Raw genomic sequence first — 143,847 nt, forward strand, 5'->3', positions numbered from 1 at the left:
CTTTACAGTTGTAATTATCCAAATGTTCTATACTTAGCATGTAAATATTAAATCCTCATAAATAATGTTGTCAGGTCTATTTGATTTCAACTGTATTGTGTTGTTGTTAAATGAAACAAACACTATATTTAAATTTATTCCCCTTGCAGTTCCATTGTTCAGCTTTATTTTGATTCCTTTTAAAAGATGAAGAGAGAAGCACATCCATCCTATACAGCTGGCTACAGCCAAAATAAATGCACATCAAATAAGTTTATTTAAACAGACACACTCATAAAATGTTAACAAGATGCCAAATAATTACAGGAAAAGGCTAAAGTCCAACATTGTATAGAGTCCAAAGGTCTGACTTGTATTTAAGACAGAGATCAAATGAAATATGCATTAATAGTATAACACCAAGTCTTCTATTATCAGTGATGCATCCGTTTTTTCAAGGTCAATAAACTTTAATGTTCTATCCAAATCACATCAAATGCACTGCCACAGAACATGTAGAATAGACTAAAATGGGGTTTATAATTCAAAATATTTTCATATTATGGGTTTTTTTCTTTCCAATTCCATTTTGACAGAGGGGCTAAGTTGCTTACTGCATTATGGTGCTTTAAATATTAGTGTTTCTACTGCAGAGAAAATCATATCCTTATTATTTGCAAACTAATTATCTTTGTTTACCTAAACCAGCCCATAGGTTGTGCTCATCACTTTAGGTCCCACACAGGATTTCTCAGCAGGCAGCTGATGTCACCTGTGAGGTCCCCTCCATGGGATGCTATCCCCAGGACAAGCAGGGAGAGGGCTGAGGTCTTGAGCAGTGGGTTACTGCAGGATTTTGGCTGCTTGTCATCCCTGTGCGTGAGCAGTGCTGGTTAGTGGTGCCGGTTCATTCTGCTGCTTCTTGGGCTTCAGGTACCTAACATTAGCTTGATAGAAGCTTAAGGGCCAAAGAGTTTATTTGCATTTAAGGGCTCTGGGCTCTAAATAAATTGCTTATTCTCTCTTTATTTCCATATCCTACTTGTGGAAAGGGTTACAACGCTCTCTCCCGAGCAGTCTCCTCCAGCTGTCCCCTCGGCAGCGCCAGGCGCGGGTGCCCTGCGGAGCAGCGCCTGCTCTCGCCCGGCGCAGCGGGGACAGGCCCTGCTGTCTCTGCGGTGGGCGCAGGGCCGTGCGGTGCCTGTGGCTGGGTCAGCGTCCCTGTGAAGCCACGCGTGCCCCGGCTGCTGGGGGTGCAGGTGCCAGCGGGGGCTCTGGCTCCATGGCAGGGGTGTCTGTGTCCTGTCTCGGGCTGTGCTGAATCTGTGGGATGTTTGGTCGAGAGAAGTTTGGCTTTTCCATGGGTACAGGCACATCCCAAATAATGCTTCACCTCTGAGGTTAAGAAAGTTGTTTCTTCTTCTGGCTGCAAAGAAAAACTTACAAATGTGATCGGGCAGTACCCTCTGCTTTGGCCACGAGGAATAAAAATAAAGGATAGTTTAAGATCCGTGGCTTTTAAACTGCTCTTATGATATTTGTAAAGCTAAATGATGGATGTTGCACGCCCTGGCTTAGCACTACTGAAATCGGCTGCCCTTCCTTGGGTACTTTATTAGCGCGTTGAACCAGAGGCCGCTGGCGTTCCCGTCTCCACCTGCTGGAGACCCGCCAGGCTCGGCTGTGGCGTGCTGGAGAAATTCGGTTACCATTTTAATTTCCATTCCAAATTATGGATCCAGCAGATATTATTTGCACATAGTAGTGTAAATATTCTAGGTGTATTGATGTTGTAGAATGATAAGCAGAATGCATATGTTGGCAGATGCTCCTTTTTAAGGAAACTAAGGCTGAAATTCAGCCTTTTTTTTTTTTCTTTAGTGATGCCTACATGATTCTCTATCATTTTAGAATATTTAAACAAGCTTTAAATTGTTTTCCCTGGGTACTGACAGGATTAGAACGGCAGTTTCAGAGGTGAAAGGCCTGTAATTCATAAAGTATGCCAATCAAATCACATCAGTGAAACACATTTCATTAATATTTGGGTTTTTTACTATTAAGCCACGTTATAAACATTTTAGCAGTTCACATCTGTCTCTCATAGAACAATTGTAATTTAAATTAAAATACTTTTATTTTTCAAGGTAATTATATTTTAGAAGCATATATTCTTGCTGATGGACATGTAATGTTTTCAGCCATGTATCTCAGAGCGCTGAAAACTCTGTTTAGCCACCAATAACAACTGCTTTGTATGACTTTCACCTGCCAAAAGGAAACAAAATGTTATCTTGAAAATTCCTCTTCATCTTTGCCATCTTTTGCCCTTTGTACATCCCGTTGCCTGTCTCTCCCCAGTCTTTTAGCGTTTCAGCTCGGGCAGTTCCAGCCCACCCCTGTCCTGCCCTGTGCCGCAGCCCAGTGAGCCCACTTGTGCCCGGGGCACAGGGGGAGCAATGGGGTCCCAGAGTCACCACAGCTGCCCTTGGGGATGGACCAGAGACGTTTGAAACTAACGGCAGCTGCTTCAGTGAGCAGCGGCTGCTCTGGCAACAGGGATGCCTTAGGAGTTCACAACAAAACGTTACCGTTGTGCAACACTTCTCCATCTTCTTCGGCCAATTCAACTTGAAACTTTAAAGTCTTACAGGCTTCACAACTGCCTTTTTCCATTTTAACAGCAGCATTTTAATATCTTATCAATATCTTACATTAATGTATCTTATTAATATTTTAATATAATATTTTACTAATGAACTGCACTTTTTCTTAGAATCTTTGATTGCAGCTCCTTCTTCCCACACAAAGCCGAGGAAAATAATCTCTAGAATAAAAGGCATTAGACACAACATTTTAAACATACTGCATACTGTCCAGTCTATGATGATAGCTTGAAATCAGCTAATTGAGGTTTCTTATGTTCTGCTGTGAAATTCTTCCAAGTGATAAAGGAGTCTAAATGTGTATGACCCCTAATCCTATCACTTCACCAACTTTCACAGCTGAGGAAAACGGGACGTGAGAGCCCCTTTAACGTGCTGTATTGGCCTCCTGAGTAATCTTATAACCTGTCATGTAAAAAACCGGTATAACAACACATCAACATTCTCAGTCTTCCCCCACTTTTATGAGCAATGGGTTTATTCCTTGACACTAGTAAAAATTAAGACCTAGGCGCTCGTGTGTCGTTGGTATTTAAGAATCTGAGTCTGAGTGTCTGTCCCAGCCGATCCTGGCTCCGCAGCCGGTGTGGGGCTGAGCCCGGGGCTGCCGGGGTCCCGCACCGCCGGGCCGGGGGTCCCGGGAGCTCCGCTGGGAAAACGCGCAGAGCCCGCACAGGGAGCGAGGGGCGAGGCCGCCGCTCTCTTTCCTTTCTTTTTTTTTCTTTAATTCGGCTTGTTGAGCGCAGCTCTGAGCCCTGCTGAACGCCGAGCGGGGCCGGAGCCTCCTGAGCAGGGGCTCTGGACGGTGCAGAGCTCCCCTACGGCGGAGCTGAGCGACTGCGCTACTTCAATAACCCCGCTACTCTAATCGTACTGTTGCAGCCAAAATCAGACAGGGAAATGCATTTATCGATTAGTTTATATGACTGGCTTCTTGAGGTTGGGGGTGTGGGGAGTGTTCCGTTTTGTTGGTTTTAGGTTTTTTGTTTGTTTGTTTGTTTGGGTTTTTTTTAATCGAGCTTAAAAATGCTACGGATTGAATAAGAGTTTAACTCTCGGTCTTGTGTGAAGTGGACAAATCAGAATTTATGCTATAAAAGTCGCTGCTTCAAAAGTGTAAGATGATTGTCGGGGGGTGGCATGCTATCCCCCAAGCTTTCGGGTGGCCGAAACTGCAACCAAACGGATTTACGTCTGCAGAAGTCCCACTGAAAATCAGACTTTGAAATTCTCCATCCAGTGTTCTAGCTATCTACTTTATAGCCCCTTTTCACCCAGGTTGAAAGGGTGTTCCAAAGCTGTGGTAAATGTGACCCTTTCCGTACACGTTTATCGGACTGTTCTTGGGGAACAGTTTTCCTCCCTGTATTATGCAAATATTGAACTTCAGAGATACCCAGGGGATCTCTGCTGGAAGAGTAAAACCGAGGCTGGGGCCAGAAGCGGTCGAACCGTCTCCATCTCCCCCTGACCGTTCTCCTCCGTCTTCCTCATGTGAGGTCCAAGACACCCAAACGTGCAATAGAGGCAAAATCGGGCACCAGGAATCCAGTGAAAATTATGCATATCTCTTATTCTGACCAAAAATAAAAATGCTAAAAATAATTAGAGGAGCAAATCTGTAGTGCGGGGAGGAGTGTCAAATTGGCTCGTCTGTCATTGTCTAAAGGAGGCTGAGGGTGAAAGTGTTTATTGTTCGTTACAACCTTTGAGCCCCGGGATCAGAGGATTTCTTTAAGGAAAACACCTTTAGAATGGATTCTTCTTCAATCGGATGCCACAGCTGAGTTTATATAAACTTACGTTCCAAGATAACTAGAAATAGTAAGCTTTGTGCTTATTGATAACGGGAGACAAAAATAGCGTGTTGTCCCGTGCCGCCGGTGTCCCACACGGCGGGGGCTGCGGGAGCGGTGGGACAGCCCCGCTGCGGGCGATGGAGCCCCCGAGACCCCCAGGGGCTGCTCTGGGTCGTGTCTTGCCAGCACCCAGCGTGGCAGACAGAAACGCCATGCAAGAGGAGAGAGGGCAAGAAAATGCTGCCAGAAGAGCCTGCAGCTTCGTGTGCATCTTCAGAGCGATCAGTTGGCATCAGGTGAGAATAAGTCATGCTGGGGAATTACATCACGCAGGCACTCTGTATGACAAGCTGCCAGGCGTGTGCGTTAGGGATCTGGGGAGCAGAGCCTGTAAGCAAGATGGATCTGAAGCGGAGACAGGCAGAGCAGCTCCGCAGGGCTGGGGCTCTCGGCAGAGCAGGGAGCGCCGAGTCCTCCCCACCAAGATTCTCCTGCTTTCGGGTATTCTCAGGGTTTGTTGAGCGTTATTCCGCTTTCTATGCCGCACGCACGCTTCGGCGTTTTGCCTCCCTCTTGTACCGCGTGAGCTTAAGTCCCGAAGCAAATATTTCCACCCCTGCATTCTTTAATGACAGTGCAATAATCACTAATACAAACCAGAAAGGAGCAATCCGCTCTGCTGTTCAAGGGAGCGTTCAGAACGGCGAGGTTAGCAGCACTATTTATTTGAGCGGTTTCTGATTTTCCCCATTTTACGTGGTCTTTTTCTGATTTCTGTTTACAAAGTCAGTTCAGGAGAGTCACAGCAGAAAAGCCCAATCAAATAATGTAACACAATTACCTACCGAATGCATTACTGCATTTACTGCTAACTATTAATATATTTACGTAAAAAGTGATAACGTCTTGCAGGCAAAGCCCTCTCGTCTTTCTCTCCAAATTCTTTGTTTTTCCGCGCCGGTGGATGCCCCGGGCGCAGAGAGAAGGGACCGGCCCGGTCTCCCCGGGACGGCGGGGCAGGACGGGGGAGCCAGGAGCAGCACTGATGCGGCGGACGCTGCCCCGGCGGAGGCTCCTGGTCGCAGCCCACCCGCGGGGAGCCCGGCGCTGCGCGGGTGCGCAAAAGACGCTCAAAGGGCGCGCCGGCGGCCCGGTGTCCGTGCGGCCCCGGGGCAGGGCCGCAGCCCTACCTGGCCCGCGCACTCGCGCCGGCCCCACCGGGGCTCCGGCCGATCGGGGACGGTCAGGGACGGGACAAACGTCGGCCGTCGCGTTGTCCCCTTGCGGATAGCTGCGCGACGAGCGAGCTCAGCTGCGAGAGGCGCGGAAGGGCCGCGGGCACAGGCGGGGCTCCGTCCGCGCGGCGGACCCTGCGCCGCCGGCCGAGGCGGTCCTGGGAGCAAGGGATGCGGGGAACCGCGGGCGGCCGATGAAGCCGGTTTTGAGGGGACCCGGCGCCGTCTTGACCGCGCCCCGCTGGCCGCGGCGCCGCGGAGGACGAAGGAGAACAGCTCGGAGCGGCCGGGATCCGTGCTGCGATCGGCACGGCGGGGAGAAACGTTAGTCGTAACCATGAGGCTGCTCAGCCCCAGGATGAAACGATTTCTCATTGTGGGAATGTTCTTTTTTTCCCACGAAAATCCAAGGGGTTTACACTCCTCGATTAAATGTATATAAATGATCCCGCAGCGCGTCGTCAAAGCAGATGAGAGGCCAGCTCCCCCACTCCCGAGGAGCGGGAACCCGCTCCCTGCACAGGCGCTCCCGCGGAAGCCCCGGCCCGAGGGGCCGTTCGGCACGGGCAGCCCGCCCGCACCGGGAGCTGCGGCTGATGCTTGGGGACGGCGGGTCCCGCGGTGACCTGCGGATGCCCCCGCGGGTGCCAAGGTCCTGCCGGGCAAACTGGCGCGGCCGTCCGCACCGGGTTCCCGGCGCCGCTCCGCAGTACCGCTCGCTGGCGGCAGTGCCAGCGCCAAGCGCTCGCCGTGCCCGTAGGGCCGGGCCGGGCCGCCTCTGCCGGTCCCGCTTGCCCGGCTACGGATGTCCGAGGGCCCGGCCCCGCGGTCAGCGCTGGCACGGTGCCCCCGCCCGGGCCGCCCCACGCACCTGCCTTTTCGCGGGAAAAAAAGCGGAACGTTCGGGGTTGCCTCGTCCATTCCCGTCCCTCCGACGCACCGCCCCGTTCACGTCTGTACGGGAGAGGCGACTCTTCAGAGCGGGTCTCTGCGGGAAGCGCGTACCGCTGACAGGGACAGCCCTCGGGACAGGAGCGCCTGGCCCGGCTAGCTGGGGCTCCCGGCCTCCGCACCTGCCGCGTCCCGGCGCGGGGGAGGCCAACGACTCGGGCACGGCCTCCGCCGCGCCGGCCCAGCCCGTTCCCCGGGACCGGTGGAGCGATATGGCCTCGTCAGAACCCCTGAGGTGCCGCGGCGGAGGCCCCGAAGGACCGGGCGGGAGCGCGGGCGCTCCGGGCCTGGCCCGGCAACACTGGAGGGGAGCGCCGCCGCCCCCTCCCGCTACCGGCCGGCGGGGCCGGTGCGGCGGCCCCGCAGATGAAAGGCTGCGCTCGCAGGCGCGCCCCGCGCCGGCAATCCCCTCCTTGCCCCCCCGTGGGTGCACATGTCAGAGTTCACAGACCTGGCTGCTGCCTTTACAACACTGAGCTGTAAAAGAGCGGATATTAAACCCGTATAATGGATCCAACTCCAAGGAGAGGTTAAATTTCCCAGTGAAACGAAGGTATTTGCCCTGAACTGGGAAAAGACAACTCCCTCCCCCAACTCCCCGGGCTGGGATACCCGCGGAGCCGTCAGAGCCTGGCGGTAAACTCTGCCCCCAGCCCTGCACCTGGCACCGGCCGCCGCGGGGACACATGTGCGCGCCACGCCTCTGCCAGCCGCGTCTCGGCCTGCCCCGGCCGCTCCGTCGGGTCTCGGCCCGCGCCTCGCGCGCAGGGGCCCCGGGAGGGCGAACCGGTTGGGAGCGAGAGCGTTTGAGTTTGGTCCGAACTGGATCCAGGAGACTGCGCAGGGACTCGACCCCCTCCACTGCTGCCCCTGGGCCTCAGCCGTCTGCGCTGGGCACCTCGCAGCCCGGCTACTGCCGGACTGGGCCGTGCGGCTCAGGGCGGGGGGCCTGGAGAGGGACGGGGCTGCGCTGGTAACACGGGCCGTACCCAAACGCGGGGTCGCAGGGGGTGCGGCTGGGCCGGGACACGGGGCGCTCGGTGTCCGCCGCCAGCGGAGCCCTCTTGGCGGGCGCGGCCTCTGCGCGTTGTGCCCGGCGCCAGGCAGAGCCGCTGGGCTGCGGCCAGAGGGAGGACAGCGCAGAGCCGCGCCTGTCGCCGCAGCAGGGACCGGGCGGCGGAGCAGCACCGCGACAGGGCCCTGGTGCCGAGACCCGTCCCGCGGCTGCCGAGGCCCTCGGGCCGGCGAGGAGTCCAAGACCTCCAGTCCCCGAGGCCGCACGGCGGGGCGCTCCTCCGGCGGAGGGGGATGCGGAGCCCAGCTCTGTCTGCTGTGCTGCCCTCAAAAATCTACTTAGGAAAGATGAAGGCGCATGCAAATGTGTGGCGCCTCCTTGCTTGTGCCTTTAATCATGGTAAATTGACTCTAGTTCCTCCAGGCCCCCCAAAAATGCACACAGCGCGCACCGCTCCACAGCAGAGCTGGAACTCCCAGCGCGCCGCACACGCACCCGCCGCCTTCCCCGGGGCTTTCTGGCTGCTCGGAGAGGCTCCGGCACTCCGTGTGATCCAGCTTTCTCAGCAATTTTCCTACCCAAAAGCTGCCGTGAAGGGAACAGCGCGCAGAGATAGCATCAGGCTCCCTATATCAAAGAGACCCTGCTTAATTAAAATACCGGCTCGGTGTTCTCCGCCTTCCACGCGGCACTGCCTCCGACCGTGGTCTCCTGGCCTGTTCCCGCCGTGATAGCGCTGGGTTCCCCAGCTCCCCGGGCGGGCATCAAGCGCGGCGGAACCGGACCGCAGACCCCGCCGGCTCCAGCCCACTCACCCCCGGGCCATGCTAGCCGGGCACCTTGGCGGCCTCGCTGTGGAGCGGCCGTGCCTGGCCCCTGGTGCGAGTCAACCCCGGCGCGGCCCGGTCACCTGCTCCAGGAGGCTGCCGGGCAGGCAGGGACCGTCCTTGGGGCCGGGGCGCAGCCGGTCCGGCGGACCCCGTGGTGGGCGGCTGCGAGGCGCGGGGAGGCTCCGCGCGGTTCACGGCAAGCGTTTGTTTGCGCTACTGAGCAACAGCCCGGTAATTTATTGTTATTGTTATTAGTAACTACACTTTGCAGCTCGCTTACATTTATCCTTCTCAGGCAGGGAGAGCGGGCAGAATCAGTCATCGCCAAGCGCACCCGGCGGCGGCTCTTCCCGGGCAGGAAACCCCCTCACCGAGGCTCCCGGGCCGCTGGGCCCGGGCGGTCTGACTGCCCCGCACGACGGCCCGGTCCGCAAGGCGCTGCAGCGGCGGCGCCCCGGGACCGTCGGCGCGGAGGCAGTGCGGGATGGGCACCGCCGCCGAGCGCTCGGTCGGAGCTGCGGGCTGCAGAGCCGTTTGGAGAGAGTCGCCGGCAGCGAGGTCGCCCGAGGGACGCCCGCCAGTCTCCATCCCGGCGGCTGCACCCGCGAAAACCTCGGCCCTGTCCGCCGTGCAGCCGGGCTGGTGCCTCCGCGCTCCCCGAGCCGCGGGCGGGTTCTCAGGCAACGATGCTTCGGCGGCGGCCGCTGGCGGGCAGAGAAGACCGGGCCTCCACGGCGAAGCGAGGCGCAGAGTCCAGCTGTGGGTGGAGAAAAATAGGACGAATTGAGCTGCTGCCTCCGTGGCTGCCCCACGGGGCTCCACTCGTGCCCTGCCGCCGGGGTGCCGCAGACCGACCTGTGGACGGGGGCTGCGCACGGCGAGGCGGGAGGCCGGTCCGCCCCGTCTAGAGGCAGGCAGCGCCGCTGGCTCCCCGCGGGGCAACACCCGGGACGGCCGGCCCCGCTCCCGCTTGTCCCGACCCACGGCGCCGGTCCGGGACCGCCCGGTCCTGCGGGCGCTGCTCGCCCCTGCTGACCCCGGCCCGCTCCCGGACCGGCCCCGCCGAGCCTTCGGGAGCCCCGGCCGTGCCGCCGTGCGCCGGCAGGGGGCAGGCTGCGCCCGAGGCCCTACCGCAGCGGGGCCTAGCCGGGCCGGGGTCAGCCGAGCCGGACCTAACTGAGCCGGGCCGGGGTCAGCCGAGCCGGACCTAACTGAGCCGGGCCGGGGTCGGCTGAGCCGAGCTGGACCGTGCCGTGTGCGCTGCTCGGTCACCGTCTCCCCCGGCCGGGGTGCACCTCGCACCCGCGGACCCGGCAGCGCACCCCTCGGGGCTGCACGCACTGCACGGCTGGACCGTACGGCCCGCACCAGGGCAGCAATCACCGCAGCCTGTGGAACAGCCGGTGCTCCGCGGGGTCCTGCATCCTTGGCATCCCGCAGGGACGCGTCGGCGGCAGCCGGGGGAGCGGGCGGGGCACGGCGGGACCGCGGGGAGCCCGGCGGGGCTGCCCGCATGCAGGCAGCCGGGATGCGCAGACACCCGCGCACCCCGAGCGGGGACAACACGCTTACGCAGGGAAAGCGGAGAGTTCCTCTGTTCTCGTTGTCGAGCAGACCGCAGCCCCCCGCTGTCCCGTGCAAACACCGAGCAAGGCGGTTCTGTCCCTCACGCATCTCCAGCCCCACAGAGGAAAGGGGTCTCGCCGCCCACTGTCCGCCGAGCGCCCGCAGCGCTCCCCGGAGCGCCCGGCACAGCCGTGCGTATGCACTGGGCAGGAGAAGGGAGAGGGGCGGCTCGTCCCGCCGGAGCGGCACTGCGGGACAGTTCGTGCGAGTACACAGCGCAGCGGCAGCGGCGGCCGAGGCTCCTCCGGCGGCCTCAGCCCTCTGCTATTTATTCCGGTGCTTCATTCTTCCCTGTCTTATTTAGGAAATGCGGATTTGTGACTGGCTGCATTTCTTGCTCGAGTCTCAAAATTAAAACAAAACACCTCAAAACAAAAAGATTTGCCTTGCAAATAAATAGGGAATTAGAACCAAGCCACGGGGAGGTGGGGTTGCGTTTGTCTTGGTTTGGTTTTATTTCTGTGATGGTTTTGTGCGTGGGTGTTTTAATTGTATTTTGTTTTTCGTTAAAAGCACTATATAAACCGAATGTAACACCTCATCGAATTGTTCTCGGGGTAAGAGGCAGGGATAATAATTATCCGGTGCAGTGTTCGTACCCACACATGGCAAGAAGCAACAAATCTTTGGTGTGATATTTGTGAGTAAAAGCCCACGAACAAAGATTGAATTATTGCTGTGGGTGCGAGTTTGGGAGGGCTCCTGCTCCGCTCTCAACTGTCCCGCGCGCAGCCTTGCTGTCGTTTGTTTTTAATTTACTTTATTTTTTCATTATTCTTTTAAAATGAGAAGTTATGAAAACTACTGTGGAAAGAGAGGCTCTAATTTTCCTTGCAATTGTAGAAAATAATTTGGTGGAAGCCCTATGTGACGGAAAACACTGAATCCTTACAAGAAAATATGAAGCGAACATAAAAAATTAATGTAAACGAGAAGCTTTTTCTTCAATGATTGAACTCTGAAATCTAAGCAGCTTTTATCTTGATCTCAGAATTAAATAATCATATATTATTTTTTCAGCATTAGCTACAAAGGTTTTCAGATTTCTACTGTCCAGAACAAAAATCAAATAAGCTCTATTACTGAAAACCCTTTCCAAAATATTTAACTAAACATAATCATTAATTTATTTCAGAGATGTTTCTGTACGAAAACGACATAAAAAGAAGGCTTTATCTTAAGACCCAGAAAAAGAAGCATTAAGTAATTCAAGTTAACACTTGTCCTGCTTATTAAGTATCAATATTTTGGGAGCATTACAAAATAAACTCCTTTCTTCGGCAGGGTCATAGCATATCATGGGTCACATTAAGAAACTTCGCACGGAATCCTTTCCGGATTTTTATTTCCTCAGATTTAGATTTTTAACGGTATCGGCAGAAAAACAAAAACGAAAGGAAAGCCCGAGACGCGGGATTTCAGGCGCTCTCCCTCTAGCACGGGGAGATCGGTGGGTACCGCTTTTCCCATTTGTTTTGTTTTCTGAGACGGAATAAGAGAGCGCAGTGTGTTCAAATACGGCTGTTTCTGTAAACGTACATTGTGTGCAAATACATGCACTGCACACACAAACGGAGCCTCTACGCGTTCAAACGCTTTAGCGATTAAGCTCGTTAACAGCGCAGCACAGCCCGAGCGCTTTTCGGGAAGCGGGAGCGAGGCCGCCGCCGATCGCTCCCGGGCCGCCGCGGGAGGGTCCCGCATCGCTGGTCGGCCCGGGCCGCCGGCCGCTCCCCCGGGGCCGCTGCCCGCCAATCGCCTCCGGGCCCTCCCGCGGGAAGCCCCGCCGCGACGGTGCGGAGCCGCCCGGTAGCGAAAGGAGGGCGCGGTGCGACCCCTGCGCCCCGTCCCGCGTCCCCGCCGGGGCCACTCGCGCCGCCACTGCCCGCGGGACAGACCCGCGTCCCCGCCGGTGTCGGCTGCCCCGAGGGACGGTCCCGCCGCCACCTGCCCGCGGCCCGGCGGGGACGCGCGCTGCTACCTACCCCGGGCAGGGCAGGAGCCGGGAGCCGCCGTCGGGCCGGGAGCGGAGCGGAGCTGCCGGGGCCCCGCTTCGCCGCGATCCTCGGCGGCCGCGCTCGCTCTCTCCCCCGGCCACGGCCCGCGGGGACGCGCCCCAGGCCCTCTTTGCCCGCGCCCGCTCGGTCGCGCCGGCCGCCCCGGGGTGCGCGGAGCCTGCCCGCCCCGCGCTCCGGGCGCTGCCGCGGTTCGGGGGCCGCGGGGGCCCGGCGGGGCCAGGGCACTATTTGACGTCGGGGAGACGGATCACCGCGGCGCAGCGATACGGCGCGCACCAATGGAGTTCAAATGTCAGCAAGTTTGAGGAGGGGTGAGGCGCCGGGGGGTGTGTTCCTCCGCCGCGGCCCCTGCTCTAAACGGCGCGGCTCCTCGGGACGCCGCATGGCACATGGGCTGCGGAGCGTCGGGGAAGCCCCGCCGCCCCGCCCGGCCCCGCCGCTCCGCCCGGCCCGGCCCCGGGAGGGCCCTCCGCGGAGGGCGTGGGGCTCCGGCGAGCAGGTGACACCGCGGGCTGCCCTGCGCCGTGTGCGCGGCATGTGCGCGCCCGTGTAGCGCGGGCTGCCCCCATGGGCAGCGGCGCCAGCTCCTTCCTCTGCCCCCCGTCTCTGGAAGTCCAGGCAGGAAACGCTCCTCATGTCTCCCAGATAAAAATAAAAGCGACTCCCTCTTCCCGGCCGCAGAGTGTCCCCGAGCTCGGCCAGACGCGGGGCTGAGACGGCCCCGTCGCCCGGCAGCGCCTCCGCCCCGCCGCCCCGGAGCGCCGGGCAGCGCCGCCGCCCGCCCCATGGACATCGCAACAGGTCCCGAGTCCTTGGAACGGTGCTTTACGCGGGGCCAGTCGGACTGCTCAAAGATGCTGGACGGTATTAAAATGGAAGACCACCCTCTGCGCTCGGGTCCGGCCACGTTAGGAGTGCTGCTGGGTGAGTTGCCGCTCGTTTCTCGCCTGCGCCAAAAGGCAGCCCCGTGCTCTGCTCGGTACCGGCGCTGCGCTCCGGCGGGGCCCGGGCCGGGCTGCTGCGGGCTGCCGGCGGGCGCGGAACTTTTTCACCGACGTTTGCGGGGTGCGAGCTCAGCGGCGGCCGTCAAGCTCGATGTCGCCGAGCTGCCCGCCGGCTGCCGCGGGGCCGGGGTCGAGCCGGGGGAGCGGGGCCGGGAGCGGGTCGGGCGGGGGGAGCGGGGCCGGGGCAGGCGCTTCACGCCGCTGTCTGCCGTTCGCAGGGTCGGACTGCCAGCACCAGGCCGTCTGCGAGGGCTGCCAGCGGCCCATATCGGACCGGTTTCTGATGCGGGTGAACGAGTCCTCCTGGCACGAGGAGTGCCTGCAGTGCGCGGCGTGTCAGCAAGCGCTCACCACCAGCTGCTACTTCCGGGACCGAAAGCTCTACTGCAAGCAGGACTACCAACAGTAAGAGCGCGGCGGGGCAGCCCCGGCCCGGCCCGGGCTGCGGGCTCGGAGCGTGTTGCCGCGCGGGTCGCCGCCACAGTGCTGCAGCCCGGAGCCTGGCTGAGCGGGGAAACGCCGCCCCGCGGCCCGCGGCTGCCCGGGTGGCAGCCCCGGCGAGCGGGGACCCGGGCGGCAGCGGGCGGGACTGGAGAAACTTCGAGGCGCAGCGCCCGGCCCGAGCAGGGAGCTGCCCCCGTCCCGGGCTCCGTAGCGCTCGGACCCGCCGCGGTCTGGGACCCCGCGGCGCCGTCGTAGGGCGGTAAGGCGGCCTGTTTGGGTTCGGAGCCGCCTCGCGGGGCCCTTGTGCCCGGGGCGAGCCCCGTCCCGCCGCCGCCGGGAGCCCCGGGGAGCGCCTGAGCGCAGACCTGCCCGCGGAGCGCGGCGGCCCGGGCGGGCTGCCCGGCGGCGGGGCAGGGGCGCCCGAGCGGGGCTCGGCAGCGCCGTCGGTGCCCTCCCGCTGCCGCCGGATCGCCGTCGGGCGCGGAAGGTGCGCGGGCGGGCGCGGCGGTGCCCGCGGGGCCCAGCCGCGGGGACTGGCGCCGGCCGAGCCTCCGCGGCAGGAGGAGCCCGGCGCAGACTTCGTCCCTGCCGGCCCGGGCGCTGCCCGCGCTTTATTTTATTTAGGCTTTATCTCCAAATGTCAGGCTTTGTCGGGAGGCGGCCCCCCGCCGCGCCGCGTCCTTGCGCGGAGACAGAGCCCCTGCCCCGCGCCGTGTTTGTCCTCCCCTGCAGAAGCCCACTTCATGCTTGTCACCGAAATTGAGGATCCTTTTTGTGCCGGGAGGGGGGCGAACATGGGCACTTCAATCACTAGGACATAATATGGCTCTGCTAGAAGTCTGGCAACAAACAAAGAACAACAACTATTGGTTTGCATCAACTTTTGTCAGGCATTCAGCAGGCTTCCAGAAAGGCCTGAAGTGGCTTAGTGGCAACAATGTGCATTTCATAGCTACAGCATGAAAATCCATCTCCATGGAAACTGGTAGTAAATGCTAACATGACATGCTGAGTATAAATATTGTTAGGGTTATAACTCTTGTATAAATGGCCCAGATAAATGTCCCCCTGTTCAGGAATTACAGCAAAATGTGTTACTTCATACTGCAGCCCTCACCAGCACGCTGCCAAAGACTCTGCCATGGGCCTGGGCACTTCACATGAAAACAGCCCGGAGCCTCCCTCCGCTGGGCCGCTGTGATCCTGCCCTTGCCGGGGCCAGGGCTTCAGCATTATCTGTATTTTCTCATATCCCTATGTAGGGAGCATATCCGTGGACTCTGTCTTTTGCTTCTACACAAAATAAAACACGCTGTGGTAGCTATAGTTGTAGATCGATGAAACTTCTACCTCTATAGGTAGAACTACCTTAGATATTTTTGTTAATTAGGAAAGAATTTAGAATAGTCTTTAGGCTGCCTTAAAAAGCATTATTTGACAACGTAAATATTTACTTTAGTTAAAAAATATGTATACCCTCTAAGTCCCATCTTCAGTTTTTGTAAAATAAAGGATAATGCTTTGCAGCTTAAACAGCAAGATCCTAGAATATTGCTTTGTGAAAGCAAAAATACTTTTCTGACTGAAAATAAACATGTCACTGCTTCAGAACTTTCCTTATTATCAAAGGTGTCCAATTGTATAGGGGGAAATGGGCTAACCAGGCTGACGAGCAATAAAAAGATATCACCATGTTAGCCTTTGTTGAATCCCAGCACCTCGTGTGACATGACATGGTAACCTGCTGTGTGTGCCCCTGCGGACTGACAGCAGCCGCAGCTCCGGGGAAGGGGAGGGGAGACACGCTAAATCTAAATTTGTTTTCTCTGAAATTTTATTAGCCCCAAAGAGCAAACACGTGAAACTGCGCTGACATTGTTTGTGTGCTTTCTCTCTCTGCTGCCTTTTAGATTCGGAGAAATATTCTTCTATGATAGCTAGTGGGAGGATGGCAGTTGATCCGGGCAGGCAGTTTTCATGGGTTGTGCTGAGCAGACGGTCAGTTTTATCGGTGAGAGTGTGGCAGGAGGGCGAAGCCGTGAGCAAGTTGTGCCAGTCCCCTCCAGCGCGCTGGTGCAGCCGCAGCCCCTGTGGTAGCGCTGGGGGTGCACAGTGCCAGTGTTCTGAGGAACTGTGCCTTGGAGGGGGGAGATGGAACCGTATCAGTGCAGAGGAACACCAGAATCAGTAAAATCACATGCTTTTTCTTATCCTGCGTCCTGCTAACAGATCTCTTGGGAGAAAGAAAAAAAAAAGAGAGAATAAAGATTATTTAAATATCTTAGTTACTGAAATTTGCTTTAAATAGATTTTGCTGTCCATAGTAATGTAATTTAAAGGTCAGATTTCTCCAGAACTCCCAGGACTATAATCAAGTGCTGTGTGTGTATCTTTGAAAACTGGTGTCTCGTCTTTCTAATGAAAGCAAGCTTCTGATGGGTCAGATATCAGACCTTAAACCTTTCACTGGGTCAGGAGTGATTACTGCCCATCCTCGGATGAGGGTATTTCACGTTAGGGGGAAGGGTGAAATCATTTTTCCTTTTTTTGTTGTTAAAAAAAAAAAAAAGCTGTCTATTTGAAGCTACGCCTATGCTTGGAATGTTAGAATAAATCCTGGGGGAGATGGATCGGTGGCCCAAGCAGAGTTTGAAATAGTCAGAGGTGCCTGATAAGTGTATTTTGTCACAAAAATATCGGTATGTCAGTGGAACCAGCATCTAAGCTATGTATGTATTTTAGACTCTTTTAATACAAGTGATTCAACAGATTTTTGCACAAGTACATCTTGATCTTTTGATTTAATGCAAAGTACTTATTTTGCTAAAATTTAAGGTTTTGAGGGTCACAGGTACATTTGATTGCAAAGTTTTTAAGGGGAAAAAATAGAGTAGTCCAGTGGCACCAGGGAGGCTGATTCCTGCAAGCCCAAGTCAAACAAGCTCTTTGATTTCAGTGAGAGCTTTGCCAAATTGCAGGATTGTTAAACATTTGAACCTTACACTTTTTTTTTCTTGAAAAGAAGTTTTCTTTCTGACAAACTAAAACCTTCAGAATGAACATTTATCAAAAACAGGGGGGGTTGCAGTAGTTACATTCCAGTTCTTTGCTTAAGTGAATTTATTTGTTGTACCACTCATAACAGTGCTTCCTGATATAAAACAATAATTATAAATGTTAATTTTTTTTCCTATTCGTATATTTTCATTTTTTTGGTGATTGTGCTTTTCTGGTTTGTTTTTAATCTCACTGCTCAGTGTTACATAATGATTTGCCCTAGTTATCGTTGATGTTAAAAAAAGACATGCTATGCTTCAGGTTACATATTTCATATGTAAGAAATACATATAATTTCTAGAAAGATCCGTATTCCTCTTCTAGCGTTGAAAATAAAGGCTGTAAAATAGGTGATTTATTCAAGGGATAGGATAGCAAACAATCAGAGTTGCTATTTTATAATTTTTCATTAATGTATTCTAAGTTTTGCTTAGGATAGGAAAGAGAAATATTTAGGGGTTTGTTAGATTCTTCAAGGTAGGTCAGGCATTGTTTTAGCATCGTTATTGGATGCTATTGAAAAAGACTTAGCGTATATTTCTGGTGTGTCTATCCACTGTTGTGCTCTGTGCGTCCTTCCCTGTCGGTGCCGGGCTGGTCTGCGCGGCGCAGCCCGCGGAGCAGCAAGTCCCTGCCGGGAGGAAGGGAGACGTTACCCTGGCCAGACCCTGGAAATTCTTGCACATGAGTATAACGCTGAGGCTGATGTTTCCCAGTTCAGTGGCGTTTTATATTTGAAATAAGACAAAAGCTTCCTATTAGTAACTGTCTGGTATTTTGGTGAATGTTATTTTTCTTGCAGAGCGCGCGTTGTGGAATGCAGGCAGGAGCTGCCGTGCGAGAGGTGACTCGAGCTCCCACATTCTGCTGCATGCAGAATGGGTAACAACTGTTTGCTAACAGGAAGATTTTACTTGTTTTCCGTTTTTTTTCTTTCTTTCTTTTTTTTTTGGTAACTGAGAAGCACCAGGCGTGTTGTTACGCTCATCAGTGCAATCGTTCATCTTCTGAACTCAGCAAAATTGTGAGGAGCAGCAGCGTCCCCCTCCCTGTGGTTTGTGTCAGACCGGCACTCGTCCTTGTGCAGCATAGTTAGGAAACGGCGTAAAAACTGATTGAAACTTAGGGGTGAGAGGTGGCCTAAGCACATGCCCAGGATGTGGAGTAATGATTAAAGTTATGTCATCCACTAAAAATGCTTTTAAAAGCTGCTGAAATACTCTGGCATTTTTGCTGAAAATCCAACCAGCCCTGCACTATCAGACATATCAGCCCGGTTAAAAATCCTCTGTACAACCAGGCTTTCGTAGCTCTTCGAAACAATTCCAAAAGCGGGAGTGTGGAGGAAAAGTCGCTGTTATTTCTGCCGATGACGTCAGCAGAGCGGCCGCGGGTGGGCAGAGCCCCCACGGGTCCCCCTGCTCAGCGGGGACCCCCCAGCACCGCGGGTTCGGTGGGGACACCGCCCGGAGCTGGGCCGAGTAAACATGAGCGGGATCTGGAACGGAACGTGATGGAGAATTTGGGGAGACATTTTGGTTTTCTGCTACATTCACGGTAACCGTATTGGACAAAATAATTGCAGTGGTAATACGTAATTTGCACTAATCCATAGTAGAAAATGATAGGGAGGATCCTTTTGCAATGTAGGCAATATGCAATTAGATTAATAAGAGGATGATTTATAATGCTAACTACTAACCTAAGAAAATATAACCAATAAATGTGAAATACATTGCAAAAATTTCTTCACTGAAATATATAACAAACAGTAACATTTTGTATTCTGTTTAGAAATCGTATCTATTATTTTTTGGCCTAAACTTTTGAACTAGTTCAAAGGCATACATCACACCTTTTCTACTCTCAATAATATATAAGGATAAACCAGCAGAATTAAAATGTTTCTTCTTAGAGTAATTATGTTATTAGTGTATTTCAGTTGTAAATACATACCCCTCTTGCTTGCCTCCATCGTGGAGCAACCTCCAAAGCACGGCACATCTTAAAAGGCTTTCTACTCTGGTGAATGGAGAGCTGGGCACATAGTTAGTAACAACTGGAGGCTGTTTAATTTAGTCAGATAGCTGGGGAGAAATATTCAGGAGAAAAAGGAGTATGCTTTTCATAATGCAGCTGTGATTTTTATTTTTCATTCTGGACAAAATTCAGATTTCTCCTAAATCTGCTGCTCCTTGTTGTAACAGGAATTAATTTCATTTTATTTAATATCTCCTTCTGCTGGAACGAGCAGTGCAGCAGGCTCGGTAGGTGATCAGGGAGGACTGGGGCTCCGCGTGCCCGTCCGCGGGGGTTTCGGTGCCCGAGCGGCCCCAGGGACGCAGTCCCACCCGCAGGGGACCGAGGAGCCCGGCCGGGCGCTCCGGGCTGGGGGAGGCGACGGGGAAACCTGCGTTTTGCTGGTGCTCGCTGGGCAAGTGCCTTTTCTGTCTGTTTGGTTTGCACGAGACTCCTCGCGCTGTTCACTTCTTGTGGCAGTTTTGGACAAACATGGTGTGTAAATATAACAGTAGTATTTCGTGATAATATTAGAAGGGGCTTTTCTACTGCTTAGGCTGGCTTGGGCCGTGTCACGAGTTGCATAAAATGCAGATTTGCGGAAGGCTGTGAACTTTAAACCCCAGTGAGATGGAAAAAGACCACAACGAGATCCTCTATGAAGGGTGTACTAGGTCAAACAACATACTTGCAGAAAAAACAGGGATAAATACTTCTCTTTGCCTACTTTTTTTTTGCCTGTGTGGTATGTCACGTTATTGCTCAAGTGAGGTAAGACAGCAAGTAAATAAATACAAGTGTGAAGTCAATTGTACGGTAATCTCCAGTAAAGGTAAACAAAGCAGGTATTGCTCTTGGACGGTTTAGTGTAGTAAAGAGGGTTTTTGGCATGATTTGAGATGATTGCATTACTCACCAGGCAAAGATTAACTCACAATGAAATGACAGTTTCTTGTTCGTTACAAAATATAAAAACTCCACTTTTGCTCTGAAACAAAGAATAAGGTTTAAGTAACAATGTGATGTGAACTTTGACAGCTGAGTCTCTAGCAGCCAAATAATGAAATTAGAGGAGTTACTTTGGGTTTAGATGGGTGGAAGTAAGAACAGAAATTCCCTTTTTTAAGTGGAATAAATGTATCAAGTGGGCAGGGAATGATTATTGAATATACACCTTGCAGACTATGTAATTGTGGTATGCTATATCTAAAGCTATGAATTAAAACTGGGTTTTGTTTGATACGTATTAGAATTTTATTTAGAAAGCAGAGGTGTTTTCTGAGTTAAGATATTTTAAAAGATGTAACAGGGAGATAAGATTATTTTGCTGCAGTGGGAGCTTTAACAGCACTGGTAGCACTTTTCTCCTTCAGTAACTAAGTAAAAAAAAAACATGAACAAATTTATATTTAACATAAAATAAATGTTGAAAGTAAAGCTATATGTCTGAGTTTGAGAATAGAGACTATAAGAGAGAAAAAAATGATAATACTTGTAACGAGCTGACTTTTGGTTTTAATGTAATGGTCTTTGGTGTTTATAACTGCATGCTATATAGATCTAAATCTTGCGTACCTTGTTTGGGCAAATTATCCCGTTTCTAGATGCCTCTTTAAATGCAACATAAAACTGTGGCACATCTTTGACACTTTATTTTTTCTTGGACTCGCTTTGGCTGGTGTTTGACTGGTATTGCTCAAAGGAGTTGTCAGCCCAGCGGCTGCAGCGGGTGCTGTGACCGGGGAAGAGTCACCGCGGCAGCCGGGAGGACGGGACTCGGTGCCAGGCCCTGGATGGGCCCCTCGCAAAACAGCCGTTTTGCACAACAGGCTCTGGTTGCTCCCGAACAAATCACCGATAACAAGTATTTTCTCCTTTTATATGATCAACACATACACAGAATATATGTGTTGCTGTTGCTCTTTATTGGATGCTAAATGTACCTTGTAAGTAGAAAGCACCATGTGTAGCATATGATGCAATTTTAATGCAGATTGTGTAAAAGAAAACCCCTTAAAATGAAGGATCTTGTATGCAACACTAGGTATCCACTGTCTCAAGAAGGTGAAACACTCAGATCAGTATAACTGGGGGGCAGGATCTGTGACACCAAATTTCTGGCCCGCGATGGGAACCTCGCAGCCCAGCGACGCCACCTGCGCGCTGCTCGTCACGATGCTCCCGCAGAGCTGGGGGTTACCTTTCAAAAACTATTTGCCTGTGGGCTACTGAACAAGTAGACATTTGTGAGATTGTGTTACAGTAAAGGAATTGTTAATATGATTAATTCCAGTTTGTTATTTTGCTGGGTTTGAATTTTTACAGTGATCTTCTTTATAGATACAGCAGAACTGCTATGGTACAGATTGATTAGATGCCCTTAATATTGACATAAACAAGGAATAATGTGTTTCTTGGGAACTTTATAAGGGTTTGTACTCTGATGCTCCTGTAACAAGCTGATATGTTTACAGAGAACACTTGTTGTGGAGGTCATTTAGTTTGCTTCCAAAACATAATATATTTTTAATAAGCACAAAATCTTCCTTTGCAAATGTTGACATGAACTTGTGAACATGCAATTCCTGTTGACTTCAATGAGAGCCATCCTTGCTCATCAAAGGATAGAATTTGGCTCTTGATTTTACTGCAATCAGTGTATTATTTATAATGTACAAGAGTGCACGTGCACTCTCCCAGTAAGAGCTAATGGAATTTATGTGCACATGCTGAGGACCAAATCCTCCTGGTAGCTGTTGGGAAGTTTGCTTTCATGTGTTTGTTCCTTCATGTGACCTGAATCACCGTTCACTGATTACAAAAACAACAACAACAACCACCGAAACAAAACAAAGAATAATAGTCTACATCTTTTTTTTTTTTTTTTTTTTTTTTTTTTTTGCAGTTGCTACTTTTACTGTAGGTTATTATTATGATAGGAAGCAAGCAAATTTGAACTTGCAGAAGAAATTATTAATGTTGTTTTAAAGCGTTTCTAGTTACAGCCAGTGGTTACTTGTTCTCTCAGACTGACAGGAACATCACTGCTTCTCTCCGTCCTCTCCTTGCATGCAGAGCACGAGTGTGTTCCTCAGGTACCAGCGAGAAAGCGTGTTTGATGTGGAATATGGATGGGATGGGATGACCGGGGATGGCATTTGCGGTCCGGAGGTGCCAGCCCCAGCGGGAACTGGGGTCACTGGGAGCTCCATGGGGCTGAACCCTTGGGCTGCAGCATCATACCTGCCAAAACCCCTTAGTGAGAGAGGTTACAGTTCTCACTAACGTCAGCTCCACAGAACAGTTGTTCTTAGCCTGGGGGATCCTACCCTTTGGCATACTCGTCTTGCCTACAGCTGGCATTTTTCTGTCACCTGATAGAGCTATTCCTGCAGCTTCCTGACAGAAGCAGCTTCACTGGTTTCTTGTTTTCTCTCTTGTGTCACAAATCTAATCCGCTTTTATGGGGGGGATGCAGGTATGCTTGCTGAGGTTTCTTTTGATAATGCATGTGAAATGAGACAAGTATTTAATTCTGTATCGTACAAAGAGGTTTGTTAGTAAATCACAATAAAGCACTGTAGGAAGTCATGAAAATAAGACAAAAAACGCAAACTGAAACACTGAAATGACTGCAGAAGAGGTGAGCTCCCTTCGGCTGGGGGGAAGCTGCGGTGCGATGGGGTCCAGCTGTGTGTGACAGTCTGGTGGCCCCAGCACCATTCAGGGCTGGAGCTGGCTGGGCACACGGCCCCGTTCCACCCCAGTTACTTCTTTCAGCAGCTGGGAATCCGGGTCCCCTGCTCCGTCGCCCTGACGAGTCCAGGTCAGGGGGGCTGTGCTGGCTCCTGAGCTCGCCCAGGGCAGGACCTGCGGGCAGGCGGTGGTGGGTGAGCGGGAGCTGGCGTGGGGGGAGCTGGGGTTCCCGTGGGATGGGGTCACCTCCTCGGGTGGGTCTGCCTGGGCAGCCACAGGTTTGCATTTCTGACTTGCAGGGGAGAAAGAGCTGATCCTCCCTCCCCATGCCTGCTATTAATAATTGTGGTTTGCAGACCGTGTGCCCACTCTGTGAAGGTTTGTATGTACACGCAGGCTTGAGTCAGTACCTATCTGTTATAATTTTGGAGAGTGATCTGCAGAGCCCCGGTGCGCGCTGTGGGTGCTGGTGGAGGTTGGCAGCACATTCCTCCTGCAGCCGTCACCAGCGCGGGAACACTCCCTGCGCCGAGCAGCTGACGCTGCCAGTTCCTGGGCCCCGGCGGGCGCCTGAGCCGGCAAATCCCGGCTCCCGAGGCTCCCATGAGTAATGCCAGGGAAGCCAATTGCCCCGGCGTGCAGCAGCTTGCCGTGCCGTGCAAGGTCAGGTTACCTGACAGCAAGTGTCTAGAGAGAGCTCAGTGGAGCCACTCGCTGAAGGTTTTGGGGATGGGACTCTTCACAGGCAAACCCCACCCCAAATAGAAGTCACAGTTTAACATCGTGAGTTGCCTTCTCAGTTGGATCTTGGCATGGGCTTCATCTGATGACAAGAAAAGTTTCACATGCGGAGCATAACCCCGTGGGTCAGCTCCTGCTCACTGCAGCTGATGAGGAAAGCATGGTCCTCCCTGAGCTCTGGGACAACAGCTCCCGTGTTCTGGGCATCGCTTTGCACCAGGGGCGATGCTGCTCTCCTAAGGATTCCCTTTCTTGTCAGCCAAACGTGCTGAGGCTTTGCAATATCTAGAGACTTTCTCACTTTTATTTGTTTACACACACGTATGAGAAATTATTTACTTCATTACTTCATTTACCAACATTTTCTCAAGCTGCGAGGAAGCTCTCCACACATTTTCCTGTGGAAGTCATGAGTGGTTGACAGTAACAGTGTTGTAGCCATGTGCTGTTTGTCCTTATTGCAGCATTTGCATGAGCGCTGATGCTCACGCTGCGATGTCCTGCGTGTGCCTTTTGGTTCGTGTGTGTAAGATGACAAACAACACTGTTTTTTTACAGATGAGACAGTGATGGGAGTACTTGTAGTACAAAAGACAGGTCATTGTCAAGAGCAATTTAGGAAATGTTGCAAAAGTATAAAGGGAGTAAAGCTATTTGAGGAATAAATGGCATGTGAAATGTTGCAGCAATACTATCTCCACTTGGTATCGTTGGTTTGAACCTGCAGGCTTGATGATTGGAGCTGCAACAAACAAGGGATTCAGCTGCGGGGAGAAGGCGGCGTTAACAACCGACAGCGACTGAGTTAATGGAGGAACACGCGGAATCCCCGTGCAGGGGGATCCCCGCAACAGCCGCTGCCCCTGGCAGGAGCTGCCGTGGGAGAAGGTTCCAGGGAGGAGGCAGCGTTCGTATTCCAGCGTCAGCTTCCCATCCTGTCCCGCGCTGGGGCCTGCGGGGGTCCCTGGGCCCCGGGTGGGTGTCCGGGGAGCAGACGGTGCTCGAGGGTGCAGCTCCTGCTCCCGTGGTCCTCGGAGTCACGCTGCCTTGGCCCCGCTGCCCGTGCCAGTTCCCCAGCATCGCTTCGTGGGTGTGTGGAATAAATTAGCCTTGATGGCGCCTGCATTAATTTTATGTGGGAGAATCACCGGCGATTCCAGGGCAATTACAGGGAGAGCAGCCGTGCCCAGCGCGGTGTCCTCCCCGGCGAGGCGATGCGAGGGCTCGGGGGGCAGCGCCGGCAGTGCCGCTCCCGGCGGTCCCTCACGGCGACGGCAGCGCGGGCTGGTCCACTGAGTGCCCGGCGGTGGCCAAGCTCGCTGTGCTGATCTGTGTCTTACAGAAAGGCTGGAAAACAAGCCCAAGGCAAGGAGCTGTCTTCAATTCATACGTGTCCTATGAATATTGGCTGTCTAGCATAATTGAAGCCTGTTCCATTTGTGGCTTTCTTCTTACTTAAAAATTCAGCTCATATTTTGGCAGGGGTTTGTCTGAGCGCGTAGCGGATACATTCAGTGACAAGAGCTATAACGTTCAATTTGTTGGATGCCACAATTAAACCTCAGCTTTTTCACCCAGCCATCTGAAAGCCAATTGCGAGTTGTCGCTCAAGCATGAATCCACACAAACAAGGGCAGCACATAGCCCCGGATCCCAACAATGTGATTTTCATCGCCTTACCGGTCTTTGGGGAGTCTTCAGCTTCCATCTGGAAGTACCTTCAACCCTTTCCAGCTACGGATCTTGAAATAGCCAGAACAGAGAGAAAACCAAAATTACATGGAGTTTATTGCCATTTCAGAAGGAAGAAAGTGTTTGAAAAAGTTTATTCAGGAAGCCAGGGGAAGTTAAGTGTGAGACATTTGCCATTTCATCAGTCTGTTGGTGATAGCCATTCATGTCATAAATGGCTTGTGTCATTTGATGCCAAAAATAACACAATTTTCCTCCCAAAAGGCCTATAGGGTTTTTTTGCAATAAATGTTTATTTGTTAATAATATACTTTAAACAGCCCAGTCTTGACCTCAAGTCTCCAAAAGAATCCATCTTCTCTCTGAAAAATCCTACGAAGTTTGTGTAATTTTTTCTGGGAAGGTGTAATTGATGGCGCAGTGAAGGGTACTGTGTTTGCTTTAACTACTGCAGCTGCGTGGATTAACTGTTTATAAGGGCCTACTGTGCTTTGAATGGCTACTTTCTTAGATTTCAAGCTTTAGTTGACAGCACTTCCTAATGGTTTCTTGGATTTGCTTAAGTTCGATCAGTAAAAATAAATTTCTGCACTTAGCTCACCCATTGTTCTTTCCTCATTGCTGCTTTGAAAGCTTTAAAACATTCATTGGTGTGAGTTCGGGTCACAGATCAGTGCGGCGCAGCATTGCAAACGGGACGGAGCCGGACAGCAACCTGGCGGAGCTGAGCCGGGCTGCCCTTGTCCCACATCTCCTGTTGACTTCAGAACAAACGGAACAGAAATTTGGGTGCACAGCAAATAGCTCGTATGCAAATCTTCTTGACAGGCTTTCTCAATTTAGTAATTGGAGTCTCTAGAGTCTAGCACAGAACTGGCAGGTATGAAATATGTGTGATTAAATATTTGAAAACATAATAAAGATTTTGTAAATATACATAATATAGAAACTGTTGTTTTGAGAGAAAATAGGAAGTCAGGTAATTAATTTATAATACATCGCGCTGTTTTGAAATTGCCTTCCCAAAAGCTGGAGTTAGATTTCCACTGGCAAAGCGTTTGTGGAATGCCAGGGACTTCTGATCAGCAGCCCAGTAATGTAACAATTGTCTTTTCACTGAATCGCCAGCTACCACTGATTTAACCAATGTTAAATCACATTTTTCAGCTGCTTTTGTTCTGCTATCAACCCCACTGATCCATCTCTCATGATTTTTTCATGCATACTTCTACTAAAAAAGCAAAGTATTAAGACATTTGTCAGAATTTTTTTGTTAGTCCTTAGTGAAAATGTGGTTTTCTTGAAGAACTTTAGAGGACTTATTTTCTTTAAGATCATCTGAGTTATGAGAGAGAATTACACATTTCATTTCTCAAAGCATTTCAGCTTAAAGTGCTAATTTGTTCTCAGTCAGACAGGCACTTGGATAAAATAACAAACAGTATGTGTAAAATGAATGGAATTCATTTTTTCTTTAAACATTTCAGATTTGTGGAGCTAAATTATTTGGATAATATGCACACTTTGTGTAATACTTGTTTTAGTGGGACTCCGGCACTAAATGGCACTAGTTTGCTGAGAACATGTTTGTAGTTTATTAATTACGACAATTATATTTTGAGAAGCATGGCTTCTCGCTTGGACTGTGATCCTGCATTCATGAGGTGGTTAATTTTACTCATTCCCTTCAGTAGCTGTTTACAAGGTGAAGTTACCTGCACGACTGGTTGCAGAACTGGAGCCCTGTGGTGAGTGAGCCGCACGGCGAGTGCTCGTTCAGTTCACAGAGGCATTTTCTGGGCAGCCTGGGCCGCAGGAACCAGCAGCTCTGCTGTGCTGGCACATCCCTCTGCCCATCGCAGTTTTGCAGGACGCACTTCTTGACCCTCAACTGAGCCCTTGTTGGATGAGGCCTGTTAAAGCAAGATCCTGTCCCAGCTCTCTTTCCCAAACTGAAAATGTTTGGAGAGTAGCTTTAAAACTTTGCATGGCTTCCTGCTGCTCGCTGCTTGTGGCGCTGCTGGTGAGTTCAAGCCAGAGCAGGCGTCCCGCTGGCGCTGGCTGAGCCCACGGCTCTCCCGTGACCGCGGCAGAGCTCCTGGGCTGCAGCGGCGCCGGCAGGTCAGCCTCGCGGTCCGGCCATGGCGTTTTGGGTGCTGGGCTGCAGGCGTGCTCAGCGAGCCGCGCGGGCACAGACGGGCACGTGCGAGGGAGCGCCCGTGCCGCGTGGCCAGCATGTGTCACACGACAGCGTGCTGTGCCATGCCGTGCCATGCCACGCAATGCCGTGCCATGCAACGCCATGCCATGCCGTGCAATGCTGTGCTGTGCCATGCTGTGCCATGCCATGCTGTGCCGTGCCGTGCTGCCTGCTGGGGTGACGGCTGGCCTGGCCAAGTGGCAGCTGCGAGCATGGTGGCCGCCTTGGGCTCAGGGTGATGGCTGGGGCTCTGGGAAAGGCTGGGGGCCGCGGATGGGACGTGAGCCCCGTGTTTGCTGGGGGGCTGTGCTGGGGTGTTTCTCCTGATTCATTCCTGGCAGTGTGCAGTGATTCATGCCATCAGCATCAGCTGCCTGTTTGTGAAACGGAAAAGAAACAGCCTGAAATTGGCTGAAAGTGGAACAGTCACTTTACTAAGGCTAACATGCATTTGCTCCTGTAAGAGGATATTAAAAATCTCCCTTTGTTTGTTGCACAGAGTCTGAGCTGTTCCATTTTTTAGTCTTTTTGTCAGCTTACTTTGGTATTAAAGTAACTGACATAATATTTAACTTTATCCTTGTGCATGAGCACTCCTGCTAATTAATTCAGTAACTCTTTTGACCTTCTGTTTAAAAGATCACAACTGATGCTGTTTCTGCACAGGCACTGCCATCCTTCAGGATCCTTAGCTGTTCATTTATTATGAGCACAGCTATAGTGTAGATGGCTTGTGTCTTTGTGCCGTTATATTCTTGTGATAGCTAACATTAACAAAGTTAAATGGACAAATGAACAAGCGAAAGAGAAGAAAAGCACAGGAGCAATTAAATGTAACTTTTCATCATGAAAAGGATTTCACTGGTTTATCTTCTAATAAGATTATGTCACTGACACAAGTACCTAGGAGCCCGTGATTGACAGCCTCCTGTACTTTTATCAGGCAGTGTGACACTAAACCTCAGGGCCTTTTGTCCGATAGAGTGAGCTCACGGAAACTCGCCGTCCTAATCCCCTTATTCATGTCAAGCACAGAAAAGAAGTCCCGATCAGATGGCACCTTACAACAGTGTCACCTCCACCCCCTCGTCGCTGGATGGACGTGGGACATCTCCTGCTGTGTCTGCTCTCTGCGCCGTGCTCCGCCGGAGCAGAGCTGCTGCCTGGCGCTGGCACCGCCGCTCCGGCCGCGGGGCCGTCAGGGGCTCCCCGCATCTCACCGGGCTCCCCACGTCCCCCCGGGCTCCCCGTGTCCTCCCAGGCTCCCCACGTCCCCCCGGGCTCCCCACGTCCCACCTAGCGCTGCGCTGCATGCCGAGCGCCCGCTGCCTCCGGGGCCGCTGCATCTGTGGGGCAGGGAAGTCCCAGCGAGATGGAAGGAGGATTCACGGGCTAACGTTTGTTGTTTGGATTTTCTTCATATTTATTTAAAGAAAGTAAGGCCTTTAAAGGAAATATTTCCTTTTGCATGGTATATGTAAGACCAGGTAGTGAAGTGTACCACTGAGCTTCTTCAGGACTTCCATCAAGAAAAAGGAGTGAGTGGATCTAAAAAAACCTGTCTTTTCAGAAGCACAGGATCAACGTGAAGTGCCAAATATTGTTGTTGCTCAGTGGTAACTGTTATTGGGTGTAATACTTCCCAAAGCTCAGAGCAGAGTTTTATGTCCTCCTCAAAGCATGGGTACCTGTAGAATTCGCTCCTAAGTGTTGTAGGAGCCAGCAATTCATCCCAGTCGCCAGCGTTATAAGTTTCATAGCTCCGGCCCTTTCTTAGTTGTAGGAATTCCTTTGTGCGTATCCCTGCGGTAACCTATTTCAACTAGCGGTTCCCTGTGGTGCTTTATTTACTTGTCCAACTGTTTGGAAGTCTGTTAGTCTAAAGATCAGATGCTCTGAAACAAATCTTATTACTTTAACCAGCTCTGCAAATTCTTCTTTCTCCATTTTTATTGACTTCTCTTCAGCTAGAACTAATACACATGCAGCAGGTGGGCAAGTATGTCTCTCAAAGTTTAGCCTCTCAGATTTAACATGAGAAACTATAAATCTTTTTGTTTTCCTTGGAAAATGTGGGAAACCACAGGTATTTGAAGAGTTGCCTCCTCAGTGGATTTGTGAAGTTTATACTGGTTGCTGTAATTTTTGTAACAGAAGTCTGGGAAATTTTAAAAGAATGATGCATTCTGGGGGATAGACTAATTATTTTTTTCTTGTGTTAAGTATTTTTTCAAGCTGTAATCAAAAGCAAGGGAATGGGAACGTTTTAAGATTTATTTTCCTTTCATCCAGCCTGGCACTACTGGTAGAGATACAGCGCAGAGCTTCAACTACTCTGCCACAAGCTGGTTCGGTCGGCACTGCTCACCAGCCCTCGTTTAGAAGGTGTGTGCAGCTCCTCTGTATTTTTCATCTCTATGCATATTTTAGAAGTAATTTTAGATGTTAAAAGTCAGTGCTAATTAAATGTTTTAAGAAATTATCTTTCAGGAATTCCCCTTTCTCCTCCCTGTCCCCCCACCCAGTCTCCTGGCGACCTCGTGCTCCCCGGTTTGAGCAGCCATCTCCTCTCCAGGAGATACTCGCCTCCGTGGCTCTTTCCTCCTGCAGATATCAAAGTCCTTGGCGGAGCCACCTGCCCAGGGCTCCTGCAGGCCGGGGCCTGTCCCGGGCGCGCTCGTCCCCGGACGCTGCGTCTCTTCCCATGTCTGCTGAGGACCGCGCTGCACCAGGAGGCGGATGGGAAAGTTCTCATGTCTGTGCTGTGCAGAGCAGTTCGCTGCTGCTTCGCCTGGGTTTGGTTTTCCATCCTCAGCACCAGTGGCTGCTGTCGTACAGTGCAAACAAGGGAACATACACACTGCCTTATTTTTAAAAAAACAGTGAGCAAAGGAACCTCCAAGGTAGCAGCTTTCCTTTAGCAGAGCTTGTTTGCTTTAAGCACACAGCTCTGCCCGGCTTTCAGGATCAGTTCTCAGGTGTCAGTTTGGCAGCAGCTCTGCAGCCAGGACAGGGCTGGAGGGAGTGAGCTGGAAACAGGGTGAAATACCAGCTCAGAGGTGAGGCTGGTGACGGAGTCCATAAAACATCTGTAAACTTTTAAGGACAGTTAACTAGTAGGTGAATTGCGGCAGACAGTGTGATGTCAGGATGTGCTTGGCCACAGGTTCAGAAAAACTGTAAACAGCTGTCAAAAGCTCAGACTTTCAAAGAAAGCCTCACTGAAATGCGAGAACAGGAGCATTTTAACACATCGGAAAAGTTAAATGCAAAGCAAAGCGATGTAGTCCAAGGCTGCATGTCCTTCAGAAAAGGTGACTTCAGAAAGCAATCCAGGATCCCATTGACCTCATGAGTCTAAACTTCGTGGCTCTTCACTGCTCCAGTTGGTGCGGACGAGGCAGCAGCTTCGGCAGCCGCGGTGCCGGTGGGAACCCTGTGGAACCAGCTCTGGGTCACAGGGACATGGGCAGCGCGGCACGGTCTGCACCTTCGGGGGAACCGAACCCCGTCCTCGCAGTGTCCTGGTGTGTCACAGCAGCTCCTCCACTGAGTCCAGGGTGGTGTTTCTGTGTTAAAGTTCTGTGCTAAAGCGTTGTCATTGAAAGAAAAATAACTGTTGTTTGGACCAAAAAAAAAAAAAAAGGAAAAAAAGAAAAAACCTTTGGGGATTGAATTTCAGAGCCTCCTGCCTTCCTCTCAGCCCCCTCTGAAGGCTGAAATGATTTGTGTGTGAGGGCCTGTGACCCAGGGAGGCATCGAACAGCAGAGAAGGGAAACATTTGGAGTTCAGAGGGACAGTGGCTCTTGATGACCAGCATAAGACAATGCAGATGTTTCAGATCATGAGGTCTCTGATGATGATGAGAAAATGCCCCCAACAGCCTATGGGCTGGGTTCTTCTCTACAGCCCTGTTTTCCTTTCCTTGCCGTAGTGATGCTACATCACAGGATTAAGTTTTTAGGATTTATTGTGGAAGAGTCTCTGTGCTTATTGTATTAGGTAGCTCTGACAAGTAGGGTGGGGTTTTAGTTTCTTGCCGGGGAGTCTGTTACGCGCTGTGCCGCATGTGCCGGGGGTGGCAGGGCAGGGAGTGCCCGCGGCGCCGCGGGTGCTGCGAGCCCCGGCCTGGGTGGGAGCGTCTGCAGGCGAGCAGAGCCAGAGGAGCGATGGTTTTTGGACAAGAGTCCAACAATAACTGCATGTCCCATTGCCTCGTCTGATATAAACAGAGATTTCCTGGAAGGAGGACAGATTCTGAGACAAGGGAAGAAAAATACCAGCGGAGGGGAGAAGGAGGAGAAATCGTTGAGGATCCTGATTGAGCAGTAGGTCCCCGAGCGCCCGTGACACTGGCGCCCGTGCAGGAGGAGCCGCGGGCAGCACCGGGCATGAGCGGAGCCAGCGCGGCCGAACCCGCCGGCAACCGGGGCAAAGCGGCTCTCGGCATCTTGGCACCTCTGCCGGGCACTCTGGCTGGAGCAATTCCCATGAACGCTGCCAAGCTGGAGCCTGGCAGGAGAGTGAGAATTTCCTACCTCTGACAAATGCCTGCCTGAAAAAATGTCTTTATTTACCAGTGGTGCGCTCAATTAGCCTGTGTTTTGGAAAAGTTCTCTCTTCCCTTTGACAGTCTCCGCTGTGATTTGTCATGATTTCGAAAAAAGCGATGACCACCTCAGCATCATTTCTCACCAGTGAGACCGACACAGCTTTGCCTCTTGATTTTGGCATTCAGAGTTGGACTTACAATGGAAACTGAGCATGGCCTTTGTTATCATTATGGTTGAAAAAGCATTATTAAGGACACAACTGAAGTTTTGTAAGCATATGCTGGAACATACACTTAAAATATTTTTTGAAAAGTTTTCAATAACAATTGTGTTTAGAAACAAATATCTTGGTTTTCCATTTCTGGGCCGTTCTGTGTGAAGCTGATGGTTGCTGCTGCAGCATCGTGTTTGGGGTTTCAGACACCAGAGAAGCAAACTGCCTCCTTTAAAATGGTGCTTAGCTAGCAACAATGCTTCGGAGTCCAAAACAGCTTCACAAAGTACCATCTCTGGTAATCAGCTGATTTTTTTAGGTCATATGTAAATTAAGAACACATCTGCTTTCCATATGTCTCACATACACAGCTTACACATGTTTTTGGATGTATTATCTTAATCATATTTATTGGCCAAAGCAGAAAAATTGAAGTTTTAAATATTTTTGGACCCATAATATTATAAAACCAACAACTATAAAGCAAATGAGTCATGTACTACACTCCAGTTATAGTGTACAATTACAACGTGTATTTAAGGGCTATATTTCTTAGCTGGAGCAAAATCTATAGGCAACAATGCTATCTTTCCTGTATTTTTGTCTAACGGAGATCTAAAGAAAAATTAATTACACTTCTTTGACTGATTGTTATTCTGCTGAAGTATGGTTCTAATCCTTATTAACGTTCTCTAAAGTCATGCATGAAATATGACTTTTGCACCACACTCTGTGGCATATGTTTTCTCTTTCCAGTGTATTTTTCAAACTATCTTCAACCCTCACTGCTGTTCATTATTTTAAGATAGGTTTAAAGTTTGCCACAGTCTCAAAACTGATCCAGTACAGAGTGTTGCAAGGGAAAAAAATGACACATCATTCTGCTCATGAACACAAATTGCTTCTGATTATTTAGCTTTGAATGTTCTCCTCATACTGTTTTTATTAAAAGCCCCAGTATATTTACTCTTGATAGTGTCTTCAATTAAGTTAAAAAGAGTCCCTTTTCTATAGCAGTATGTAAAGAAAATAGTTGTTACAACCGCAAAATTACCGAAAAAACCTGGTTCTAGTAAAGTACTACTTCAGTTCAACAACCACAGCACGAAGTTTGCTGTTTTCTTGTAAACTTTCCAACCATTAGATAAACAGTGTCTGTATCTTCACGTCCAAGGGAGCCCCCTCTCTTTGTTTGAGGACAGTTGTTTTCCTGCAGCTCTCTGCAAAATATGTGCTCCATTAATGCAGTTATCAGTATGGAAAACTTGTCCCTTCAGATTTAGTGTGACTCTTTTGGAGCAGCGGTGTGTCAGTCTTTGCTCCAGGAACAGTTTTGGTAACAAATTGCTGGAGGACGTCGGCAGAGTGCTCTGGTTCTGTTCATTTGCCTCCTCGGGAGCGCAGTTAATTTGGGCTGTGACAGGGGAAGGAGAGTTGTTACAAGTGGGATCCTGTGACTTCAGCACACATTGCACACAGCCAGGAATGTTTTCCTTTTCCTTTTATAAAATAGTGATTTAGGAAAATGGTCTAAGTTTAGCAGTTTCTGGAGCGTCTACTCTGTTGGCTTCACAAGAACTGATTTTTCTTTTGAAAACATTGTCTTTTAGTGCTGTGATGTCACAGTCTAATATTGTACAAAGGCGTAACTGGACTAAACATGTCAGGAACATGTCAGTAACTTTCCATAAATTATTCGGTCTCTTTGGGAAAACCCCTAATTATGTGTTAACTCATTTTCTACTTCAGAGAAGTTTTGTCTTGAACTTCGGAGTCCAATTGCTGGGGAGCTTTTATTTCTTTTTTTTTTTAATGATGATTATTAGGGGGGGTTGCAGTATTTCTGCTTAAAATTCTTTGTGCGTGAGCTCTGACAGAGAACTGCAAGGATCTGGCAGAAGTGGGAGGGCAGAAATCAAAGAACGTACCAGAGCAAGGGAATCAGCTTTAAGCTCCTTCAGAGCCCGAGGTCCGGGAGCGCTGCTCGGCAGAGCGCGGGGAGCAGCCGCCGCGCATCCCGAAGGAAAACTGCACACGCTGCAGGCTATAAAGCTGTTTGTGCTTTGAAGGCAATGGGGTATGGAGGGAAGGGCTGTTTGAAACGTGTCACTTTGAACTGCGCTGGAGGGTCCCGGGGAGCCGGCCACCTCCGTCCGCCCGTCCCCTCCCAGGTCTGGTTCCAGTCTGCCGGCCCTGGAGCCAGCCCGTGGTCAGGGCAGGTGGCCCCACTGTGAGATGTCAGGCTGATAAGTGAAAGTAGAGACTTTGGAGTGAAGATCAAGAGTTTACTGCTTGAACTGCATCTCTTGCTATGTGTAACAGTTCAATCTGGTCACAAAAGGGTTTTCCTGCCTGCAGAGACAGCTGCTGCCTTTTCAAAATGTTGCTTTACGTTTGAAGCTTCAGCATATGCTGTAATAAAGGCCATCCTGAAACATCAATGGATTGCATCAGGAGGAAATTCAGGGAGGAAGGAGCTTTAGGTGGATCTGCAGAATCTTTTACCAACTAATACTCTGTGAAAAAAGTGGGACCATCAAGTAGGGGTCAGTCACAGCTCAGGATCAGTGCTGTCTTGTGTTCTGGCTACACCAGCGCTCCTGCCACGATGACCAGAGAGAGGAACGGGGGTCACTGCTGAAACAACCAACTGCTGTGTTGTGGAGGGAAAAAAAAATCTCGATGCTACATTTCCTGCCTAAAGGACGCATCACATCTGTTGGCTGAGAGGCAGCAGCTATGTCAGTACAGGACAATGCCACATCTAGCCAGTTGCTGTACCAAGAGGTGGGAAATAATCGAATCTTGCTCTTGGAGCGAATCTGTGTGCATCGCCTGGGCAGGCAGAGGGGAGCGTCCTCTGCGACCATTCTCCTGCCCTGTGTCCCCTTCGCTGCCGTTTTCTCTCTTTTTCTCTTCTCTGATCTCCCAGACAAGTTGAAGACTTGCAGCTCAGGCAAGGCAGGGACCGGGGCGGGATGGTTACCCAGCTCCCTCCCAGGGGGACGCTGGGGCTGCGCTCACCGCGGCTTCTGAGCAGGGAAGGGTGAGAAAGATTTCACTCGGCTTTTTACTGTGAAGCTGCTGTTTTCAATATGCTTTTGCATAGCCTTTCTGAAACGGCCTGGCTATTAAGTTTTACTTGTACACGTGTTTGTGAAAAACAAAACAGATAAACTCTTGTTTATTCTTCAAAATGAATTTCACAATATGCATTCAGTAACGCCGTGCCATTGGGAACAGAAGTTGTCCAAAGCAATGTGTGGATGCAGCGTGCTGGGACTTATGGTAGATAATGAACAGACTGCAAATGCTGGGGTTAGAATACAGAAAATGTGAGAAAAAAAAGGGTAATTCTGATACGGAAGAGAGGTTACAAAGAGGGACGTTTACTCTGCTTACCCATAATGAATAAATAGAGAACCCTCTGACCTGCAGAAAGGGTGTAATCGACAGATACACTACTTGGTTTGAGTAATTTGCTCTGTGACAATTTTGAATGGAGGAAGGGCTGTAAATTTCTGTTTGTTTTAGTACTGACAGTAGGGAGCAGTACTAAGCTGGCTGCCAGCTAGAGTCACATGGGCTGGAACGAATTTGTGCTTAAAAATGCAAGAATTTTTAAAAGAAATATTTTGTGCCTGGTATTTGAATTGAGTTTGTGTTATGCTGGGATTTTGTAGAGGTTAGATTCATAATTTCACATTTTTAGAGCCAAATTTTTGTCTCACAGCAGTGTAAGTCTCCAATACTTTCACTGAAGCATGGCAAAGCCAGTGTGAAGCTTATGCAACTTTATCTACTCAGACCTTCCAGAAAAGGGCTGTCGGATGAGTGTGAACTCTCAAGCCCCCAGTAAAGATGTCGTTATTAAGTATAAATGCAGAGTAGCTTTTAATAGCTATAATTAATGTGTGCAGTTGTTTTCAATGAATAGAAACTGGTTTTGTGTTTCCATGTTGAAGGCAGGGATTCGCTTGGCTCACCCCAAGTCACAGCGGTGAGCGCGGGGGGCAGCGCGGGCAGGAGCCGCGCGGGGCCCGTGGGGACGCTGCCCAGATCCGCCCTGGGGCCTGGTGACACGGGGCTTCCAGGACCGGGGAGCGAGTCTCTAGAAACTTTGGCCTGTACGGTTTTGGTATTTAAAGGTTTATTCTGAAGATTGGATTCAAATCCCTTTTTCCATCTCATTCTCATGAAGCATCTGTGTGCAGACAATAGTCAGAGTATGTCTATGGCTGAGATAAATAGCGTAAAGAAACGGAGCTTATGTCCCTGGGCGTTATTTTGTTGCTCTAGCACAGGACTGAAGGGACGGGGGGTTTTTAGCGGTGCTGCCGGGCACATACAGCCCGCGCAGAGCAGGACGCGGGTTGTCCTGGGGCGGCCGGAGGCCGGGCGGCTGCCCAGCGCTGTGTGCTGGGGCGGGCGGGAGAGCCCGGTGGAGCAGCTGCAGCGGAGCCGCTGCTGCGGTCGGTGGTTTGGACAATTCGACACCCGGCCAGAGGCATGGGGCAGGTTTGGGGGCCGGGGCTCTGCGCAGCCCTGGCTGCCACCCAGCTGCCCACGCTCCAGCCACAGCTGCTGCGGGCCCATGGGCTCGATGCGGTACGCTTGCCGAGAGCACGCCGGTACGCTTGCCGAGAGCACACCATGCACGCTGACATGATCAGGTTTCGCACAAAATGCAGCGGCAGCCAAAACCTTCTCTGAAAGCATTGCCAGAGGAGGAGCCGGTGGTGCTTCTGCCCCCCGCTCCCGCAGCAGCCCGAGCGCTCTGGGGCCGCGCTGCTCCTGGCAGCACCCTGCAAGCCACAGCCGGCAGCCTGGCTGGGGCTGGCACCTGCTGGCCCTGGCTGGGCAAGTGCCCTCACTGCTCGTCTGCCCAGGTCACACCGGTGCCCTGGACACACGTCCAGTGACTCCTGTGTGCGGTGTAGCAGGTCTGCAGGAGGCTGGAGATGGGACCTGCCCCAGACACCTTGTAGCTCACAGGTGAGGGTGTTTTCCAGGATGGTGAAAGGTGTGAACCCCCGCAAGGGGAAGGGAGAGTTGAACTGACATATCCCGCTTCCTAAACCCACTTCCTTAACCCACAAACTTGCAGCCCACAATCTCATTTTTGCAGCCTGTAGGCGAAGGACTCTCCATACTATCATACAGCTGAGTCCTAATTGCTTTTTGCATTCTTGTAGGATAACATATGTTAATGTGTGTCCCACAAAGGAAGCAGTGATGTTCTGTACAGCCTCAGCACCTACAAGGACATCTTCATGCTCCACCAGCAGGGTTGCTCTGTGTGTTTTATTCTGGGCATCTCGGCTGTGGCAACTGAGAGCGCAGAGAGAGCACGAGCAGTCTGTTTTCGTCTTAGGTCTGTGGTGGAATTGTCAGCGCTTGGTACAAAGGCAACATCATCTTGGTAGAGGAAGCATTAATTTGCTGCATGTTTTGAGATGGCGTATGCACACGCCATGGGCTTGGGCATGGATGCCCAGAGAGGAGAAGGAATTAGCAGCACAGTTTAAGCTCTTCCCTTCGTGAGGGCTGAGTACATGAGGCTGTGAGGAGGTGACTGGACAGGCTGGCCTTGTGCAGGCTGGGGGTGACTCTCCGCTGGCCTCAGCTCTGGCACTGGGGCTGCTCCCACATGTGGGGTGACGGGATGTTGCCGCTCCTGCTGCAGTCCCAGGGGAAACAACCAGCGTGCACGTGTGAGCCTGCCAGGCTGATCCCTGCGCGATACTGAGCACAAAGGCATTCCTGAGGCTTCCTCGGGACAGGTTGAGTGTCAACCAGCCTCTGTCAGCATTTCCCAAGCTGTTTTACCCCCTGTCCCACTTCCAGGTGAACTTGACTTACGCCCCCACGTTTCTCAGCCCGGGCACGGTGCCGTGCTGACACGGCGGTTCCGGCTCCAGGAGCTCATCCAAAGCCCCCAAGCATTCCTGCATCCTGTCAAGAGGGAGTGCCCACAGGTTGGAAGTATGGGCATGTGTTGAAAATATTGGTGCTGTGGCCTGCAGAGCATCCTGCTGATGCATGCCGGCATCGCCAGCAGCTTAGGAGGGGTACTGGTTGGGTGACCAGGGGACAGCCGTCAGCCTCGTTTGAACATGTGTGCTGTGTCTGTAAGAGCAGCAAGCTGGACCCTGGCTCTGGACGCAGGAGCTGTGTCAGTTCAGCCCATTCTGTGGATCCATGCAGCCCAGCAGCTGTGCCTGTCTCACCCCTGGACACTGTGCTCTCGCCAGAGAGCCGCTGCAGCGGCTGAGGCCACATGGAGCTCTACGGCACATAGTCCTCTCACCCTCCTGATTTTCATAGTTAAATGTCTCAGCATTTAGAGTCATCAAACCCAAACAGCATCTAGCTACGTGTAAGCATTGTGACTAATATCTATTGCATGCTGTTTGCTCTCTCGTGTCCTTCTCACAGGGAGAGGTGTGGCCGGGAAAAGGTGTATAATGAGAAAAAGAGGGTTAGATTTGTCCTTTTTTCTACAGGAGATCATGACATAGGTTCACCGAGAAAGTTCTTTCTTCTTGCCTCTCTCTTGTTCATTGATATTCAAATATGGCATGACCTGGCTACTGACTGCCTGTGGACAGACAACATCTGAGCACTGAGTTCCTCTGGACACAACATGCATAAAGTTTTTAACTTAACTGGTCTCTTTTTTTCAAGCCATCTCCTGTATTCCATATAGAGAGGCAACTAATAGCTGCATGTATCACATACAGATGATGTCAGAGAAGGAGCTGATCTTTAAGCAAGGGACCCAGCAGTGTATCATCACTACATCTTGACATCATCCTGGAGACAAACATCTAAGCCATTTAATTACTGTTCCTGAGTCTCTGCTCCTTTTGTCCCAGGAGGCACAGGTGAGGCCTGTAGCTTCTCGTTATCAGCTCCACCTGCTGCTGAGCTCTCCAGAAGTTATAAGATGAGGATGGTGTTTCCTGGGGGCTGGCTGGGCTGCAGTGGCTGGAGGCACCAGGGCAGAGTGGCTCTTCAGGGTGCCCAGAGCTTCTGGGCAGATGAACATGCTCAACTCTAAGAGTGCAGAGAAGTTATTTTTGTGATTAAGTTGCGAGCATTTCTTAGGGCCTGTGGGCTTGTAGTTGTTTGGCTACTGTGGTAACGAGGTGGATTGTCTGTTCAGACAGCAGCAGGCGTGGAGCGTCCTCCTCGTTGCTGTGTGGGCGAAGGCTGGTTTGCAGCACGACCGAGGATGCGGGCAGGACCACAGAAGGAGAAGAGCCCTGGGAAGGAACTGAACTTCAGGTTGGTGTGCGGTGAAACCTCCCAGGAGAATGATCTGTGGCATTTCACGACCGTTGCAGACAAGGTACCTGTGAATTTCTCAGTGAATCCTTTAGTCTCTGGTGGTCTGTAAATAAGCATAAAATGCATGTTAGTTTTGGCTCAGGTTTCTATTCTCAGATGAATGAATTTGAATGAACTTGTCTTATCTGTGGAATCTCTCTTGGAACTGATGTTTGCAGAGAAGATAAATGTGCTGCTGCCTGCCTGCTTGTCCTGACTTAATCTGGGATGCACTGAGCAGTGTCCCGGGGGGATGAGGAGCGCTGGGAGAGAGCTTGGGATGTCAGGCTGCCAGGCGCTGTGACCTGTATCGGGTTCTCCATCGATGATAAGGCTGTGGATTGCATGTTAGCAGTACAGCGTCATGGCTGCAGTGTTTTCCAACATGTTTTTTTAGTAGGCGTTACACATTGGTGTCCTGTTATCGTAGCATCTAAGTGGAGATATGTACTGGAAAAAGAATGTTCCCTGTTTTTGTGTAGGGTAGGCCAGCAGACCTTGTGCAGCACATCCCACTAGGCAAGTCTGCCTTTAGACAGTCATGTTTTTCAGATTGCTTTTAGCAAAGGTTAAACCAGCTTCAGGTTGACTGGACTCTCTAATTCCCTGCACAAATTTCTGCTTCTAAGAGTTTGTGAAAATCCAAAGTGAGAGCATGCTGTATGCTGCAAATATCAGTAAATTACATTTGTGAAATGTAAACAACAAAGATACTGTTGAAACTGTCTTAGTAGGGATCCTTAATGTACCGGTTCAAACTTACTTAGTATCAATGTCCTTAGAAGTATGTGACATGAGCAACATGGTCTCAAAATTTCATTGTCCTGTAAATGGAGTATTTTACCAGAGAATTGCTTAAACATCTTTTAGACTAAGGATTCATTCAAGGTGGAAATAAAATGAACTGAAAATGACTGAGGGGTGAGCAATGAGCAGTCCCCATAGGCCAAATCTCAGTAGGAGAAAACACTTAAAGTTTCTTTAGTGCTGGCAGGTTCAAAAGTCAGGGCTGGTTTCAATTAGCCTGGGAGAGTCTCAGTGATAAACAATTCCTGTGGTCTTGAAGCAAAGGGGTGAGCTGCATGCAGCCATTCGAACTACTTGAGCTGGCCCTATTCCCTCTGCTCTGGGAGTAACTGTCTCTTTGAATGAAGTATTTGTCATCGTTTGTATTTGAATTCTTCTAAGTTTTTGAGAGCAAGGAAAATACAAAGTTTTCTGGTTAAGGCATTTTTCCTCTGAAAATCCCCCAGGGTATCAGCTTAAAATATGCATGACGTTTGTGCAATTTATTTTCTTTAAGGGGCTGGAAAATGTGAGTGTGTACAGATGTGCGGGTGCTGCCCGCGCCGTGCCCGCCCTGCAGCGGGCAGGTGAGCAGGGACGGGCTGCGCTGGCTGGAGCCCAGTCTGGAAACCTCCTGCACTTCTGCCGGGGTTATTTCAAGAGAGGGGACAGGAATTTCAGGTCATTCCAGCTGTGTGTGTGGCATAGGAGCCTGTTCAAGGCTCCCGGAGCATCTCCACGTTTTGTGGTTGTGCACACTGACAGGGCCCATTGTTACAGCTCTGGCAGATGTGCTGAGGCGTTGCAGGGCCAAGATGCGTCGTGCCATTGGTGCTCCCAGCTTGTAAACCATGGAGAAAATACTTGTGTGTCTTGCACGTGTTATATAGGGGTAAAATGAGAAGCTGAGATTAGAAATATTATGCCTCTGATTCAAAAAGATGGTTTCCTCGCTGCGCAGTGCTCGCCAGGCTGGTAGGTGGGCGGTTCATCTGTTCGTTGCCTCGAGTCTCACCCAGAGCTCGTGCCGGTTGCTGTGTTCCAGGCCTGCCGAGCCTGTGGTGACTGGATGTGCCTTTGCACTTGCAATTCATTTTCAGGTGACCAGAACAGCCCTCTTAAAAAATAAAACTAAAGTCAAGCAGCAATATTTCTGCATTCAAATAATCTTAAAATAAGGTCCTGATACCCAACTCTGTGTCTATCAACTCTCATAAAACATGTGGCTGAATATATTCGTCTAGAATCACCATTAGAGCATTTAAATAGTCAAATCTAGCAAAGAACACAAATAATAGCCTGTAGCCTCTTGTTGGATTTCTTTTTTTTTTTTAGCATGTTTTGGAGATAGCTGTTTTGCTTGTAGACTTGAGAAGTCTGAAGTCACGTGGAATAGTACTTGTTCATGATCCTGTTCAGACTTACTGTTCAAGATTTATGGTAACATGCTTAGGAATACGTTGGAGGATTATGTATAATAATTGTAGACCACCATATGCTCTTGCTCTGTGAAACTTTTATTTCTAGCCAAAATGCTAAGAATTATAAGCTTGCCTTTTCCATTTGAAAAGGAGGTGCTAGTATTTTCCCATAATATGGCAAGTACAGCAGAACTTATTCAAATGAATCTTTGTGAAAGAAAGAAATTTTTGACAAATGTGATTTCTGTGCACCAAAACAAACCACACAGGATAGTTCAATAAGCCTGCTTAAATCATTCACAGTACAAATCCTTTAGAGCAGGAGGATCTATTTTTATCGTGAGAGTTTCCATAGCAAAAGCTGATTTAACTCCTTAGGGTGAAGTTCACTCCAGTGCATGTCTCTGTGAAAGATCAAACTCTCTTAAACACATGGATGAGGGACCTGCAGAAATCTTGTGTTTGGAGTGGAGAGCAGATGTCTGTACACAAACATCTAAATGTGCACTGAGAAACTTCTTTATTATGATATGGTTCCTTCAACAGCAGTGACGAGATTTCAGAAAACGGTGCTGAGCAAATGCTGTGGTAGTTCAGCTGCGAGCAAAAAACCCTTTCCACTGTGCTTTTGAGACAGCTTAGGAACTTCATTCTGGGGTGAAAATATTGACACAAATGTCACAGTTCAGCACAGCCTCTGAACTGTGTGGGGATGCAGTTGTCACAGAAGGAAGACATTTAACAGGGCAGAAAACTTCTTGCTTTGCTGGTCAGCTGAGTGCAGCAGCGGGTGTTGTGGGACAGACCTCGCAGCTGTGCACAGTCTGGCATCCTGCAGCAGGTGGGACTGCTCGGACTTTCTCCAAAGTGGCCTTTTCTCTTCAGGAGAACATGGCCATGGGACCCAGCTGTGTTCCCACTCAGGCATGTCCAGCCTCTGTGCGTTTGGAGCAGTGTTGTGTGTGCTTTCTGCTTTACAAAAATTCACATTTCAAGAAGGTCCTCCGTGTAGCTGAGGACATGGTCTGTCTCCATGGCAATGCAGGTGATGTCACAGGTGCAACATCATGTTTTCATGGCAGGAGCAGGTGGGCTGGGAGAAAACAAGCTCATCAGGGTTAACTGAAAAGAGTTCTTGCGGCAGTCAGCTGTAAAAAATGGATTAGTGGAGGACCTCTGTGCCATCCCCAATAAATGATGGATGTGTTGACCTGGGACTTGCGATACCCAAGTCTTGTTGCCAAATCCATCACAGGCTCGGGCTGCGTGCAAGGGAGTGGCAGGATGATTCCCCTGGCAGGTGTGATTTACAGAGTGCAAACTGAAGCAATTAGGTTCATGTGGATGTAAATCAGCCAGGATTTGGCCATCTCCAATCCATCCCTGGCTTTGCTCGGCAGGTACTGCTGGTAGTGGGCGAGTTTGTGCTGGAGGCTGCGCGAGGGGCTGGGGGCTCCGGGCTGGGCCCGCGGGAGGCTCAGCTGCTGCAGAGGGAATGGCAGGTTTTGAGGAATTCGGGAGGAAATTCCTTCCCAGCAGAGCTGGACGAAACTTCCGTGGTTATTCCAGGACTGGATTTTGCACACTGCAATTTTTCCTACAAGCTGTAGCAGCCAAATAGATTCTTTGACACGATTCCTCCTTTTTTTTTTCTTTCCTCCCCAGCAAGCTCCTTGGCAAAGGCTTCTTACAGCAGTAAAATGTGCATGTAAAGGTGATCTGTGGCACTGCCACAGTATCTGAGTTACTGAAAGATGTTTGGTGAAAGAATCCAACCTGGAAAGCTGTGGTTCAGGTGTTGTATTCTTTCCTTCACAGTTTTAACACACATGCTGCCAATTGACACTAAATACTTATATTTAAAATATTTGCTTGAACTCAAACTCGAAAAATAACAAAGCTGGGTAGCTTTGTAAACAAATTCAGATCAAAGTTTGTTATTGGGTAAACACTATAGCAATGTGGAAATTAAAAGATAATACCTCCAGACTGATTCTTGCTTCTCTCACGAAAGTGGGCTTTGGTTCTAAACTTTGTTCATGTTGAACTACTGAAGATTATCTTTAATCTAAAGAAATTATTTGGGGAGTTCTGCTTAAAAACCCTAGAAAACAAGCTATTTTTAAAAAGGAGTTCCACGGTCTATAATCAAGCAGCATTTCCACTGAATTCAGAGTTGGGTGTATTCATTTTAAAATGCACAGAATTGATTCCAACTTCAAAAATTTGACTTGTCATGTGTAGATAAGGACTCAAAGCAATATGCAAGCTCTGCTGTTAAAATGGCTCGGGGTGTCAGTGTTGAGTTGTTGAGAGTGTATAAATCATATGTGTGTGTGATTCTCAGGCTAGTACCTGGGGATTTACTTGATATGATTATAGCACAGCTCTGCTCACTTAGTTCATTTCATGGCTGCCTCAGGAGCGACCTCAGGAGGCGTTTACATTGATTATTTTCCTCACAACAGCCAACACAGTTCAAATAAAGCAGACTATGCATAATTAAAGGCATCATTGTTTTCTCACTCAAAATAGCAATGGGGCAGTGGATCTAATTTCCTACTTAACACAGAAAGGCTGTGCTTATTAACTATTCCTATGATTATTGTTTACTAAACTGATTTTAATAATGGCCTGGGTGTGTGTTGTGGTGGTTTCTTCTTTCTTCTGGAAGACCCAAGCTGTTGTGCATATCCTGTAAGAGGCGACGGGGCAAGCAGCGAATCGAGAGGGGCTGCATGGGATCGGACATCCAGCAGGAATGGTGCCGGTTCTCTTGCTGTGCTGCACGATACTACGCACCAACAAAAACTGTCACATTCGGAGGAGCCAAAAAGAAGTGGGGGGTTGGGGAAAGCAAGTTGCTGTGTCAGAAACACCCAGGGCGGCCCTTCTGCACATCCGCTTTAGGAAGACAAGCGGGAGAGCTCGCTCTGGCACCGCTCGACTCGGCGCCCGGTCCGTGCCCGGTTGTTGTGGCCGGGGAGCAGCGCCCGGCGCGCTGTGCTGTGGGCTCTGTACTGTCAGCACGCCCCAGTGCAATTACATTTGAGCTTGCTCATGTGGTGGACAGCTGTGGTTTTCTGACAATGCGGTGGTTAGTGTAGAAGACGCCCACTTTCAAAGCCAGCCTTGTATCTGTTTTTCCTGTGGGAGAAGTTTTTAGCACTGCCCCTAGATTCTGGCTTGCATGCTTCAGAGGGCTGTTGTGTTCTTATTTCATTAGCATAATAAAATCTGCACCTCCCAGTTCATTCCCCTGAGAACAGAAGGAAAAAAAAAAAGGCGGCTCATACACTGACACCACTTGTGTCACTGAAAGAGAAAGTTGGCTGATGAGGAACGGTTGAAGGATTTGCTGATGGCACGGAGAAGCAGCTGATGCAGCCTGATGTCAGGCAGCAGCGTGTTGGCTGGAGCCTTGATCCAGACACCGTGCCCTTGCAGCAGGAAACGATTACACCACGCAGGGCTCCTGCTCAGGCAAGACTCGCACGTGGTGTCAGGCCCTAAATTATCAGCTCTCCAGAAATAAACTTAGAAAGTTAAGACATTTTGTAAACTGGTCTTCTCATCATCTGGTGGAGTTGCTAAACCCAGGAGTCTTTGTTAAGCTACAAATACAGGGAAGTTTGGGGCCAAATTCTGTGTGAATTTAGTCAGAGGTGACAGCCAACAAGCGGAGCTTAAAGACTTGTGAGAAAACGTTAATTTGGGCATTGTCTCGTCTTCAGCTCTTGCTGGTCCTTTCCAGTGCTGCATCTTGCTGCTGGGTGCTCTGAGGCTGCTTTGTGTTGGGAGCACTTGCCCCGGTGGGGACACAAATAACAGAGTAACTTTATGGGGACTTGTACATGGTCTCACATGTTGAAATTGTTCAGATTTTGTGGGAAAGATAGACATCCACCCAGACATCTTGCTTCTGATGACTAGGGGAGCATATGTCTTGTAATCCTTGAGAAAAATGCATCAAACCTCATAACTCTCAGGGCACGAGCACCAGCAGCTTTCCTGGTTCATAGATCTCTACCGAAGTTAATGAAGTTTCCCATAAATGAGAACACTGATGGATGCTCATTCCCCTCCTGTCTTTGGCCAGTCCTACCGCCCTTGTCCGCCCCAGTCCATGCGGGAGCTGCCGTGCTGCATCTCCTGGTGCTGCCGGAGGGCCAGGGTGTGTGTCGGACAGGGCAGCCCGGTGCCCTCTCCTGCCTTCGCTCCAGAGAGCGGTCGTCCCTCTGCCCGCGAGCTGGCCCCTCGGGACACTTCCAGAGTGCTCCTGGGGGGCTGCCAGCGTGGGGCTGGTGGCCCTGGGGGGCCAGGCTGGTGGCCTTGCCACAGGGACCGCGGTGCCTAGGCGCCTTGTCCGGTGCTGAGTCCTCGCGGTGCTTGCCTGGCTCTGCCCTGGCCGCTGTGGTTTGCCGGCTGCACCGGGACACGTCCAGCCCGTGCAGAGCAGCAGCCGGGTCTGAGCTTCTCTGAAGACAAATAAAGTAGAACGCTTTGTATAAATGGACCAAAAATAAAACCCCCCATAGCAGTTAGCCTCATGTTTTTCTTAAATTGAGCAAACTGAGTTAAAACAAAAGCTAGTGATTGGAAGAAATAACTGAGCAAACTTCTGTGAAACAAGTCACAAACTCAGTTTGCTCCACGGACTGTTAAATATCTGACAAACTTCTGGTTAACTTTAGCGAAGGCCAACGACAAGTGGGTTAATTGCCATTGTAAATTGTATCTAACAGTTTAATAGCTGTAATACCTGGTATGTTCTTTTTAATCATATGTGTCTGGAGTGTTGCAGAACAGAGAAAGCATCTGGATCTATAGCAGCTGAAGTAGAAAGTTGTTTTTCTGTTTACAATATGACCCTCTGCTCATCATAATGTTCTTTAAGTGTACATCTTGTGTGTGTGTGTAGACTATATATTTAGTGTGTGAAAAAAGTATATTTTTGTGTTTGAAAGTTAAGATTCTAGTGGATATTTTTTTTTTTTTAGGATTGGAAATGAGAAAACAGGCACAGTGAGCAGACCCATCTTGTTTCCCTGCAGAAAGTCTGTCAGCTGGTGAGATGACTGTGTAATGTTGGAGACAGGAGCTGGGGCTGCCCGGCCGGGCTGTGTCCAGCGGCAGCGGCCCCAAGTGTTTCTGCTCCACACGTGCCCTACAGAGAGCTCAGGAACTGGAACTTGCCCAGGCTGCCAGTACGTGCCCATTGAGACTCTCCCCATTGAGCCGTATCAGTGTGTATGGCTGAGTGGAAAGGGGCTGCAAATATGGCCATATAATTCCTGAATTTATTTTAGAGACTCACCCTAACAGCTGCTTTTACAGGCAGGAAACATTAGCTTTAACTGATAGATAACTGGGAGGCAATAAAGGGGACTTTGCAGAGCTCTGTGTTGTGGTTCTGCTGTTTCTCTGTGCAAGATCAGCTTTGGAATAGGTGGAAAGGGTTCTGTGTGTCTTATTCTGATGAAGAGCAAAAGCCATAGGGTATAAAGGGAAGGACAGTGCTCTTCAACACAGCCAGAGCAAGCCAGGGTGGACCTGCAGGATGTGTCAGACAAGGCACTGAAGCAGATCAGAAAGAATCTGCTAAAAATGAGCTATCAGTGAAATAAATTAAAACATTAAATATCTTCAGTATCCTCTGCCTTAGATGTGGTTTTAGTTCAGCGATCCGGAGTCCAGCCCCAGCATGCAGCTTTCCTGTAGAAGAGGCTGCGTGGGAGAGTTGGGCAGTGCACCTATGTCCCATGGGGATGTGTTTTGGCCCAAGCCCCCCAAGTGTCCCCGGTGCCCCTCACCTCAGGGCAGCCCCTGGGGCACGGTTCTTGCTGCACTTCTTTCCACTTCCCTCTCTGGGGTGGAGACAGGAGGACTTGCTGCAGAGCTTCCCCTTGCAAATCCCCCTGCTGCCCATCACATACGTGATGCAGAGCTGAGAACAAAAACATTAGAACAGGGCTGTTCTGAGATGGAAATGAAGTACAATAACTCCTGTGTTGAGGCTGCTTTGCTTCCCTCCCTCCTCCATGAGCAGGTTTTTGAAAGTATCCCATTTCCAAAATGCAGCTCTCTGAGGGTCAGGAGCACCGAGCCCGTTGCTGCTGCCAGACCTGGGTGCGCGTGGCCGTGGGCCGTGCTGCCGCGGCGGGGGCTGTGGGGCCGCGCTGCCGCGGGCGCGGGAGCTGCGCAGGTGGCCGGAGGCCGCGGTGCCCGGGCAGCCCTGTGCAGGGGGGACCCAGTCAGTCCTTCAAAGAAAAACTCAGAGCCGAGATAACATCTTAATCCCAGTGAAACTCTAGCAATGGCTTCCACTAGTTCTGCTGTAAACAAGGAATTTGGGGAGTAGACGTGGCAATGGATGTTTCAGTGAAAACTGGAAACGTAGCATTTATTAAAGCAAGTTGCCTCCTGTAGCCCAACTTTATCCCATCCAGCTGCCAGTGTTCAATCTCACCAGATTTCTTCCTCTTGCTTCAAAAAGGAATGGGGTAGAAGTATTTTTAATCACAAACAAATGTTTGAGAAATTTATGGGGTGAGGGAGAAAAGCCCCCATGTCATCTCTCTGTGGATAAATAGAATGGAGTCAGTGAGCCCCAGTTCCAGACTGGGATAACTTTTTTTTTCCCTATTATAATGCATGACCTGTTTGACAGTTACACTCCAGTAAAGGCCTGGACATGTGATTACATGAATGCTGACACCTGCACTTCTGATTTAATGCAATTAATTGAAGCTAAAAATATTGTGATGGGAAGGCAGAAGGTGTCTGTGCCTGTTGCGTCACCCTTTCACCCCTTTACAGGGATGGGGCTTTGTCAGCACTGATTTGGGCAGCAGATGCAGCTCGGGGGCTGCAGACCAGCGATGCGTGAGGTCGGTGGGATTGTCCGCAGCCATTTCAGGCTGTTCCTCCGCATCCCTCACCAGGAAAGGCTGATGTACCCTTGTGAAGGGGTTTGTGGCAACACTGCACACTCGCTTTGCTGTGGGCTGTTTTCTGGCTGGTAGGCTAATTGTGGCACACTTTTCTCTGTTGATGTGGAGTATTTCTTCCAGCTTGGTGGGAAGCGGTACCTTGTTTTGCTGATCTCCGGTTGGGTTGAGATCCTCTCACAGTGTTCGCACAGCTGAGGTGCAGAGAAACCTCAGCTGACTTTTTAAAAGCACATTTACTGGACAAAGTCTAAGATGTGTTCTGTCACCTAATCCTTCTGCTGCCTTTGTCTATACAGAACTGACCAGAGTGTGGTGTTTGTCTAAAATTTTAGGACAAACAGTATCAGCAGTATCTAACCTCAGGGAACTGCTCAGGTAGGGTAAGATGTAGTTAAGTCTGATCTGCTCAGTCCTGAAATGATTCCGAAGATCAAACAAGTGGAATTGACTCATAATAATAAGGGTCCCAGTAGACCTCAATAGAAGTGGGTTTTTTCAGATTCTTGGTTTGTGTTGGTGTTAACTACAATCACTGACATGTCATCTGTGTCTGCAGATGTTAATGTGGTACTTGGGAAGAGCAGCAATGCGGGCAGCCCGCTGCTGTTTGCAGCCTGCTGCTTTGTGCTATCCTAGATCTCCAGCTCACAAAAGAAAAAATAACTGAGATTTGTCTTGTCTTGGGCTGACAGTATAGCCAAGTGATTGCCAGTCCAATTTGGCAGTTTTTAATCATTTTATCTCTGTTCTCTTCTCTCTGGGGAGACAGTCAGTGTTTAGCAGTCTGCTCAGAAAGACCTTGGGGCTAGTTTCAGCGGCAGTGGCTCAGAGCTCCGATTATTAGCTCTGCTCTTAGGAGCACACTGCGATCTTTCCCAAGGGAGTGGTGTGAAAAATTAACACAGGCTTAGAGCAGCAGTGCAGCAGCAAGCTATGTAACTGTAATTACTCCATTGATATTCCTCACACAATAACACTGTCATCAGTCATTTACATAAACTTTTTCTCCATGAAGAGGGAATGGCTGCTTATAACCCTATTGGGTGCTTCCAGAGCATGCATTATACATTTTATTTGTTCTAATTTCAGGCTCAAGGCCTGTAGGAACAGAGAGGAAATGTGCAGTCTTTTTGTTGTTGTTTTTTCTATTGCAGCAGTAAGTGTGCCACTCTGCATGCACGGTCGTGCAAGCAGGATGAAGTGTACCTTGACAGGATACTAGGAAGCACTGCCAGGATCTGAAATGTTCAGTGTCATTTTAAGACACATGCTGGTATATTTTAAACAGTTTGGTACCCAAACTCTGTCCCGGGTCTCAGTCTCTTGTCCCCATGGTCAGGCTGGGTCCATGAGCAGCAGGTATTGTCCTGCTTGCAGAGTTCTTGGGACATACCGACTTCTCTGATTCCTTTTTCTTCTACAAGCCACATGGCTCTGTGCCCTCTGCCTGTAGCAGGCTCTCCTGTAGTTCTGTTTATCTCACTGTGACCAAAAAGAATGGCTGCATAACCTGCAGACATGCTCTTCCTGGCAGCAGGTAATCCAAGAGAGTAAAAAGAAATAAGTAGCTAAGAAGATTCAATATTAGCACTGTCCTGTTTTCTGCCAGGGACACTTATTCCCTTCATGTCCCTTTTACAGTGTAAAAGCCAGAGCTTGTATAAAGAAAACTGCCGATGCTCCAGGTCAGGCAGCGATGAGTGTCCTGGAGCCCGCAGGAGCTCAGCCGTGGTGCGGGCGGTGGGGCCGGGCACCGTGCCGCTCAGCCGTGGTGCGGGCGGTGGGGCCGGGCACCGTGCCGCTCAGCCGTGGTGCGGGCGGTGGGGCCAGGCACCGTGCCGCTCAGCCGTGCTGCGGGCGGTGGGGCCGGGCACCCACAGCACCTCACTCCACAGCTCCGCAGTGCAGGTGTCCGGCCAAGCTCTGGCTGCTCCGCAGCAGCTCGACCTGCGCCCATCTCGGGGTGTGTGGGGTTGCCAGCTGCTGCATCACCCCAGCAGCAGGAGGAAGAGTGGGGTCACCTCCTGCTCGGCTCCTCAAGAGCACTTTGGGAGGGACGAGAGGTCCCTGTCCCCATGGGAGAAGCGTTAAACTTTTGTAGATATTACAGTTTCTCTAATTAAAGTCTTTGGAGCCAGATATTCCTGTGGCTGAGGCTAATAATGCATTCAGAAGAATAATAACCCTGTCTGAGCCGCAGCCGGGTTATTGATGGTGCGGTACCTGACGGCACCGGCCGTGTCCTGGCGCGGCGCAGGCCTGCGGGGCACAGCTCCCAGTTGCCGGCACGGCACAGACCCTGCGCGCTGCAGCACGGCACATCTAGTGGGAAAAAAGGCGCATGATAGTCAAATTTCAGTTGCTGAATATTTAATGAAGCCTGCAGTGTTTATTTGGTTAGGCTGTCGATTTTTATCGTTCTGTCAATAGCTTCTCATATGTGGCACGGTGATGATCTTTAGCAGCCTGTCCCCTGGGAGCCAAAGCGCTAAATGCAATTATGGATTTTATACCGCAATGTGTTTGATATTTCCACTGATCTAATTTGCAGTCTGGTAGTTTATTGTTTGGCATTTTAATGGCGTTCAAATGCTATGGAAAATTTGATTTCTCTTTATAATTCACCCTAATGTCATTAATGCTGGTAGCCAAATGGCATGGATTTTAGAGGGCTAAATATATAGGAAAATAATTTTTTTTAATATGGACCAAACCAATCAGTTTTAACTAAAAGGGAAACAATGTTCTATTTTTTCACACTTCCTCTGTGTCACGTTTCATTAAACATTAAGATTACTTTGAGGAAATGGTAAAACAAATGCTAGACCATGCCAAACGAAATACAAATGCAATATGTCTTCTGATGGAGGCTTCACTGTAGAGCTCAAAGATCCTCAGGAGTCTTTTGAGAGAAACACAATGAGAACCATCTATTAAAAAGTCTTATTGGGCTGTTTCTCTCTTCTGTTGCAGACCACTTTTGCTTGATAATTAATCCTCCATATATTATTTTTTTTTCCTCTGATGTAGCTGGCAGGAGCCCTGAGCCAACCATTTCATCAGATGCATCTATTGCACTAAAAACCAAAACGCCACACACAAAACAAACTCCCAAGCCCAACAACAAACAACCCCATGCCACAGTTTGGTAGAAGTTCTTGAATTTTGGGTTGGGGCTGTTGGCACAGAGCAGGGGCACATGGAACTGCGTGGGGCTGGATGGTTAATCGTGGTGTTATTTTACACATCTACAACACTTTTATTGTGCAGTAACTCATGAGTTATGGGTCCTCTGCAATTGCAAAATAAATCCTTTAATTAACCACCTAGTCAGAAACAATTTAACCTCCTCAGTGTATCTCATAAACTACATTAGCCCCAGATTTATTTAGAATAGTGTTGTGTAAGTGCGATCTATTTACATTTGGAAGTACATGCCCTTCGTTATGTCAAGTATACTGGGACAAGGAAACACAGATATATTTTATATGGTTTCATCTGTGGCTTTTGATGATTTTACTGGGTGTTTCCCAAATAGAAGCAAATGCATTTTTCCACGGGGTGTTACGTGAAAGCAGGCGGGATGATAACCATTTCACATGTACAGATGGCTTCAAGTTTGTGTATTCATTGCTTCTTGTTAAGGACTATTTCACAGACAGCAGCATTAAAAACCTCACTCTCCTCGTCTGGCCAGTGAAGGCAAACTATTCAGTGGCATGTTGACAAGCAGAGATTCTCTTTCTCAAATGCTAAAGGGTTTGTTTCTATCTTTCAACAGAGGTGTGAACACAAGGCCAGTCAGTGTAACAAATCTTACAGGCTGCCAGAAGTAGAACATGCTTTGTGGTTTATGAGTTTAAGAACATTAAAGAGATCCAAGAGAGTTCCTCTTTTAACGTAACCAAGTAGAAAAGCTGACAAAAATAAGAAGTAATAAAGGAGGCTGAACAAGGTGCCAAAAGCACTAATTAATGGATATAGAATGTTGGACTGACAGGCCAGTTTGCTTTTGGATGAGATTGATGCTGACCTACAGGTTGTCGGTGCTGTGGATGCTCCTGCTGTTGCCCTGGATCTGGCAACAGCAACAAACATCAATTACATTTGTAACTTATCTCAGTTCTTTCCCCCAAATAAATTTTCCTTAAAGAAAATATTTTTCTCTGAACTTGTTAGGTGACAAGAGCAATAGCCATCATGTAGAGAATAAACTGTTTACTGCTATGTTTCCTTCCATGGAGCAAAAGTCTTTCTCAGGGTCCTCGTTTTGTCCCGTACTGATGCGCAATGCTGTTGGGCTTTGCCAGTGCCACCAGAGGTGCTCAGGAGGTCACCTGGATCAGGGAAATCCTCAGCCAGACCTTCTGCAAAGCTGCTGTTCAGGAAGACTGGTCAGGGATCGGGCAGGATGGGACCATGGGCAGCAATTATTCTTTGGGCATCTCAGCCTTCAGCTGAGCCGAAGCGCCGGCGGGAGCAGCTGCAGGACCTCGGCAGAGCGCTGAGTCCCTGTGCTGCAGTGCCTGGGGCTCAGGGCTGCATTTGTGTCCCGCTGAGTTATTCCTGTGTCTGAGCTGGTGCCCATTGTGCATTTGGACCCCAAGGTGACCCTTCTTACTTTAAGATCTGCTAGCCCGGCCCTCAGCCGGCAGAATCCCGTGCTCGGGCGGGAGCCCATCTCCTGCCTCAGGAGGGACCGGAGCGGGTGGGGACAGCAGGGCAGGAGATGGCGCGATGGTGGTCGTAGTCCTGCTGCTGTGAAAAAACGCGGCATTTGAAGACTCCTCAGCAATACACAGGCTGTGCAGTGGCAGTGCTGGCTGGAAATCAGACAGAACATTGCACAGCTGTGTTGTCTCCAGGAAATTTATCAAAAAACCTACTGTATTATTCAAGCTCTGGCCTATGATGTTTTCAGCTGATGATTTTGTTTGCGGGAACAAAAGCTAACAGGCTGTCACAAAATTGTTGAGAAACCTAGTTAGCAGGAATTAAAAAAAAAAAAAAGCCACCAAGTTGTGGAGTGTGGCAGGCTAATGACATGAGGCCTGGCCCTCCAAGTGATCTGTTAGCAGATGATGGATGAATGTGCACCTCACTCGGCAGCGCCACCAGCCTTGCTCCATTCGTGAGTATCTGTCAAGATGTTAAGTGGACGACTGCAATCAGCAGTGAAATAAGACCTGTGTAATCTGATGTTCCACTTAGAAAAGAAAACAAAATTCCTACCACCTCATGAAACTACACCAGCCAACACACAAAGGCCTTTCAAGCAGGCTAGGTATCTGATAAAATCTTTACACCTCATTATCATTTGTAATTTAGAGATATGGGTACAGCTGTATCTACAAACAGTGCATGATGACATTTCCAGGGATTTTTATCTGTGACTGTTTCCAGCGAACAGCTTTACATTCATACATGTACTTTTATATTCTTTTTAATGTATTCTTCTATTCAAACTTATCTTGATTAGAAGGGTAGGCTGCCTGTTAAAAATGTCCCTTCAGTAAGAATTTACATAGACTAGCAAAAAAGGCAGCCTTCTAGTTCTCTGCAATGGAAGTCTGGTTTTGGTTAATTCCGTTTAGTCCAGTTGTTTTCTGGAAGGTGAAATGGACAATTTGCTGTCTTTAGGTGCAGAGAAGTTTTACCTCTTAGGGAGAATGTGAGATTAAAAACATTATGGTAAGTGAAGTGCAGTATTGAGTGGATACCTGGGACAGGGCAGCCCAGAAACAACATCAAGCTTCGTTGCTGTTTGAGCTGAGCCTGCCTGGTTGTGTTCACCCACATATTTTGGACGGCAGAGGATATTAGCAGAAGCAATTGAATGCACAGCAGTTTGCTGTGAGAAGGCACTCAGCTGTGTAAGCTCCTTGACTTCCTCAGCAGAAGAGGTTTGCAGGGTGGATGCTGAGCCTGGAGGAAGGGCATCAGTGGAGTAGGTCAGCACTTCTGCAGAAAACGCTCTGACATAAGTGTTCATACAGCTCGGTCCTGACAGCACATCCCTGGTGGCTCTGGTGCCAGCCCAGCTCCCCTGCGGGGCTCGTCCCGCGCAGACTTTGGGGGTGCTGTGAGGGACCCCCGCGTGCAGCAGCGTGTCCGGGGTGCCGGGCGCTGCTGCCCCCTCGCTGCGCGGCCGGGCCGGCTGTGTCCCCGGAGCAGCCTGGCTGCGTCTCCTCTGTGTCCGGATGCCTTTCCAGAGGAGATGCAGAGAAGGAGGCTTTGTTTCCAGGTCTAACCCCAGAAATGAGTGGGAACTCGCAGCTGAAGTCAGTCTGGGCTGAGGAGGGCACAGGGCAGACCCCTCAGCAGTGTGTTAGAGGGTGCTGAGCACCTCAGTTGTGCTTTATTTTGTGGATTTGTTTTGGAAAACTGCGTGTAGTTTGATCTATGAAGTTTAATATAGTAGTTGAGAAATATTCCAGTGACAAATATGACCATAATTTCTAATAATATTCATGAAATTTTAAGTGAGATAGAACTCCCTGTAAGAGATGAGAGCTCTCCTTTTTTCAAGCTGTCTTTACAGCATTTTGCTTATTTACTCTCCCAATGTGAGTTGGCTGTGGTTTTAGGATTATAGTTGTAAATAAAAAGGAGAGATTGCAGAACACTTTATGGAATTCTTCCTTGCCGAAGACATTGATTCCAACCTGATTCAAATACTGGAAATCAAGCAGCAATAAAAGCTATTACTGTTGTTACTACTAGAAATGTTACATGATTCTGAAAGGCAAGATCTTAAAGAATAAAGACCCCAATAGCCATGCAGTGTTCCTCATCTCCCTCCGAGCTTCAGACACTCCGAAGTTCTCCATGTCCTGTGCTCAGCAGGTGCAGCGCGGTTGCTGTGTGTCGATGTGACCCTTTGTGTGACACCATTCGGGGAGTCCTGGTGGGTTGTGTGTGCGGCACCAGGTCACTTGTACTCAAGTGTTGTGTTTTTAATACGCCACAACTGACATGGTCCTGTTCGTTTCCTGAAAGGCGAGAGTGCTGCTCGTGCTGTACAGTGGATAGAGCATCTAGCACTGCCGTCCTGGCGAGGAGGATCCGTTCTGTTGCACTAGAAAGCTTACGGTGGGTCGCTGCTCTGATGTTACCAGTCTCTCTGCCTAGCATGATACTTAAAGATTCAAATCCTTCAGCTTTCTGGGCTGAAAATAGTCTGTACACAATTTCAGGCAACACAGTACAATGTACCATGAAACTGCTTAATGCTGTAGAAAATTGCTAATGCAACAAAACAGAGCCCCTTGGAAAATCAGCTAATGCTTCATTATGCCTTCCTGGGTCCCTTTTGACCCCGTCCACAAGAGCATCGCTTCCCTCAGCGGTTTAGCCCGGAGCTGCCTGGGTGCTGGCTGCTCCTGGCCGCCTGCGCTTCTGCAGCAGGAATGCTGGAACGCTGCTCTGCAGCCGCTCCACAAAACGCTGCATCGGGGCTCGCAGTGCTCCAGCAAAGCCCAGTCTAGTGTGGTGGTCAGGGGAAACCCGGAGGAAAAAGGCTGAGGGATCTTCAATGTCCCTTTGTTCCCCTGGCTGCTGTTCTCGGGCTGAGCAGGTCCTGGGCAGGTGCTGGCACCAGCGCACTCTGGGGGCGTCGTCAGGCCAGCCAGCCGGTGCTCAGGGCATCACTTGAGCTACTGCAGTAGGAGAATCTGTAGCTGAAGCAGTTGTACACTTTGTCTTATGCTAGATGATGTAGCTTTATGTTGGGTTGGCAAAACCCCGTCCTTTGGCTCGGGCGCTGACCTGCAGAGTCCCACTGACTGGGAGCCAGGCTCCCATCATTAAGTGGTGAAACATGTTATGTAGCAAAGGGAAAAGCCAGTTTCTATCGTTCCTGCTAGTATTTGCATGATGGCAGTTTCTGAGGGCCTTGTCTAGATCATGGTTGGTTATTGTCCTGATGATAAAAGCTTCAGCATGGACCCTTAAGCACCTGATGGCTCCGAGTTACCCTGCTTCTAGTAGAATACAGATTTAAAACCCCCATATACAAAGGTCTCCCTGATTTAGCAATGAGGAAGAATAAGATAGTATGTGCATAATATAGTTCATCAGGCCGTAAAAATTAGATTAACAAAGATTACTGGGTAAAGGAACTATATATGCAAATAGAAATAAAAGAGCATAGTCAGTGTGTGCATAAATATATTCCAAGCAAGAAGTGTAGGGGCTTCCATAGGAAAAGACAAATACGGAATTTCATGCTTTTTGGGAGAATAAAAGCTCATTGAGACATGTTTGCCTTTCTCAGGGGGACAAGAAGATTAGAGCAGCAGAAACAACTGCTATGGTGATTCCATATGTATTTTGTATGTGTCTGATAAACTACCTAAACAGGAATGCCTGGGCGATCATGGGTAACCTAGAGAAACAGATGTGGTAGAGGAGATGAGATGCATGGTTGCAGTTCCCGTCACTGCTTTAGCTACAGAAGGAGCTTAAAAATACTCCCATTTCAAGGGAGCATAGAAGTACTCAAAGCCAGCGTGCTGTTACTTGTGTTTCTAGAGCAGTGCGAAGGGCTCTGGCACTGGGAGTCAGGCAACAAAAGGTGCTCGGGCCTTTCTGAAAGGAGGGGGGAGCCTGTGGTTGTGTTGATAGACTTAAGCCCCTTCTAGCCCCTCTGCAGCTGGGTAAATCTCCCTCTGATCGGGCTGGCTAACAGAAATATTGGCATTCCTCAGTGCTGGGTGAGCGAGTACAACTGATTCATTTCTTTGCTCTGCAGAGTAATTCTAAGCAGCTTCTTTTTAACTGAAAGGATCAAAGTCCCCAAATGAGAATGTAGTGAACTTGATACTTCTCCACAAGCCCAATAGGCATGGACAATATACATTCTGTAACCGAAACCTTTTGGGGTTTGTGTAATACAATACCCTTTCTGTAACCCCCACCCTTTTCTCCATCCCCGTGACCCTGCTGCAGCTAAGGGACCGGACAGTAGAAAAACATGTCAAGCATGAAAAGCAGCAACTTGAGGGCAAACATGACCCCTCCACCGCTAGTTACTGAACTTCTGAAAGTACGTCAAGCAAGCAGAATTGGCTCAAAAGGGAGGCCAGGGACACCTCATGTTGTGCGAGATGGGAGGCGAGGTCTTTGCTCTTTAGAACTGAAGTGTTTTGTTTTAATCATGGGGAGAGCTGCTGGCTTGGCACTGTGTGAAATAGATTTAGAAATCCCGAGGAAGGAGGAATTTCTCAAAACAGTAAGGAAAACAAAAGTCAGCAACAGGGAAGAATTGGCCAGCATTTTTACAGCAGGAAATGTGGAGGATACTGAAAAGAGAAAATTAATGGCATTGGGAGTATGATCCTTTTAGTTGTTGTTGTTGACACCTCATCATTTCCAGACTAAAAATGCCAGCTAAGGCCATGTTTCACTTGACACTAACTTAGGTCATCTTTACCTAGCCCAGAGAAAAAGAAATATCAAGCAAGAGATCAAAGCTCTGTAACGAAAATGAAGAGCATCACGAGAAACTCCTTTGTGTTTGGAATCGGATCAGCAGCCACAACATGGCTGCTGCAAAAACTCTTTGCGTCCATTGCACCAAATATTTTGCTGCACTTTATTTTCTGAGGTAGAATAAATGTTCCATTTTGAGCAGTGGAAAATGCTAGCTATACCTATTTTAAACACAAGTGTAATGTTTTATAGCCCATAGAGGGATAATTACAAAGTACAAAATCACAGATTTTATAGCAGATTTTCCCAGGAGTGCAGTTAGGAAAACAGTATGTGTCATGTAGCCAATTTAGATAATGATTCTGATAAAGATAAACTGAATTGTTTATAATAAGTAATTGGGCCTAGAAAGGCCCAAATGAGGCAGACGAGCACAGGAGCCGGGAGGCGCGGGAGCCGCAGCCCCGTCACGTGCGTCAGCCCCTGCGGCCCGGCCGCGGCCGGCTGGTCGCTGCAGCGCAGTTGGCTTCCTCGGGAAGGGTGAAGGTTGAAAACAGCTCAAAAGTTTTCCGTTGCGGAGGTTCCAAGGCGGTGGCTCTTGCGAGGGTCTCTGCTGAGGGCAGACAAAGCAGCTGATGCCTGTTTGGGGGTGAACTGGGAGAGAAGAGTCCCTGCTTCCTTGCTGCTGAGGAAGGTCCTGGGGCTGGGTCAGAGCTGAACCGTGAGTAGCAGCGGCCTGGTGAATATACAGTGGCATTTTACCACAGGCAGGAGATTACTTGTTGAGTAGATTATCTCTCTTGAGATAAGACAAAATCCTTCAGACTCAGTGGAGTATCTCCCCTAGCCTATTAGGAGATGACAAGATGCAGTTTGGGCCCAGTAAGCCTCTATCAATCACAAGATGAAGTAAAGCCCTAATTATCATTTAATTGCCGCCTTCAGCTTGAGCTGCCCTTCTTCACAGCTCTCTGCATCCATTTGAGATTAGGTTGCACTAAAATGAGAACCGTAAAGGGCCTGGCCAAGGTGTGAAATTCCCTGGGTAACTGAATTAATGGCAGCGTGTTCCTGCTGCTGGGGGGTTCTGGTCTCTATGAAGACAGAATGAGTGAGGGCAAAGGGACGTAATGGGGAATTGGCAGCGATAGCTCTCAGCCATTTGTTCAGAAAAAGAATGACTTAGAACATGCTGGTTTGGCCAGACTAGAGGCAAACAAAGGAAATACCACTCACAAACATTTGATTTTATGCTAATTTTGTGGAATTGTATTGTGAACTATTTTATTGAATAAAAAAGTAGTAATATGTCCACATAGGCCTGTGCAGTTGAGTACAAGCTGCAGAATATGAGCATTGGTAACTGGAGTTTTTATTTTCTGCGGTGTTCTTCTAGAGCATTTTGAAATTGATTGCCACGCAGGTTTGGGGGTATTTGGCATTGGGGTTAGTTTTTCAGAAAAGCTTGTTGTTGATCTGTTTTCATATGCTCTGCATGGCAGGCGTGTTTTCTAAGTAAGTTGCAGAAGCAGAACAGTGTTTCTCATGATGAAACTCTTAATGCAGCCCTGACACTGACATTCATCATTAAGACACTTGTCTACACTATGTAACTTTGCAACATCAAATCCAGTTTCAAAGATAATTACAGGCCATTAGTACCTGACACATGGAGTTTAATAACAGAGTAAATATTGTGGTGATCTTTGGAAATGCATAAATAAATAGATAAATACACAAAATAGAGTTGTCTGGCTTTAAAAATGAGCTCTTAAAACTGGTATTGCCTGAGAAACAGGCACTGTTGGAACTGGTCACTGAACCTCTTTAGATGAAAGACACAGTTTTATGAATCCATCGTTTTACTCGTCTGCCTGGCGAGCGGGTGCTGCTGGTCCTGAGCAGGGGTTGCTCGGTGCAGGTTTGCGCTGCCCTGACCTGAAAGCCAAAGAACAGCAAACATGACTAGATAATTGACGGACTTTGGGGTAGATCTTGTACTCATATATTCACTTTGATTTTAGTGGGGAAAATTGCACTTCTAAGAGCAAAATGTGATTAAAATGTAGCTTTTTTTGTTTGATTTGCAGCTACTGTGATGTAAAACTAAACTTTTTTATCCATCCATCCCACGTGCTATTTTTTCCGTTCCAGGTCCTTGATTTTTTTTTTTAATAATCGTTTATTTCTCAAGAATTCTGATGGAAGTTTTTCTTAACTCACAGGATTTTTTCATTTAATCAAAAGTAATTTCTTTCACTTGGAGCTTGATTTGCTTACAACAACAACAATTTCTAATACTTTTCCTAAATAATAAATTAAATAGACCATAATGGTGAATAAGGAGTTTACATTCCCAATGGAAAGAATACATCTGTGGAGATGAGTTTCATTGAACTGTTAACTGAAACAGAGCCTTTTAAAATTGATTCCATCTTTAGCCAGTGTAGTCAGTGCTCTCCTGAATACTGTATTTATGAAGCATTCTTTATTTAAGATAAGCAAAAAAAAAAACATAAAAGGAGGCCTCTTCGTCCTCTTTTGCTGTCTCTGGGTCAACATCTCAACCTCTTGATTAGATTTGGAACCTACTAATTAGATATAATTCATTACCTGCAAAAATGAGATCAGAAATCAAGAGCTGCTTTTCAGAATAAGGCGATCTTTCCCCTCATCCATCATGGCTATAAGTAACCAATTTAAAGTCAGACAAATGCATAACCAGCATTATTACCTTGTCATAACTAGTTAGGGAGAAAGACCTGGAATAAGCTGGCATTATAAATGGTTTTTATCACATTATTTTTTTGGTTATTTGTCAGCTACTTTGCTTAAGATAAATGCAGAACAATAATCAGATTCTAAAACTGAACTGTGGACAAGACTTTGTTAATTGCAAAACTGCTTCTGCCAACAGACCTCTTCTGTAGTGGGGCACAGCTTATAGATTTCTTTATGGAAAAACTGTACTGAGCACGTTGCCACGTTTGGACTCGAAAGTCTAAAAGGCCAGTAAATAGGAACTGGCCATGGGAACAGGGAGGGTTCTGCAGCTCTTGGTGTCCTTGAGGTTCCGATCTCAGTGCAGAATCCACTGAGAGTCATTGCAGTTTAAAGGAAAATGTAGCGGGAATAGGGACACTTGAAAATGACAGGCCTTTAGAACTTGAATTATTCTTCCATTGTGTCCAAGCTTTAAGCCGTCACTAGGCAAGGTAGAGAGGGTGTATTTTCCTTTGTTTTTATTTCAGTGAACATTTCGTGCCTTCTGTCAGCCCGCGAGTGTCAGCACACTAGTTACGTTGATTGAATCTGCTTCAGAGGTGATGGTCAAGGTCCAGACTTGTGTCCTGCTGCAGCCCTGAGAGCACAACAGTTGAGCAGTGATTCTGATCAGATCCTGCTCTGTGTAGCGCTGCTCAGCATGCCTTTGTTTCCAAATAAATACATTCTGCAAAGCAAAGAAATGGTTCCACCTGATTTTTGCATTCCAGGTTCACTTTAAAGAGCTGATCGAATGGCAGGCTTTTTTTTTTTTTCTCCTCCCCTGGTTAATGCAGTTTAGGTGGCTGTAGCATGAAAAGACTTGACAAAGTGTTAGCATTAATGTACTGAGCATAATGAACACCAACCATAGAGCACATGGTGCTTGTCGGCTTATTGGTGAATTTAACTCACTTTAATTGCAGTGTTACTTACGTGATGGAGATGTAGCCCTCAGAGGGATCATTTGAAGGACAAATAATGTATTTGTGTAAAATTAAAAAAAAAAAGAACACCAAACTACTAGCAGATAGTACTACCAGCTGTAGTAAATTATAGTTTAATAATTATTATCTAGATAGCACTTGGCTTAAGGTTAAAAAAGAGGCACTTCTGGAAAATAGGATCAAAGCTTGCCTGGAGCACAGCCGTGGGGACTGTCTTTTGCAGGCTGCACTGGTGGTGAGGCCCTGCTGGAGCACCTGGGAATAAATTGAGTCTGCTGGGAGGAGAAAGTGTCTACCCTGGGGGCACGTCAATGGAAATGGAAGGTGACAGTGAGCCCGAGGCCCCGCGGCCCGTCCCGCGGGTGTCCTGGTCCCAGGGAGGTGTCGCAGCCTGCCCCGGTGCGCTGGTGGGGGGCGCGGGACCTTTCCCCCCAGCGCTGGTGCCGCGGGCGGCGGGACGCTGCTGGTGTTCGAACCTCCTGATGTCTGTCATTTGTACCCTGAACATTGAATATCTTCCTCATTATTCATCCTACCACACTAGAAACAGCTGGTCTTCAAGGGAAATTACCTAATGAATCAACAATAAGGCTATTGTGTAGGCGTGACACTTCTGATAATAAATTATTGCTTTCAGGAGGTTGACCACACTTGTCAGGGTTTTGCGAGTTACAAATTCAGCTGCCTTGTCTTATGCTGTTTTACATAAGTGACAGTGTAAAATCTTGGCATTTGACTGTAAGTTATTCCCTCAACTTCTTGATCTGTATCATAAAATTTATTTCTTTCCTCATTTGTTCAGAATAATCTTTGGGCATTTCCAATCCATACTTTGAAGTGATATTTGCATGTTTTGAATTGGTTATATTTATTGTGCCGTATCTATCTTAGAATTAAATATGAATATAAATATTAGTTACTAGAAATGTAAGCAGGCTAAAAATGTAAGGACTACATTTTTAATTTCACTTAGATAAATGTTGTGTTTGCATATTTCTTGTATGCTTACACTTGGAGGAGTAGTTTTTCAGAAACCCATGGTATGGAGAAAGATCCAAGTATTCCCTTCCTAGCTTTCAAAAAATATCTGGATGTAACTAAGTAATTTAAAAGTGCTTGACCCGTATAAAATATGCTTCAAGGATTATTATTTTAAAGCACGTTTCTTTTTCACATGCAAGTGTTATTTGCCTTTTATTTTGTGTATACAGGCATGTGACTAGTTAGTGATTAAAAACAAAAGTCTTTACTCTTAGCTGAGTGAAAATGATACTGAAATTCAGTCAGTATCTGCAGCAAATTGTATGCTTTATCTATGTGGAATTCTGTGGAACCAGTTCTTTAGCTTTTAATACTGTAGGTCTTTTCATAAGTAGCCAAGAAGTAGAAAAGGACAGCACTTTCGTTTTCTGCCAGATTTCTTGGGGGCAAAATGCATACTTGCAAATATGAATGAAGTAGGCTAAGGTAAGTCAGGCTGGGAAGGAAGTCGCTATTCTTATGCAAGTTGTTGTGGAAGTTAAAAATGAGATCTAAGGCAGGGAATACGTGTTCTAGCAAGTACGCTGGGTTTCAAGCACTCCCAGTGACTATTGTTGCACACTTCTTTTCACAGGTAGTTGATATCTAATGTCGGGACATTGCTGTTGCTTCTACCTTGTATAGAATACGTTATTAATTTCAGGCAGTAGGGCATTTAAAGGCTTACTCTCACTCAAGCACTGGTTGTTTGGGTTTCTTTAACAACAATTCAGATTTTCATCAGGAAAAAACTAGCCAAAAGCCAGTGTGTCTAAGAAGCATCTTCTGACGCTCCTGAGAACTGGAGCACCAGCTCTGCTCAGCGTTACCAGCGCGCTCCGAACTGGCCTCGTGTCTGACGTGGTGTCAGGATCCCCCTGCCCAGGGTTTTCTAGGAAAGCCAGTTGTAAGTGGAGCAAAACTAATAATTATGGCCCTCAACCCACCCGCCAAGGCCTGTAAAACTAGAAAATCCCCAGGGAACATGTGAAGTAGAATGTCCTCCAGGAGGATTTTCCATAGTGTGGAACACAGCTCGGAGGTGCCGGGGCAGGATCCTCAGGCGGAGCAGAGGGAGCCGGCCTGGTCCCGCTGACCCGGCCCCGGGGTCGCTGCAGCCTGCCTGTTCCGCAGCTTTTGTTTCCTTCATACCTTGCACCCCATGTGAGGTGCTCCAGGCGCCCTGAGCACTCTCTGCGCCCCGGCTGTGAGGTTGGTCTCAGGCAGCAGCAGCCGTGGCCTCCCCAGGGAAGAGTCCAAACCAGGAGAAAATCAGCAGCCTCTGCGGTTCCTTCACTGCCTGCTTGTCGTGCAAGGTGCGTGAGGTGACCCGGCTGGGCCGCGGTCTGGCCAGCGCGGTGCCGGTGGGGCGGGTGTGTGGCCTGGGAGCCGGCTGTGCCGCAGCAGCCGCCGTTCGCAGGCAGCTCCCCGGCCTTGGGCCCTGGTAAGCAAAGGCTCAGCGGTGCGGAGAAAGCTGTGAGGTACTGTGACCTTTAAGTGTAATATCTTGGCATCAGTTAATTAATTGTGTGTTTAAAGTGTGCTGATGGTGGTGAGTTAGTGGTGGACTAACTGGTTAATTGTGGAGGTGTTCTGTTTATAAAACAATCCCTGTAACCAGGGCCGGGTGCGCTGGGCAGCCCAGGGCAGACACAGGTGGGCAGGAGGAGCCCGTCCTGCCGTGAGAGGGCCCGTATGGCCACCTCTCCTCTCCGGTTCCCTGCTGCCTGGAGAAGGACTCGTCTCCTGTTGCTCTGGGGATGTTTGGCTGCTCGTGGCACCTGGGGGTGCTGTGTGCAGAGCGGCTGCAGCGGCCACGGGTCCCCGCTGCCACGAGCAGCGCAGAGCTCTGCTTGGAGGGGCTGGGGACGGCGGTTGTGACGTGGAGCGTGGTGGCCGAGGGCACTGAGAACCAGGCAGCGTGCTCTACAAGCAGCAGCTTGGGCTTGGCTGAAGATCGTGGGCAACTAATCAGGGCCCAGTGATTCATGTGAGCGCTGTTCAGTTACGATGCAGAGATGAAATGACTGAAAAAAGTGGAAAAAGAATTTGAAAACATATAGCCAAAGACTGACCTTACACAATTTTTGGGCCGGACCATATTGGCCCAGAAAATTTAGCTGCATGTTAATGATAATAAAGGTCTTCTGGAACATTTAAATTTTTCTCCAAATTAATGTAATTTCTGGGGGCCCACTATTGAAAGCAAGTGCCTGCTGTGCTCTTTTTCAGATAAGCGAAATTCAGCTGAAACAAACAAAGGTGTTGTAATGGTGTCACATTGTCATTTAACTTTCTATACCAGTCTTCTGATAAAGACACGTTGTATTCAGCAGCATACAGACATAACAGCAGTTCTGTCTCCAAAATCTGGCTTTACAGCGTAAGGCCTGTTGAGTTTCCATGGCAATAGCCACAAATTCCTCCTCAGCTCTTCAAAGTGAAAGACATATTTGTTTTGCTCGTGCAACTTTGTAGCACAAAAGCTCGCTCTCTTTTTTTCACGTAACACCTGCTAATCTGCACTTGGTCCCTTTGAAGCCTCCTGCTGATCAGAAATTCAAATACATTTTTGCATGCTAATCTTAGTGGTAATCTAGAGCTTGTGTCTTTCATGTTCTGTCTGTGAAAAGTTTTCTTTATAAATCACCAAAAATGTTGGCCCTGGTCACTCTCCATGGGAGGATGAGCTGATAGGGAAATTGTGCTGTCGACAGCTTGGATGTTGATTCTCTCAAGGTGCAACACAGCTTGGACGAAGCTATCAGATCAGGGCTTTTTAACCATCCGTTTGCTCTTTGTGAAGAGAAGGAGAAAGGAGAGAGAGAGAGAGGAAAAAGGGGGGGAAGGGCTTTCATTAGCCCCTGTTGAACACAGGGGCTGTGCATGGAGGAGCAGAGCCTGGCGCTCGCAGCCTGGCTGCCTTCAGCTGTCGTGTCCCTGTCCTGAGCCTGTTGGCTCAACAAAAGAGCAAGTGTGGCTGCAAAGACAGACAAATGAGCGTTTGCTGCAGTACTCTTCTGGTCATTGGATGAATGAATGAACACAGCCACTGTGCTGAATTTGCAGCCTTCACTTTGGTCCGCAGCCGAGGCTGCCGCAGCCTCACCGTGGCTGTGCCGCGGTGCTGGGCGGATGCTGGCACCGTGCAGGTGCCGGAGTGTGAGATGGGGCCGCCCACAGCTCCAGAGTGTGCACAGGGAACCTGCCCAGATGGGGAAGGATGTCCCAAAACTGCAAAGGGTCCTGATGCTGCCTGTGCCATGGAGTGATTTCCAGGGAGGCTGTGAAGGTCGGATGCCTGGCTGGCCTGCAGCTGGAGATGTAGCTGTAGTGCTTCGCAGGTACCCAGTGGTATCTTTGTTTGCATCAGCAGTAAAAAGTTCACGTGGTTTGCCGTTAGGGTGCTGCTGTGTGTCCATGATCTGTCTGCCAAATCATACCAAAACCCATGTCCCATGTCTATTCCAGCCCCAAACTCACTCTCAATTCACCTTCCAGTGGTGCTGAGCCTGGTAGGTGCCTGTGCTGGCAGCGCAGCATCAGCTGCTGACGTGCTCACAGCCTGTGCTGTGTTACTGCAGAGCTCCTGGGTGCTTCAGAGTTTGAAAACAGAAGAGTTTGAGTTTCACTGCAGCTTGGGCATAGGTAAATGTCTGTGGCATGGTTATTTTAAATGACCCAGTCCTCATGGAAATTTACCTCGTTTAATGTTATTGGGGTTTTTTTCCCACTAAAACAAAAAAGAAATCTTCATTGTTAATTTCTTAACTAATAATTCAGTGAATATACACAGCTTTCCTCTTGGAGGGTATGAACAGTTACCCGCTTTTACAAGGCGTGTTACATGTGCAATCCTGGCTGAGCGGGGCAGGGAGCCATTCAGCCGAGACATTTCTCCCCGCAGCCTGAGCCGCAGTTTGCTGGAGCTGGGGACTGGCCTCTGCAGCTGCAGAGCTGGATCAGGCGCCCTGGGAGCGCAGTGCAAGTGCCCAGGGATTTGTCTGAGCTGAGCCGTGCAGCTCTTCCTCCGTACTCCGAATTTTATAAAATCTTAACTTTCAGAAAAATCTTTATTTATGAAAGCTCATAGTGCATTACAGGGAAGAATGCATACTTGCCATTTCATACAGGATCACCAGCAAAATATTTGAAAGAGGATTTTCTGCTTGTTTGTCTGCATCTTGCTGCTATCCAAATTCTCTTCCTTTCTTTAGGGAGAAGAGTCTGAGTGCACAAGGAGGGCTATGGTTTCTGCAAGCAGGTAATATAGCCATGTAATATAAACATGGCAATAATTTCCTTAGGTCCTGTGATCCATCAGGCATGTTGAGAGCGGTTGGCAGAGGTCTGGGGAAGTTCCCAGTGCTACACAGCAGCTACAGTAAGATGCTTTTCTGCCTTGCTCAGCCGCAGGCTGCACAGCCCAGCACTGAGAGGTCCGTCCTGTCACCTTTCTGGTGGGGTAACCTCTGCCTTTGAAGTCGTGTGCCCACAGCTCACAGAGCTGACTAATACATCAACATCAGTAACTTACCAAAAGGAGGGTGAGGGTGAAAGAAAGCTGCAGCATAAATCTCAATCCTGGCTTTATTCTTTTACTTAAGGTTGTATGTCTTTAAAGGAAAAATGCTGACAACGTGTTTGCTCACAAAAAGCCTTTTGAGCCAATGCCAGGACTTTACTCAAAACTGCTAAAAAGTCAGAGCTAGGATTTAAGAGCAGTGCTGAATTTTCCTCTATTTCCTTGCTTTACTTTAATTTTTCAGCAGTTAAGATGTCCTGTATGCCTGCTGCGTTTTGTGTTGAGGTGTGGGTCAGAGTGTGCTTTTGTCTTTGGAAACACGTGGATGCTGGTGTCTGACTGGTGAGGATCTGCTGGAGTTTGTGTATTTGCTTTCTCTGTATCTGTTACACTTCAGTCTGGCAAGAGTGACTTTAAAACAATACTATTGGACTGAAATAGTGCAGCCAGGCAACAAGGGGCCTTGTGCTCCCAGGAAGGGCTTTTCCCCTCTGCAGAGAGCAGCTTCGTGAATGGTAACATCTGCAGACCAACGTGCTGCAGAGCTCCGCGTCCCCGCACAGGCAGGGCCGGGTTCGTGCCATAGTAACCAGCGCAACCAAAGTAATGGCTGCCTCACCTTAAGCATCCTTCTCTGCGGCAGCAATCTTCTGGTTTCTGTGCCCTCTCAGCTAACGGCGGGACGTTGCTGCAGCCATGCTGTTGGACTCGTTTAGTGTTCGAGGCACAAGGTCCTGGTGGCTAGCTCTGCATTATCATCAAGATTTCCAGCCTAATAAATCGCAGGGAGTAATTTTTGATGAAGATCGTGCCTGGCTAAGGGGAGCTGACCCCACACATTTTTCTCGTCTCTATAACAATCTGAGTGCCACCTCTAATACACTGGGCAATGACCACGTGTGTCTGCAGGCAGCTATTCATAACTTTGGTAGAGGTGCTCCTACAAGAAAATGTGTTCTGGGGACTGTGTGCGTTGTTCACATTGGGATGTGAATCCCAGGGAATCTCCTGCCAGTCTCCTCCCTCCCCAAGCCAGAGGAGGCCCAACAGAGAACGTGCTTGTTCTGAGAGATGCTCTTATCCTGCTGCAGAACCGTTTCCTTGCTTTCTCCCATACCGATTGCATCTCCAGCTTCTGCTTCCAGCCACCTTACTTGTATCTAGAAACAGCAATGTTTTCTTCTCCTTTGAAGCTGATGGGTCCAAATTTCATGTCCAAATCTTGATGCTTTAATTTAGAAAATAAATATGAATTAGATATTCTAATCTTAACCTTTTATATTATAAAATATTGATGTATATGGGATGACTGGATCCTTATAACTGTAGTAGTGATAACAACGTCCCTTTTATTGCTGCTCATGCTGTACCATGCCCTAGTGTTGTAGCTATGCTCCCCAACAGAACTCAGTAAGTTCTTCTTAAACCTCAAGGGCTTTTGTGGTCTTCTCACTTGCTATTTATAGCTGATTAAGGCTCAATGATAGTTCCCCCCATGCTATATTGATCCTAGTGGGAACGAAGGGCATTCAGCACCTCACATGATCAGACTCTTCACAACCGTGTCTCGCAGCTCGTTACAGAATATGAGCAGTAAGACTGAACACTCCTAGATTTTCTTATTCAGACTCATTTCGAGCTCCGGCTCAGACTGGAGATTTGCTGAGTAAATAGTCTCAACAATAATCTCAGCCTGATTCCAACTAATTAAATCCTGTACAAACATCCCTCTCTGGGCCAATATAGTGAAAGACAACGAAAACACAGAAAACCAGACATAGCTTTCCTCCAGATTTTGCTTGGCCCTTTAATCCTGTATCTTTTGAAAGATAGTAATGTCCATAAGATGAGGGGTCAGCCTTCCTGCCCTCAGCATCAAGCAGTGGAATTTTTCAATAATGAACAGCTGGGTCACCAGCGACACAAAAGCTGCTGTAATATCCTGTAGGCTTACGGGGCACAACAGAAATCCCAAAGCAAATCATGATGTACACAGAAAGGGACCGTCCTTTTCTATTAAGGAGGCCACTTCAAACCAGTCTCGACACCACCTTTTCTCCAGCTTTTTGGAGGCGAGATTATCCCCTGCGTGTATTTGATCACACATTGGGGGGTGGCTTTGATTGCCTTTTTAGAGTCAGAGAAGTTAAAGAAGGTGGTTTGAAGGCACTCATTATGGGTGCTCCCTCCGTGTGCTCTTGGCCAAGCTGTGTTTACCAACAGCGCTGCCCCGTGCTGGGTTTGCACCAGTTTGGCAGAATTGATTGTACCAACCCAGACTGCGAGTGAGTGGTGAGAGCCTGTGGGAGGGGGAGATTGGGCTGCTGCAGTTGTTTTAATTTTTATGAAACCCCATGGAATTCATGGCCTTTTCCAGAGAAAGAAAAAGTTACCTTGTAGGGTTTTTGCTAAGTACCCAGTAAAGCAAAAAGTAAACCAAAGTAACATGACCAAAAAAGAAGTACTACAAAAACTTTTTAATATATCACAAAAGTCAGTCTGAGATGTATGCAAGATATGTTAGAGATTTGTGATTAAAAGCAGTTTGTGTCAAGGAAGTTACCACTTGCAACATGTAGAACATCTGACAGTGATTAAATGGAGCTAGCTATTAGATTTTCCTAAAGAAACAATAGTTAAACATATCTCCACAAGTATGAAACACTTTATGTACTGTATCTGGTACACCTCATTTAAATTGACTTAGATGGAACAGACACACTAAGTCTAACTAGTAGGTTATTAAGAATATAAACCTGGTGCCCAAGAATTTACAATCAGTTATATGGGAGGTATCCTGACTTTCCTCCTTTTCCCAGGGCTTTTATTTACTAAGCATATGCTGTAAAGATGTCACATTTACAGCAGGGGACATATTTAGGATGTTTCTTACAAACAGTTTTAAGTTCTATACCTGTAGCAAATGCATCTTGCTGTTCTGTATTGTGCTGTATAGAAAGTCTGCCCCGGGCTCCAGAAAATGTGTGTTAAAGGAAGAATGTATGTGTTGGGAAGAACACATTAATAATTTATTTTTTTAAGTTTGCTTATTATAGTTTGCGAATTTTGGATAGAAATATGACAAAATTGTTTTCTACAGGGCGACAAGCTTTTCAGCTCTGTTAAACCACTTAGAGGTTTGAGAAATATGGTTTAAATTAAGTATATAATACTTTCAATTTTGGTGGGTAACAAAAAGAAGAGCTTGGAGATTCATCCATCCTGTAGTGTTTGGTAGTTGCAGATGAACGGTGTGCTGGGAGTATTAATCATTTTGATTTCCCTAAGAAACACCTTTTTGTTTCATTTGCTTGGGAATCAGGAGGTGTATTTGGGTGGTTACTGCAGGGCTGCACTTACACGTAGGTGCTCTAATTTGTGTTTGTACATTGCAGGGGAGGAACAGGCAAGTCAGAGACTTGGAGTTGAGCATTTCAAGCTGCCTTTAATTCTGATTGTCTCTCTTATTTTGTGAGAATGGGCGGAATTGCTGAAGTAAACAGCTACAGTGCTATAAGCCCAATCAAACTCACTGTTTCAGAATGTGGAAATCATATAAACAATGTTCATACCTCTTTTCTGTATGTCGCTTCCATTGGAAGGCTTTTATAAATACTTCTGCTTCCACCAACAGCTGACGGGTGTCTGCTCTCCAGGCTTGTTTTCAGTCCTAACCTACCTCCCTCTCTCTGTGCAGGGTCATGTCAGGAGTTGTGTTCAGCTCCTCCAGAGCAGAGAATGCTGAGGGTCACTGTTTAGTAGGTGGGAAATCATGAGAGCAGTCCTCTGGGGGGCTGAGAGGTAATTTATGGTTAAGTCCAGACTTCTCTAATTTGCATAATGCCAAGTCTAATAAAATATTAATGGGTAGCTTATCTCACTTTCAGATAATGTAAGACAGGCAAAAATTAAATTGGAAAATATTACTTCAAAAATACGAGAGTGAAAAAAATGAAGACAATGTCTTGAGAGCCGGAGACATAATTATCTCTTTCAGGTTTACAAAATTGTTTGCCGAGTTACTGTCAGGTACAAGCCTGCCTTATGCACACAGCTGTCCAGAGTTTGGTCTTTTTAATGGGAATCACAAACCCACTGGAATTCCGAGGGCTGATGTGGGTCAGCCGGAGGATGGACATGGAGTATGTGGCGTGTCTGCTTCATGGAGTGGCAGGAATGGTCGCTATAAGAAATGACAGCTTTAAAGGTGGTTGTTTTCTTGCAGTTGGATTCAGTTGAAATAATTAGGGCTTGAAGCTTTGCCAAGAGTTCGCTCTTAACCAAGAGATCATTACTGCAATTAGGTGATAATTTTGACCAATACATTCTGTGAAATGTCAAATACTAAAGCGTGTGTGGGAGCAAAAAAAAAAACAACCCATAGGGCTACATGGCACTTCTGGGCTTGGTGTTCAGCTCTGTACATCATCCTGTTCTTTTCTGCCACTTGGCAGCTGATGACCCCATCAGCTTACACAACAGACAAGTGAAGTGCAGGAGCCGTCACCTGCTCTGTGCGTACCGGCTGCTCCGGGCCCCATCCTGCCAGCCGCCCCCAGCCCTGCGCCGCTGCTCCGGGCCCCATCCTGCCAGCCGCCCCCAGCCCTGCGCCGCTGTTCTGGCCCCGCTGCCCCGCCGGCGCCGTCCCGTGTGCTGCTGGCGGTCGCGGCTGTTGTGAGCGGGACCACGGCTGGCTGAGCTCGCACCATACAGCACACGGAAGGAGAAAGTTGCTGCCGTGAACTCTGAGTATGCGTAGAAAAGCAAGGCAAAGGCCGAGAGCATGCAGCGAATGGGAGGTAGCTGCAGTGTTAGCGTCCCAGTGCCTTATGGGGATGAGAAAGTATGATGTGGCGATAAGGAGTTAAAGATTTCCTCTGAATTTGGAATTTGTAAAGTCACACCTTTACCCTTGTGCCTGTCGGGAGTGTGACAGACGATTCTTAAATAAAGGGCATCTTCTGTGAGCAATTAATTTTTTTCCTATTGAGCAACCAGTAAGTCCATCTTCACTATGAGACAAAGGATGGAGTGAGCTTTCAACAAGCAATGGTTGGATACTCTTTACCTAAAGGAAACCGTATTACACTTTGCCAGTATAAAACACACTCCCACCAAGGAGACATTAAACAAAAGCACTCATCCTGGGGGGCGGGGGGGCAGAGGAGAGGCTGAAGCTGCCAGCCATGATCAGATGACGGATTTTTTTTTTTGTTAGGAAATAATATGTTTTTCTGATTTCCTGAGAGGTTGAGTATAAAGCATAAAACAAGGGATGGTGATGAAATCCAGAAGAATTACCTCTGTGTATTCTGCTGGAGGAGAGTAAACAAGTACATGTATGCTGCCCAGGTACAACAGGCACTGTTTGGACAGCTGCAATGCCCGTTGGAAGGTGCTGCTTGAGAGTGGCTGGGTGATGATAATGCTAGTTTCATATAAGGTTCATATAAGATTGTACATCTCTATAGAGAGAGCTGTTTTAATAAACCCTACGCAGCAGAGAAGTTGGATTTTGATGCATACCAACTACTAATGTAAAACATGCTCCAGTGAGAATTCCTTGAAAAACTGCATTTACTGCTGCAAAAATAGTAAAAGGTCACCTTGGATCACGTTTGCAAAAGGTCAGACGTGGGTGGAGGTAATGGGGATAATGGCCTGTGCACACAGGGCAAAAGTTGGTAGGTTCACTGTAGTTCCATTTGCAGCCACAGCTGAAAACCAATCAGGATTAGACATGGAAAAACGTTTCTTCCATTTTGACGGATTCTGTGGTGGGAGAGGGGTTATTCATATAGTAAGGAATGTCTCTGGGCCTGGTAAAAACTGTCAAATAAAGCAGAAGTATTTTTAAATGCACCATTGTGCTGAGCTCCTCTTGGGTGTCTATGTTCTTGAGATGCATTGAGATGAATGCATGTCTCCAAAATGGTTTGCTAACACACTTTCATAGCATAGCTTGTTTAATGTGCATGGCACAAGGTATTTAATGCAAAATGTATGTACGTGCACTTTCCAGCTTGACATCTGTAGTATAAATCTCATAGGCACAGGGAGTTGTTATCCTCAGTCTGGTGGGAAGTTTTCAGTATGAAATGGTCGGAGTTCTGTTGTTTGCTGCTGGGGGTTCTGCATTCTCCGAAGTCAGTTCTGTGGGAATTTGAGAAACGCCTCCTCACAAGTCGCTGGTCTCAACGCAGCCCCCCTGGAGCCTCACCAATAGCTGACAAACCTCAAGCACAGGGATAAAGGAGGTTGTACTGGATACGGCCTCTCCAGCTGTTCTCAAACAGATGTGCTGAAAACATTGCAAGCCTGTTCTCAATATTGCGGCTCTTTGCTTTAAAGAAAGTATATTCCTGGAGAAGTCCCTATAATTGAAAAGTTCCCAGGAGGAATGAGCATTTCTGTGGACATGAGCTGTCTCTCCAGCCCAGGCAGTAAGGAGAGGGCTTGTGGGACCCAGGATCCCACCCAACAAACTCCAAGTCATCTTTGCTATCTTGCAGTCTGGCCTCTCTAGTTTTTGTATAAATGATATGTGATCTGCTTCAGGGTAGTTCAGGGGAAGTTAATTTGGTTGTGATAGATTTATGTTTTGAATGATTCTCCTGGTGTTAGTTATTTTGACAGGGCATGGTCCAGAGAAGCCCGGTGAAGTTTGTGATGCTTGTCCCTGCACTGAGAGTAAATGAAGGTCTTTGCCTAATTAATTTGTACTGCATTATAAGCACAGTGTACCTTCTTTCTCCAAATTATCTGGTATCAGTTAAGAGACGCAAGAAATGTCATTTTATCTTTGAAACAGAAACGTTTAGGACATGTGTCACAGGCTCCCAAATGCTTCAGTGAAAGAAGGCAGCATATATTCATGGCTGGAGTCTGCCCTTAAATCTGTTCACATTCTCTGTCGGCCTCTAATTCCATCACGGTGACCCTTGCGGTATAAGGTGTAATATAAAGCAGCAAGTGACAGTACTTACTGCAGCTGCCTAAGACCTGACAGGCTTTTACTGAGTACACAAGAGCATTTGGTACCATTTATTGCAAGTCTCTGAAGGATGCAGAGTGATCAGTGTTGTTGGAAATGAATGGTCTTTTCATGTTGCTGATTTCATTTCTGGGATGGACACAGCGCTCCTCAGCGCGAGGGATTAATAGTCCTGGCTGGATGCAAGCGGAGCGCAGCCAGCGCTTCACACTGCACCGCCTGCATCAGACACTGGAAATAAAGTGTGGGACCTGGAAAGTGGTTTCCAAATATTTGATGGAGACCTACCAGTGAAACTTGATGCTATTCCTAGGCTGCCAGCAATATCTAGTAAATTTTCCCAGAGAATCACTGCTGTACACGAAACGGCTTTGACCATTGCTCTTTCTTAACCCCCCTGCTCTGCTTAAGATTTACCTTTGCCTCTGGGCAGTTTGTTGCTAAGCAAAAAAAGAACAGTTGTGTCTCCGGCATGTTTGGGGCACTGGCGCTGCTAGGCAGACACTGCAAACAAGCCTCAGGGGCTGAAATGCCGACCGGGGTTGCTGCCTCTGGCATCTAGTTAATTTTTTTTGTACGAAATGCAGCAGAGGCTCCAAGGAGGCATCGCCAAACAGTGAGCGCTGGAGTTACCAGAGAGAGGGGCGCTCTTTGTGTGAGCCCCAGCCAGCTGTCAGGGCGCCGGGAGGGGAAGCAGCGGTCCGGCCCGGCTGCCGGACACGGCTCGGCCCCGCTGGAGACGGGAGCCCGCCGATGACGTTATCGTGACGTCAGCCGGTGCGTGGCGAGCCCGGGCTCCGCGGCGCTGCCCCACGCGTGTCCAGCACCAGCCGCCGTCCCGGGGCCCGTGTCCGCCGGGAGCCGCTGCCCCGCTCGGCGCGAGCGAGCTGGGTCCCCCACCGCAGCTTCCCGAGGGGGATGGAGCCTTGATGGATGTGGGCCTCGGAGAGACTAATTAGCATGCGAGGTTCCTCAAAAGGGTTAACATGGGATCTTTTTAATTGTCAAAAGAGTTTCAGGCTATTAGTGTTGGCATATTCTTCAATAATCTGTTTTATTTTTACCTGCTGGGAGCTTAATTAAAAAACAAAGAGGCTCAATTTAAAGCCCATTACTATGCTAATTTTGTAAGAACTGGGCGGTGATTAAGAAGCTTTAAAAAGAGGAGTTTAGTTTGCTCTAGGGAATGGGTTGGAGGCAGGTTTTATTTCGTTTCATTAGCTAGCTACAATTATTTATAAACTAAATGGAAATGATATTAAAGAGTAATGAAAAAAACAGCATCTATGTATTATTGAACAGCAGAACTTTTTTTAATTTAGTATCGAAGTGTGCAGAGCCTTTATTACTGCAACTTGCAGTTAACACAGCTAAATGCAGTTGTTAAATATAAGCAGCTTTTTAAATATGCCCATAAATACAGAGCTGTCTGGTTTTTATCTGGTTTTTATCTTTTCCTATAGATCACTAGAGTAAGTTTATAAAGATATCAACGTAACAATGAAGATGTACTACTATCTCCTTCAGAAAGGTTTTATGAAATTTTATGCAAGAAAACTTCTTAACAGAATAAATTGTAATGTTGTATAATCTAACAGCGCCACAAACTTCCTGCTGTCTGTTGTCTGTCACGCAAGCCCAAAATAAAAGGTGCAGTTCCAGCAGCATGGGATGGATGTTCAGAAGCCGAGCACCAGGTGGGTACCAGCACAGTGAGGGCTGCAGATGTTCCTGTGGACACGGTCGGCGGGGGCGCAGCGCCAGCAGGAAAGCCCAGCTCCCAGTTTGGGTGTGTGAGTGGGCAGTGGGAGGGTGGTGCTGGCACAGATCTGGCCAGGGACAGACTATGAGGTTGGCAAGAGCCCAGGAGAGAGTTCCAAGCCCGGGCAGCGATTTTGAGCTGAATCCCCAAAACAAGGGTATCTGTTTGTGGTATCTGTGAGGATGTGGGCAGGGAGATGTGCCCTGTATCTGCCAGAGGAACTGGAAAAACTGGTGTTCCCAGCCATGGGAGGAGGAGGAGTTGCTGAGCCTGTGTCTGAAGGAGCCACATCTCTGGTAGCACCAGGGCCTTCTACTGTAATAACACTTTTCTATAAACTATGTAGCTCATGTGGCATGAATGAGATCTGGTTAACCTGGCCCACCTAGTAGCTAAGTCAACATTTGAATTCACACTGAACGGTTGCTCTGGTCTTCTAAAGGAGCGCAAACCTGTGAGCCGGTGAGCAGTGCTGCCGTTCAGTGCTGGAAGCCTTCGTAGTGCTGCCGGATGCGCCGGGTTTGTAGGGTTTGTCTGTGCTCCAGAATTCCCCCGGTTTGGAGTCCTGCAGGAGACCAGCCCCGGGGCACGTCCTTACTCTGCAGATCCCTGCCCAGGTGTCGCTGCTGTTGCTGATGCTTTCTCATGCCCTTCCTCAGCCTCACCTCCACATTTCTTCAGTCATTTACTCCCTGCTGGAATGAGGTGTGCTTCTCATAGTGGTCCCGTGCTGTGGAGGCTGAACCTGAAACGTGACACAGGTTTACAGATAGTTTCAGCGTTGTACTGGGTACGGGCTGGCAGAGAACTGTCTCTTTCTACTTCAGTGTTATAAAAGAGTCCTTTGGGAGTGTAGGAGGGAGGTTTCCATGAAGAAGGTCTCAGATTTGCCTCAGTATTTAATTGCACGTACAGCGGGGTTCCCCAGCTGACTCCCAGCCAGCGACACGAGGTGTCAGGCTCACCCCAGGTATCCCGAAGCCAGTGATGGGGCTGCGGGCGCTGTGTCCCCTCGCCGGGCGCGGGCTGTCACTGGGGAGTGCCAGTTCCCCGAGTCCTGGGGAGCAGCGGATACATGTCCTGAGGTCTGGGCTTTCTGCTGGTTTGTATCTGATTACAACAGGATTTATAACTGTAGAGACATGTTTCGTGACAGAGCTATTGCTGTTGGTTCTCAAACTTATTTTTAATTAAATTTTTTATCTTCCTGCCATTTCATTATTAATTCTATAACAACTTTATACTTCTCACACCAAAAGGTTGGTGGGGCATCTCTAACTTAAATAGTTGTTGCAGCCACTAAGATGATTCTTGATGAAAGAAATAAGTTATGAGAAAGGTCAGTACAAGAATTAAAATTACTTAGAGTGCCTTTCACATGTGTGGCTCAAATAGCTATAGAAACCAGCAAGACTTCTGCTGTCGAAGTCTTCTGTGTGGATCCTGAGTTCGTCGTGAGGTGCAGCTTTCTGGAGCCGTTTAGGGTCTGTCAAATCAAAGTTCACCGTTGTGGCTTCCACAGGCACGCTGGGGAGAAAAGCCCAACGCTGCAAGTCTGCTGTTCTGTGGGTAAACTCAGGGCTGAGCCTAGCCCCAGAGCTGCCTCTTGAGACAAAGGGCATACAGCAGAATAGCTTAAAATCCTCTTCTGGTTCTAAAGGCAGACCGGGCTATCCAGAATCCCTGAGGTCTTAAATGTCCCTTGGCCTTCTTTTGACCCTGTATACACCTTACATTCTTCCTTTAATGATTGACACTCAGTGGGTGTGTGCCTTCGGGCATACTGGAGTTGTAGCTGCTGCTTCATCAAAGCAACTGTTTACAGCTGGTTTGAGTTGGATGCCAATAAACAGTATTCTTTTTGTCTCAAAATAAAAAGCAGCTTAAGTCCCTAATGATAAGGATTTTGTGCTTTGTAGAGGAAAAATTCAGCGAGGTTGGGACAGCCAGCCGCTCAGCTTAGCAAGTCAGAGTACTTTATACTTCCAGCTAAACCACTTTTATCTCCTCAAGTGAGTGGGCTATAGATTCTTATCATTGTGGCAGAAGTGATGAGGGTAACATCTTTAGTTGGAAATCATTGGCAACATGTGGAGAAAGCTTAAGATGTTGTCACACTTTAACTTGGTCCTAATCTGTTCAAAGGCAGTTCATACTTTCTAACTGTGCCAGCAGGTAGTGAGAGAGAGTCAAAGACCGTCAGGGTAAAATAGCTTGTGCTTTTCTTTGGAGAGTTTATGACTTTCATAAAGTGGGTACAAAGAAACTGCAGCGGTAACTGTTATTGTCTAAATGAAGAGCTTATGTTCACCCAACCATATTTCATTAACTTGTACACCCAAGCTTCTACATTTCCTGCCTGCTTGGGGCAGTGCTAGCAGCAAATCTTGAATATTTTAGTGCCCGTTGTCAGTGAAGTGAGGACAAGACAAATGTGCAGATCAGCTGTGCTCCTTACGTGACCATCTGACGTGTCCACCTTGAGCAGCAGGTCGCACGTACCGGTGTGTGCTGCTGTGTCTCCCTGGCGTTCGCAGCATTGCCCGTGCAAGTTGGTTTGTGAATTGTGACATGACCTGATGTGAGATCCAACAAAGGAAGAGTTTTCCTTCCAACAGCAGACTGAGACGCTGCAAACAACACTGTAGCGTCAGAGCTGGGGTCCTATGAGGGAGCGGTAGAGAACAGATTTAGGACCGAACTCTCAGTGGAGCTAGATGTTCTCAGTTGTCCCACCTGTGAGTGGGAGCCAATCCTGTTCTGGGGCTGTCAGGGCAGTTCTTCGTTTCACTTACTGGAAGCTAAAACTGACACAGCTGCTGCTTGATTTGTCTTCAGCAGATGATATTAAGAACCTCAGAATTTCTGGTGAGCAAACTTCGTTCTATTTCAGGAAATATTCTGAAAATAAAACTGGAAAAAAAAAAAAGGGCTTTGTCAGCTTCATAGAAAGGACAGTGCAGTCAGAGCAGGATTTTTTTCAGCCAGATATTCAACAAAGCACCTAATTTTTGGAAACATTTATGTAACCCTCAGGAACACCATGGGATATTTCTGTGTTTTTACAGAACAATTCCAAGCCATACAAATTTTCTCACTGAGAGAAAGGAGTGCTGTACTGATATGATGTGATGGGGATTTAGTATACTTTCTCTCTAACAGGCATCTCTGTTTTTTCTGTGTGTGTGTATAATAGATATACATAGACATAACTAAAAGTTAAGCAGTATTTTCCAGCTTTGACCTCCTTACAAGTTTTCATTTAATTAAAAAAAAATCTGAAAAAGTTAATAAAATGTTTAGACAAACCTTTCAGTCTTGTGGGCTTAAGGGAATAATCCTCTTTGCATGCCTAATAATGTTGTTGGTGTCTAATGGGATTTCATTTTCACACATGTGGAAGTGTCCTCTCTGATATATGTTTAACTGCTGGAATAACTTAAACCTGTGCTAATGTTCCAGGCAAAACAGGGTCTGGACATGCTGTAGGGCCTTGCTTATTGGTAAATCTTTTGGTGTGGGTTTAGAGAGTCTGCTTTACCCAAGCCTGACTACGAACACAAGTGCTGATAGCCAAGTCTCTAAGACTCTGTCAACCATATTTGGCCTTACAGAAGCTAGGAGATTTTGCTAGTTCTGTGTAAAAAAGATGCATCAGATCTTTGGAGTCTTTGAAAAAGCCTGTATTAAGAGACCTATTTTTTTTCCATTGTCATATTAATAACAAGTAATTGACGTGATGTTAGTAAGAGTGACTCCACATTACAAGAACAAATTATAATTCCTAGACATTGCAGGACACACTTCTAGTTGCCTGAGTTGGTTTTTCGTTTGTTTGTGGGGGTTTTGTATGCTTTTTTTGTTGTTGTTGTTTTGTTTGGTTTTTTTTTTTTAGTGTTTCTTTCCTTTTTTTAGTGGCATTTTTACAGAGTTTCTCCCAAAGCTCTGTGCTTCTGATAAGACTCTTCTGTCTTATCAGAAGAACAAAGTTTGTGAAAGAAGGACAGTAAAGAGAAACTGTGTGAGATGACTGGGGGAAAAAAATTCATCTGTTAAAGGTCAGGCTAAAAGAGCATGATTTAGAGCAGAATATAGTGGGGACTTTTGTAAGACAAGCAGCAACTTTTCATGCTTGGATGGGGATTCTTGGGTTAAATTGCTATCTTTGAGTTCTGAACTTGGAAAGGTATTAAAGTGGAATTAAACCTTTACACAATCCGGCTCTTGTGTCATTCAGGATTTTTTGGGGTTCTGTTTAATTGTACATCACAGCAGGGTTCTGAGTGACTGGTGCTCTAAAGAAATGAGGGGTAGGGTTAAGTCTGCAGCCCACTGCTCTCTGCTAATCCTTCTTGTTCCTTGAAGAAGGATTTACTTTTGCTGCCAGCTTGTGAAAGACTTTCCTCCTCCCGAAGAGATTGTTGTGGCTTTCCTGGGGAGGTGTGGTTGCTATAGCAGGGAGTCACGCCTGGGTATTCTCTCAAACCCTACTGAGAATGGGCCAAAAAAGAGCTGAAGAAGAGTAAAACTGGGGATTAAAAAATGGAACAATGGGAGACAGGAAGATAGGAGTGGGAACAAATGGGAATTACAGCACCAAAAATAATGCAAAGTGACAAAAAGAGGAAATAGAAAAATAATAGCTGACAGTTGGACTGAAAAGAGAAACACTACAAAAGAATGATTTATTTGCAACAGGCAAAGAAAATAAAAGGGCATCTGGGAAATAAGACACAGGCCTGTGCTGAGGGCTGCTTTGGTTCTTACTGTATTGCAAACATATATGCACCAAGTATCCAAAACTTCCTCCATACCCCTTCTCAGTTCTGTCGTTGCCACAATCTGTTTATTCAGAATGAAATCTTCTTGGGTTTTAAATTGTGTGTTTACTTATTTGCTGTTAGATGACTTCCTAATTGTGTCTGTTCCTAGGGACTAAGTGTAGGGTAGTTCTGGGCTTTTCATATAAAATATTGACATGTAGATCAATAACAGAAGAAAAGATCCAACTCTGCTCCAATTCTGTTCTCGAATGCTTTCCAAAGAAATAACTGCCTCCAGGAAAATGCCAGTGGGCACTTGGTGTTGCTGCTGCTTACTGGAGACACATTCTTCAGCTCTTGCCATGGCAATGCCCTGACACGAGTGCCGGTCCAGCCTCCGCACCCACCTCGCTCGTGTCCCAGCGTTGTGCTGCGCCCGTCACTGGAACATAAAGATCTTACGTTGAGGATTTTTAGATGCCTTATTTTGCTCCTAAACCCCTTTGCTCTACAAATCAAATGCAGCCTAACTTGCAAAGATACGAATATTTTCATCCCAGCCAAAGAAGCAGAAATTTTCATTCGATTTAAAGTTTGTCACACTTCAAATAAAATTTAAAAAGAAGCCAGTCCCACATCTAACAGCAAATCTCTCTGAATGCCTTTCCTGCACCCTACTGCTTTATATATAGGAGAGGCAGAGAGATGTAACAGATGAAACATTTTGTTTATGAAGTGTCTATGTTTTGTTTTATTTCACATGTTTTTGCAATATAGATAACAGATTACACCACAGAGCTTTCATTGCCTTGTGCTATAAAGATACTATAAAGCCTTTCTGGGTATTAATAATAGATTGTGTTGATGAGTTTGGAGAAGCTGGCAATAGACCCCCCGCTGGAAAGACATTAACACCACAGGACTAAGGTATCTTTCCCTTGCAAATCAGTTGCTAAATTGGCTGTGCTGATGGGTTTGGGCACAAGCTCTTGTACGGCGTCAGTGCAGCAGGCACAGGAAGTTATTTTGTTTTATACTGGCAAATAACGTTTCTTCCTGTTAATGTTCTTAGTTGAGAGGAAAGGCCCTGTGTAAATTCTTTCCCTAAGTCATTCTTGCCAGCCAAGAAATAACTTAGAAATTACATTTGAATTGCTTTGACACATGATTATTTTTTTTCTGTAAAAGTGAAGGCCAGGGTAGTGAATCACCACCAGTACAATTTCCCTGCTTATAGGGCCTTTAGGGTGAATTTTCATATAAAAATTATATTAGAAGAATTTCCCTGTGTTGTTTGCGATGTAAATTCAAAGGCAACTGTAAATTCAGTATGCCACTTAGCGAACAAGAAGGATAAGACGTCTCGTCAGCCCAGTGAATATCTGCACGCTGGAGACAGGCTGGGAATGAGGTGCCTCTCCACACGGAGCTATTGCACCCACTGGAAACCAGTGGGGTTGTGCAGGTAGGGAATAAAGGTGGTTTAGTTTAATATGTGCAAATAACTGAATAAGAATCCAAAGGAAGAAAAATGAAAGAAACGTTGGTTTTTGGTAATGACCTAGCTCAGCAGTGTTGCAGCAGGAGTACAAACTCCCCAACACATACTATGCTTTTATAGCGCTTCAGAATAATTTGAAGCAATACAAAAAGCACAACAGCAGAAGCCCATTTAACCTTTTTTAAATTCGTAGACAAAAATAACACTATTTCCCAAATGTTTGCACTGCCTAAAATTATGATTCTGACAAAATAATTGTATTTTGTTAATCCATTAGGCTTCTTAATTGCAGCCTTGGCTTTATCAATTCAATTGGCACCCTTAACTTTTATAACAGTTTCTATTCTACAGAACAGATTAGGAGAAAATTGCAGCTATAATCTGTACAGTGCAATTGCCGTGCTATAAAGAGGAATGGGAGTAGCTGAGAAGAGCAATTGGATTCCCAAAGGTGGAGCACAGTAGAGCAATATCAGTGACTTTGTAAATGAAAAATTGTTTTAATTCCCTTCTAACAGCAATAATTCGATTCTTCATAAATTTTTCCATCAAAGTGTTGTAAGGAAAAATGCTATAAAATAGAACTGCATGGCAGTGATGGAAGACAGTTGAACAAAGTGGTCAATTAGGAGATGAAAATTAAGCAAAGAGAAGAATCTGTTCTGTCACATTCTGCTTGAAGCAAGAAACTCCTCTGCACTTTACATTTTATGTTTTCGTTTATAGTTAAGGAAGATGTAACTTTTTAGGTCATTCTGGCCCCACTTGAGCAAGTTACATTAGGACGGCAGCTTTGAATTCTGTGTGACTTCATGCATTTTAGTGCATCTGTTTGTTGTGTTTTTTGCAGTTGTCTCAGCATTGTGGTTCCAGCCCACACAGAGCTTTGCTGTGGGGTTGGGTGCTGGGGAGTCCTGTGCCTGGTGGCCGAGGAGCTCTCGAGGTGTCGAGCAGGTCCCCTGTCACCCGTGGCGGGGCGGCTGTGGCCGCAAACACCGTGTGGCGGGGCGGCTGTGGCCGCAAACACCGTGTGGCGGGGCGGCTGTGCCAGCCCTTCCCCTGCAAGCACCACCCAGAGCTGCCATGGCGTGTTGGAGGGAGCTGGGGACAAAGGACCCCAGGCCTGGCCCTTGCTGGTGGAGCAGGTGCGGGTCCTGAGCTCTGCCCAGGAGGGGACATCAGCTCACTGTCCACAGAGGACTTTTTCCTTTGTTAAAACTGCATGAGGAGAGAAAATTAACACAGGGCAGGAGACTTTTTGGTAGGTGTCAGGTGTGTTGCGGCAGAGGCCTGTGGTGGTCCGGGCAGCGTCGCCGTCCCCGCCGCGGGTGGGAAACACTCTGAACATGAACCAAACCCTGCTCCGGCAAGACAAATGGGACTTTTTGCTCTTACGGGAAGGAAATCAAACGAAGGGTAATGTTTTTGTGGCTGTTGTGCCACGAGCTGTCTCTGGGCACGGCCGTGGGGCCTGCGCGGTCCCGAGCCCCCGCCGGCGGGGAGCGGGTCCCCCCGCGCGGACGTGGGCCCTGCGGCGTTCTCTCCATTGCTGCCTCTGCACGGCAGCACAGCTCTTCTCATGAAAATACAGGTTACATGTTCACGGAGAAATAAAGTGACTGAATACCAAGGTACACTGCACTTTAATCTGTGAATCCATATCCATGTTATGAAGCATAGTTTCAAATGCAGTTTTTCACCAGTTGGTATTCTTACTACACCACCTGTGGACAGAGGGTTAAGAAATATTTTCTTCTTCTCCCTGAAGAAGAAAAAGGTTTCTTTGTTTCCATTTCTAGAAACTTTTAATTTTTGCATGTTTTATTACTACACGGTGAAAGGGAATTAGCTTTCTTTTACTGGAGTTTCGGCTATGAAATTGGCCTTAATAAACTATGTAATTTTTTTTTTTCTGCCAGGAAAATCTTTTAAATGGATTGTTTCTTTTTTTAGGTGTGTGGGGTGTTTTTTTTTTTTTGTTTCCCTCTCCCCCCATTCATAAAATTATAATATTTCTGGTTTGCTTTAGTGCATTTGGGATGTTTTGAATGTTCAGAATTCAGTGTAACCAAGCAACAGTTTATCTTTTTTTTTTTTTTTTTTAATAAGCACCCATGAGCTGTAAGACGTTACAGAAGTGTTCAAGTACTATGCTGGGAAAAACCTCCGTCCATAATGTTTTCCCCATTCTATGTCATCTAAAGAAGATGGAAGTATCAAACTTTCTCCCAAAGAACAAGTTAACAGATGTCATTTGTTAGTAATTTAATCTCTTCTCTTAATAAAACTCAGTTGTGTGAAAAACATAATATATTTTACTTCAGCTCTAGCATATTTTGTACTATACGAGTGCCAAGCAAACTCCCAGCTGGTATATAGGCACGATAGAGATGTCATATACAGGCCGTTTTCAGAAAGAAAAGCATCAGAGCTAGAGGCTATACCTACAATATTTACAAAAGCTTGTGATCACCATCATTGTATATTTATTAAATAAAGAAAAGTCAGATATCCGCTTTGGTTTCTTGCAACAGTTAATGTCAGAATAACACAGAAAGCAAAACGATTTGACATCTCTGACAGGCAGACAGCAGCATCTGTCCTCTTGCATATATCAAACATGGCTTAATAACTTCCTATTTACTGCTTCACGGCAGAGGTCCAGTAAATAAACAACCTGACTGAATTAGTCTATTTTTATACCTCTGTCCTGTATAACAAACCTCTTGAACCACACTTAATATGAACAGCAAATTTTGCACTGCACATGGACATCTCTCAGCACAGATTAAATTAGTTATAATAAAACAATTAAAATCTATTTGCCCACAGACAGGAGGAAATGAGGGACCTGGGTGAGCAATAGGAAGGTAATGGGTGGTTGTCAGGACATCAGAAGAGCAAACAGCAGAACTGTGATTCTCAGGAGCATAGCAGGGTCAGCCGTACTGCAAGATAACTGCGCGAGAGATAATAAATCAGTGGGACGGGCGGAACACCAGATGGTTGTGCCCATGCAGGAAGGCACAATGGATCATGTAACGGTGGTTGTTTCTGAGGATTACTGATTCAGCCTGACTTCAGAGGGATATCCTAACAAATAAAATCTTTATGGCCTCTTCCACTGCTGAACATTTTCATCTACTGTTTAAAGACAGGACCACATGTCTTAGTGTTTTCATTGCTTCTAAAATATATGCAAAATTAATGTGTTAAGTTCACCCAGCTTTAGCTGGCGAAGACTTTTTGACTATATAGTAATGTAAAGTTGCTTCACAGCAATTATGACAAATACTCCAATGGACAGACAGACCATTGTTCCAAGCTTTAGCTCAGCTGAATCCCCCAAGTGTTTCAGGCATAGAGGCAAACACACTTAAAAACTCCTAAACCTATTGAGTTGTCTTTCAAAATTGTCCAGGCAACAGAATTTATTTATAAAACTCTTGCAATCGTTGATTCAAAACAAGGTTTTCTTGTTCTGCTTTTCTCCTTTGTCCTCATTGAACAATTTTCTTTGGAATGTTTTCGTTGTGCTTAGGAGTCGGGAGATTTCCTGGGGCTTCTAATAAAGGCATTTGATTTCCACTCTCCACATACTTTAACAAGTCCAAGGATTTTGAGGTTTGACATTAACTTAAGAGAGCTGGAGATAATCAGCCATGGGGGTAAAAAGGCAGAGTTATGCAAATTATTTGTAAAATGTATAGAAAGCAAAAGAAATATTTCTTTAAATATGGTTGGTGTGGGACTGACTCTTTGTCTCAGCACAGAATATCTGCATTCTCCCCTTCAAATTTATGGCTTTGATTGAAACCTGTAAAGGGGTGATCTGTAAAGTATTCCTGCTATCCTACACTTCTCAACAGGTTTATTACCGTTCGTTTATAAAATGAACAGTCTAATGAGCAGTGGTTTAGATCACAGATATCAAAGTCTGGTCATTTGTCAAGATTAGTTTCCTGTTGTGAGATTGCCTTGTGCAAAAAGAGTGCATAACCTTGGGTTACTCTCTGGAAGCTGAAAAAATACCTATAAACACTTTATAACATAGATTTAATGAAGATTTTATAATCTCAGAATTGAATCCAACACGGCACAGTCTGTGTGTGTATTTGTGTGAGCGCATGTTGTAATGCAGAGGGTACCTGAGGACCGAGTATGGAATTTTCTTATGTTATACGACAGACAAATTACAGATAAGAAGTCCGTGCAGTGTTGTCAGTCCAATTTAATGTTAGTTTGGATGAGTTAATGCTACATTGGCAACAATGTAGTTTGTTATAACGAAAAGACTGCCTTTGGAAACATTGCTGTGAAAGCACCATTGCCAGTAAATAACAAAAAATATTTTCTATATATTTGTTAGATATCTTTTTGTTTTGGAGAGAAAGAAAAAAACCCAAAACACTGTAAAGCAGAATGACAGGAAAGATGCTGCTCAGACAATTTAATACAAATACATTCCCCAGCGCAGGCTAAGAAAAAGCTCGGTTGTTTTTATGTCCCAGATAGAAGTAATGTGCAGGGGCTTTGTGCTTTCCTACTTAAAATTATTTGTGAACTGTTTTACATCGGTGTTTTCGCTGTCACGGAACGCTGGCATGTTTCGTGGGTCAGGTCCGGCCGTACCCGCCGGATGCGCCGGCCCCGCTGCTGCCGCTGCCGCCGCTGCCGCTGCTGCCGCCGCTGCCCCTGCTGCCGCTGCCCCTGCTGCCGGCCCCGCTGCTGCCGCTGCCGCCGCCGCTGCCCCTGCTGCCGGCCCCGCTGCTGCCGGCCCCGCTGCTGCCGGCCCCGCTGCTGCCGGCCCCGCTGCTGCCTGGCCGTTCCCGCGCTCAGGCTGCCCGGCTGCAGCGGGGCCGGAGCCCGCAGAGCTGTGCAGAGCTGCGCAGAGCTGTGCCGGAGCCCGCAGCTCCGCGGGTCCCTCTGGGGAAGGGAAAGGAGTCCTGGGGGGCCGGGGCCGCCGCCCTGCCCGCCGCTCCCTCCGCGTTCTCGTTCTGCTCAGCGCGGCCGCGGCGCTGGGCTCTGTCACCGTGTCCGCAGCAGCGCCGCCGAGGTTTTCAGGCAGATCGCAGTACCCGCAGCGGCAGGATCGCGCTCATTTCTGCAGTTTCTTTTTAAAGATTTATCAGACCATTGGAAAAGGAGCCGGGCCAGGAACCCGAGGCTGCAGCACAGCAGCGGCCGCTTCTCCTGCTGTGGCAGCTCCCTGCACAGCCCATCAGAGCTGGTCCCACTCCTGGTCCGTCCCATCCCTCCCAGCGCCAGCGGTGGAATTTTCCTGCAGCGTGCGCAGGGTGACCGTGGGACAGATGAGCTGTGCCGGTCAGGGGAGGCAGATACCTGCACACCAGAGCTGCTGAGCTCCCGAGTCTTTAAGTGTGCTCCATCGTACCAACAGCCTTCGGACAAAAGATACAAGCTCAATTCAGCAGAGTCGGATAGGTTTAAGCAGTTGAATAGAAACAACTTTTTAAAGTGCTTAAAATCTGCTTGCTCTTTTTTCCTCTTTGTGTTTTAATCCTTTCAGAGATGTTCTTGTGTAGAGATAAAAATGTTTCCTGCTTAGGAATTTGCTAGCTAAAGCATTGTCATATTTTTGTGATGTTTACCAGTCAGAACGTAAAATCTTATTTCTCTCTGTTAAAGTTTGCACCCAGCAGAAGAAAAACTTTACAGACAAACCCAATAGACCTATGAAATAAGGTGGCCTTTTTACTGGCACTGGCCATGAGTCCTGCGTGGCCTCAATGTCCCTTTAATAGATTTAATTCATTATGTGCCCAAAACAGAGCCACTCAGCGCATCTGGCATGGCTTGTACGACGCACAACTGTTACCTCGTCGTTGTGCACAGGTCCACACCGAGCCAGCAAGGTGAATAGTAGAGACATTTATTATTAGATCAAAAGATACAGATGGGGAAAACCCGCAAGTTCTTGGGCACTCGGCCTTTCCTTGGATGCCTTATGCAAATGTATTTACATTTCCTTTTTCCTTCTGCCCATTCTGTGAGTCCGTGGCTTTGCTGAGGATCCTGGCTGCCATTTTGCTGTACTGCCCAGCTCAGACAAAATGGAGGAATCAGTAACTACCACAGCCTGTGCCTTCTGAAATCAGAGATAATTGCCTTTTCTAAAAAAGGGGATAACTTTGAGGATGAAAAAAAAAATAGGCATACCCCATCCTAAGAGGCAGAATGTCGTTTTTTTCCTGTGAACACGTGGGCACAGTTGTGCTAATTTTGTTGCTGAAATGTAAATATTAATGCACCTTGCACTTTGATGTATTGCTGTAAAAGACACTGAATTTCAAATCACCAAGCCCACTGTGTGATACAAGGACGTAGCTTAGCTATTCATCTTTATTTGAAGCAGCTCTCTTCCTAAAAGCTCACTTAGGGAGATTCCCAGTTGCCATTAGAAAAGCAAAATAAAATTAATCTAAATCATTCTAACTTTATCTTAGAAAATTAATGATGGATGAAAGAGGGGGTTTAGAAAGGTTTAAGAAGAACTAGTCTGGAATACAGTGTGTGTTCTAGAGCTTGTGATTATAGTGGTAATTTAACAGATTGTATCACATCTTATCTCTGCCAAAGGATGTTTCACACCATTTAAAATGCACAGTACTCCCTTCAGAGACAGGTTGTTCTGGAATAACTCAACATCCAAAGAAAAGCCATGTTATTTCACTCCTCTCTTTATCAATTGCATGTGTGCGATTGTGTGTGTGTGTCATCTTCTCCTCAGCAATAGCATGGAGTTTTCATGCTTGTTTCTGTGTTCATTTATCAGCCTCCTCAGAGACAGACAACACCAAAAATGGAAAGTCGTGAAAATCTGTTCAGAATAGGATTCAAGTGCTGAAACTGTAGAGCCCATATAAAAAAAAAAGTGTGAATTGGCCCTTTCTCTAAAAGGTGAATTAAAATAAATTTGGTTTTGAACAAGTTATCCAAACCCCGAGAGCTTCATTTTGTTTCTCTTTTTGAAGAGGAACAAAATAGTGAGATAAGGACAAATCTTAGTGTTTTTTATCCAGCAAAGGTGATTTGGGAACCCCTAGACCAAAGGGGTTGAGATTTGAATGAGTTGCATGCCTATGTTGTTTCCAAGACTAAGGATGCAAGTCTCCCAGTGTGCAGAAGCATGAGCCAAGCTGATCTGTAGTTAAAGAATTTGCTGTATTTAAATTTGTGCAGTGACTTTACTGCCCCTCTCTCTTACAGGCTGTTTGCTGCGAAGTGCAGTGGCTGCATGGAAAAAATCGCCCCGACAGAATTCGTGATGAGAGCCCTGGAGTGTGTTTACCACTTAAGCTGCTTCTGCTGCTGTGTTTGTGAACGACAGCTGAGGAAAGGGGACGAATTTGTTCTTAAGGAAGGGCAATTGCTCTGCAAAAGTGACTATGAAAAAGAGAAAGACTTGTTGAGCTCGGTCAGCCCTGACGACTCAGACTCAGGTGAGCTTTTCCCACACCTGCTCTGACTGGAAAAGCCGCAAGGGTTTGTAGAGCTTTCTGATAGAAAAGTATATCCATTTACACATCCACTTTATCCATATGTACATACCGCCCATGCAAATTAGCAGGAACAGCTAAAGCAATCCCTGACGCCCATCCTTAACTTGCTGTTTAGTGAAGGACAAAGAAGTTCCAGGAGGGAGGGGATGCCTTCCTGCCTGTGCCACATGCACTCAAGGAGACTGGGGACTGCCAGTGTGCCCTGGCTGATCCCAAGACAGCGTGCACGCAAATTGCTGCCAGCCATCAAAATCAAGCACTTGTTTCCCAAGAAAATGCCTAAGAAAATCAACAGTTACCATTCCATTAGGCGTACAAATGACATGAATGTTTGCCTCTGCTTTATGGGAAAATGCATTATTCCAGTTTAGCTAGGAGCAGTAATTATCCGTAATCTCTAATCTGAGAGCTGTATTTTCCACATGGCTGAGAGTTATATTTTCATGTCAGGAATGCTGCAGGACAGAGGTCTCTGCTGACTCAGCAGGACGTGCAGGACCGGGGCCTTTCTTGGAGCAGGATGTTAGTTATTGCCATACTGTATTTGCAGGACTCTGAGTGCTCTGCTCTGTAAATCTCATGTCACAGGGTTTGGGCTCTTCGTGAATTTGCCCTTCAGCATGTCATTCTCATCGCCAGCTCCAGCATCGCGCTGTCCGCCTGTCTGTCCAGACACAGCCCGGTGCAGCGCTGCCCATGCTGCGGCTGCGGGTAGGGAGTGGATCCCGCTCCCCTGCCTTCCATGCGGACATGGGCGGTCCAAGACCCTCCGGGCGCGGTGGGGTCTCCAGGCCCCGGCTGTGTGTGTGTGATCAGCACTGCGCTGCCGCAGCGGCACAAACCAGCCTTGGCTTCAGCTCCGCTTCCCCTTGGCACGAGGGGCAGTTTCTTACTCCTGGAGATGCCTTTTTCCCCTCGTTGTTCTCTGTTAGCCAAACCCAAACCTGAAAAACAAGTTGACAAATTAAATGGGATGTTTTGTCTCCCATTGTCTAATACGTTGAAAACACAGCTGTCCCAGATGCCTGTGTGAGAGCAGATGATTTCACATAGCCCTGGCTGAGTGTGTGTCCTCCAATCAAATATTTACCCACTGGACACAAAAGTAACTCTCCAATGAGCAATATTAATCCTCACAAACCTTTCCTTAGAAATGGCATGCTGGAAAGTTAATAATGTCATGGTTATTAAAATGACTGAACTTCTCTTTAATCATTAGGCAAAAGATGCTTATTAAAGTAAAAGGTGATTAGATTGCTAGGTGCATAATAATCAGACCCTAAAATGAATTAAAGTCTAATTTGTTAATTCCCTAAATGTAATCTTTGAGTATCTAAAAATTGCATTGTGTTTCTTCACATTGATGTCCCTGTAATAGTGTATTAATGTTTACTTGAAGAAAAATCAGTAGTCTGGTGAAATATGCTGAGTTGGAAGTTGTTTTTCACAACAAAATTTGTACTTACTCTTCAACCTTTGCCACTGAGATTGAGATTTCTAAGTACAATATACTAACACATGTATTATCACCAGATTGTATGAATAATTGTCATTTAACTACAGAAAATATAAATAATCTATTTCGTCTACACAAGCACATATATATTTGTATATATTTACCAAGAAAAATAAATTTGTGCATGCATATATAGACACATTGAAATAAACAGAAAAAGAATACTGGTGTTTTCTGTGGGATGCAGAAATGAGATGGCAAAGATTATATTTAATATTATCTCTAGAGTGTCAAAATATTCAGAACAATAACTGGAGTCTATGCTATATTTAGCTGAACAGACTTTGAGATATGTTTGCGGTATTTGCACTGACACAGTTGTGCTGCTGTGGTGATGCGGGCGGTGGCACCCAGTGCTCTCTGGGGCTGCCGCGGGTCAGCACACGCGACCAAGCGACACTGGAAGGGCCCAAAGTCTCTCTGTGCCCCATTCCTGGAACTATTGAAGCATATTGTGAATTTCCATCTCCTGATCGGTCCCATGCCCTCAGTTAAAAATTCAACACATTTTTATGCTTTTGTGGCATCTGATTTTATATCCTGTTTATTTTTCACCAGTTAAAAGTGATGATGAAGATGGAGATGTTAAGCCCACCAAAGGACAAGTAAACCAAGGAAAAGGAAGCGATGATGGGAAGGACCCAAGAAGACCTAAACGACCAAGGACAATACTAACTACACAGCAGAGACGAGCATTCAAAGCGTCCTTTGAAGTGTCTTCCAAGCCCTGTAGGAAGGTAAACGCTTCATCAGGGACCTGAAGTCAGCTCTGACACCCGACCATGGGGGTGACAGGGTCAGGCCACAGCTCCCGATAGCCCCCTGCCCCTTCCTGGGCCAGCAGCAGGTGCCTTGGAGCGAGCAGAGAGCCCAGGCCAGCGTACAGCGATGCTCACCCAAATACCGCTTCCGCCTGGGGCGACCAGCACCTTGTAGTTATTTCTGGGTATTCGCCCACAGTGTGCAGAGCAGCTCTGGGACTGATTCCTGCTGAACAGCAGTGTTTGGTTCTTATAAACTGTGAAGTGGTCCTTGACTGCCAGAGCCCAGGTAAACAAGTGTCTTCTGCCCTTCCCACACAGTGGGAGTTGCTGTCTAGTGAGACGGGTGCTCAGCGCTGGTCCCACCGCTTGTCCTTCCAGTCTTGCGTTTTGTGAAGCTTCACCCTGCTGCTGATCTTGTTTATAGCAGCCAGGGAAAGGTATAATGTGCTGCTTCCCTGATGAACAGCAAATCTTTGCGCAAAGCAATCCAGGTGATTGCTTCCTCCTAAGTTTGATTGGAAAATAAATTGAGGTGCATCCTGAAAGCCGTCATTTTTTCAAAACGTGACATTCTCCCGCTGACATACTAAGTATGTTTTTTGGGACAGCACAGTGTGCCTTCTTGCCATTTTAAAGTATGAAATTGTACCTCAAAAATATTAAAAATGTTCATAGCCAAATTTGCACCATTTGCATAGAACCATTTTGTGGGTAAAATAAAAATAATGAAATGACTGAGTGTCATTTTACACAGCTCAGGCTATTTGTTCAGTGCTTAGGAAACTGGTAGTGGCATGAATGGCAGAACTTGAACAAACTGCAAAAATATGAGGAGTTTTTAAAAGTAATTTTGGACATGCAGTTTTTATTGTAAGTACAGGCATATTTCTCCTAACATAACTGATGAGTTTTTTGAAAAAATATTTAAAATGATGTCATTAAACATTTCCTCTTGTAGGTCAGAGAAACACTAGCAGCTGAAACAGGACTCAGTGTGCGAGTTGTCCAGGTCTGGTTTCAAAACCAAAGAGCAAAGGTAGGTTGTTTGTCAGGTTCTCAAAAGTAAAACGTGAATTGTCCTCCAACGCAGGTTTTCCCCTCCCTTTAGACACAGTACGTACTACAGAGATCCCAGGGACTGTATTGTACATATTTTGCATGCACTGCTGTCTACATCCATACAAGAAAGGCAACTTTCAAACATAGACATGAAGTTCTTATGCTCAAAGCAACGTGAGGTTGAGAGTAAATTTTGCATGCAAATATGAGCTGGAAACTGAAATGTTTAAGCTTAGAAATGAAACTGAACCCAGAGTGGTGTGTGCATGTATATAAATGGTCTGAATTAATTCATTTAATATTTGCAGAGAGTTTTTCAAGGAAACAAAGTTGTTGCGTTCAGAGCCATGAGATTGTTCTGTTCTTCCTCTTTTATTCAGATGAAGAAACTGGCACGAAGGCATCAGCAGCAGCAAGAGCAACAGAACTCGCAGCGGCTAGGGCAAGGTAGGGGATTTGTGATAAAGGCAAAGGGGAAAAGAATCTGCAAGGTTTCTTGAAGTGCCATTCTCACATAATGTCTTAAGTACAGCCACATGGGGCATGCACAAGGCCGTGGGTGATGTGTGCCTTTGTCAGTGGGCACACACAGATCTCCCAGAGCTCTCCCATGGGGCCAGACCCTGGAGGTGCTGACACAGAAGCTGTTACCTCCTTTCTAGAAGCAGCGTGCCGTACAGAGATTCTTTCATTGGAGACCTCCAGAAGGCTCACGCCAGGTAGATCATCCAGTTTGTTTTCTCCTGGAGAAGTGGGGATGATGCTCTGCAGGCGTCAGCAGGAGCGCGAGCATCGCTCCGCAGCCGGGGCACAGGCAGCCCCTCCTGTGCCCCGCAGCGCGCTGGACCCTGGGCTGGGGCGGCACAGGCACAGGCCTTGTCCTGCTGCTCCCCGGGCGCTCTTGCGGTTCTCCAACTCCCAAGGCCTCGCAGTCTCAAATCCGCCTCTTTATGCAGAGCCAGAAAAACTGGTACCAACTGAAGTCAGAGAATAAAGGGCCATGTCATGCACAGGACAGACTTGGGGAAGATATGGTCTAGCCACCAGGAGCTCCAGAAATTATATACTCAGAAATTACAAGTCCTTCAACTTACTGCTCAGGATGGTACTCTCAGACACAATTTGGAAGGCTCCTCCGAACGACAGGACACAGCTTGCTGTGCCCACTCTGTGCTCGGGTTCAGCGTTGCAACTGGTGCTGCTGGCTGCTGCCTCTTTGTTCCTAAGCAGTGACCGTGCTCTCCTGTTTGCTTTGCAGAAGTGATGTCCAACCGAATGGAAGGGATGATGACATCTTACACACCACTGGCACCACCACAGCAGCAGATTGTAGCAATGGATCAAAGCAGTTATGGCACAGACCCGTTTCAGCAGGGTCTTACCCCGCCACAAATGCCAGGCGACCACATGAACCCTTATGGTAAGGCATGCATAATTCTGCCGCATCAGAAATAGCAGGGGTTGGATGCTGGTTGATACACCACAGGTTCAGTAGAGCTGATAGCTTTTATTATGTTTTTTCTGGGATTCATATCAGGGAATTTGTACCAGTCAGCTTTGTGTGTATATTGTCATGTACACATAAGGGGCTAGAAAAGAGCTCATCCCAGGCTCTGAACACCCTTCAGAAGTATTTCACAGTATAATTCTGATAACTGATAAACCAAGCAACATCACCGCTCCGGATCCACTTTTTTAAACCACTATCCAAGACATTGAAAAATAAACAGTACCAAATTCTAGCTCCCTCACAAGTTTTTCCTTTTTCTTAGAAGCTTTGGGGAAAAAGTGCCTTGAAAAGTGGTCTAATAAAGAGAAATAAGCCGTTCATTCCAAAATGAATAAGCACCTGTCTAAGATCCCTCAGACTGGATGCACGGATTTGTTAAAGAACAGTTCATGAGCTACTATGAGATGTGTCACCACAGGACATTTCTCCTGCATAATTTTATCCTCTGCCCAAAATCAAGATGATGGTTTGCTTTTATGATTTCCTGACCACACACCATCAAATGGATAGATACACCAAATGCATCACAAGCATTAAATGCCTAGTAATTTATTCTGGACAATTGAAGGTGGCATTTAAATAAAATTTAAGTGTATTTGTCAGACTGTGATTGTTGGCCTTGCTGTAGCCCACAAGGGCCTGTTATGTCAGACTCGTTTCTGCTGGCCAGGAGCATGTCACTTAGAGGTCCACGTGCAGATCCCTTTCATGAGCACGGCGTGCACGGGCCAACAACAAATCTGCGTGGGGTCTGTGTTATTACTTTTCCCACTGAGACAAGTCCACGGTACACACCAGGCAATTTGGTAAATCCTGTGAGGAACTGAGGAGTGAAGTATACTGAAGTGCAAATGAGCGTTAGGTGGCTTCTGATTTTGTTGCTAAAAATTTGCTTGGCTTTCTAAGCAAAACTCCTTGAGAGGCAGGTTCTGTGCTCCCAAGCCAGTGCAGGAGACAGCACAAACCATTTCAAATGAGTGCATGAGGAAGAGAGCTGGACTAACACTTCTTAGTGCTTACAGGACTTGAGCTAGAGCTCTTGCTGGTACCTTGAGAGTTGGAGTAGGCCGAAATCTCAGTTGCTAAGGGAAAGAAAAGGTGCTGTATGTATGTGAAAGTGTGTTTCCAACCGTAGATCACTTGAGGACAGGGAAGCTGGGTCTCCTCCTCGGTCCTGTCGCATTTGTAGATCTGTTACCTTGTGTGTAAACGGAGACGGTTACTGTTACGGCTCAGATGCTTTTCCCTGCCATGGGCATCCGTGTCTGGTCCCACCTGCCTCCGCGGCCCCGGTGCCCCCGTGAATGTGGATCTGGGCTCACAGGGAGCCGGGAATCTGCTCCCACCCGCCGCTGTTTGCTCACATCGTCAGCCGAGACTCCTTTGTGCTGCTGACCCGACTATAAATTAAATCCTGGCAGGTGTGGGTGGCACTGCTGCCAGCTGACCTGTGCGAGTTGGTTTCTGCCCTTCTCTTTGTAGGTCAGACCCTTAGAGCAAAACTACGTTAACATGTACAAACAAAACCAGGAGCATTCCCTTTTGCTGCAGTGTGCAGCATATGAGCATCCATGTGTACTGTGTCCTCCTCTGGCTGCACAGAACCCAGCTTAACATATACGTTTCATTTGCAGGAAACGACTCCATTTTTCATGATATCGACAGTGATACCTCTTTAACTAGCTTGAGCGACTGTTTTCTTGCCTCTTCCGAAGTTAACTCCATGCAGGCTAGAGTAGGAAACCCCATTGACAGGCTGTACTCTATGCAGAGCTCCTATTTCGCCTCATGAAAATAAAAGAAAACAAACAGCCGGCGTATATTTAGCCAGTGACTTTTTCCAGTGCAGACTCTACAGCCATATGTTGCCCAGCTCTTCCTTCACAGTGACTCCTGCTGCCTCTGGACTGCAAAGAGCATTTTTAGGAAGACTGTATCTGTGTGCATATATATGTATGTATGTATATATATATATTAATACCTACCTACATACATATATATATATAAACAAAACACGTCCGCCAGTCCCATACCCTTGATTCCCAGCTTGCACCAGACCACGAGACAAGCACGGAAGGAACACAAGACCCTGCTCGTCAGCAGCCTCGGGTTTGGTTTGGCTTGAGCTCATCGTTGTAAAGGAAACGGATTTTGCGGAAAGCTAGACCTTTTCCTCCTTTCTCTCTTCCTTTGTTTTGGATGTTAAAACCTTTTTTTTTTTTTTTTTTTTTTTTTTAAAGCCACTGATACTGACATCAGTCGACCATATGACAAATAAATCAAAGAAACTGGAGATTCCTCCCTTTTCTTACTGCATGATTCATACTATGTTGTGGATAACTTGCCATTTGAACTGTGAGAAGTTAATGTAAATGTGACGTTCAACATTTGTTTCCTTTCTACACTTTTTCTACATAACTTAGATCGGCTCATTAGTTTATAGCCCTTATGCATATGATACTGAGGAAACTGGTTAACAGTAATATTTGTGGAGAAAGCCAGTGATTTCATAATAAGAAAGGTCTATGACCCTGGAGAGGAGATGCATGTTAGGGACAGAGGCATTTAGGTTAGCATTGATCTTAAATAATTAAAGCTAAAGGTTTTTACGAGACAGAGTTTTATTTAATTTTTTTTTGAAGTGTGAGAATAAAACATTTACATTTGTTTGTAAGTACTGCAATGCCAAATTTCAAGTCTAGACCATGATTGGCAAACATGTTGTTCATTCTGTTCTGTTTATTTATGTTTTGCATGAGGCATAAATGTGCTATGCTCCATTGTCCATCTGGAATAAGTAAGCACTCCTTTAGTTAATTATCTCATCTTGGCAAGAATCTATGATATGTAGTTCTAGCCTGAACCATTAGAAAGACTAAATGTGGACCAACCAGGGCAAAAAAAAAGTATGAGCAAGATCACAACGGGAGGTTTAGGTGTTAGTGCAAATATACGAACAAGTACACAAACTGAAGGGAGTGTCCCAGCCGAAGTCTGAATGTCTCAGATGCTGAAGTTTGAGCATATGTCATATAGGTTTTTGTAGGGCATAAAATATCATAAATAATAATAGTATAGTTATAAATATTGCCTGGTGATAATTATTATGTAGAGAGGCAGACAAGTATGGTCATGGCTCTTTGTGGAGAAAACTTCATGGGTAAAATTTGCCAGGGTAATATCGATAATTATAGGGTGTGTTCAAAATAGAGCTCATGGGGAAAGATTGGCAGGATAGGCACTTTCTTAAGTAAATACCTTTAATATATTGACCATAATAGCTGAAAACAAGTCCAAAGCATTGGTTTATCCAACTGCTCCAGGCTGAGGACGGGTACCCGCCTGCGCTGCAGCGTCTCCCGTGGGGCTCGGCAGCTTCTGCAGGAGCGTGGGCCGCGCTGGGGCTCCTGCGGTGGTGGGGACGCCGGAGCAGGACGCGTGGCACTGGCACAGAGCGGCTCTGCCGAGCCCGGCACCGCCGAGCCCGGTACCGCTGAGCCCGGTACCGCTGAGCCTGGCACTGCCGAGCCCGGCACCGCCGAGCCTGGCACTGCTGAGCCCGGTACTGCTGAGCCCGGTACTGCCGAGCCCGGTACTGCTGAGCCTGGCACTGCTGAGCCTGGCACTGCTGAGCCTGGCACCGCCGAGCCCGGCACCGCCGAGCCTGGCACTGCTGAGCCTGGCACCGCCGAGCCCGGCACCGCCGAGCCCGGCACCGCCGAGCCCAGTACTGCCGAGCCCAGTACTGCCGAGCCTGGCACTGCCGAGCCCGGCACCGCGGCGGGTCCTGCCCGCGCCTGCGCTGGCGGAGAAACATCCTCGTGTCCTGGAGGGGATGGCAAGGGTCAGACCATAGGCCCAAGGGAAAAAAATAAGATCACGTTCCTCCCCAGCATGGAAATGTGGAGCAGTCATGTTTTCTTGAGAAAGCAAAGTTTTCTCTCCAAGTCAAGGTCAGACATTTTCACTCTGTGGAGACGAGGGCAGCGCTGGGGAGAGGACTGTGTGTGTGCAGCGCAGGGGAGCGAAGCGCGTGCCCAGCAAAGCCTTCCCGCTGCGCAGACCCGCTGTCCCACGCGCAGCGCGGCGGGCGAGGGGCCGGCTCTGCAAGGACACCGGTGACGCTCCCATCCCCACGGTTCCTGGCTCCTCCCGGCCAGGCCCGGGGAGACGGGTCCATCACCCCCGTGCGCTTTTGCTGGTGACGGTTCTCTCGCTTTCTGATGGGGAGGTGGGTTTTCCGTTGAAAGTTGTGAGCCCCTGGATATGTTTTGAATTTGGGAGAATTTTCTTTTCCTTAGACATCCTCTTCAATTATTTTTCCTTGTATGTAAAAGTAACAATTTCCTTTCTCTCTGCACGATAGCAAACATCTGTAAAGAACTCAGGTGATCCTTACTGCCTGCAAGGCAGAAGGCAAGCGAATTTCATGTGGTACATTATAAACATTTGTCACCTCCTATCTCAATGGATTCATCAAGTTGTCCTCTCCACCCTTCTGCTGTGCTACTTTAGAGTCATAGAAAAGCATCTTCAGCATCTCAAACACAGCAAGTTTATAGACTCTACACATAGGCAGAACCTTACTTCATCCCTCCTTACTGGCAGGATCAAAATGGCATTTTTAGTGTTTACAGGGACTTATATGAGAACTATAATGTGACCTACAGTTTGGAAAACTGTCTTGTCCCAATTCTACCTCTGCTTCTGGGCTGGATGTTTAAAAACCAATCCATTTCCAAGGAAAAATCAGATAGCCCATTTTATAGCTGAAGTAATCATAATCTTTCGCAGATTTCTTGGATGACTGTTTGCCACCTTTTTCTTTTTTCTTTCCATTGCTTGTACTTACCATCTCCTCTTCCTTTGGTGTGCGGTATGACGATGCCTTAGCTGTTTTTTCCCCATGTTCTCCTGTCTCTGGTGCCACATGCGCGGCACAGTTGAGCCCTCTGGCGTGGGGGACGATTCCCGTGCTGCTGGGCAAGGGAAGGAACGCAGAGCCAGGGGTTTCCAGCAAAGCCCTTGTATCTGGCAAAGGCCAAAGCTCATTAAAGCAAAATAAATGTCACTTTTTGGGGGGGAATGAATTATCCTACTGGAGTGTGATCATTGTAGTTTTAACCTGGGACCTGCAGTAAAAGATTATATAGCAACCCCTGACCTTTTTGATTTTTGCTTTACTCTTCTATTGTCAAGGGAAATGTCACTGATCAGGTGAAAGTAAAATGTTTAATGGGCCATATCACGGTAATATCTTACACTGAGTCAAATTGATAAACTTGCCAAAAATTCTTAGCATCTGGCACTTCCGCAGAAACCACAAACAATGATTGCACATATGGGAGCTTGAAGGCTAGAGGTCATGACAGCAGTTTATTACCTGCACCTTGCAGTGATCATTTTCCCTAGGAAATTAACCCCTCTCTAATATAAATGCATCAAGTGAGCTCTTCACGGCGTTTCAATCATGTTGTTTTGGCTAAGCAAGGAATACATGTTAAGATAAGTAGTGACAAGATGCAATTAACTAAAAGATGATTGATTAGGTTTCAGTGTTTGCTCAATGATGTTTAAAATAGATTATTGTGAGATCAGGATGAACACGCTGGGTACTGGCTTCCTCAGGTCCCTCCTGTGCCCCTACCCGACCTGCGATGGTTGCACGGGGAGGTTTGCAGGGCAGCGTGGCCCTCGATGGCGCTGCCGGGCTCTGCGGGCAGCAGCGGCGTTCCCGTTGCAGTGGCTGTCGCGGGGGTGGGTGCTACCACACCGGCTGTTCTCAGCCCCCGTTCACCGCAGTGCGATGGACTAAACCCGGTAGTGTGAGCAGTTGGAGGCTGGTGGTAAATGTGCGTCACTGTCACAACATGGAAGATAATTATGTTGCTGGGAGTAAAGAGTGGTGGTTGCAGTCACAAAGATCGAAACACCATCCTAGGCATTATGATCTTTTTTTCTTCCTTAAACTCTGTCATCAAAACCCTCCAGATCACTTGGCTCAGTTGCTGCTAACGGTGCCTCAGATGTGACTCAGGCTGGCGCCGTGAGCTGCGGGTGGATGCTCGCAGCCCCCGCACAGGTCGGATGGATGTTGCCGGCTCCTTCCAAGGGGTCGCTGCCGCTCTGTCAGCAGCAACTCAGCCACCTCGCTGCGTTGTCATCACATGGCGAAGGTCCTTCATGCTGGCAAACCTTCCAGGGATGGTGTGAACCTACTTACCTCTTCCTACTGTGCTCAGGACTCCCAGTTTCCGTAAGAATCAGAGGTATGTCCCAAGTCATCACCCCAGGGAACCCGGCTCCGTGAGGCTGCTAGGAATGCTGCAGGCTGGGGTTTGCGAGAGCACCTCTTTGAACCGTGTCATCATAACTCTGGTTGTCCCCAAAGTCACTAGAAATGAACGGCAGGATCCAGGGGGAGGGAGAGGGTTCTTAACAAGCCTTACAGTGGAAACATGGAGGTGACTGAAGCCCATCAAAGCTGTGGGAGCTGGAGCCGCAGTCCTCAAAGTCTCGAGTGCTCAGGGCAGTGCTTTACTCCCCGTGCCCAAACCACAGCGGGTGTTTCCGACCCGCAGCTGCTCCCTGTGCGTGCGGGGCCATGTCCAGCCCAGAGCGCGGGGCAGCCGAGCACAGGGGGGCCGGGGCTTTGGCTGGTCCCTGTGGTTACAGCGTGTTTGGGCACTTGGCAGGTGCCTGAAGTCTGTAGGCTTTGGTGGGATTTAAGCACCGTCTTGCTGATTTGAGGCCTGTCTGAATAAAGGAACAACCGTTTGCCCTCAAGGAGCCCACCCGGGTGCCCTTGGTCCTGCGCACCCCAGTTCTGCTCAGCAGGGACTGGGAAGGGACTGCCAGGTAATTTGCTTTGGGAACTCTGTTTTTAAGTGAATACCCTCTTTTTTAGCTGTGTATGGCTGTATTACTTGTATATTTATATATTCTGTATTTATGTTATCGAAATGTAGTATTTTGTAGCTGTCTGTTACAATTTGTTTAACTTGTAAAAAATATGACTATGCTCTCTCGTACTTAACCAGCTGCCTCTCAGCGTAGATTCTCTGCTCCTTTCCCTCCATGTTGGTAACAAACAACCATAATGTATGTAGATCAGATTTTTTTTTAATTTAATTACTTGTCATTGTTAAATTATTTATTAGTGTTTTTAAATTTCATTTCACTGCATTTTTTTCCTGCCACCATTGCCTGGCAGCTAAGATACATGAGTTTCTCATACATTATGCTCCTTCCCATGTGCACATGCGTGCACACACACCCCCTACAAAAAAAAAAAAAAAAAACACCAGAAAAATTAAGAGAAAGATTACACTTCAGTATATTTGTAAATAAAAGCAACCTGTAAACAAAGCAGGAATTCCTTTCAGCGTGTAGTTCTTTCTTTGCTTTTGCAGACGGCGAGTGTGTTCTCTGTGTGCTGGGACGGCCCCGCTGGTCTCTGGGCAGGAAAACCGGGGCTGTGGTGGCCGAGCAGCCGCCGCCGTCCTCTCGGTGCCGGGGCAACCACCGCGGCAACAGCCGGGGATGGAGACCCGGTTGGGTCCTGCCAGTCCAGTTTCGTTGTCAGGCAAGCTGGATACCGGTCACAGGCTCCCTTGAAAGCTTGCCATAAAAAGTATTTTTAAGCTGAAAATTATGATTTCCAGCTAAAAGCTTGTTTTCACCTACAGAAAGCATATGCTTAGTTTTCCAGAGAAAATTTTGATTTTTTAAATAATAGAAATAAAATGTCTCAAAAGGAAAATTTCTGACCAAAACCCGCTAGGTTTTCAACAGACATTTTCTGAAAGAGATATTCTTTTAAGGGAAGCAAAGCAGAGCAAATCCAGGTGTGGAAAGTGAACCAGCTCCAGGCCTGGGCAGCCAGATAAGCTGGGACAAGGTTTTTAACCACTTTTGCTCTGCTTAAGTGACAGAGAAGTGGACATGTGGTTATTATTTCATTATCCTGACCAGTGCCGTTTAACCTGAAGTGAAGAGCCAGCGGAACTGGCACCTTGGAGAAGCAGCACAAGGTGCGAGTTGCGGAGCTGCAGGGACGGAGGGATCCCCACGGTCCGGCTGCCGCGCAGGCACGGCGCCAACGCGAACAGCGGCGCTGGCAGAGGAGCTGCCACGGGGATTCGTGGTGGAGAACACAGTGCCAGGATCCGCCGTGTTTGGGCTCAGAGAGTCCTCGCTGCAGCCAGGGGTTTCTGCGCTGGGACCGAGCCAGCGTTACAGCCTGTCCAAGCCTAAATAGACTAATGTGGATAAGTATCACCAATGCATTATAAAGTACTCTTCTAGTAATGGCAAATTTGAGACCAATATAAAATGATAGATACGCACTTGTGTCTCTTGGGCCATGTAAACATGAACTTGAACCTCAGCTGAGGTTTGATCTGGTCACATCTTACTACTCATTGCCATTCCACATGTCCAGAGACAACACATTTCTATGCCTCAGGCATAAAGTCACAATTTCTTTTTTTTAATTAAAAATCAAAACATAGAGTTTTAGAGCTAACCTGATAGCACCAAAAGGGGCAGCCCCGTTTCCACCCCCACTGCTGGTCACACCATTTCTGCACATGTTCGCAGCCCTCATGCAGCAGGGTGAGTTCATCTGCCTTGAAAAACTGTCCATTAGGGACCAAAATGACAGCATTTTCCCCCGGAACAGCTGCTTAGCCTGATGGGTGCTACAGTCACAGGGCTGCGAGAGTCAATGAGAGAAAGGGACTGCAGTGGGGAGCTGGGCTGATGGAGCCCCCGCCGCCCGGCCCCACGGCCAGTGTGGTGTCACCAGTGGGGACATGGGATGTCAGGGACCCTCCTGGTCCTTCCTGCTGGAGGTTGCACAACATCACACAGGGCACAATACATCAAGAGGCAGGAGCTCAATGACCTAACAAAAATCAGTGGTTAGTCTTTAAAACTTTTTTTCACTGTTTAGTTCCTAAGGCTGCACACACAACTGTGAGCACAAGTCTGGCAGCTCTCTCTCCAAGGTAAGGGAGGAGACAGAGCCCTGAGTTCGACCTGAGGGCCTGATCAATAGAGCATCTTTGTTCACAGTTGACACCTTCTTTCTCTTTTCCTGTCCAGCTCCAAATTGCATCATCCTGTCCCCCTCGTGCTTGTTATTGGTGGAATGTCACCGAGGAAAAATGAATTGCCATTAGCAATTGGTTTCACCTAAGTCAGAGTTAGCTACTCAAATATTCATGCTCTGCGTGCATCTAATATTTATGAAGGAAGAATTACTGAGTTGCCTATAGCTATTTCTGAATTTCCCAAAAAAAGATGGGTGAAAGGGATCAGAAAAAAAAAAAAAAAGATGATTAATACATTTGGGGCTTGGTGTTCTGCATTGTTTGTGCTGTGTTTCTCTTTGGTGTCAGTGAGACAGAATGAAGACTGATTTATATGCCACAGCTGTAGCAAACAAAAGAAGCAGCAACCAGGGAAATGGCTAGAGGTAAAAATGCCGGTGCAAAGGGCTAAGGGCCTGCACCTGGGTACTGCTTCCCATGCAGCTTACCCCCCTTGGAGCACCTTGTAAAATCAGATTATCTGCTGGACACAGGAGTTCAAACAGCCCTTCAAAAGATTTGTCTTAATAATTGCTGCCTTATCTTAACTTCTGGTTTTTTATCAGCCAAACTGCTGCTGGGAGGCAGATCCTGAGGATAAGGTGCTGTCACTCTTAATTATTATTACCTCTTATAATGAAAACACATTTGTTCATCCTTCTGTGCACTTGGAAATGGTGTAACTAATGAATATCTAGTGTTTTATCAATATTTTCAATAACATAAGAGAAACATGATGAGTATAGCCCCACTGTATAAAATGATTGTTCCTTAAATGCTATTAAATAAAAAGCATACTTGCTTCTCATTTATTTATATTCAAATATAAAACCAATTAGTAAGAATGAAACACATTTTTGCATTCTCAGAATACTGTTATTTCCTGAACACCACATTTTGCAGTTAAGCTGCTGTGGGGCTATTTTCTGTCACAGAAGGAACATGGTAATTAGCACTAGAACCAGCAGGTATGTTCTGAAATGAGAGAGGTGATGGAGTACGCTATTGCTCTGTTTACTTACGATGGGAAAACAAAACAATTCTATTTGAAAGCCCACTAACAAATTTGGCTTGTAGTATTTATCAGAGCAACAGCCACCATTTGCATTCTCAAACTGTTTTTTTGAGAACTAAATGTGAGTTACTCAGAGGAAGTGAAAGCACCGCGTAGGTTGTAGCTGTGGAGAACTGGGATTCCCACGGACCCGCACGTCCCGTCTCCCGGGCCCGCGGGGCTCCCCGCGACGGGGCCTCTGCCGCGCGGGCGCCGACCACCACGCGCGAGCAAGACATGAGATGAGACACGAGCAGAGCTGCACCCCCAACTGCAGAGGAAAAAATAACGCTGAGCAGGGGATTATGTAAAACACAACGTGAACTAGAGTAACGTACATTTTACTGGTGCTTGATAGAGAATTTGCTTTTCTCTGCCCTCTGGATCTACATTAACTGAGAATCTTTTGACCTTTAGCTAATAAGAGGGCATCAGGTTCTTTTTAACCAAAAAATGGAAACGGAGTGATATTTTTGTATGCCTTTGGGATGGTGTGTCCATGAGGAACTATGCGGGGACTAACACGGCATCTGCCCACTCAGAAATCTGCTCACCGCTTGTGACAGCTGCTCACGTCACCTGGTTGTGAATACGAGATCCGTTTGTAGTGGCGACAGATAACGAGGGTTTAATTAGACCCTGGCATAGTCAGATGATGTCCAAAGGAAAAAAGATTTTGGAAGATAGGCAACGCTTTTAAGACAAGCATTTACTAGTGGCACCAAGAGCCACAGGCTGGAGCTGTGAGCAGAGCTCCAGTGCTCGAACCACTCCTGTCACCTCTCAGTAACACACACATTTTTCTCATTGTCTTGTGCTTGTGTGTCCTCCTTCCCAAAAAATCTTTCAGTTTGCCGTGATATTTTACTTCTAAGAAAGCTTATTCAGAATTCAAGTGGTTTTGCCAGAGACTTTTTTCATACAAATTACTGTAGAAAAGGGTAATGCTCTGGAGGATTTCTTACAGCTTTCTACCTCAAATATTTCCTGCATAAACAATCAACCTTCTTTTGGAGTATCAGGACTATGACAGCCTCAACACAGTTATTCCCCCAAAATACTTTTAGCTGCTTCAGTTCAGTGTTCAAGACTTTGTTTTGAGAACTGTGCAGAGACAGAGGTGACAAATTAAAGCTGGGAAGCAAGGTAATGTTATTGGCCAAAGGACACAGAGTCAGAAGGCAGATGATGGCGACTGGGATGCTGGAGATCTGAAGCTGCTCTCCTTCCCCAGCCAGCCCTGGGGAGCAGCCAGGGGACGGGACCGTCCCCGTGCTGCCGCGCTGGCTCAGCGAGGACTCGGGTCACAGCACTTAATGCTTTTCCAAGGAAGGTGTTTCACAATGCAGTCGTCTGTATTATTAAAATGAGGAACACGGGATATGAAATGCCTTTTCTTTCCAAACACCCGTTCTGTAATTACCATGCCCTCCCCGCGGGGAGCGTGTCTGTGGGGGCTGTGTAATGGTTTTAGCTGCACACCCACAGACAGCCAAGACATGCAGCTCCCTCCTCACCTACACTGCTGCAGCAGGCTTGCTTAATTTGTTCCTTTGTTCAGCCGGTAACGAGTAAACTTGTGTCCAGCAGAACACAAAGAGTTCCTGCTGATCAGATTACGGGTGATCTGTCCCAGCTGGGGCATTCCCTCACACCTGTGTTGTCAGATTAACCTCGATAAGGAGCTGCTGATAAGCACTGCACAGAAGTGCTCCCTGTGATCTGGTGCATTCCCCTGATTTTTCTTTACACCTTAGTGCTACGTGAAAACCTTTTGCTTTAGGACTGAGAGGAGGAACCAGGTAATTATGCTCCCAGTGGCAATTAGTCTTTCATGCAGGACACAGCAATGGAAACCTGCTGCTTACTGAAGCAAGCAAAATACACGTAACTAATAAAAATTAATCACAAAGACCTGGATAACCTAATGTCTTTTTTTCATTACTATAAAGAGGGAGAAGCCCTGAGATCTGCACATGACATAGAAAGAAACAAAAGTGTGTTTGAAGGCAGGTTGCTAACAGAGATGCTCCAGAGATGCTGCCTGGATGTAAAACCATCTGCCCAAGCAGGACCGTTTCTGGTTCTCTCGACCCTTGGCACCAGCTGGCTGAGGCAGAAACCTGCAACCAGCATCCCCGTTGCAGTTCATCTGCCTGTCTGACTCCCAACGGTAAGTCAAAGAATGAGCCTCGGCAGCTCTGCCTCACGAATGCTGCTTTAGATTGCAGCTGTTCTCCTGAGAAACCAGCAACCACAGCTGGCTCTGTGTCCCAGCTCACTCCGAATGCTTCTGTATGTGTTGAGTTGTTGCAATTACATGTCCCATTCTTAAAAATAATTTTTTTCTCACGATATATCATTAATTAGTTAGCAAAATGCTTAGAAAATGAAAATGCTAGGCAAGGGTGAAACGTGGTCCTCTTTAGAAGGACTGAAGCAGCAGCGACCTCTCTGCTGCTGCAGCTTGGACAGACAGAGGCTGCGGCTGCTCCAAGGACAGACAGACACAGGGTGAGTTTCACTTGCTGCAATCTGCAGCTCTGGAGATTGCAACTTGGCACAGAGGAGACCAACTGCCTCAAGTTCCCAGTAAATCTGCATTTGAACTGCATTTCTGTGAGACTAATGCATTTTAATGACATTTGTAGCAGAAATTGCTGGTTCTTCACTTCATCTCTGAAACTTCTGCAAGGTCTTCCGAGCATGGAAGATTCCTGTAAGACAACTAGAACATGCATGAAAAAGAACGGGCTTTTGAAATCTAATCTTCTCCAGCTTAAAATAGAGGTAGTGCTAGGCTGTTGACAGTAGGTCTCTGAAGACTTTCAATATACTTTTTATTCCATGGCTCTGGCACCACATAGGAAATTAATTCAGCGACAATATTTTCATTAGATTATAACCCAAGTTCTCAATCTTAGGCACATTTGTACGCTTGTAGTACATTCTAATTACTTGTAAAGAATAAGTCTGTGTGCTGGTTGGTTTATTGAATATATTAAATTAATGAATAAATAAATTTGTCTCCATGCTGGGAATGCCACTCGACGTCAAAGCTTGCCACAGAAGGAACCAGAAATGCACTCATTTGTGGTTTTGGTAAACGATACGATTTGTATTGTAGATGGACTTTTCTGTCTCTCACAAGAGCAGCGATTGAGAAAAGCACTTTTTTTTTCCCCCTAAATAACAGAAATCAACTGTGTGAAGCGCCTTTTTTCCTTTTTGCTTTCTTTTTTCCTTTTTTTTTTTTTAAGATTGCTTATTATGAATTTAGTCAGAAGAATGACTGTTCCTGTCTGAGCTCTGCACCTCACATGGTTCTCTAGGATGGAGCTCTCAGGACTTTCACCCACTCTTCTACTTCCATGTATTTCTAAGTTATGCAGAGTAGGAAGGAAATAGAAGATACATGGATTAAAATAGTGATACTGCTGGAATAAAGTGTCAGATTTCAGTACTGTGTAGTTTCTGCCCATATTATGGGGTTTTCTGTTCATCTTGTCATATTTCAGTGAAAAAAAATATTTTTTTAGCCTGGAACAAAGTCATCAGAAGTGGGAATTTTTCTCAAAGATAGGAAATACACTGTTTTTTAAGAGAGCTATTGATTTTCCAGGTTAGAAGGGACAACTTTCTCTGCTCCCTCAAATGCAGAATTACAGGAGGCTCGTCCTACCCCCTTCTCCACTGGTTTGCTCAGTAAGCTGTTGCCTACTGAGTTTTCCTTTCATGGAATGATTTTCTTCTCTGGCCCACAAGAGAACCAGCGCAGGTCTTGGCATGCAGGGCAGCCGGCCCGGGGTTCTGGCGCCAGCGCCGTTCCCTGCAGCAGCAGCTCTGGCAGCGCGTTGGTTTGCGGGAAAACGCACCTCGTTTCTCAGAACCATCGCATCCCCAGCCAGTGGCACATTTCCTGATAAGGGACCTTCCGAATCCAACGTGCTGCTGGTTCAGGATCCCATCCTGACAGTGCAGCCCTGTGACATCAACAACGACATCTTCAAAAGTGCCCACCAGGAACAAAGGAGCACAAGGGACCTTGCACAGGAAAGATAATTTCTATTGCCTCTCAAAGAAAATGTGAGATCCAAGAGATAAAAGAAAATAGCTTCTGGTGCTGGACAGCTGTTGTATCAGGCAAGGGGCTCAACAGTAAGACTGGGGCAAAGAAAGAACGAAAATTTCTCTTCCAGCCTGTTGAAATAAGAATCAGTGGAACACGATGATGTGGGGTTTTTTGTGTTGTTTGGGCTGCGATGCTTTGTTAGAGAACAGTTCACCCATGTGAAAATGCATAACCCTGTCAACCTGCCAAGTGAAACTTTGGGTGATCGGCTGTGTAAGTGCTGGTAGCACAGAATAAAGCTGCCTTCAGCTACTTTCAATAACACGCCCAATTCTTTTAAGACTTCTGAATATTTGGGAAAGGAGAATATGCAGAACTTGTTTGTTTACATCAGATTGTCCCGTGTTTTCGGGTTTCTCAACTGCTTTCGGAGCATGTGAGCACAGCCCTAGCCCTTCCCCTTCCACATACCTGGCAACTTTGTCAATACAGCAAATGAATCCTCTCCAGGAGAGAGGAGCCGTGTCAGGCTGGTGTTGTGCAGGGTTTCGTCATTTCAGCGAACTGGGAACTGGAGCAGAGACAGGCATTAAACAGCGAACGCTTTGCAAAGCAAAGTGCCAGATGCTGGTGCTGCAGCGATGATTCAGGCAGCCCCAGGGGCATCGCTGGTGCTGGGCTGGGTGGGAGGGAAGTGTTGTAATCAGGGCAGATCTCAGCCTTTCATCGCGCGGGTTCTGTTGGCAGCCCGGCCAAGCACTGCTGGCCTTGGGTGCTGGGCAGAACAGATGACATGTGAACCAGGTTTCTCTCCGCCTCTGTTGCGACCAGGCAGCTGTCCCAGGGTTCCAAGGCTCCCATTGTCCACGCCAGCGGTTCTGTCGGGCTGTCGGCAGCCCGCGCACCCCGCAAGCATCACTGGGGAGTTTTGGTAGCAAGCTCTAAACATCTCACCTTCTTCAGAACTGAAATATTTTTTTGTGGATCTGGATGCTTTCAGGATGGCCTGCCTGTGCAAGTACCTGGTTTCCATGGGTGATTGCGAGTGAGGTCTTTTGGGTGAGGAACTCACTGAAGTTGACAGCTTAGCTCCTTTGAATTTCTATACAGGTTTCTGTTCTGCGTCGGGGTGGTGCTGAGCCTGCCCTAATTAGCCCAAATTACCGTACCTACAAAAAGCACAAATTCATTTTCATGGTACCTTGCTTATCTCTACATAGAGCTACTGCAAAGACATGCCCCTGAGGGCATCGCGGAACATTTCTGGACCTTAATTCACATGTTCAAACTATTATGCAAACTTGCACACCAAACCTATTACTGCTTTCAGCAATTTTCAGCTTCCATTAAAGAATGCTGTACTGTTTTCTTTCCTACTATGCTCAAAACATGCAGCAGCATCCAGATGTTTGAAGGGGACCCTGAAGAGTCACCTCCAGACAGGCAGGACGGAACAGTTCACAACTGTTACATCCCTATCGCCAGCCCTTGCTTCACTGGGTTCTGCTTTTCCTTACGTTGTTCCTGTGTAACCTCACCTAGGTGTTCCTCCTCTGGCAGGGGGTTGGACTGGATGATCTTCCGAGGTCCCTTCCAGTCCCTGACATTCTGTGATTCTGTTCTCCTCACCCGCTCCAAAAGGAACCATCGCACAGGGTAAGGGAGACTATGCTTCTCCTGCTAGTGCTGCTAATGAAGCAATGCCCCAATTAGCTGCCAGACAGGAGTTCCTGAAAGCTGGAGCTGGTCTGGAATATTTGTGTTTCTGTACCAAAAGCAACAATTACACCATAGGAAGAAAAACAAACCTCCGCAGACTAAGTAGATAAAAATTAACAGGCTTAATCAAAGCAACGGAGTAATATTTTATCAATCATCATTAATTTCCTTTGCCAAACTTTACCATACAACACTGGTGGAAAATAGACTTTTTTATTCTGGTGAAAAATCTGACAGGCCGGAATGAAAAGCTAACTTTCCGAAGGCTGGGAAAAAAAACCCAACACCTTCAATGGTTAGTTTTGAACCAAATGCATATATGAGTGATTAGATTTTTTACTAATGATGGTCCCTGGGCGATGCCATGGTGCTGGTGGCACCCGGGCTGTCCCACGTAGGGGTCAGACAGGGACCCCACATTTTGGGGGGGCTGAGCATGGCCGGGACTCCCCGTGTCCTCCCGGGAGTCAGAGCCAGGAGAGGAGCAGAGCAAACCACAGAGCACCCTAAAACCAGGAGCTGTGAACGACCCGCCTGATACACCACACGACAGTCTGGGAACAACATGGAAGTGCTTAGAGTGCCATTGTGTATTTGGTATAGAAAGAGAAAAACATCTTTAGCGCATTCTCCCAAAGGCTCTGTAAGGAGTTAAGTCCTGCAGCAGCTTTCAGAGAAGTCATGTCTGCCCGTCAGAGAAGGCATTTACAGGCACTACAATTCAGGGAATAGCATTTATTTTCAGAAAGGCTGCCAAAGAGCATAGGCAGTTATTCCAATCAGATAGAAAGGGCAGGGAAATGTTTAATGAATTAAAGATACTCTTTTGTTGAAAAGAAGTTTATATTTAAGGACTGTATGGGTGGCTGGGGGAGTGGGGAATGGAAGCACCAATTTAAAAAGAAAACAGCATGTTTCATCCCTCTGAGCCTAGCGTGGCTGTGACATGAACAATGTCTTACATATGTGAAAATCAAAAGGTGTTTGTGGTGTTCCTTTTCCAATTTTGCAGGAGAATCAAACAATCTTGCCCTCTATACTTGAAACTTCACATCATTTGCTTTTCAGACTTGTTATGGTTGCTGAGAGCATTAAAAATGAAACCTGAAGGAAAGCACGAGGTTATGCAAAGTGATGAGTATCGTCACTGGGTGTGCAGAGTTCAGCAGCACATCCCTTCTGCGAGCAGCGAGCTGAGAAGAACTGGCTTTGAACAATGCAGGAATCAGTTGATTATGAATCTAGGATACACACTACGAGCGATGAAAAGATGAGATAAAATAGATGCAGAGTGCACGCATATGTTCATACATTGTGAAACAGTTTTCCAGGTAAGACATACTCGAAAAAAGTGCCCCATGTGCTCCATCTGTAGGACACGGTGAAACCAGCATCTCCACATATGAAAAAGTGCCTGTGGTGAGGAAAGGCCGCAGCACTAACGACAGAACCTGCTGTGTCCCTCTGGAAGAAAAACTGCCTACTATTGTTGTCAGATGCCCAAGCCACATGCTGTATGGCAAGAAGCTGTTGCTCACAGATCGGCATTGACACGGCAGATAACAACACAGCCGCTGCTCTTGGCAGCCTTTCAGAGCAAGATTTTCAGAAGGACAATTGTTCTTGAACGATTTCTCCAATATGTGAGGTACAAATATTCTTTTCTTCTCAATCAGACACGTAGGTCTTTCTTGTACAAACACGTGGGCAGCAAAAGGAAAATCGTGCCCTCCAGTTATGCAAAATGCCTTTGATGACCCCGTGGCGGGTTTGGCGGGTCCTGCTGGAGGGCAGGCCTGTCCCACAGCGCAGCCCTCTCCCTCCTCAAGCCCGCCGTGAAACCCAACACGAACTTGTTGTCACGTACAGAAAATATTTTGCTTTCTTCTAAAACTTCCATGGACTAACGCTTTCTTCCCTGAATCCTGGTGAAGCTTTGAATGGTTTTCGGTCAGTTTTCAGTCCTAGTCATTTGTGAATTCAGTGCAAGGCCAGGGGAGAACTAACATTATTCGGACAACGAGAGATGGCACACTAAGAAGAGGTTGGTTCTTAAAATAATTGCATGTTCAGTGCTTCAATGAAAACTGAGATTACAGCCACAAACTCCACCTCCAAACCTTTCCTCCTCTCTTGCCACTATCAGAACCCTCAGAGCAGAACCATAAAATAAACCCCCCATGGGAAAAAATACCTGCCTGTGGCGTGTTCCTTTTCCTGCTCTACCGAGCGTCTGTGCAGCAGAGCTGGTGAGGAACAGACTCCTCTGGCTCTTGTTACCCTCTGTGCATCAGCGATGCCACTGAATTTTTCAGTCTGTCCAGTCAGCCCTGTTATTAGTGTTTCATATGTTGCTTGCTATAGCAATGTTGCCTGTTATGATCAAAGTCTATAGGATTTTTAATGTAATCAACATCCAAAAGCTGAAAGAAATGTTTGGGGAAGGATTAGTTGAGTTTCAGGGAATTGTATTAGAAACACAATTTCAACTGATATTCAGTAGCATTCTGGCGCACAGATCCTAGAAGCCCTCTGGAAATCCTCGACCAGGCCAGTGGGTGATCCACCATCTCAGCACTGTGCTCAGTAATTTTTATCCTCAAACAATTCTAGTTAGGGACACTCCCAACATCTATCTCACAAATTACCCATGGAGTCACATCCCCTGCAGCACTGGTAGGATATTGTATCATGCATCTTTTTTAGCTTATGACTGGAAAAGATAAGATCTGAAAAGAATTTAGTGGTGAGGTAGGTGATGAAATTCTGCTGCTGTGTTTGAATATATCAGGCAAGAATTGTTTTGAGTCCTGAATATGTATTCAATTTCCATAGGCTTCTACGTGAGCATCTTTTGCAGAGGGAGTACAAGCACTGATATGCAGATAGAACACAGTAACTATCAATAATCCAACGACACCTGCAAAATCAGGAAATACATTATCCGAAAATATTAAATGGACTAAGAATCATTCCTGTCTTTAACATTAGATACCAGAGAATGTGATGTTGCCTGTCTTGTCTCAAGTTTTATTTGTGTGCATAGGTAAGTACAACTTAAATGATCTCTTTAAAGATGCTTATCAGCCCCTGCTACTCTGCACTGAAGGCATGAAAACAGTTATTCAGCAGCAGGAGGAAGGAGACTGCTGCAGCTCTGACCTTTCTCCAGCCCCTTTGGTATGATCTGGAAAAGCACATTTTTTTAACCCACAGCACTGGGCATTGTCCCTTAGGTGTTCAGTGCAGAGGTGGACACAGACAGCTTCTTAGCCTGATATGCAGATTAAATGAAATTTAGCCACCACATATACTGAACTGCGGGCAAGGTAGCTAGATGCTGGGATGCCCTTGGTAGCAGTTCACTTTATGGAAATGACGATCCTGTGTGGTGATTTCCTGTAAGGCCCAGCTGGTCAAAACGTGGGGAAGCAGGTAACAAGGTTAGGTTCCTAATGAGGCAGCCATGGCTGCACAGCTAGCTCTATCTCTCGCTGAGCACAAGTGGGTAGAAAACGGACATGCTAGGATCTGCCTGCTGGCTCCCAAGCTCGAGAAAGGTAACCACAAAAATACAGAAACAGAGAGTGGAAAAAATTATCCTGTACTTTTAATGCACCTACATCAAACACATTGGGGAAGCAAAGTTCCAATACCAGAAAACAGAGAGCACTATTTTCTGATCATCTTTTTCTGATGGCTTGCCTGTGCGCGGCTGCGCCAGCCCTGTCAGAGGCCAGGAGGAACCGGCAGATTATCCCGACATCGTGCACTGGGCAGCCTGTTATCTGACGGTGGACCAGGGAAGGGATCCTGCCTGAGGAAATCTTGCATGGGGCAGCACAACTGGTATAACAGCTCCCCTCCCTTACCACCCCCAAAGAGTGTGGGTTCAGGTCTCATGTCTGAAATGTTCCTTTCTCATCCCTTTTATGTCACTGTGCATCTATATTTCTAAGCAGGGGCATTATCCCCTCTTCCGTTCTACCTTTCAATAAAGCAAACCAAACAAAGAGGTATCAAGCCCCTGAACATCAATGGAGAGAATACACATATTCGTGGGCTGTGCAAACTATAGACCCAACATCCTGAGCTGCAGAAAATGCAGCATCTCCATTGTCTGGGCTGCCCCAGCTGAGCTGAGAGGAATGGCCCAGGGGCGGGGAGAAGAGCATCAGCTGTGGGCCTGATCCCAGCTGCATCCAACCAGCTTTGTTACAGCCAACAAAGAGCAGAAGAAAAGACTTTTGTCCTCTATTGCAAGAGCAACCAACCTCCGTCCCATTGGCAGGGGTGACGATTAACCGGAGAGGATTCATTTATTGTCTGGCACTCGAGATCTCCCAGCAGCAGTTCACTCCAGCGTGCTAGAATAATGGGCGGTGCCTTGTTTTTGTAGCTGACTCAGTCGGCTTTGTCTCTCTGTGCCAGACTGCACAGCCTGGAAGAGCTGGTTGGCAGCGGTGGAGAGATCTCACTGAGAGATGGCTATGGAAAAAAGATAGAGAAAATGTGTGAAAAAAATCGCTGCGACAGGCCGAAGAGTGAAGCGAGGTCCCCTTCCAGTGAACCTGGAATAAGCAAACAGTGCTGGGTTGACAAGCGTTTCATGAGGGCTCCAGCACCTCGTCTATAAAATCCCTTCTGGGAGGACAGGCAACATAGGCTGCTCATGCTGGGACCTATAGCCCGGAGTGAGCTTTGTGGAAGAACTCTTGACCCCTGCTAAAGGGCATAACATGAGAGCAAAAACACCACCATGCAGCAGTCTGAGCACTTTCCTGTAAGAGCAAGAACTTCCCTGTGGCTCGACTGGGAAGAATGAGTCCCATTGAGGGAGAGCGGCTCGCACGGTGGAGCCCTGCCACCAGACACCCCTTCCTGACGATAACCCTATTCTTCTGCTGCGGATCAAGTCATTTTTGTGTGAGTATTTTTCCTTGGCTAAAGAAAAAAGATATTTAACCACAACAAACCTGCTGCCAGCAAATGGCAATCTTAGTTTCTTGAGTCTATATTATAAGCACCAGCCACCAGTTTCTGACTGTCATTTGCCTTTTCCTGCAGAGGTACCTCACACTGCAACAGCGATCTCCTGGCAGTGCCGGCGCTTTGCCATCCTCCTGACAGCCAGCATGTGCAGTCCTCCAAGACATGAAAGAAAGTTAATTAGGTTTAGTGCTAGAAGGCACTGACAGCGATGTTTTAAAAATTCTCTGTAACGTTTGTTTGGGAGTGCAGGAAAATTCTCCTCCCAAATAAAGAGAGAGTAGAGAGTTTGGAGAGTAGAGAAATACAGCCTTGTAAGATTTAAACCTTGCTTGTTTACCAGCCTGCCCCTACTCTAAACACTTCAAAAACCCTCTTCCAGGTAACTCAGTCATTCTAACAGGGGCTGGAGAGGGACAGCATCCTCATTTAATCCTGTTAAGCCAGTGAAGAAAGGCAAGAACACTATGCATCCTTATTAAGCAGAGCTTTGAAATATGCTTCTAAAAATCCTTTTGCAACACTTACAATAAACTAAATGTTTCATGGTTTTTCATTCATTTTTCTTAAGTGGAGACTAGTAAGAACTGACCTGGGCCTGACCTTCCATAGCAGTAGACAACAGCCCAAATGTGGATTTATCCGCTGACACCACACCTTGGCCGCCACCGCCCCGCAGCGAGTCCCCACGCCCAGCCTGGGACAGCACGACAGGAGCTGCCAGCTGCTGGGGAGCATGGCCTGGCCCCCACGGCCCTGCAGCGCCCGCCCGCCCGCTCCAGCGGGTGTCCCCGCCACGTGGGGTGTCCCCGCCACACGGGTTGGCACTGAGCAGGGGACCTGAGCGGCTCCAACGTGTGCAAGCTCCCACAGCGACACGTCTGATCGTTATCAGTTTGATTGAACCAAGGCTGAGAAGTGCAATCACCATTGCTTATCCCTGAAAATATCATTGGTTGTTCCATCATCCATTTCCTCCACAATTCTGCTTTGCATTTTTTCACAAAGATTTTTCATTTTTTCAATAGCTCTCTGATCCCTAATCTCCTACTTAGTAGCTCATAATTTGAAAATACTACACTGAAGCAAAACTGATCATGAAAAAAAGTAGAGAAAAATACAGCGCTGATACTGAAAAGGAAAAAAAAAACCCTGATATTTCCACCGTTCTTTGTGAATTAATTTTTCTGTGAATTAATTTTGCTGAACAAGAAGAGGGCAAAAGTTATAAGACCTAATAATATAAACAATAATGTATCAGAAAAGCATGTCATCTCCAAATGGCCGCTACGACTTAACGCACCCAGGCACCTCCTCGTGGCAGTCCATGCTCCTTCCTGTTGCCAAGAAAAACAGCATTTCACCAACTTTCTGAATTTTGTTTTATTTTTGCTCTGAGTGTCCTCAGCACACTCATTAGTTCAAGTCTTAGAATGGGCTGAAAATGAATTACAGATGGGCACTGAGCACAACAGAATGCTACTATTTCTTCAAGACACTTTATGTACATGTCTCTCACCCAAAATGCAAAACATAGCAAGGGCTGGCAAGAGATGGATACTCTCCACTGCTTAATTTAAAAAACAGAATTAAAAATACATTGATAGAATTAGATGCATATATTATTATGTGATTTTTAGAAAAACAGTCGCGAAAGGGAAGATGCCAAGTGCAGAAACAAATCAACAAGCAGAGAGGAGAGGCCAGGTTTGCTGCTGTCGGCTGGGCAGCCAGCACACACCCAAACATCCAACAGTCTGTCCCAAAGCTGCGTCCCACCCGCTGCCCCCAGCCCACCGCTGCGCCGCACTGCACAGCTCACGCTGCTGCCCAAAGGAGTGCTGGGTCCTGCGCACCGGCACCGCCAGCACCTGCGCACCGGCACTGCTGGGTCCTGCGCACCGGCACCGCCAGCACCTGCGCACCGGCACCGCTGGGTCCTGCGCACCGGCACCGCTGGGTCCTGCGCACTGGCACCGCCAGCACCTGTGCACCGGCACCACCAGCACCTGCGCACCGGCACTGCCGGGTCCTGCGCACCGGCAACGCCAGCACCTGCGCACCGGCACCGCCGGGTCCTGTGCACCGGCACCGCCAGCACCTGCGCACCGGCACCGCTGGGTCCTGCGCACTGGCACTGCCAGCACCTGTGCACCGGCACCACCAGCACCTGCGCATTGGCACCGCCAGCACCTGCGCACCGGCACCGCCAGCACCTGCGCATTGGCACCGCCAGCACCTGCGCACCGGCACCGCCAGCACCTGCGCAGCAGCACCGCCAGCACCTGCGCACCGGCACCGCCAGCACCTGCGCACCGGCACTGCCGGGTCCTGCGCACCGGCAACGCCAGCACCTGCGCACCGGCACCGCCGGGTCCTGTGCACCGGCACTGCCAGCACCTGCGCACTGGCACCGCCGGGTCCTGCGCACCGGCAACGCCAGCACCTGCGCCACCACCACCCACACAGCGTCACCTCCTGCTAGAAACCTGCTCGCTGGGCTCCGCAGCCGGGGTCTCCCCAGCGCGGGCAGAAGGACGTTCCTTCTGCAGCCATGTCTTGCTCACAAGGTCTCTTCTAAAGGTATCAGCAAGAATCATTTGTTGCTGTTATAAATGGATGGATGTGACTAAAGATTTCTCTACCCAACATATTTTTAAGAGTCGTCATCAGAATTTAAAGAACCGTAACCAAGAGCGGAATCTGGGTGAAGCACATGAATTTGGGTAAATTCACGCAGCAGTCCTGTGTGCACAGAGCTCTCACTAAATACACGGGATTCTGTTCTACGCAGCTGCAGACACTAACGTGTAGATAGCAGCTAGCAAATAGATTTTTGCAGCTTGTCTTTTCCATGACACTTTGTTAAATACATTATTGCTTCATCATCACTTGTGGTTTATTTTGGCAAGCCCACAACATCGCATTTCTCAAAGTCTTCTGTACCTTAATAAATCCAAGCACATTTGGAACAGAGAAGGGAAGAAACTAGATGCACAGTGCACAACTGGTAACAGTTTCCTGCCACGCCTGATTAACGGAGTAAAAACAAAACTCAGCATCTGTTGGAAGAGGTCCCATCCAAGGTATAGGTTGTGTAAATTGCCCTTAAGGAAAAGAGGGAAAAGGACACTTCCTTTGGGGAATTGTTGCAGGTTTTTTGTAAGGTTTAGTTTTTTTGGTGTTATTGTTTGTTGGGGGTTTTTGTTTGTTTGTTTGGCTTTTTTTCCCCCCTAACAAACACCGTGCCTATGAGGGAGGGGAGGAGGGAGTCCTGCCAGGACATCTGCCAGCACAGCCCCTGTGCAGAGCCCTGCCCGGCACGGGCAGCACACCGACCTGGGGCAGCGCTACGGAGGATGGGTGGTAAGATGTGGTGTTTAGAGATAGAAGAACTACCTCTTTACCAGTCTAAACATGACTCCAGACAGGAAAATTCCCACCTCCTACCTCCTTTCATTTCATCATGCTTGGTTAAGCGATGTCATGAAATCCAGTCACACAATTGTGCCCATTGATGTGTCAACCACTGCCTCTGCTCTATACATGTATTTCAAATAAAAACTATTTGAGTTAAAGTATCTAATTCTGTCTTGTTTCCCCCCCTTTTTTTAGAACAGAGGAAAAAAACATTTTTATTCATGCAGCAGGTTACTTTCTATTCATTCTGGCAGCTACTCCGTACTATCATGCTCTTAAAATAGTACATTGCAAAACATCTTTTCAGTCTTGCAGTGCATAGTGTTAACGATAGCAATTGGCAACCGTGTAATTTTGCACAAGGTTGTGATCCTCTCTCATTAGTATCTGTAAATACTTCCTTGCCTGCCAAGGCAGCTTCAATTTGCCACCACTGTCAGAGCCAAATACAGCAAGAGGAACTGGTACCTTCGTGTACATTTGCGACTGTTCTTTTGAGTCCCATTGTAAGATGCACTTGAAAATCCAAGAAATTAAGTGGTTTCCTATAGATTTCTTTTGCTGTCTGCTGTTCCTGCACTCTTCATTCTTCATTGCTGTTGTGTTGCAAGACGCTCACAGAATTCGGGCTGCGCTCATGGACGTGCAGGTTTGTTCCTCCAGCTGTGACTCGGTAGGGAATGCTGCCTGCGAGATGTTCACCAGCACGGCTGTCCCATTCCAAGTACCACTGCTGACTGCAGCTAAACCTTGAGAAACTTGTGAGGTTGAAGAGGTAGCAATGCATACAAATGCTCTACTAGGTCTTCGTTTTATTATCTTCATAGGAAATGTATAGGAATTTGGAGTTTCCTAAAACTAGCTCCTGGATGCTTCCTGAATACTCCTGGAACACACGCTCAGCTCACTCATAAAGGAACCTGTCCTGGTGTTGTAGGTGGGAAGGGATTGCAAATGGCATTCCAGACCAGGAGGTGCAGAACTTGCCACATTAATATACAAATAATGAAAGCAGGAAAGGACAACTCTATTTTGTTTCTAGCCATATAATAACATTATGCAATTTCCCTAGCACTCTGACAGATTTCCTTATTGCCTTTCTCATGGCACTCACATATAGCTGGAATTGGCAGGCCAGAGCAATATGAAGGAGAACAGTTAGAGACATTCTCACAGATTGTTTCGGCTTGGGAAAATGATCATAGCAGCTGGAATTATCAGGAGGTGAACTGTGGCAGGGAGAAGAACAGTGTTGTAGTTACATGCATAAAGTATAAAGTTTTATAAAGTCTTCAATGTATGTGCCTTGTCAGAATTTACAATAATTTAAGGTGCTTATTATTCCTCCAGGCATGGAACTCATAAATATTACTCAGTGCTATTTGTCATTGGCTTCTCTGTCATGCATAAAGTAAAATTAAATACTTATCTCTATATCGTTAACGTATTAAACATTAGGATTTATGGGGTTTGAGATCTTACTTGCTCTGAGAACATTAACTTCTTGATGAAAGATCTAAATGCAAATAGAAGGAACGCCAAAATACCCTGGAACATAATTAAGGATACTGAGGTGCGAAGAAGCCCCAGGCATAGGAATGTGCAGTTTTCTTATTTCCACTTTCACGGTGGGCTAGTTTTCTTTGTTCCACATTTCTACCCACTATCGCAATGTGCCACCGTGTTTCTTTGTAACTAGTAAAGTAGATGGATTTAGGTAAGCATTGATTTTGATCCTATTGTTTTAAACAAGGGTGGAAGGGAGTCACAATACTGTGCATACATATGATTTTATTCAGTGAATTAGTCCTCTTGTGAGAACAAGGTCCTTAAAATGCATCTTGGTTTTCCCATAGTGTCTGTCACTTTCCTGACAGAAGCCACAGGGCGAATTCAAGTCTCTGCTACTGACGCTCACCTGTATAGTGTTGTGCCGTTATCTGCCAGAGGTTTCTGCAGACTGGGACTAAGAGACTGGCCTTAGAAGGAGGCTGTGTATGTAATGGCGACAGAAAATGTCTATCTTGAATAGCACGACTACAACATAATGCAGGTGTGACTAATTCTTAACTAAAGATTTTCAGATGGATGCTTTGTGTCATGTCCCAGGCTAACTTCAGCATCAGACAAGACATATTTCTTGGATAAAGTTAAGGGTAGAGAACAGATCTGGCACTGCTCACATGCTCTCATACTAGGTAGACACTGCAGAAAACTAAAATGAGCTACGACAGCCACAGGCATGAGACCGGAGCATGGAGCGTTCTGGGCAGACGCAGCTGGTGCCACTTGAGCCAGGTACCTTCTGTACGTCTATCCCTGAAAGTGCTGTTTGGACAGCAAAACGCCTTGAGACCCTGCGGATGCCTCTCCACACACACAAACGCACTGCTTTGCCACAGGAGACCGCCGCAGTCCCGCGGGTTTCAGGAGCCGGCTGTCAGACCTGGCCCTGAAGCCACTCTTCTTGGCCGTTTTACGGCAGAGGCCAAGCTGTGTCCCAGCAGCAAAGTCTGTGGCCTATTCTAAAACACAGATTGAATTTATTGCCATTGTAACCTCTTGTATCTCATCCTAAAGGACTGCGATAGGTATTTTTTGCAGAAGACATTTTCTACTCTACCTTGTCCTAGATGATTTAAATGTCCTTAGTGATGTACTCCACCCTTTGCTTATGGGATTTCTCACAGCCCAGCAGAGTTCACTGCCAGCCCAAGGTTTGCCATTATTCATTCCTTCCATCATTCCTGCTTTTATGATCCTAAGTAATTCCTCTCCCACTTACGTGTAGGCTGTAACGTCTCATCTCTGAGGCCAACTCCTGTCACATTTCTCATCTCCCTCTCGGCCCATTTTTATTGCATTTTGATTCTTGCTAATATTTGTAACTCTTTCCATTTAAGTACAATTGAATAATTGTATTAATCACTCTATGAAAAAATCAAGTTAATGAGTTCAAACTTCACACCAGTTGTTGAAAAACCCGAGCTGATCCTCCCCACTGCTAATGAGAAGCAGAGAGGTGAAGGTGCTGCTGTCACTGCTCATGTATTGTACCGCTTCTTGTCATGCCATAAGGCTGGTCCCACTTCTGTTCATCTACACGTACTTGTCAGCATTGCACTCAGTCAGCACTGGGTCTCTTTAACTAAAACACGGCAGGTACCAGAGTCCCACCTTTTGATGCCATTTGAGCATCAGCTTCCTCCATGGCCCAGACACCTTCTCCAGATTACGCTACCGTCGCGTTTGGGACAACCTCTTCAGCCAGCCCAGCTGCACCGAGCTGACCGCGGAGCGGCGCCCGTGGGACCAGCAGCGCTGGCGGGGCCGGGCTGACCTGCTGCGGGAGCTTCCCAAGGCTGCTCCGACCGCCCTGCCTCTCTGGAAAACTCCTGATCTGTGGGGTCCACGCAGATCAATTTATTGACAAGTCCGATTGTCCTCCTGATCCTGGCTTTTGTTGTAGGTGCATGTGATGGGGACTGATTTTTTGAGGAAAACAGGACATAGCTGGCAGCTGACTGCAGCTCTGGTTGGTCTCTGTCTTATTTTCCAGGTTTGGGGAAAACAGCCATCTTTTCTCTGGTGACTTGTACCGTACACAGAGTAAGGATTTTTATTATATATTAATAATAAAAGAACAGTGGCATATTCCCATAACCAGAGTCACCGATTTTCTTGAAAAATAAAGAATCTTGAAAAATTAAAGTACCTGTTATTTGTTTGGAGATTACTTTACGAAATCCAAAATTAATACTAAAATGCCAGCAACACGATTTTCAGTATAACAGTCTTCTCTTTTAAAGAGGTCTTTTCTCATTCCCTGCATTACGGATGTTTAATTGAAAGGTTACGCACAGGGTCATCGACAAGGCTCACAATGCCTCTAGCCTTACAATACACTTCACTTCAAAGGGATTGGCTGCATTCCTGAACCTTGTACCAATAAGCACTAATAACACTGAAAAATGAAAACTGAAACAGATGTCTCCAATAGCATTGATTCTTACTAGCTGTTCACAGCTATTCTTACACCTCTAGGCATAACGACGCAAAGCCTGCGTGCTGGGTGTGCGGCGGCAGAGGCCCCGGTAATGCCGCTGGAATGCTCCCCTTCGCTGCGCTCGCTGCCTTCTTGACAGACTGTCTCCATTATAATCTTAAGAAAACTTCTTTAAAATGTCATTTAAAAATGTATCAAACACATAAACTCTTACTTAATAAGAGCAGCATTTGTCAGTAACATGTATTTCTTAACGTTAACTGTGAAAAAAAGTGACCGAATGTACGTTAGAAAGACTGAACTGAACTGCACATTTTTCTGTGCCTCGCTGCAGATCCTAGATCTGTTATGACCACCCAGAGAGAGCTTAGGGCAGTTCTGTGGCAAGATAATGGAAGAAAGGCAATCAATAAGTAAAAAAAGCGCTGGGCATACTACTATGCTGTAAATACCCCAAGCAGGCAAGTAAGAGTCGTCAACTCTTTACGCAATCTATTTGAGCAAACGTGTAACTGATTTGGTATAACCCACAAGTGCAATGAGTATCCGTACCCTTGCACACAAAAACAAAGCCTAAAATACATACTTATTTGGGTTTGCAGAGCTTCCTTGTCTGCCTGGTTTTCTAACAAATTTTTGCTCTTGGACATCATCTTTTTACTCAGAAAGAAGGGCAGCCATAACACAGATGTGACAATCTAGAGGGAACAGATTTTAACCTCATTTAGCACATGGACAATGGAAGCTGCTCCTGCTGAAGAAGGAGATCGTATTTTTATTCTGAAGGTTGGTGGTGCAAGAACAACTTTCAAAGTGGACCAGCGATCTGTGCAACAACAGGCAAGAGTGAGCCGTTGCAGAGGAGCTGTTGCAGCGGTGCTGCAAGGGCTGGCATTGAGCAGCAGCTGTGCTGGGCTCACCACCCAGCTCGTGCCCTCACGCCTCTCCCTTGGCAGAGCTCTGTGTATTCATCACAGAGTTCAGGTATGAGAAGCTGGCGTTGCAGTGTAGTGCGGGCTCAGCCCCAAGTGTCCGTCCTCCATGCAGGAGAGCCGACGCAAGGGCAGATTGCATTTTGCTGTGGATCTCTTAGGAACTAGACTCACTGCCAAAGTGACCAGCGAAAAGACACTGCTTAATACTATGTGAACCTCCCTCCCTTTCCTGCATCTCTCGTCCCCGAAGACCCCCACATATCTCTGGAGACCATTTTATACCTTTGAAATATCAAGTCCAACTTAATCCCGCATCTGAAGGTAGTCCTGAAAATCACCCTCAGCCCTCAAAGTAACCGAACAAAACTGGGAAAGAAAGGAAACATGTCTGTCTTGTGCAATTAAGAATGAAAATGTCGTGCTGTGCTGAAAGAATCAACCACGTAATGTTCTAGATTCTGTAAAAATTGTATGCGCTGTGGAAGAACAGCAGGAATCCAGCGCGATATGGCTGTGGAAACTTTGTCTGGGCTAAGACGATTTCCAGACAAGGTGGAGCTCCTGACTGTCCACCTCGGCCAACAACTGTCCATCTCAACCACTGCATCATCCTCAAGGCAGGTCTCTGCTCACTGCCCCGTGCAGCATGCTAATTCAGGGCACTGAACACGCCCAGCAGCTCTTCCCCACGTGCATTCTGAGGTTGGGGAATTTGGTGCAATCAAATAGAGATGCTGTGCTCTGGCAGGGATGGTGGCTACTCCTGTACCTGCGCTGTCTGACCACTCAGATGAAGAATGTGATCACACAACATACCGCGTAACCAAACCAACTGTAAAAGTCACTTCTGGAATATTAAGAATGGGCCTGTGATGCCTGCACAGGTCTGCAGGGATTGTTCAGCTTGCTCGAGGGGAGGAGTTCACAGCATTTATTGTGTGCTGCATCACACAGAACACATAATTTGACTTTTCAGAGAATACCCCTGAAGGGAAACATCATTCAAATGGCAGAAAAGGGAGGGGACCTTTTCCATGGAGGCTGTACACGGATGACAGCCTCAGATACATCAAAACGATCAAAAACACTGCTGCAAGAGTTTTCCTACTGCTCAATCCTTACTGTTGTGAGGATAAAGGAAAAGGGCCTCCATCTGCAGCTACAAATACATTGTAGCTGCATTTCAACCGTGAAAACTCATTTTAATCTTCAGGAGTAAAAACAGGTTTTGTTTTGGTAGGTGAAACGCAGAAACATTTCTGCCTCCCAAGTGAGAATTCACTGCTCAGAGATGTGGAAAACCAGAGTTCTGCCCGAGCTGGGTCAGAAAGCAACTCCGGTATCTTGCGCGGCCACTCGTTTCCCTCTGCTTCGCGTCAGCCTGACGCGGCGGCTCGGGACACTGCACGCGGCGCTGGGGCGAGCTGAACGCCACCAGCCAATTCCGCTTCCTTTCAGCTGCCAGTCCAAAACATTTTATATCAGTAAAGGCTACACAATGGGAGGGATCCAGATGCTTCATCCAGATGATGCATAAAATTCAGGAAATTCAAATACATATCTGGTTACTAAAAAAAGCAGTAATAAAAGCAGAATTTCTTATTAATAAGAATGATTTTTTTCTTGCTTAATATAAAGGTTGTTGGTGCAGGTAGCGTCAAGATGCTTGATATTAGAGTGACTCACTCCCCACAGCACAGGCTGAAATCCATGACCCCCAGTCCTGCTACTGCTACGTCCCAAGCCACGCTGTGATACAACTGACATGAGCAGAGGAGAAAACCACATCAGCCGAACTGACTGGGACTTCAGAGCTCCTGGGTGATAGCAAGAATGACAATGGAAACATTATCTTTCACTGTCGGCTAATACCAGAGTTATTCTAAAGGCTCTGTGGTGATGAAAAGCACAGTAAAGGAGGAAAAAAAGATGATTGCATCAATGAAGGGAAGTTTCAGAGAACGAAAATTTATTTGGTCCATTTGGATCCATTTGTACGTAACAAGTGGAATATCTCTCAACTAACTGGCTCGAGCTCAAGGCAGATAGATAGACTAAGGACTTAACTAAAATAAAAGTTGCAATGACTTGTAAAACATGTCTGTTGATTCTTGGCTTCAGCCATCCCCACTTCTGCCTGTAAAATCCATTCCACAAGCTGTAGTAGGTTATATCCCAGATGAGATTATTTTACACACAACTACATTTAATTTGCAGTGAGGGGAACACCTTGGTTTATGTCCACATGCCTGTTTAATTGGGCTTCTGATTATTTAATGTCACTGCTGCAGAGGTAGCTTTTATGAGGCACAAAAGAAAATTTAATGAAAATTATTCACAAGCCCAACTTCTGACTAGTAAAACCAAGAGTTTGATGTAAGAGGCAAAGTCCCCATCTGGTACTTCTCTTTGAGAAGAACAGCCCACATGAAGGATTTATTGTGACATTACAATGCTTGATGTCAAATAATCTAGCCAGAGGAACAATATTGCCCTAAAGAGAGCCATCAGGCCCTGTGCGACATGGGTATTTGAAAGGATTAACTACACTTAAATCAATATGGGCAATGAAAACAGAAATAACCAATCTCTTAGCTGCTCAATTATTTAAGAGTGTCTTTAGTCCCCATAGAATGGAATTAAACGCTTGTTTAAGAGGGCTGACAATTAAATCTATTTCTTTAATGTCAAGATAAGGATGTGGGATCCTTGCCTGCAGTGTGGCTGAAGGAGTGACACTTCACAGAGGGACATGTGGAAGGAGCCGCTGGGTCCCTGGCAAAGGGTTTTCCCGTGGGGGAGCGGCCGTGTGCCCCCTGCACAGATGAGCACATCTGCTTCCCCAGATGTGCCGGTGCTCCAGATGTGCCGGCGCTCCAGCCCGTGGCTGGGGCGACTCCGGCGCCAGTGCCCGGCCCGGGGACACGGCGGCAGCAGCTGGCAGGACGGGACAGGACGGGCAGCAAACACTTGCCCTCCAAGCCCCTGCGCACAGGCCATGGGGCTTCACAAAGGGCTGTCCCCGGTACAGCTTCTCAGCTGTTCCTTCTCCTTCTGAGTGCCATGTTTTAAGAGTATAAAATGCTGGCTTTAAAATTCACAGAATACTAATAACTAAATGTTATTTCAGGTGATAATGTAAATGTAAGATCATTTAACTGAAGTGGGCTGACAGTTTCCCAGTTATTTGAGTTTTGAAAAGTTTGTCTGACCTACCCCAATATTTTTTAAAGTTTTTTTAAAAATATGTTTTACAGAGCAACCGCTCTGAACTTTCATGGTGATACTATTTCTCCTCAGGTGTTTGTTCATCTCACATGCAATGAAGAAATTCCTGGTGTGGAAAATTTTAATAAGTTCTATGTTCAGATGATAAAAAAAGAGGTAACAGAAGCAGGATGCATGCAAAGCATTGAAGGTTCATCCATCACATTGCAAATACCCTAGGCGACAGGGAGATATCAGATACCTGCATGCCTTCAGTCAGAGTTCCCCACCAGAAAAGCTGAAAGACGTTCTCAAACTAGAAGACTACCCAACGCACTAAGAACTCATGAAAAAGAAGAACTTCTACAGGCAGTTGTCCATCAGTTTTTGAAAGGCTTCTGTAAGTTGCAAGACTCTTAAAAATGACAATTCTTGATTTTTAGGCTACTTCACAACACGGCAAATGAATGCAGAAGCCCTTCTCTGGTTTGCAAGTAACATGTCAAAGTCATTCTCAATGTGCCATGCTGTCTGCTTGTCAGTCACTATAGACAAGATCTTCTTCCTAGATCTTCCATCCCTTATTTGCATTTTATATCTGTCCATTAAAATATCACTGTGGTTTAATATATTTGCTTCTTTCAGCTAGGAAAAAAGTGCAGCCCGTAAAAGCTGATATTTTTCTAAGTATTTTTTAAAAACAATTTGTGAAAATGTATTGCAGAAAATCATTACTCATTATTTTATCTTGACACTTATAAGCATAATAGCTTGGAGGTATTGTTGATTAATGATTTCTGGTCCCTCTGATGTTCTTGTACTAACTTGTCCACATTTCAGAGTCATAGAGTAAGGTGTAAAAAAAAAAAGAGAGAGAGAGAGACAATTGTCGCTTTGTAGCCAAAGACTGTAGATTTTATGATGTGTATGTGCCCTGACAGCTTTGCATGCAATTCTCAACTTCAACACTCTTACTATTGATCGAAGGGCTGTGATGCTGCGATGTTGAGCCTCACCCTCTGCACATGTCTGGTTTTGTGGTCACGCTGCTGGTTATTTTCATGCCATTATTTTCTGATCATCACCAAATGATTTATTTCCTCATCTCCTGCATCAGTATTACACAGCTGTTCATTCTTCTTTGGAGCATTTAAATCGCTTTCTTTGCCCTTCTTGCCCTATTACTCTTTATACATTTCACAACCGTTTCCTCGTTGCTTTGGCACACATCTTTCAGCCACACATGACCCCTTCTCAGCTGCAGCTATACTGATGTTGCCATCAATACTATCTACCCTGAAGAGCTGACAGTCTGGGTATAAGATGATTCACAACAGGTAAAGATCACAAAGATCTGCAGAACATAAGGTAACTGGTGCACGTGGGCAGATGCAGTCACAGCACATCTGCAGCCTGAGCGCTGCCGATACTTTTATAGCCACAGACGCATATTTGACATAGTCGCCCGTGCCTGTAATCGCACATGTGCGTGGGGGGAGCGCGCAGGGCACTGGGACCAGGGGAGGTGCAGCGCTGGTGCCTCATGAGACGAAGGGGCAGCTCCTGTGCCCGCACCCAGCCCAGCCCCTCGGCACCACCAGCACAGCTGCCTGGCTGAGGGCTTCTGTGGCCCTATGGATCCAAATCTGGAGCACTCATTCCTCACCAGCTTACTTCTGCAGCACCCCAAGGATATGGATCTTGAATAAATGTGACACTGCCGGAATGCTGTTAGAGTTTGTGAAGCTGAGAACCAGCTATTTTGGACGATAATCTTAATGAAATAAGCAGGATCAAGAAATCGAGGCAGAGCATCACTGAGCTGTCCACAATCACGGCGTACTTGCAAGGGGCTGAACAGCACAAACGCAAGCTCTGCGGATGGTCAGCCTCCCTGTAGCGCTCCCATGGTACCAGCTGTGCCAACATCTGGTGTTAGAAGAACTCTTAGGAACTGAAAACTAAAAGGGAATCCCTCACTCCTTCCTCTGTCTTTTATTCTGGCTTCAGCTGCTGATGGACTTGAAGGCTGGATTTCAGAAACAGTGACGCTGTGCCACAGGCAAAGGAGCCCTGTTTTTCTCATAATATTTTACTTTCCATCCCCTTTTACTCTACAAGAATTACTGTTTCTGCACATTGCATGTAAACACTGTTCCAAAACAGTGGCTGCAACCTAGGAAATACTTGTCCAGAGCTGGTGTCAGCCTCCTCCCCGTCCCCCTTTTAGACCTGAAAACATTTTCTGATTCTCCTGGTAGGAAGATACAAGTCTCAGCAGGAGACCTTCAACTAAGCCAAAGAGGAACCATGCTGTTTGCTTTCAGGACTGACTTCTGTCGGCCCTGCCCCAGCTGTTTTGACCCAGTCACCTGTGGCTGCTCTTTGACAGGGCTAGTTTGTGCCTGCCTCTGCCACACAGTGAGTGGGAGAACTTGCTCAGGCTGCGCTGTCACTTTTTTTCACTTGACAGCAGACTGGTCTGACATGGTTCTTGTCACTCAAATGGTGCAGAGCGCAGATCCCTTTAATCCATCTAACAAGAAGTTCTCCTGTCTTCTCTCAGCACCAAAACTAATTACACGGCAAACTACAAGTGTGTGGTTTCATGCAGGAGTATAAGGAAATAAAAGACAATGTTTGCATGAGGGTAGACAGAATACCATCAGACATAAAGGCTGTCACATTTTGCTTCCTTTCAGCCCATTTCTCACACCTGAGAAAAGCCAGGGCACAGTTTCGCTTAAGCTTAAGACTTAGATCCTCAACTAGCCTCACCTTTCTTAATGCCAAACCCTTTGCTCTTCGCAGCAAGCTCATCTGTAACTCCTGATACAGGTTTTCTTCCACAGGCTTTGTTGCAAGCTGGAACACATTATACCCTTTGGCTCTGTGTCCATCTCATTCATGAAGTAGTTCAAACAATGGCCCTCCCTTCAGAGGAATCACTGACGGTCACCTGCAGTCACAGCTGCAGACACATCTCGCTATAAACACTATGCCCGTGCCAAACTGGAGCTGTGGTCTTCAGTTCTCCATGCCAGGTTTCTGCTCTTATTTTTATTCTTATTTTTTAAGTTTCAATAAAAGAGAGGTTCAGTCTTTTCCAGATGAGAAAACAGGGATGTTTTCCCCATGTTAATTATTTTTTACTGTTCTCTATTGTCATAACACATCTGGAGCATTACATTTTAATCTGCCTCTTTGCCCAATTGCCAGCTGAGGGACAGAAAAACAAAATTATGCAAGACAAGAATCCATCCAATGCTAGTGCTTGTTGCTTGTCTTGGTAACTGAAGGTTGGTGTTAAATGGAAATAGAGTCATGTCTGCTTAAGTAGAAAGATGAGGAATGAGCCAGAGGCAAAATCAGAAGTCTAATCTCCCTAATAGGAAGACCATTAACATGCATGGCATGGGGTGCACTGAGGGAATTTTAGAGTAACCCATTAGAGTTCCCAGTCCAGAGAACAAGGGGTCACGTCAGCCGGGAAGGAAGGAGCTGTTAGAACAGTAAGGCTATTCTCTTATGAAGGAATCTGACTTGGACAGTATGTGTTGGAAGGAGTGTGCTGGATAGGCTTGAAATCAGCATTTGACTTGTGACTATACTGTTAATATGAACTGTTAGCATAACTACATGCACAAGAGCATAGGATTTGAACACTGCCTCTAGCCTCTGCAGCTATCTACTACAAAAGAAATCATTTTCTGTCCTGCATAGCTCTCATGTTAGGAAGTCAATCAACTGATCACAATGGTATTAATAATTGCCAAGTGTTCTCCTATAAAGGAACTTCTGGACAGGACCACTATTGGCCATGGGAGTAATACAGGCTTTTTTTGTGGTTGATTCAGATTTGTTTTTTAAATGCACAGTCAGCAATGGTCGTGAGGTATGCATGCTACTTTCAAACTGGTTTCACTGCTTATCACTTGTGTACAGCAAAGTGACGAACAGGGAATGGAAAGATATAGCTTTCAAGAAAGTGAAGATTTAGCATTTCTCTGCACTTGTGACTACCTGCACCAGGTGCACTGCAGTGCAACTGCTTCTCAGGTGGATGCACAGAACCAGCTCCTGCACCGGACTGTACATCACCTTTAATGTACATTTTCAAATACTTGAAACAAAATACTTCAGGCCTTTCCGACTCCAGTGAAGAAAGCCTTTCCCTGGCTGGCGGGCAGCGCTGCTGGTGCTGCCTGTCCCTGCGTGGCTGTCCCCACTGGGAGCCTCTGGCACCCGTCACCTGCCTTGGCAGGGAAGGGGAGCCCTGTGGCCAGACGACTCTCTCGGGGGCTGAACATTCCTCCTGCAAACCTTCAATTCACCTGTTTCTAAGCTGTGCGCCAGCTCCTCCCCCTGCCAGTGCATCCTTTAATCCTATTCATTAGGCAAAGCGGTGCAGATAGGCTTAACCAGCGAGAGGTGGGATGCTGACAGCCCCGGGCTGCCCAGCGGTGTGCTGCAGGGGCAGAGGACACTGACGAGCTTTGCAGCTTGAGTCTCCACAGGCTTCGTGCTCACCTGGGGAAGCCCATCTTAGATCTGAGAAATCGCTCAGCACAGGCCGGCTAGGCAGCTCCGCTGCTTACAAAATGCTTGTTATTTGATTAATTTGTTGGAACATAACATAGCCAGGAATACTTCAGAAATCTCCCCAGATGTCCCCCTCTGTGACTCTTCTACATTAATGTGAACAAAATCGATGGAGTCTGAAGTAAGATGCCCTTTATAAATAAAAGATACAGCACATCTAAGGCAGCAGTGACTTAGCACTTTTCAGTCTGTTTGAAAGCTGAGGCAGTTTTGAACGTAGCAAAGAGGCAAAGCGTGCTTGCCATGTACTGCGAGAGAAAGAGAGAGGCATACTGGCCTCCTTTACTGAAAAGTACTGGAAGGCACACAGTTCACTGCAACATCCTTCTGAATGTATGCTGGGGGGTGGGGAGGTTCAAACTAATTCTTATTAGCAGAAGCCAATAATTCTGCTTATTCCTACATAAAACACAGGGAGTAACTTGAAATTTGAACCTTTTTCAAAATGCACTTCAACTGTAATAAAGCAACATTTCTGAAGTAATGTTTCTTATGTCTGTCACTATGGCAACCTGCTAGGTGCCAGTATGACAGGAAACCTGCATTATGAGGCTGTATCCCAAGTGGTCGTATCAGAAGGCAAAGGCAGTATCATATATGCCAAAGAAACAAACACAGTTTAAAAGCTTCTTTTCTTGTTTTAAGGCAGTTCACAAAGGTGTTGAGCAGGACTTTTCAGCAAACTCGGAAAACAACCTGAAGATTGTCAAACAGCTAAATCTAAAATTACCTTTTAGAAGGCCTTTCAGACTATTGCTTCCCCCAGCCATTCATTACTGTGACACCAAAATGATGGCCGGTGTCTGTGCTTTGATAACCAATTCTAAGAATTGTTTCTTGCATGTTTGTTCATAAAACCAGTAAGAACTTCTTAATAATTAAACATTCAATATTAAACAACAAATAAAGAAAAAAAAAATCAAAATAATTTCTCAGATAAAAGGCTTTAGTGATTATCAGAGGTACAGAGCTCAGAAATCACTTTCTGCCTTTCTATTATATTTTTGAGGAAATACAGGAGAATGATTACACAGTCTCAAGACAGATGTTGGTAAACACTTCTGTAAGCAGCCCTGACTTGTTGGGAAAGCACAAGTTTCATTTTGCCACTTCTGACCCCAAACTATTTTTCTTACGGTATCTACGTTGGAAAGTTTATTTCAAATTCTGAGAGGGAAAGAAAAAATACTTTCAAAAGAAGTCCTTTCTTGTGTGTGATCTTTGAGGATATTTACAAACTATTAAGTATTTTGCTTTTGTGTTACAGAAATTAAAATCCTTTAAGAAACAAGTTCAGGCATTTTGCTGGAAACAAATGTCCTGACCTGCAAATTAATGCCAGTTCTGTAGTCAGAGTTCTCAGAAGGATAAACATTTCTTGCATACTTATTGAGAAGTGTCTGCCACTCATCCAGGGCCTGCTCTGGAGCCCACTGAACCAGATGATCATCTTTCCACTATCCCTCCCAAGGTGAAGATCTGATCCCTATGAGGCGGTGGTAAAGATGGGTCCTGCAGTTGCCAACATCTCTGCTAAAACTTGCATCCCCTGCCACCAGGATCGGGAGCTGCACCACGGCCCGTCTGAGCAGAAGCGCGCTGCGACCCGGGCCCCGTGCCTTTCACTGGGCCAGGACCCCGCTCAGAGCCACGGAACAAGGTGGGCAGGATCCGACCTTCCCTGTAACAACGCCTGCCTCTTCCCAGAACAGCTGATGTTTGCAAATACGCTCGTTTTTATTTCCTCGCTGAGTAGCAAAGTTTTCACATAGCTGGAATCTCTTTCCCAGGTGACTGAAGATGTCAAAGGTAAAACCTCAAACCCACACACATCTGCGCTACAGTTATGGAGACACGAAGTGTTCCACAACTTTGGTGCAACACCAGCCACACATGGATGTTTCTCTGCTTCCACTGGACAGAGCTGTTGTATAATGAACAGATCATGGAGAAACAGCATGCAATAATGACACCACAACAGAGGCTCTACACCTTCCATGAACAATATGTCCAAATAAAACAACATTTTCTGAAGTTAGTGTTTTCAATTAGAAATGAAAGCATCTCATATCAACAGACACATCTGTAACTATTAGATTCTCAGTCAGCATTCACACGCAGGAGCCCATCGGAACTCTGCCAGTTCAGCTGAGTACCCCTAAACCGGCAGCCAGCAGGAAGGGAATTTCAGCGACTCCCACTTTGCTTATCAAAGTACCTGGGGCGTGACCCACAAGCACGAGGCAGTGAAGACAACGGGTTACTCAGGAATGGCATGTAGCTCTCCTGTAAATACCCTGTAAGAAGTAGGACATCCAGACATTTCTAGGAGTTTACTCACCTCTGCCATGTTTCCAGCAAATCTGGTGCTATACTGTGGGTACACAGGTGTGTGGTCAGGGTCATAACAACGCAAAACACCTGGACGAGGAACACATGCCTGTCCCTTTTTGCTTGCAGGTAACTGACTTGGTGGCATTGCAGAAAGCAATTCCCCTGGAAAAAGAGATGTCTATCAGTAAATAAATGTAAAAGCTTGCAATGAGATGCACAGAAAAAAAGAAAGGCAGAAAAGCTGTTAGGGACACCCTGCTCTGACATAGGGATGATACAGACTCTACATCTGTATTGTACTTTTTGCATCTCAGTTTCTGAACTGATATTCCTGACAAGCCCTGGTAGGTCTTTATTTCTTTTCTATATCAACACTCTAAACCTGTAACACAAAATGGATCTGCTACATGTATCTTCTAGATTTGGCCTCAAAAGCCTCTTTCCTGAAAATGGCACGAAATAGAATTGTAATGTAATTATGCATGGTAGTCTTCTGTAGTGTCACAGACATGTGCACAGCATCTGATGATGATGACGATAATATTATGAAATTTCTCAGGACAGACTTCTTAGATGATACGTTTACAAAGATTTGGACCCAGTCCTGTGAGACCACTGATCTTACTGAGGATCTTCACAAGATGGAGCTTAATATCCCAGACACACCTTCAGCAGAGACTACAAACCCTGGAGGGCTCCTTTCCCATGCTTAACGGAGGCCACTTTCCTTTCTGTGTCGTTAGACACCTGCACAGGTAACAGGATTGCTTTCCCAGCCTCTGCAGGAAGCTGGAAAATGCACCAGCGCAACACGGCACTTGAATTTCCACCCTACAAAGGGCTGGTATAGAGGTGGTACATCCAACATGAGAGGCTCAAGCCAAAATTGAGTCCTCTTTTAATTTTCTTTCTTTTAATGATCTCAGAAAAGTCACCATTGATTTTTCATGACAATTTTGGTCAACTTAATTTCCTGGGAAGAGGAGTCTGTGTCTGCATAAGCAGCAATTTTTTGTCAGCTTCTTGGAAAACTTCAATATTTTGGTTTTCATATGCTCGCTTCTAGCTTCCCCCACATATTCTTGCATTCAGACTTCTTTTTTAAAACACAGAGGCATAAAAAATGCTGCACAACTATACACCTATGTCTAAGGAATAACTCAGTAAATTTGCCATAAGTTATAACAGGGGCAGAAATAAGTCCATGTTTCCCATAAGAAACGGGAAATAAGAAACGGGAAATAAAGACATCCTGCTTTTCTCGTTCAAGCACTCTTCAGAAGCTGGAAAAGAAACATTAAACACAGAAAATAAATATTGTTTGCAGGTTGCAGGTACTTGTTTTATGGGCACAAGGAACCACCCGGCTCTGAACTCGGGGCTTTGGGCCGGGCGGTGTCACCAGCCAGCGCTCGCTGCACCAGGTTTTACGCTCAGGAATGTTGATACACAGCAAACATTGAAGTATTCTGTGCAGCATCTTTGGAAACCGAATTTTAAATTTATTCCTATTTTCTGACAGGACAATACTGTGTCTAACCAATGCATTTCATTGTGGTAATGGAGAAGGACGAGGGAGTTCGTCTATTACGTTTTAAAGTTTTTTAAATTCACAGAAGAAAACAATAATATAGTTTCTAAAAAGTGGAATAAGGTCATAATTTGCTTGTGGACATTCCACAAACAGAAAAGAGGCCAAATTCATTTAATAAATGATTCACCATGAATTACACACCCAATACAGACAAAAATAAAGTTCATGCACACAGCCACAACCCAGCCTTGATGGTTTCAGCTTTTGCTTTCTCTGTGAAGTGGTATTTCATTAACAAAAATAAATGAGAAGATATTAGGTGCTTTCTTATTATCTCCATGACTAGAGCAATACCATCTGCTTAGATCAAGGACCAGGAGGTAAGAAAGAAGGATCTCAAATGTGGGCTAGGAAATTTCAGAACCCAGAGGTGAGGCAGGGATGCGAATAAACTAAAAATCATTTTTATACAGAAATTGTGTCTAATAATAATAGCAGACAAATACCGTCCTTTAGCCAATACTATAAAATGGGTAACAAGCTCACTATAGAATTATTGGGACTATTAATGGATTACTTTGTCTCCGAGATGCTCAATAGAAGCAAACAGATTATTAATGTTCCAGTCGTAATGGCCCCAGTTCCTTCACAGCAGGTCATCCTAACCTCACCTTGCCGATCACTCTTTAAGCCCAAGCATGGAATAAACCAGGTTGGCAGCAGGGTGAATTTGTGATGTAAATTACTTTGGAAAGAGCACTGTGGAATAATTGAAACAGGAGGATATTAGCATCTGCAGATGCAGGTCCTGGGGACTGCCCAGAATTCTCGCACAACTGATGGACATTAACTTGCGGAGTTCAGGTACAAGATTGGTTCCTGACGCATATCTGTGCTCTGGATTTATCCATGATGCATTTTCATTAAAGATGGCTGAGCATTAAGATGAAGACAAAGACAGCGATGGTGAACAAAAAGAGCTGTGTATTTATCCAAAGGTTTGGCATAAATATGGTGCTGGTGGAGGGTTTCAGCTGCTTGATGTCTCAGCAACAGTTTAAACAATAACATTCATATCACAGAATGGTGTAGATAATATCTGCAATAAAACTGGGTCTTTTATGTTCAGAAGCAGACAAAGCCAGGAAAGCACATTGATAAATGAAGCTGAACCTTTGTATTTCGTTGTGGTGGAGCTCCCTCTAGCTTATGGCATTAACCTGTATCTGTAAATCATATTTGCTTAAACTCATCCCTCCATTTTCAGGGTAGAAAAGGCTTCCGATTCTATATTCTTGGAAGCAGTTATGACATTTATAATTCAGATGAAAAAAACCCCCAAACCAGCCCCTAAAACTCGACTGCTAGTTCAATGACGTTAAGAGGTCCTATGACAGTAAATTTCATACTTCTAAAAAGAACAATATATGGAAACGTTTTCTGACATCTGGGGATGTGACTGTTGTAAGCAGCACTCTCTGCCTCTTCCAGCTTCATTCTCTTTTATTTATATATATAAATATACATCTTTACTCCCTTGGTTGAGAGAATTAGCCATTCTAAAATGGCAACAAGCAAGTTTAATAGATTCTGCAAGGTTTAGTTATTTACTAAATTAACATTACTGCATTAAATAAATTAGTCTGAGTAATCCAAATTCCTCACCAAATTATCTAATCACTTTAGCTTATTGACAAGAACAAATCATAAAAAGTGATTCAGAAATATCTTAGTCTGATTAAAGGTAGGAAAGTAACCACCATGACTTCTCTTGTTCAGAATAAGAATTTTCCTTTGGTTTAGTTGCAGAATTCATACGGTTCCCTTTTTTAGGATTCTTCTACTTTTCAAGGCTGAATTAATTACTGTAAATACTGTTCCTTTAAAAAAAAAGTGGAATGAACGGTGCATTATGGAAACATTGTTTTGCTGAAATGCTAATTCGAGGAGATTAAGACGACATTTCTGAAGAACAATATCCAAAATCTGATGTGAAGCTTAAATAACTACTGAAATGATAAGCAGGCAGAGCTACAGGAGAAGAGTTAATTAAAAATCTCCAAGGCAACTTATATTCCTTTGTCACAAAATAAATGCTATGCTGCTGATACTGTACCTGTAAACTGAAAAATCACCAGCTGCTGTAGCTAACCAGAGAACAGAAAAGGATTTACTTGTTAGCAAGGTCCTAAATATTCTGCATTTTAAATGCATTTGGCCACATTTCTCCATAAATATTGCTCCCTGGGTTTTCTATTTAACTTCACAACTAATCATAAGCTCCTTTGTAACCCGAAAAATTAAGTTCACTCATGTTAAAATTAACAAAGAAGCAGCTTATTATAGACTTTGAAGAATTTGATTCAATAGGAATGAATATTAAATTCAGATTGAAGACTGAGAGACAAAAGAGATTTTATATACCTTGTTGGAGAAACTAAAGCATAATGTAAAAATCTTTAGGGCTGTAACTGTGTCTATGTTATTGCTTTCCCTCCCCCAGTAAATTAATAGATGAGATTCTTTGTATTTTTAGAATTAAATGTGCTATTTCAATGTTTTAGAATGCTGATAATTGAGAATCTGAATGCTCTAAAAATTGTCTAATCAGAATGCTAATTTATCTGCTAAACTACAGCATTGATAGAGAAAAATTTTAAAATACATTATCTGCTGAAGTTTACTCTTTTTTAGATAATGGAAAGTAATCCACCACAGAATCTGCTTTAATTCAGGCTACTTTTGGATATATATTAAAGACATGAGTGAAAATAGAAAAAAAAATATTTTGAAGGGAAGAATGGCATGTTTAGTTCCATTATTTTTCTTTTTAACTATTACTGCTCTTTTCAAAGTGTTTTTTGTTTGTATAGTATTTTAGAAAACACAAGTTTAATCAAATTCATCTTCTCAGAGCTCAAATCCTCTCTGAGTAAAAGCAGTGTAATTTAAGACGAGTCGTACAGGTAGAAGCACGCAATCGCAGCTAATTAGTGATGAAAAGTTAAAAGAAAGAAGGGTTGTTTAAAAAGTACATTTTCTGCACCATGCAGTGATAGTGTTCCTGTTTGGGGTACAGCATGACAAGAAGCTGTGACAAAATCCCTAATTTTATATTAAGAATTCTTGCCCTTGAATGACTAGGTGTCAGAATTGCACATCCACTTTCCAAGGTTTTTCAAACTAAGTTTCCCAGATGTGTTCCTATTACATGCTGAATTCAGCCTCTATCGTCTTAATTTGGAAGGGGTAAGAGGGCAAGAGTTTGACACTTACTACCCCTAATAATTTAGGGGAATTGTCTAATTTAACAGCATCTAGTCTGCATTTATCTAACAAGATTCTTGTCACCTTGTTTTAAAATCCATCATACAATGCATTAAAACTGAGTGCAGCTTACTATGAAGACTGGTAAATACAAATTATTTTGAAATGTGTATTCAACTTGAAAGTAAAATCTTAAGTGCAAATAGATTTGATAGTCAGGCACAGGAAACATACAGAGGCTCCTTTTACTAAACATGCTAATAATAGGATTTATGTTCCTTAAATCACACTCAATACAATTAGCATGGATTAGATTTGTATCAAATTCCTAACTGCTGGCTTTTAAAAATAATCTATTTTATAAGTGAAATTGCTCTTATGTTTTCAATAATGAAAATTGGTTATTTGAAGCCTTAAATTTTTTCGTAAAATATAAATATCATCATATACTGAAGTACTTTAAAAAGTCAAAAGCAGAATACACAAGCCCAACAGAGATACATGAAATTACACTATGGAAGTGCTATACAGTACATCAAAACAACAGAGAAAATGTTGCATCTTAAAATCAAGTGACTTGGATTGGAAAAATTCAGCATCATTCAAGCTTGTTTATATTTTTTCCACTGAATGTTTTCAGTGTATGTATATTTTTTTTTTCTTTAAAGACTTGATCTGTAATTAGGTGTGCAAGTGACTTTATGTAGGAAACATAAGAGATAATTGTGAAAGCCTTCCCAAATTATACTTTAAAAGACAGCCCCAGGATCTGCTGATGACACTGAGTTTGAGGGTTAATAATACAGCTTTTTACAAGGGTTCAATTTTACTCAAATTTCTTGCCTTTAATTCCACCCAATATTCACTTATATGACAGGTGCGCGCACCTGTGTCCCACAGGCTGAGCAGCCCCGCTGACCCCTGCCTCTGACCAAGCCACCGCCCCGGCTCCTGCTGCTCCGTCTGCCCACAGTCGGGATGAGGCTTCTACAAAGCAAAGCTCCGGCGTCTCTTTGTATCTGCACAGAGTCCACGCACATGTATCTGGGAAAAGGCGAGGTGAGAAGAGTCACACCAAACACTGAATTCTCTGCACTCCTCCACGAGCTCACCCCAGGTCAGACAGACTGTGCTGCAGCACCTGTTCCTGCATCCCACACACCTGAGAGCACCTCCCTCGTGACAGCAGGAATCACCTCCTCCCAAATGGGGCCTCTTTTCAAGTATCAAAACCGTACCCCATGCCTTAAATAAGAGACCCACTTTTGTGCTCACAAATTATGACATTGCCTATTTGCGTCACTAAAACACATTTTTATGGCACGTGCAGGTGTCATACATTCAGCAAAACTTGCACGACTGTCACAGGTTGTGGAACTCACATCACTTGTGGGTAATGCTGCTGGGACTGCAGGGGTGTCTCTTCTTAACTGGGCTCGTGCCCCGTTCTCGGCTGCTTTGCTGTCGGAGCTGCCGTGCGCACCAGAGATGCCAGCTGGCTGAGCACAAGCTATGTCCTGCCCCTCGCATCCTCAGTGGCCCATCCCTCCGTATCTAAAAGTATGCCGGGTCAATTTGTTCAACTGGACTTTGCCAGTTGGTTTATCCATAAAATTTGGGAAAGTCTGAGATGCCAGTGGGTGACCAGCCCACAGCACGAGCTGTCAGACACCTCGGGGCCCAGCCAGACCAGAGAGAGGCTGTCAGGGTGCGCGGGAAGGTGCTCCCTTATTTCACATGCACTTACAGCCCAGTCTTAACAGGTTGAAGCAGTAATAGGCAGGTCATAGCTGAGCAACATACTTCTCTGCAAACATTTGCCTTAAGGGAAGCAGACCGATTTTTCTTGCATCCTCTGAAATGGGATCTGTTGTCATACAAAGCTGCACTTGAGTTCATGAGAAAGCCTCTTAAATAGGATTATTCACAAGCAAATGCAACTTTTTAAAAAATGTTTACTACACAATTATTACAGGATGTAAGAAAAATAGATGCCAGATACATGCCGAAAATGCCAGCAGATGAAGGCCAGATCCTGAGGCTGTATTGCCAGCTGCTCCCACCAGTGCAGTCCCAGGTGCAGGCAGCTCAGCCCAGGGACAGCCCTGGGGTACCAGCCTGTGGGACACAGAGCAGAGGGACATCCCAGCTGCACTTTCTGTAAAACTGCCGCCTGGGAAGCAGAGGTTTACCTGCGACCTGCAGGGACTGCTGAGCTTAGCACCTGTGAACCGCTTCCCGGCCGCACACCCTCAGCGACGCTCTGGGTGGGCTCAAAGGCAGCACTGGGTGAGTGGAAGCATCTCTCGTTCTACAAATTCACACGCAACCCTCCGTCTGTGGCTTGGGCACAAATGTGGTAATTGCTTAACTGAAGGATTATTGCTGGGAGCAAGGTACGGACTGTCATTTCCCTAATGCCACTGATATTTTCAAAAGCTAATTAGCATGTGCAGTATCATCTCTTTGGGTTGTTTTTCTTTTGTTATTAAATTCCATATAAGCTAACAACTGCAATGTAAATTAATTTATGCTGCAAATCTGGCTGCAGCTGTATTAGGCTGTTTTCTGCTCAGTGACAAAGAGGGCACTGACGTTTTACTCAGTGAGCAAGTGAACTTTATAACAGGTGTGATAAACAAAGTTATTGCTCCATTTTAAGCAAACTGATGTCCTTATCGCTCTGTGTCAAGGTCTACCTGTGCGCTCAACTACGATGTGCCTAAGGTAACAAGGAGCCGGAGTTCTACTGTCTTAGGTGCTATAATTTTATCTTTTACACTATAAATATAAGTGAAGTGTGCATTTAAGAAATAAAATAGTGGGAAACAAGTGTATGGAAAGTCTTTTTCCTACTGACATACAGATTAGCTCAAACATGCTGTAAAACAGTGTGGTGGTGGGGCCAAGTGGAAGAGCAAGAAAATTGTCCCTTTGGAAAATGGTGAATCTTAACAAGGGATGTAAGGGAAAGCACTCCCATTTTCATACAGCTTTACTTCTCCTTAGGGAAATAACAACAACCCAGGTGTTTTCAAAGAAACACATGGGATTTTTTTCTCAAAAATATAATTAAAATTAATCATTTCTATTTCAAAATTTTGTTACAGATTTGTTTCAAATCTGGGTGAAAGTTTAATACTAGATGCAAACTAACCTGACTGATCAGGGCGTTTTTCTGTTGAAAATATCCTTCAGTATAAAGTTCAAAATGACTGTATTGTTATTCTAAATAATAAGGTATTTATTAATGTGTGATTTATGAAATTAATAATTTTTGATATATCATTATTAAGTAAGTTGCCAGCACATTCTGGATGAAATTTCCTAAAAGAACCCAATGAAACCCAAGGTGAAAACACAGACGCTGGGCTGGAAAGGTTAGGAAGTGGATTTAATCTCTCTTTTCCCTAGCAGTTCTGCTTAATCAGGGTGATGAACAGGAAAAAGAGCCTTTAAAGGCTCCCACGACCTCTCTGTGCCTTACACACGGGACAAGACGGCTGACCTGTGCTGGGAAGTGCTGCAGCTTTGTGGAACAATGAGAATTCTTTGATACAACCTTAAAATCATACCTCAGTGTTAATTTCTACATAATAAAGTCAAGGAGAAGGAGTACAAATTCAGGGACAGTTTAGTGCAGCTGAAGCTCAGAGATAATGTGATGTGTGATTTAAAGAGCTCATAAAAGCAGACAGCTGGCTTTAGAATCTATGGAAAGCAATAAAGCAGTTAAAAATTCTCCCGGTTGTAAGGCCTATAGATTTCCTTATCTTAAATTCTTTGGCTAACCCCCTGGAGCAAATCGCGGGCGCAGGCGCGGGTTGTGTCTCCCGGGCCGGGCTCAGGGCGGTTTCCCGGCCCCTCTCCCGACCCCCCGGCGCGGGGTCTCCGCACCAGGGGAGCTGGGCTTGGCGGCGGTGTCTAGACATTCCCAGCTACTGTCCTTCCTGACAGGCTCATGCCAGTGGTAATTCAAAAATTGTTTGGGATAGGCTGCGCCTCATAGACACAGGGAGCCAATAATAACCCCCAGTTCAGTGACCCTGGTCGGAGCATCAAAAAGACGGTACAGGCAGCCTCAGTTCAGCATTGGGTCAGGAACCGCGACCTCCTCTGACCTTCCTTGTAGATTTAAAATTGTTTTGAGAAAGAGAAGAATAAAAAAGGGACAACTGCAGGCAGTTCTGAAAAGCACTTCAACTTCCTGTACTGTACACATGCATATAAGTAACATGTTTAAACAGATGCAGCTCTGGCAGGCCTGAAAAATTGGGATTTAGATACTTTGTATGTTTTTTTTTAGTGGAGTACACATTGCTTACATTTACTTTGAAAGCTTTGAAGTGAAAAGACAGTGTATGAAAACATTATTTTCACTATACTTAATATCAAACACAAAAAAGAAGAGCAGGTAAGTTTGTAGGGAAAAAAAAGAGAATAAGCTAATCAGACAAAAAAAATAAAATCATCTTATGTGGATTTTTCAGCCAGATTACAGAAAACACCATCCGGTGGATCAGCTGTGTATACCAGATGAAAAAAATTAACACTGAGATTACTAGACAAATTGCCTTGTAAGAGTAAAATGCACACAATTGTAGGCTGGTTGGTTTTCAAAGGTTTCCTTTGTGTACACAGTATTTGCAGTCACAACCAATAAAACAAAATATACTAGCACTTTATTTGTGGTTTTGGTTTTGGAATTGCATAATGGTGACTAATATTTTCTCAAAACCTACTTTATAGTGTTTACTTAGCAGAATTTTCATGCACTGTACCTGGAAAGTATGAAATGTACTTTGTGTGCTTCCAAAGGGTTGTGAAGTCTCAGGAAGAGGTTTACCAGTTTATGGAAAGAGAGCAGAGAGTGTTTCTCCTCTCTGGGTTTTTATACAGGCTGGTGCAGATCAGAAACACATTAGCCAGGAGAGAGAAGGGAAGAGCAGAGTAACAGGAGCTCTCAAGGAAACATAGAAGCATAGAGCGGGCACAGGAACTCCGAGCTCCAGCAGAACTACATACAGATTTTACAGAGGCAAACTCAGTTTAACAAGACCAAGGACATCAATGCCGTTGCTGTTTACAAAAGAAAACCAGTATAAATTTCTGTTACAGCAATGAGACGGTGAGCAGAGCTCAGCACTCCCGTGCGACGCTGGGGCGCTGGGCTCTGCCACCCCAGACACGTCCCCAGTGCTCCGGCCACAGAGGCTGCGCCATCGGTTCGTGTCTGATCCAGCCCAGGGCACCAGCCCGTCCCTCGGGCTGTGCACGGCTCTGTCCCAGCACGGCACGGGCA

The 143,847-nt window shown here is 46.8% G+C and overlaps 1 protein-coding gene across 2 annotated transcripts; it reads left to right on the forward strand.

The window, feature by feature from the left end:
• The first annotated feature begins 12,904 nt into the window (after window positions 1–12,904).
• On the forward strand, window positions 12,905–96,103 carry LMX1B (LIM homeobox transcription factor 1 beta). 2 transcript variants are annotated; one of them, XM_065648655.1, is made up of 8 exons: window positions 12,905–13,043; window positions 13,342–13,528; window positions 89,170–89,402; window positions 91,537–91,715; window positions 92,701–92,778; window positions 93,182–93,248; window positions 94,060–94,221; window positions 95,946–96,103. In XM_065648655.1, the coding sequence occupies exons 1-8, from the start codon at window positions 12,905–12,907 to the stop codon at window positions 96,101–96,103; spliced, it is 1,203 nt and encodes a 400-aa protein (XP_065504727.1). The 2 variants fall into 2 exon arrangements, with proteins under 2 accessions (XP_065504727.1, XP_065504728.1); XM_065648656.1 differs by having other exon boundaries at window positions 94,060–94,200.
• Window positions 96,104–143,847: the final 47,744 nt, after the last annotated feature.

The sequence above is a fragment of the Caloenas nicobarica genome, chromosome 19, assembly GCF_036013445.1.
Source record: "Caloenas nicobarica isolate bCalNic1 chromosome 19, bCalNic1.hap1, whole genome shotgun sequence".
Classification (NCBI taxonomy): domain Eukaryota; kingdom Metazoa; phylum Chordata; class Aves; order Columbiformes; family Columbidae; genus Caloenas; species Caloenas nicobarica.

What these genes read in the sequence shown, in the direction of transcription:
- LMX1B (XM_065648655.1), top strand. Translation starts at nt 12,905, where the DNA reads ATGGACATCGCAACAGGTCCCGAGTCCTTGGAACGGTGCTTTACGCGG. An exon ending in CCCTGACGACTCAGACTCAG is followed by an intron (nt 89,403 to 91,536) that starts GTGAGCTTTTCC and finishes ATTTTTCACCAG; the next exon opens with TTAAAAGTGATGATGAAGAT. An exon ending in CGACCACATGAACCCTTATG is followed by an intron (nt 94,222 to 95,945) that starts GTAAGGCATGCA and finishes TTTCATTTGCAG; the next exon opens with GAAACGACTCCATTTTTCAT.